Source organism: Nicotiana sylvestris, chromosome 11 (genome assembly GCF_000393655.2).
Source record: "Nicotiana sylvestris chromosome 11, ASM39365v2, whole genome shotgun sequence".
In the NCBI taxonomy this organism is placed as follows: domain Eukaryota; kingdom Viridiplantae; phylum Streptophyta; class Magnoliopsida; order Solanales; family Solanaceae; genus Nicotiana; species Nicotiana sylvestris.
Genome location: NC_091067.1, coordinates 156,789,174 through 156,930,184, shown reverse-complemented (window position 1 = coordinate 156,930,184; position 141,011 = coordinate 156,789,174). Strand labels below are relative to the sequence as shown.

Sequence of the window (141,011 nt, the reverse complement as noted above, 5' to 3'; positions counted from 1 at the left end):
CCAACAACGAAGTCCATAGTGATACGCTCCCACTTCTACTCGGGAATCTCAATCTTCTGGAACAAACCACCAGGTCTCTGATGCTCGTACTTTACCTGTTTACAATTCAAACACCGAGCCACATATGCAATAATATCCTTTTTCATCCTCCTCCACCAATAATACTGCCACAAATCCTGATACATCTTAGCGGTGCTCGGATAAATAGAGTACCGGGAACTATGGGCCTCCTCTAGAATCAACTCTCGGAGCCCATCCACATTAGGTACACAAACTTGACCCTGCAGCCTCAAAACTCCATTATCTCCTAATGTAACCTGTTTGGCACCTCCGTGCTGCACCGTGTCCCTAAGGACACACAAATGAGGATCATTATACTTCCGATCTCGGATACGCTCAAATAAAGAAGAACGACCAATTGTGCAGGCTAACACACAGCTGGACTCAGAAACATCCAACCTCACGAACAGATTGGCCAAAGCCTGAACATCCAAAGCAAGCGGTCTGTCACCGACCGGAATATACGCAAGACTGCCCATACTGGCTGACTTCCTACTCAAAGCATCAGCCAAAACATTAGCCTTTCCCAGATGATATAAGATGGTAATATCATAGTCCTTCAGTAACTCTTACCACCTTCTTTGCCTCAAATTTAGCTCCTTCTGCTTGAACAAGTATTGCAAACTCTTGTGATTCGTGAACACCTCCATGACACCCCATACAGATAGCGCCTCCAAATCTTTAATGCGTGAACAATGACTGCTAACTCCAACTCATGAACTAGATAGTTCTTCTCATGAATCTTCAACTGCCGTGAAGCATAAGCAATGACCTTGCCATCCTGCAATAACGCTGCACCAAGTCCAACATGAGATGCGTCATAATAAACTGTATATGGCCCTGAACCTATAGGCAAAACCAACATCGACGCCATATTCAAAGCCGTCTTGAGCTTCTAAAAGCTCGTCTTACACTCGCCCGACCACCTGAACTAGGCACCCTTCTGGTTCAACCTAGTCATCGAGGCTGTAATAGATGAAAACCCCTCCACAAACCGACAATAATAGCCTGCCAAACCCAAGAAACTCCAAATCTCTGTAGCTGATGAAGGTCTAGGCCAGTTCTTGACTGCCTCTATCTTCTTAGGATCTACCTTAATACCCTTTACTGATATAACATGACCCAATAATGCAACGGAACTTAAACAGAACTCACACTTCGAGAATTTAGCATACAATTGACTATCCTTCAAAGTCTGAAGAACCACTCTAAGATGTTGCTCATGCTCCTTCCGACTGCGGGAATAAATTAAAATATCATCAATGAAGACTATCACAAATGAATCCAAGTAAGTCTTGAACCCCCGATTCATCAAATCCATAATAGCTGTTGGGGCATTTGTCAACCCGAATGACATTACCAAGAACTCATAATACCCGTAACGAGTGCGGAAAGCCGTCTTAGGGACATCGGATGCCCTAATCCTTAAATGATGGTAGCCAGATCTCAAGTCAATCTTTGAAAATACCTTGGCACCCTAAAGCTAATCAAACAAATCATCGATTCTCGACAATGGATACTTATTCTTGATTGTAACCTTGTTCAACTGCCGGTAATATATACACCTCCTCATCGATCCGTCCTTCTTCTTAACAAACAACACCGGCGAACCCCAAGGCGAGACACTAGGTCTAATAAAGCCTGTATAAAGCAAATCTTGCAACTGCTCCTTCAACTTTTTTAACTTAGGTGGGGCCATACGATACGGTGGAATAAAAATGGGTTGAGTGCCTAGATCCAAGTCAATGCAAAAGTCAATATCCCTGTCGAGTGGCATACCTAACAATTCTGAAGGGAAACCCTCAGGAAACTCACGAACAACAGGAATATAATCCATAGAAGGAACCTCAGCACTAGAATCACGAACATATGCCAAATAGGCCAAACACCCCTTCTCGACCATATGTCGAGCCTTCATATATGAGATAACACTACGGGTAGAACGACCAGGAGTTCCTCTCCACTCTAAACGAGGTAAACCCAGCAAGGCTAAGGTCACAATCTTGGCATGATAGTCCAAGATAGCGTGGTAAGGTGATAACCAGTTCATCCCCAATATGACATCAAAATCAACCATGTCCAAAAGTAACAAATCTACTCGAGTCTCAAGGCCCCCAATCACAACTATACATGAGTGATGGACATGATCTACCATAATAGAATCATCTACTGGTGTGGACACATATACAGGAGCACTCAAAGAATCACTAAGCATGACCAGATACGGTGCAAAATAAAATGACACATAGGAGTACGTAGATCCCGGATCAAATAGAACTGAAGCATCTCTACTATAAACCAGAACAGTACCTGTGATAACTGCATCAGAAGCCTCAGCCTTAGGCTTGGCTGGAAGAGCATAACATCGGGGCTGGGCCCCACCACTCTGAACTACTCATTGGGACGGCCTGCTACTGGCTGGCCTCCACCTCTAGCAGCCTGTCCTCCACCTCTTATACCTCTACCTCCACTTCTAACACCTCTACATCCACCTCTATCTGGCTGAGCTAGCTGAACGGGTCCCTCAATGAACCTCCTCACTCTCTCTCTCTTTGTGGGAAGTATAAGAAGAGCATGACGGTCCAAATCAATAAACCTGGTCTCGTACTGAGTAACAGTCATAGAACCTTGTTGAAGACGCTTAACTGCCTCCGATAGTTCTCCCTCTGAGTGATAGGAAGAAACTTCTCCAAAAATAGCTGAGAAAACTGATCCCAAGTCAAAGCTAGTGACACAACTGGTCTAGCCAAACAATAATCTCCCCACCAAGTCTTGGCGGAATAAGACAAACGAAAAGCAACAAAGTCGACCCCATTGGTCTCCACTATCCCCATGTTCCTGAGAACCTCATGACAACTGTCTAAATAATCTTAGGGATCCTCAGGAGATGCACCGCTGAAAGTAGTAGTAGAAAGCTTGGCGAACCTGTCCAACCTCCATAAGTCATATGAAGATGTAGTTGATCCATCATCGATCTGAGCTACCGCTCGGCTGAAGAAGTGCTACGTGATCTCACAATTTGCGAAAGAACAAGAGTAGGGGGTTCAATTTAACAGGGAGAGAACAAAATTGCACGACAGAGAAGAATAGATGTGAAGTTTTTTTCCTTAACTCTGTAGCCACTAGGGGATAAATACAGACGTCTTCGTACCGATCCCTCAGACTCTACTAAGCTTGTCCGTGAATTGTGAGACCTAAATAACCTAGAGCTCTAATACCAACTTGGCACGACCCGGATTTCCCACCCTCGGGAGTCGTGATGGCGCCTACTAGTGAAAGCTAGGCAAGCCGACCATCTGTATCATTTATCTTTTTCCCTTTTTTTAATTCTTTAACCATTAATAACCAACATTAGATAAATAGCGGAATTTAATAAGTGGAAGACCAAAATATAATATTTTAATAAAGATGTCAATACCAATCCATACATAAACTACCCAGAACTAGTGTCACAATTTCACAGGCTGTTTAGGAATGCTACAAATAAAGGTCCGCAAGATTTATTACAACACTGTCTCTGAAATACATAAAAGAAACAAAATGAAAGGATGGAAGGAGATGCCAAGGCATGCGGACGCCTGCAGGACTACCTCGGGTCATCTATTGGACTGGAGGCATCAATCTCATTGCGGTCCAAAAGCTACAGCACTAGGATCTGCACACAGTGCAGAGTGTAGTATCAGCACAACCGACCCCATGTGCTGGTATGTGCCTAGCCTAACTTCGGCGAAGTAGTGACGAGGCTAGGACCAAACTACCAAATAAACTTGTGTAGTTAAATCATATACATCGGAAAATAAAAGCAGAAATGTACAGTTAAGGATGGGAAGGGGAAACATGCTACGGGTACATCGAATAATAACAAAAGAATAACAAGTCAATATAAGAATCACCACAGTTCAATTAAAGATAGGAAAGGGGAATCATGCTACGGGGTACAACAAGTATCAACAGAAAACCAATAATTAAATGTAGAGAAACCATAATTCAGTTATCAATAAAAATCAGGAAATCAAAGACAAGTGCACGACATCACTCTTCGTGCTTTAACACTCTCTCACAAATAACATGCATGGCATCACCCTTCGTACTTTAACACTCTGTCACAAATATCATGCACGACATCACCTTTCGTGTTTTACACTCTTGCTCACCCAAACAACAATCACAAAGCAATTTGGGCAAGGGAATCAATAACATCACAATAAAATCAAGTAACAATAGAAAATCAGTAAATAAACGTAAAGAACACCATAACTCGATTTATTTACCATGAAAATGGTAACAACAATTAAATTTGTAAACGAAATTCTAAAAATACGTGATTTATTCCCGAGCTAGTTGTTAGAGCAGTTGATGCTAAAAATATGGAATTTAATGATAAAATGCAAGCTAAAATAAGGCAGTAATCAAACTGAGGGGGCCTTATGCCCAGATATAGGTCGGGTCGATGGGGGACCTCGGGGTCGATCTCGAGCTATCAGGGATAGTCGAGGATGGGATAACAGTTGAGGATATAATTAAACAAGGCTCTTTATGGCCAATACTAAGTTATATGATGAAGAACCAGTAAGAAAGAGATGAATATCAAGGTGACCTTGGGTTAGTGAGAACGAACAAGTATAGAAAGGAAAGAGAGAGAGACAGAGAGAGATATTATTGCACTTATGGAGAAAATGGAGCAACCACAGCCCGTTACAAGGTAGTGTGAGTCCCTTTTATATAGGAGGGGAACACGGCTACAAGCACATAGGCATTAATTACAAAATATGGAGATGGGATGGCTTGACGCGATGCCTCAGCAGCATAGGCTCTGGATAGGCCGGCCATGTCATACTTAGCTGTGTACCTTGTGAGCTTCCCTTTCTGTCCTAGCTTCGATCTCCATCTTCTCTAAGTCGGGCCTCGATGAACCCCGAGGTCGGGAACACGGTCGTGGCTTCCCGTCCTCAGGGTCTTGAGGCGTTCTTCTGAAATGACTTGACATCGAGAAATCAAGTCCTCTGATTTTGCCGCGTACAGATAGTCTCCGCGTTTCCCATAACGAAGTGATGGAAAATGTTGCTGACACTTGAATCCTCGAGCTTCTTACAGCGACGTCATACCGATGATGCGACTACTGGCGTGAGTTTTATGATAACTATGCATCCACGGGCTCGTGTATTTTCGACTTCATTCAATGCACTCCCGATTCCCGCTCTCCAAGGTAAAGGTACCATCATTGATTTGGTTTTCCAAGGATGCATTAACTGTGTCTGTCGGTCAATCTTTCAAAGTCTTGACGACCGTATCATAATCCCTTATAAATGGGGGTGTTTTGGCGTTGTTTTTCCTATCCCAGTGCCTTCATTGGTTTGCTTGCCTATTCCTTCTTATCATCTTCTTCTATCCTTGAACATCATGTTTAGGGCTCGTGGCCTCAAGCCCGTTTGGGGGAGCTCCCTCAGATCATGTTGTTGCCATTTGCCGGGACTTCCCTTTATCGAGCATAATCGTGCTATCCCTCTATTGTTGTGGTTGTCGATATGCTAGCCTTTGCTGCTACTGTTGGCTCGAGGTGATGATGGACGGGGAATCGGTTTCCCCCTCATGTAGATAGTAGTTCGGAATGTGCACCACTACTCAAAAGGGGGCTCGGATTATACACCACTGCTCACCTTCATACCCCGGCTCGACGTGGTGCTCTGCTCCGAGTTGGGGGCTTGCACGGCTAGACGCTCCAAGAAGTGGATTCTAAGTAGCCGTGCAAGCGGGACCGAGGGTTGTTCGGTACGCTGTCTCTCCGAGGTTTTCTTGGCTAATAAGGGTCCTCGAGCTTCAGATAGCTATGGCATTTTTTCATTCCTCCCTTCCACTCACCTTGTCCATTGGGGATATCAGTGTGGAAGGTTGGGATGAAACTTCCAAGGATGCACGTCCGGAGGCACCTATTGCGGACCTTCAAAAGTGGACCGGTCTTCAATTGAACCTCAGGTTCTTTCCTGCATGTATGGGCGGACGGTGATGGCTTTTTGTGCTTTGGGTCGAAGTGACCTTATAGGTGGGTGGCCCAGAGGCTCGCATAGTTAACTATTTTGGATCCGGTCTTCGAATCGGGTTACGATTCGAGCTCATTTTAATCCTCAAGTTGTCAATTTTTTCAGCTGGCGACAATGGCTCTTATGTTGTTTGGTCATAGAGACCTTTTAATATGTGGCCTGGAGGCTTGCTTAGCTGGCGACAATGGCTCTTACACTATTTTTGCCCGTGGGCTTTTTTGTAGGCTTTGTTTTCCACTCGTTAAGGTCTTTTGAAATAGTTTTTCCTGACCCGTAGTCAGTTCTAGAAGAACCTCGATTTCAAGTCGTTATCGACGATGTTTCGAGCACCTCGGAAGGTTCATAGCTCATAGGCTGAGTAGGCCGAAGCCTTTGTGATTTAGAGCTAACATGGTCGAAGCTCGTTTTTGCCTGTTGAGGGAAGCCTGTTTTAACCGGTTCTTTCCGAAGTATATTCGAAGTAGTGGCCTGCAATTTTGTTTAGCGACGGTCGGGCATCCCCGAGTCACGTTAGTTTGGTTGTATCGACAGTTTGACCATAGTCATATGTGTTTGGCCGTAGCCATTTTTGATCCCGAGTGACAGTTTAGGCGTCTACATCGAGGGTATGCACTTTCTGGATTCTTACAAATGCAACGTATAGCTTAAACTTTGGGATTTTCATGCCTGTTGAGGTCTTACAGTTTGTCATGCCTATTAAGGTCTTACAGTTTTTGTTGTAATGTAGAATAGATCTAGTTACGCCGAGTCTGACCGCTTGGGGTCTTACAGTTTCGGGTTTCCCAGTGCATGGCGATTGGCGATGAACGACAGTCTTTGAGTCATCGAATTTGTTTAAGCTTGAAGACCGTTTTTCGTGAGTTCAAAGTTGCCTTATAGGGGCATTATGAGCCCGGAGTTCCGACCTTGGGGTCGTGCGGGTGTTGAATTGCTGCCGCTAAGTCTCCGAGTATCTCAGGACGCGTTTGGTGGAGGGGGCCCTTGTCGGGGGTATATTTGAGATTTCCTTGTCTGGAGAATAAGGTGCTGAAAAGATATCCTTTTATTGCTTGGTGCAGACATATATTGTTTCATTGTCGTGAGCTCGGCCCGCGCGGGCGTGGCTTCTCGGTCCATTCGATCCGGTACATAATACCCGATTTGGGTTTAGTCTGCCGCTTCCCAGTCCTCCCGAGGGGATGGTGCCCTTAGAAGCATATCATTACTCGTCGTTGGATTGTAGAAGAAGGCTTGCGACCTTATCGGATCCTCCTCTGGGGGGTACGTTTCTCTGCTAATAATTTTGCTGACAAGGCCCTCTTTGGGGCGGAAACCCGACTGAGGGGAAAGAGCGCGGCGGGCCCTTTTTTAGAGCCTAGGGATCTCCGGGTAGAGTTAGAACTTTTGAATATCCTAGCCAATTGTCTTCATACAGGTTAGTGAAAAAAAAATAACACGAGAGTAAAACAATTCTTCCTCACTGCGGGATATGTAGGCGACATTTTGAGATTTGGTATGTTCCTACTCTTTAGGGGCGTGAGTCCTGATACAGCCGCCCGCCGTATCTTATCAGGCTTGGCGGAAGATGTGGTTTTCTTACCCTTCGATCCTTTCGAGGGTGGGGGCATTGATGCCGGCGACGGGCCAGATGGTGAAGAATTTCCTTTTGTCGTGTATTGCTTTCTGTCGACTTATTTTAGTCCTGCCCTTTGCGAGGGGTTTCATGCTTTTAGCAAAATGGGGCCGACTCTGTCTCCGATTGGTGTGCCGGCAGTTGTCTGAATAAGACGTTCGTGCTTTGAGCCTCCTCCGATGGTATAGAGCTCGACGTCCCGGCCCGAGCTCAGATGGGCTATATCAAGAGAATGGTCTTTGTGGCGATTTGTCATTTGGAATTCGCTAGGGATTCAGGATGCGAGGGTGATTGGGTCTGTTAGTTCAGACCGCCCCACGGAGGAAGCACCTGAATTCACGAACAAATGTTATATTTAAGATAAATCAAATGAGGGAGAGGGTTACCAGTGAGTCAGTGTGATGCCGGGGCGGAGCCTCGGTGCCCTTTTCCCTGGTTGTAAGGGTGTCCTCCGAAATATTTCCCTGGGCCTGTTTTTCCCTGATGGTGAACATTTTCACTTTCTATGTTATGAGTCCTCGGAGGGTGTCGCCGCTCCTTCACTGTTGTGGTAATATGTCGTGGCTTGTTTACTTCATCCTTCCCGGTTGCCTTGCTTCCATGGGCTGGACTCGAGCCTGACCGCCCGATGGTACTCGATGGTGATTTTTATTGAGTAACACAGCTGTCATCTTTCCGAGATGGGGTCATTTTTTACCTCGTGGCCGCGCACGCCCTGCGGTTCCTGCATCAGGTTGTGGTTCTTTTGAAAGGGTCTTGGTCGAATAGGCCTGACTCGCTCAGCGTCCCTGGTTTCGCTTATGGTGATCATGATATTTGGTATAGCAATGTTGAAACCATACTCTGCTGGGAGGGGCTCCTCTGCTGGCTATGCCTCATCAGATCCGGTTCCACCGAAGGTTCCTCGAAGATGTTGCCCTCAAAATATTCCCCTATCGTTGCGAGGTAAGTTGCATCTTGCAGCGTTCCTCCCATTTGTGGCATAAGGATGGTACCTCCATCTGTTTGGCATTAGTTTCTTTGTTGGGAGCCCGATTGGGTATACAGGGCCCGTAGAGGCTCCCGGACGGTTGTCCATGGCCTTGATTCGTGGCCGGTGCCGGGTACGGGCATACGGCCAGGTCTCGACTGGGTATCTGACTAAGCATCATTTGAAAAGACCTGGAGTCGTCGGGCGTGCTTCGTTTAAACTTCGGGCGAAGTCCTGGGTTGTCCACTCATCCGAAACCGGGAGCGATCTCATTTGTCCTATCAGGGAATGAGACGCGACTTCCTGTGGTGTTTCACTCTCTCTTTGTTTAGCCCCAGGTGTGTCGGGCTCTTCCATTGCTGCTTCGATAGTTGCTCCACATATTCATCTAACTTAGCTCTATTAGTTTGGACCCTCGTATTAGCTAGTTTTGTTGTGGTGTTAGCAGTTCTTGATGATGTTGTTAGATCAATATTTTCAGGACCGATATTTACTGTATTTCCCCTTTCCAGTAATCTGTTCAACCACAATATTTTTTCAGGACGTGCTACTGCTTCAATATCAGATATAGGTTTCCCACTATGGCATATCTCAAAAGACTCGAGTCCATCATCTGAAGGAACAGGTATAACTTCAACCGATAATTTCTCTCCCAATTTTTGTCCAGAAGCAAGCTTGAAACTTTGAAATTGTTGTTTCTTCGAGGTCAATAGCATATTCAACATGGTTTGTGGACTCCTACAATCTGATTTGTTATCTTGGGGTAAAAAGAACTCCAATATGTGTACATACTCCCCGGTATAGGAACTCTGCAAACATATAGCAAAAGAACTATGCAATCCAACTCTGTGTGCCACATGTGCTAAGGGGTACTCAGTCATGCTTAACTGTGTGATGTCACTGCAGAAGCATGAACTACGGGTTAAAAAGGCCTTACTAACAACCCCCTGACTCTTCCCTAAGTGAAACATATCACAAGCAGCTCTGAACTCGTAGCCTGCTGATGTGCATATGCAGAACTGTTCCTTTGTAGTCATGAATCTTTGAATGCTGCTTCCGTCAAGGATAGGTAGCCATGTCTGAGCTAGAGGTAATTGATGTGTTCTGCATAAAAAATTCAACTGATCCCCGAGCTCTTTTTGGGCGCGTTCTAGCCCTCTAAGGCCCTGCTAAAAACAGACAGTTGATACAGGAGCTTTAGTTTATTTCTTATCAAAGAGATACATTTAGTCTAAGATGTTTTTTTCCTAGCTTTGGGTATTCAGGTATATAGCATCTCTAAAATACCTTCTTATCAGGGTGGCCGTACATGTTTGATGATCTCAACTCCACCTTCTGGTAAGAACAAGATGCAATGCTCAGAGAAATTGAAAGAGGTTATAAGGATTTAACGAATATATGCCAAACAAAGCTCTAAAGACCGAAGAAAGGGAAAACAGAACAGAAGTTCTTTTTAATTTTCTTTTCTCTCCGTCCTTAGAGGTTAGATTCTCATTTCCACTTCCTACGGTAGAATGAGGAAAAACTAACAGTTGTGCTAAAGGATGAATGTCAATCGATCATCTGAAAGAAACACCAAACTGCTTTTAACTTTGTCTTATACCATCTTACAGATTTTCTCTTCTGCTTCTTATTTAGAGGGAAGTTACAGGCCTGATTGATGGATCAGGTTTCAATCACATGTTTCCCACAGCTAGAAATCATGAAAAAATGTTAAATCACCTCAAGACAAATGAAAACTGATACAAATTGGTATAGTTGAGGTGCGTATAAACTAGCACGGACACCACTGCTATAAAAAACAACAAGGAAAAGGAAAGGTATCTGCATATTCAGTCATGCACAGGAGGTGTTACAGACCTAATTAAATTAATAAATGTATTTCCTCTCTAACAAAATTTACCACACTAAAATCAAGCAAAGTTCCTTTCTCTAGAAGTACAACCTTTCCTTTCTCTACAGTAATTCTAACTCAAACAAGCTAGAAGAGAAAAGAGAGAGGAAAGCCATACCTTAAGCATTTCATAGACCATTTGAACTAGGTCTTGAGAGAAGCTTCCCTTCTTATCCCCTATGATCTCAAGTACTCCAGCGCATTCATTACTAAGCGGCTCAAAAACCGGTACAGCCAAATAGTTCCCTAAACAGCAGTAAAAGCCGAGCTATGCTGAGGAAAATCAGCAGCAGAATAGCGCGAAATATTCGGACTCATTTCAGGCAAACCATGTTTGAACACGCGTCCGGTAGGGCCAAGTTGATTCTCATTCTCAGTTACAATAGGAATTCTAAATTTCAGACACTGACCTATAATAACAAAGTCCTTCATGGAGTTTTGTAAGACCAAAAGGTAGGTCACAAGTTGTTAGAAAAATCTGATCTTTAGTAGTCACAGGTGCCCAAAATTGAACCAACCAGCATCCGTAGTAGTCAGATATGTAGGCATTCTTAAGAGCAGATGTGATTTTCTCCTTAATGGTATCATGATAGATAGTAGTAGCAGCAGCTGTAAAAAGGTTGTTTATGATATTAGTCGCTTGACTCGTTCATAAAGATAGATATATAGCAATCATATTGAAAAACTGGTTAAGTTTCTCAGTTGAAACTCTTTGGATGTTCAACACTTAAAAGCGGAAGCAGTTACATAAGCTCAAAGACATCATGACCCCTTTCTCATTCCGAATCATTTAAAAGGTCATTCATCTTATCTGAGTAACCAAATTTAATCATTATCAAATCCTAGGGAATTTATATTGAGAGATAATAGATGAAATAAGTAGGCAGCTCCACCAACTCTGCACTCGTTGTATACATAAAAGAACAAAAGTAGAACTTCAACATGATTGCATTAGTCATAGGACTAATAAACACAAGTTCAAGTTTACATTTAAGAATACTCATGGAGTGCTCTAAAAACAACATGAATAAGAGTGGCAAGTTTGTTACTATTTAAACATAAATGTCTAAAATTTTGTTGTTTCACTGCTCTAATCATATATTCTTACATCGCTAAGACTTGGCAGCAGTTAAAGTTCCAACAAGTCGATGAAGAAAAAGTACCAAAAAAGAAGCTCGAGGAGGAGCCAGAATTTCAAGCTTATGAATTTGGATTCTAATCCTATTAAGTTATTGGGTTCTAAATTAATAATTTATACATATTCAATGGATTTTAAAACAAATACAGGTATTCGAACCAAAGCTACTGGGTTCGATCGAACCCATTTCCGACACTCTAGCTCCGCCCCTGTCTAAACTAGAGCTTTGATCGATTATTAGTCTAATTTCTTATTTTGATAACATTAAAGTCCAAAAAGTAATGAGATTTAGAGAGTACAATGACATATACATGAATTACTAGTTTTGTACTCCACATACTAAACCCTGTGTCCCAAAAGGTTTGTCACTTTTCTGCCCTCGTGATTTAAACTAAGTGAACTTTGATTAGGGCTGTCAAATTTGGCCCAAGCCCAAATGGCCCGCCCAACCCATCCAAGGTTGGGCTGATTATTGATCCGTCCATTCATTAAACTCAGTTCATCTTGACCTAACCTATCTCAATCCATTTAAAGTTGGGCTAATTTTTAGCCCAAATCGATCCATGAGCAACTTTGCCAAAATATCTTAGAAATAATTATTTATATTGTTTGATATGTTATATATGACTATAACAAATGAAAAAAAAGTCATATTTAGTAATTATACAATTCATAAGAAAATAACACATATTAAGTAAAGCTAGATAAGAGTTGAGCGGGTTGGGCAATGACCCAAATTTTAGCTTATCCTAACCCAACCCATCTTAGTCAAGTAACTTTTGGGCTCGTTTATGGCGTTTTAGGGCCAACAAACAAGAATTCACGACGATTCTTACATTTTTGTGTGCTATAGTCCACGCCATCTGCATGTACCTGGGCGACCGACTCCAAATCGCCTAAGATTTTGCGGGCCCATAAAAACAACCTAATGAACAATAATCATCCGGACCTCCGGCATGACCATTCCTCAATTATTGTCTCAACTCACTTTGACCCGGCAAAATGGGCCCAAGCCGCCTATTTGAGACCCCTAACTTTGATTAACGTTTAAAAGTTTAACCTTTCACCATCTGATATGAAGTAATTTGTACTTGGAATACTTTACAGGTAATTTCTGAGTATCATATAATCTGGATACTATTATATAGTATAAATACCAATCCAATTGGAATATAAAGGAAAAAATGCACTTACTGATGGGAAAGACAGTAGGGAACTCGTTATTGTATTGGCTCCAGAATATCCACAGCTCACTTTGAGTGTTAAGCTCAGTGTATTGTAGGGGACTGGGCATGTAACTCAATGCTTCAGATACATTACTACATATTCTGAATGTTTCATTTTCACATGCCATTCCTAGACTAACTGTAGTTACTCCTTTGCTTTTGTGAGAGATAAAATCCAAAATCAAAATACTGATCACAGTACTCTTTCAAGATTAACACCAACACAAGAATGAAGCAATTGTGCAAAACAAAAGAAAGAAAGAAAGAAAGAAAGAAAGAAGGTGAATGGAAGGAAGGAGCAGAGAATATTTTGTCTTTTTTACACTTTGAGAGTTATTAACTACATCAGATTAAATTAAACAAAGAACAAAAAAAAAATGAGTTGATGGAATTGTGGGCCCCAACTGGCAAGGTTAAATAAACAAATTAAGAAAGAAAATTAGACTATGCTTTCCCATCCATTTATGTTACACAAACTTTTTGGTTCTTTTCATCTAAAACAACTCTTTCAACACTTTTTACATTAATGTAAACAACCTTTTGGTCTTTTTGGCCTAAAACAACCGTTTCAACCCTCTTTATCTCAAAAATTTCAGCACTTGTATGGTACTTTATTGGTGAAATTGTTTGATTGGCACGAATTTTAACAAAATTAAAGATTTGAATTTTAACAAAATTAAAGATTTTTGAAATTTATGGTACAAAGATTTTAACAAAGATTTTTGAAATTTAAAAGATAGTACAAAGTATTTGTGTGAAGCATCCTTATGGAAAGAGAGACCGGTTTGGCCTGCAACCAACAACAACACCAACCTCAAGAATGGAGAGTGTGTTCAGTGCACATGCCTGGTCCCGCCAACCCAATGGTCTATGGGTTTTTTGGAGGGAACGTGATGATGCAGAGCAGCTTCAGAATCACTTCTCCTTCAGTAAGAACTTACTATATTTGATTTTCTCATAAGTTTGTGGATTTTCTATTTGACAATGAATGAGGGAAGAAGAATTTTTGGTTTTTGTTGGGGTTGAAATTATTTTGATCTTTATACATGGGATGAAAGTCAGCTAAGTATTTTCTGAGATACACTGCCAATTTCAGCTTCATTACTTCAAAATTTTGTTCTTTTTTAATACTTTTGGGATATTCTAGCAGTTTGTATCCATTGTGATAAGGGGAGTCTTTAACGTAATTGGTAAAATTGTTGCCATGTGACCACGATGTCATAGGTTCGAGCCGTGTAAACAGCCTCTTGCACAAATACAGGGTAAGGTTGGGTACAGTAGACCCTTATGGTCCGGCCCCGGATCCTGCATAATGGAAGCTTAGTGCACCTAGCTGCCTTTTTTGTATCCATTTTGACAATCATTTCCTTAAGAATTGTTGGACTTCCTATTTGCCCATGAATGAGGAGAGAATTTTTGCTTTGGTGGGTTAAAATTATGTTGTTTATCATAAGCAAAAACACTAGGTGGTTTCTTCATGTCTATCCAAGACAGCGTTACCCAGTACCTGTAGTGGTGGGAGATAGCAAGTACCCCATGTAATCGGGATACACTTAAGCTCGCTCGGATACCACAATTATCAAATAAAAAAATGTTGATATTTATAAATGGGATTTGAATCAGCTAAGAATTTTCTAAAATACATTGCAAGTTTCAATAGACCTTTGTGGTCTGTCCCTTCCCCAAACCCCGCGCATAGCGGGAGCTTAGTACACCGGGCTGCTCACATTGCAAGTTTCACTCTCATTGCTTCAAAATTAGGTTCTTTTTGTTTCTTCTTTGGGAAATTCTAGCAATTTGTTTCCATTTTGAGAATCATTGTTGCAATTCAGTTACATACTTTAGGTACAAGATATTCACCACCATGGTTGCCATTGAATTTTGTGCTTGCCACACCTTAGAAGAAGAACTTCTCATTCACTTGAAAATTTATCCTGGATATAAAGGTCTGAACTTTGAATCCTCAACCTATTCTTTATAGTACTGATAACCATTTATCTTGTCGTTTTGAATTGGTGCTAAAGTTGGCAAACCTATATGTTTGGTATGCTAAGGAGAAAATGCCAACCTTTTGTCAAAGTAATTTTGTTACTGCATGTTACCGTCACTTCTCCGCAAACACTTAACTTTTTTCAATCGTTTTCTTTTCTTTATTACCAATGGCAATGGGCCAAAATTCATTACAATTTATAGTACTGGCTCTGATTGTCATGTATGAGCGAAAGATTGAGGCAGACGTAAAATTTATAGTACTGGCTCTGAGATTATCATTAGTAGTACTGTATCGCGGATTTGAATTCAAGAAAATACCTTAATTAGATAAAGGTAACTTAATTGCTTTGGCCAATCAGTAAAATTGTTGCTACAAGCCTTTTACAAAACCTGGGAGTAATATTCTTTGTACTAATACAATATTTGTGTATGCCACAACTGCAGATGTTGTTACTAAACGCATGGAAATCAAGGAAAGAGTTAAGATTGCACTACAACATGTAGAGAAATTATCCTGCAATTATCTTATTCAGTACTGGGCTAGTATTGTAATTGATGGCCAGACTTTCCTAACAACTTCAGATCAGCCTTTTGGTCTTACCAGACTTGAATACGGACTATGTTCGTACAGGAAAAAGTGCCTGAGCCATGCAATTCCTGTTGAGCTGAAGAACGGTACCCAATGTGAAAATGACCTTGGTCCTCCCGGACGTGTGTTCAAATATAGGTTGCCTGAACTATGTACAGACGTGAAGAATTACAGCCAACAAGAGTTCCCTTTACGGGATGATGCTGTAGCCTGGAGCATACAATGGTGTTATACTGTCCCTGTCTTTGATCCATCTCGAGACACCTTTGTCGGGGTCCTTGAGTTGGTCACCAGTCACCAAACAAATGAATGGATATTTGGAAACTCTGTCTTGCCCATTTTCAAGATGCTCCAGGTTTTTACGCATACCTTCAGCTTTTTCCAACCTTAAATGTTGAACCTCTAGCTCATCTTGTTCAGCATCCATGATCCCTTTTAATGCACTGTTTTCCTTTCACCATTTCTGAATAGTAAAAGAAGAGGCGCCAAGAAAAGAGGAAATTAAAACTGTACACTGTATTATTCAACCGCTGTTTATTCTTTTCCACTTTTGACTTCATTTTTTAGGTGGTGGATCTGAAATCTCCAGATTCATATTGTCCGCTTGATTTGAAAGTAAGTTGTCCAGTAGATCAAGCTCTTTTCCAGTAATGTCTCCCTTCGAACCATATTCATTTCCTTTGGCTCTTTTTGTTTAAGCTTCAGTGATATCTCTATCTTGAATTCATATTAACAAAGACAGTCTCAAGGCAGGTTTTGGATGACCGGCAATGTGCTCTTGGTGGATTATACAAGGCAATCGAAGTGGTATGTCAAAAACATCAATTTCTCTTTGCTCAGATTTGGGTCAGTGTTGCTGATTCATGGTGCACTGGAAAAGTTATCACTGTTAGACAACGACACATTGCAATCAACGATAACCAAAACTTAAGTTTATTCAAATATGCAAGTGGTCTTCAATACATGTTAGAAGGCTACGGTGTTGTAGGCAGGGCTTTCTCATCAAAATCTTCATGCTTTTGTCGAGATGTAACACAGTTGAGCATAATGGAATACCGCTTGGTAACTTGTTCTCGTGAAGCTGGTTTAACTGGTTGTTTTGCAATCTGTTTAAGTGCTCTGGACAATGATGACAATGTTTACATACTAGAGTTCTTCTTGCCCCCAAATGAGCTTCTGCATAGAAATCTACAAGTCTTCCTGAAGTTAGTTTTGGACACGGTGAAACAACAGTTGCAACACTTTGAGTTTGCAGTCGGACATGATTTTGGAGAGAAGTTACCTGTTGAAGTCATCAAGATTTCTTCTGACGATGACCTTGATTCTTTCGAGATCTGTCAGAATACTAAAGAACTGCATAACGTTGAGCCATTGCCAAATGGAGGAGAGTTGATGTTGCCTGACACAGCAACAGCAGTCTTTTTCTTCCGAAACAAATCAACAACTGAGTTTGGATATTGATGAGATAACTGCTGCAAGGGATAGCGTAGCTGTAAGTGAAGAACAGTGCAATTCCGCTGGATCTTCAACTAGCGCTAAAACCTCTCAAAACAAAGAAAGAAAACTGCAGCTGGAATTATCAACACGACAGGCAAAGCAGGGAGCAAATGCTGTGAACAAAAGAAGAAACAGTAAACGGACTTTTACCTCCGAGTCAGAGATTCAGAAAGAAAGAGAGAGGATAGAACGAGATCATAACATCAACCTCAAAAAAATTGAAGACCGTTCGTCAATGACTCAAGATGCCGCTGCCGATGATTTGGGAGGTATCATAAACTCTTTCCAAAACTCTTCTGCTTTTATCTTTCTTCTTTCTTTAAGATTAGTACACATGAAGCAAATGATCCATATAAATGATACTAACTACATGGACTAAGGTTTAGTTATTGTTATTATATTTATATACGATCCAGTGTATCACAACCCAAACTCTAAGCGTGAGTCAGCTTGCCCGCCCACAATATATCCACATCCATTAATCTGTCTCATAACGCTAGTATGGACCAAGGATTAACATAAGCAAATTAAAACATAACAATTGAGGATCCAACACTTAATGTAGTCCCAAATCCGTAATAGATTCCATGAAGCATATTCTAGAGAGTCATTACAACTGTCTAGCTTAGTTCTTGCTGAGGACAAAAAAGGAAAGCACATCTAAGCATAGAACAATAAGTGGGGCTCACCAATGAAACACTCCGTCTCTACTTCCGCACCTATACAACTCATTACAATGTCAAGTTCACAATATGTTCCAAGTCATTATTAAGATATGCTCGAGGGTTCCGAGTATTACACCATGTTTGCGAAGGGTCCTTTTAATCTAGTTAGAAGCTCCTATGTCATTTTAAGGTAAAGTGTAAGATCTAAAGAAATTCTAGATTAGAATATCCCAAATTTGTCTTAAAAGGTAAATTGTTTACCCGTGATTGGAATGAAATGAACCCAAATTGAGCTAGCGTTTGGATATAGACTTGGTTGAAACTAGAAAAAAAAATTGAAGATGAGATGAAAAATGATTTTTGGAAGTTGAAATTATGTTTGGAGATGCATTTTACTTAAACAGAAGTTGAAGTTTTGTGAGTAGAAAACTTGAAAATATAGTTCAACCCACGTTTTGAAACTTGAAAAATTCTTCTCCAAAAACCGCCCAAAAACTGGTCACTTTTTATAACCAAACAATGTTTTTAATTTTTTTTTTGCAAATAACTTATGGCCAAAGCGGGAGCTGAGTGAATGGATACGGAGGATTCATCTAGCGGTCTCTAACTAGCTAGTATTGAGACGTAGTTGATCGATTGAATGATTGATATGATTTCTTTATCTTCTCCTTTCCTTTAGTCCAAATCATATGTGTATATTGTAGTTTAAGATTCACTGAAGACATTTTTGTACCTGGGATTATTCCAATGCAGTTGGCAAATCAACACTGAAGCGTATATGTAGATTATACGGTATAACTAGATGGCCGCCCAAGAATAAGGAGAAGAAAAGAAAATGCTCCCACTCTCGTAAAATGAAATCCATCCTCCCTGCTGAGGAAGATGTCAATGCTAGTACAAAATTCCAGCAATCTTCTGATTCTCCTAACAAGGAAGACACAATTAATGGAACTAAAGTTGGAGCACATGTTACAGAAATCCGAGATGGTACAGTTGTGATTACAAAGGTGAAATATGGAGATAGGGTGCTAAGATTGCAGCTAACTCTTTCTTCTAAGATGAAGGATTTAGAAGAGGAAGTGGCAAAGAGGGTCGAGTCATCGATTGAAAGTTTTGATTTCACGTATGTAGACAAAGAGGGTGATACGATATTGATAAAATGTGATGAGGATTTGACGGAATGTTTTCTGCATTTTAGATCTTCAGAAAGCGCGACTGTTAAGATGTTCATCACCCCAAAGTCTTAAATTATGCAAGTCTTTCTTTCTTTCTAGTATATGTAGTTGGTTAGCCTTTGAATACTTTTCTCTCCAAATGAAGTTGGTAGCTCTTTTCTATGTTGCGCAGATTCTCCAAAATGATGTCGAACCCATGTCGGATCCTTCAAAAATGCACTACTTTTGGAAAATCCGACACATATCCAACGACTTTTTCGGAGAGTCCCAGCAACATAGGTTCTTTTGTTGATGATAGATGTCAGTTCACATACAGATGAACACAAACCTTATTACACAGCTAGAAGAGGCATGCTTCAGTCCTAGTGGAAGTATAATGTAAAAACTGTAAGAGCATTTTCAAAGTAATCTTCCAATTTTGATCAGAGCAAGGTAGTCTTCCAATGTTTTCCCTTGTTCAAATTCTTTCTATTTTTGAGTTCCTATTTTCCTTTGGCTATTTACAATCTTGAATTTTTCCCTATAAAGATATTATCCTTCCTACCCTGTCTTTACTGGATAAAACAATATGATGGGAAATGGAATGATCAGTAAGAATAATGTTTATGGACTTGAACTGGATGGGTGATTGGCAAAAAGGTTTCATCTTTGTTTGTTCTCTGTTTATTGTTGCTGTATTTTGTGAGCTATATTTAGTGCAACTTCATTCGATTGTTTTGTTCTTTTCACCTTGTCACAACCCTTTTTAAACAAACTTCACTAAACCCTCTATTAAATATAAAAAGGATTTTGTAAAGCTTGAAAAGGGTTTTCCAATTAGAACGTGACAAAAATTGTACTCAACAGGAAAATAACTCAGAGTTGCCACCTGGCTTTGATTTCGGTGTGCCAGGTCACCATTTTAAAATGATTTTTCCTTTTAAAACGTTTCAGACTCTAAAACCAAGTCCGCACCAGAGATTCGAGTAAGGGGGTTCATTTGACTCGAGGAGAAGGTGTTAGGCACTCCTCAAGTCCCGTAACTAGTACGGTTGCGTACTCGATCTAGTTGGCTTTTAGAATATTCAAGTTAAGATAAAATCACAGAAAAGCAAAATAAACACACACGAGGCTTGAGGTCGTCCCTGCCTAATAAAAGAAAATAAAAAGGAAGGAAAAGAAAAATCCTAAGCTAACCTATGCTAAGACTTCCCCACCATGCTCGTCAAGGCCTTCAAAATATTTACATAGTTCTTCGGGGTATACCCCGGATAATAATATATACAAACCTCTCGGGGCATTCCCCGGATAAATTTAATTGAGGGAACGACCCCTTGCCTCGAAATTAAAAGCAAACAAATAGAAAAATCCTAATATTACCTACCCAAATGTTGTCGGCCTAAAGTATGCTCCTAACGGACAATGTAATAAAATAAGCAAATAAAAGAAAAGAAAAGAAAATTCTAAATCATGCTCAGATTTTACAATTAATTTCATTTGCTAGACCAAGCCCAAGTCCTAAATAAGTAAGCAAATTAACACTAATGGGCCAAGCCTTTCTCCCAACCCCCATGGCCTAACATCAGAAACATTTCAATCCAATCATTCGTGCATAGCATGTAAAACAGACAATCAAGCAAATAGAACAAACACAACCCAAAGGAGGCAACAGTACGAAAAATAAGACAAACTGAAGCTATCGACTTCATAAACAAGCAACAACAAATCAGTGTTCAAATGAACAGAGCACCCCATCACATACTGAATAGTTTTAACTCCATTTAATTAAAGCTTAAGCCATGGAAAATCTTGCCGCAAATCAGAAAAATTTACATACCAATTCAGTAAATTAACCGCGGAGAAGCCAGATTCTTACTCACAAAATTACTACACTAGATTGTTAGTCATGAAGGAATAATGCATTTGCAAGAATTTAACAAAGGAAAAATCCTTTCAGAACCTACGACCTGAGACTAACATGTATTTTAAGGAACATGGGGTTTCTTCAACTAATCATTATGAGAAAAGAAACAGTTAAAACGTGTTTAAGGAAAAGAGATGTCAAGCTATGTATTCTGTTTTTGAGAGCTTTAAACTACTTGATCAAAATAAATCCACGACTGCAAAATAAAACCAAGTTGAACTTAAAGAATGACTAAAACAGAATTTGCGGCACTTAAATTCAAACTCTAAATTCCACCGGCCGTCGACCAATTTTCAAGCAAAACACAAATTACTCATCAAAAGAAATCAACAGGTGCGAACAGATTGCACGTCAACAAACCAAAGACGAATGGATCTAATTTGGAAACTTAACTATAATCTAAATGCTTCATTTTTCAACTACTCATATTCTAACACATCGTGCAGCTAGATGGCACATCGCATAACAAGAACAGATTGACAAACAACATTCTCGAGCACAAATCACAACTAGAAACTAACTGCAAACACAACCTCTACTAAAACACGATCAAATATCTATCACTACAGAGCAAATTCCCTACGGCTCATATCATATTTCGATCACCATTAACGATAATAAGAAGGAAGAGATGAACCTGGAATTGCAAAACTCTTCTTAATAACAGAAAGCAAGAAATTCAGCTACAAAATTTGAGTCTGGAATCCGAGTGAGAAAACAGCGGTGACTTCGAACAAGGAACCACGTCCAAAATTCACGAACGGACAGCAATTTGAAACTCGAACTCGAGCACCTCAAGCAGTCTCCATGTTCGCAGACCAAAACTCAAAATTGAAATTCCACTATAGCAAAAGCAGTAAAGAGATGTATATATTTTTTTTGTGTTAGTTTCTGATTTTCGAAAATGGAATAATACTTGAACAAAAATCAAACTCAAACTATTTTTTGTATTTTTGTTTTTTGGAATTGTAACTCAACCGAAAATGGACAAAAAAATTAGAAGAGAAGAAGAAACTTCCTATTAGAACCCTAATTTTTCCTAACCTTTTTCTCCCCCTATTCTCTGTCTTAGACCCAAATATATAGCTCTCTCCCGAAGCTTCTCTCCTTCCTTTGCAAGAAATCGCCAGAACCCTTCAAAAATCCGTGTAGACCCCCCAAACAAGGTCCGAAAATCCTCATTTTTTAACAAAAATCAAAAAATGGAAGTCTTGGATCAAAATTTGAATTGTATTCCCTCGTTATCCAGGTGGGCGCCTGATTACCAAAACTGAATTGTATTCCCTCGTTATCTAGGTGGGTGCCTGGTTGCTAAAACTTGAAACTATATTCCCTCATTATCCAGGTGGGCGCCTGATTACCAAAACTTGAACTGTATTCCCTTGTTATCCAGGTGGGAGCCTAATTACCAAAACTTGAAACTGTATTCCCTCGTTATCCAGGTGGGTTCCTGATTGCTAAAAATTGAAACTGTATTCCCTCGTTATCCAGGTGGGCGCCTGATTACCAAAACTTGAAACTGTATTCCCTCGTTATCCAGGTGGGTGCCTGATTGCTAAAACTAGAAAGTATATTCCCCCGTTATCCAAGTGGGCGCCTGATTACCAAAACTTGAATTGTATTCCCTCGTTAGCCAGGTGGGCGCCTGATTGCTAAAACTTGAAACTGTATTCCCTTGTTATCCAGGTGGGCGCCTGATTACCAAAACTTGAATTGTATTCCCTTGTTATCCAGGTGGGCGCCTGATTACCAAAACTTGAAACTGTATTCCTTCGTTATCCAGGTGGGCGCCTGATTGCTAAAACTTGAAACTGTATTCCTTCGTTATCCAGGTGGGCGCCTAATTACCAAAACCTGAATTGTATTCCCTCGTTATCCAGGTGGGCGCCTGATATTTCAACAAAACAGACAAAACAAAAGAAATTTTTCTGCCCCAGTTTGGGATCTGGGCATATTTGTGAGTGTTAATCGAATCATGTTACCTACAGAGCTCTAAGAATTTAAAAGTTAAATCCCATTATCCAGGAGGGCCCTGAAAACTTCAAATTAAATCTCATCTTAAGAGTGATAACTTTAAAGCTAAATTATATTTTTTAAAGGGAGAACTTACGTTAAAACTTAAAACTAAATCCCATTATCCAGGACGGTTCTGAAAATTTTAAATTAAATCCCATTATCCAGGAGGGTCCTGAAAACTTTTAAAATTAAATCTCATTATCCAGGAAGGTCCTGAAAATTTTAAATTAAATTCTATTATCCAGGAGGGTCCTGAGAACTTTTAAAATTAAATCCCATTATCCAGGAGGGTCCTGAAAAGTCGAGAATGAACTTACCTGAACCATGCTCTCTTCTTGGAGGATTTTGAACAAAATTTCTTGCCCCTAAACCATGCCTTCTTCGTGGGAGGGTCCCTGTGGATTAACAAATTTTCTTGCCCCTGTTTCAGATAAATAAAATTTGTTAGTTTGAAAATGTGGTGGTTAGCTTGTGGTATCATTGCTGAGTGTCTGCTTCCGCCACTGCCATGCTTCATTCTGATTAGCTGCTTCGGGCTAGCAAGGAGTTGTTTGACCTTTTGATTGGAACTGGACCACAAAACCTATGAATGACCTGAATCTCTCACACTCACTTGTTGTATTATGTTTTCATTTTGAAAGTTGTTTCATCCTTGTATTTTCTCAAAATTCAAGATTCAAATGATTGCCTGAACCTTAGTTATCACCATACTTCTCATTCTAAATCATGTCAATTGCGATGTGCCTAGCCGAACTCCTCTTTGTGCAATTTAGAAGCTGGTAGTAAGCTTTGGAATCCTTTGCAGCTTGTTCAACAAGGGCTAACTCGAAAAAGACTTATAAAGATAGACTCAAAGAGCATGGTGAAATGACTTTTGGCAGAAGGAATCAAAGGAAAATTTTGAACACATATGACTACGTGAAGACGAATGGGAAAAGAAGACTTATCTGAGTGAAGCGGCTAGCTCCAATGATCATGACATGCATTTCGGATTGATCAGTCTAATCCGTCCAACCAATCATATTTCAGTTCAAGTCGTGTCTTTATACTTCACAAACCGGGCTTTCACTGATCCAATTTCTCTGTAGAGTCATGAGCCTCATTTGATTTGTAGTGCCCCGAAGGGTTTTCCCCAACAATATTCTCTCCTTTGTTCATATCTCAACTCACCATCGCCCTACGGTGCCCGCGAAGGTTTTCACCAATAAGACTCTCTCATTTTAAAAATTTTCTCAGCTCACCATCGCCTTACGGTGCCTGTGATGGTTTTCACCAATAAGACTGTCTCATTTTAAATTTTCTCTCTTGTGCCCATGAACAAAGCGTTACCCATGATGTAAATCATACCTCTATCTCGCTTAACCTGACATCCTCAAAGATTGATCGGAAGGTCTTTCTTTGGACCGTAATGTAAGCTTTTGGCCAGGGTTAGAAAGAGAGGATGACATGAAGGCTCAAAATAATTTAAGATGAAAAAGGGTCAAAATTACAACTTTTAGAATCGGATCTTTTCAAAACCAAAATTTCTGCCCCAGTTTCTTTGGGTCTGGGGAATTTTAATTTTTATTTTGATGTGATCGAACCGTAAGGCTGCCTACGTATCCTTAAAAGGAATTAGGTCGAACGTTCAAAAGAAAGTTGTTTGTTTTTGTTTCCCTTTTTCTTTTCTTTTCTTTTTTTTCTTTCTTTCTTTCTTTTCTCTTTTTTTCCTTTTCTTTTTATTTCTTTCTTTCTTTCTTTTTTATTTTCCTTCTCTTTTTTTTCATTTTTCTTATTTTTCATTTATTTTTTATCATTTCATTTTTTTTCTAATTCTGCTACTGATTCCAAAAGAAAGATATGAAAGAAAATAAATAAGGCTCAAAAGGGGTAGCAAAGGATGAAAGAATTTGGGTAGCGGAATAAAATGCTTTCGTCATTTCAACCTTGAACATGCCAAGTATAAAAATGCGATTGAAAATAAGCAAATGACTCATGCATAGTACCTCTTGACCGTATCAGAATTGATAGCCATATCTACACATTTGCCTTATATGTGTGTTAAATACAAAGCAACATTGGGCAACATTCTTGTTACAATGAATGGCCCCTGCCAGTTTGGGGCAAACTTACCTTTAGCTTCCACCTGATGAGGGAGGATGCGTTTCAATACCATCTGGCCCACTTCGAATTTACGAGGATGCACCTTCTTGTTGTATACTCTTGCCATTCTCTTTTGATACAATTGACCATGACATATTGCAGCCAATCTTTTCTCATCAATCAAACTCAACTGCTCTAGCCGGGTTTTGACCCACTCATCATCATCAATTTCAGCTTCTACAACGATCCGAAGGGATGGAATTTCAACTTCTGCAGGTATAACTGCCTCAGTTCCATATACTAGCAAATAAGGAGTTGCACCTACTGAAGTGCAAACAGTAGTGCGATAACCCAGTAAGGCGAAAGGCAACTTTTCATGCCACTGCCTAGAACCTTGAACCATCTTACGAAGTATCTTCTTTATATTCTTGTTAGTAGCCTCAACAGCTCCATTTGCCTTGGGGCAATACGGAATGGAGTTCCGATGCATGATTTTGAACTATTGGCACACCTCTTTCATCAAATGACTATTGAGATTAACATCATTGTCTGTGATGATCACCTTGGGAATTCCGAACCGACAAATGATATTTGAATGAACAAAATCCACCACTGCCTTCTTGGTCACGGACTTGAAAGTTACAGCTTCGATCCACTTGGTAAAGTAATCAATGGCCACCAGAATAAACCTATGCCCGTTTTACGCTGCCGGCTCAATTGTTCCAATGACATCCATGCCCCAAGCAACAAAGGGCCAAGGTGAAGACATTGTATGTAACTCAGATGGGGGAGAATGAATCAAATCACTGTGTACTTGGCATTGATGACACTTGCGAACAAAACTGATAGAATCTCGTTCCATGGTGAGCCAATAATAACCTGCTCGAATTATCTTCTTTGCCAAGACATACCCATTCATATGTGGCCCCCAAACTCCAGAATGTACTTCGGTCATGATAGTGGAAGCTTCTTTAGCATTTATACACCTCAGCAGTCCCAAATCTGGAGTCCTCTTGTACAAGATTCCCCCACTTAAGAAAAATCCACTAGCCAGTCGTCGAATGGTTCTCTTTTGATCACCTGTGGCATGTACTGGATATACCCCCGACTTGATATATTCCTTGATATCATGGAACCAAGGTTCGCCATTAATTTCCTCTTTTACCACATTACAATAAGCATGTTGATCACGAACTTGGATATGCACAGGGTCGACATAAGCCTTGTCTGGTTGATGTAACATTGACGACAGAGTAGCCAAAGCATCGGCAATCTCATTGTGAATCCTAGGAATATGTCTAAATTCTACCGACATGAATAGTTGACAATGTTCATGCAGACATTGTTGGTACGATATAAGCTTCAAGTCCCAAGTCTACCATTCTCCTTGAATCTGATGAACCAACAAATCTAAATCTCCCAGAACCAATATTTCATGGACTCCCATGTCTACAACTAACCTCAAACCCAGAATGCATGCTTCGTACTCGGCCATGTTGTTGGTGCAATAAAATCGAAGCTGGGCTGTTACAGGGTAGTGTTGCCCTATTTCAGAGATAAGTACAGCCCCTATTCTGACACCTTTTATGTTAGCATCTCCATCAAAGAAGAGTTTCCAACCTGGATTTTCATTATGGTCAACCTCGTCAACACACATGACCTCTTCATCAGGAAAATAAGTCTTCAGTGGCTCATATTCATCATCCACCGGATTCTCGGCCAAGTGGTCGGCCAAGGCTTGGGCTTTCATTACGGTTCGAGTCACATAGATGATATCAAACTCTATAAGTAAAATTTTCCACTTTGCAAGTCTTCCTTCAGGCATAGGCTTCTGAAAGATATACTTTAGAGGATCCATGCAAGAAATGAGGTAAGTAGTGTAGGACGATAGATAATGCTTCAACTTTTGTGTCACCCAAGTCAGGGCACAACATATCCTCTCAAGCAGAGTGTACTTAACCTCATAGGGAGTGAACTTCTTACTGAGATAATAGATTGCTTGCTCCTTCTTTCCCGTGATGTCATGTTGACCCAACACACAGCTAAAAGAATTATCCAGGACTGTCAAATAGAGAATTAAAGGTCTCTCAAGCTCTGGTGGGACCAGTACAGGTGGGTTCGACAAGTACCCCTTAATCTTATCAAATGCTTCTTGACACTCGCCAGTTCACTTGACTGCAACATTCTTCTTCAATAGCTTAAAGATGGGCTCACAAGTTGTCGTGAGTTGAGCAATAAACCTGCTGATGTAATTTAACCTTTAAAGCAAACTCATCACCTCTGTTTCGTTCTTTGGCGGCGATAACTCTTGGATGGCTTTGATCTTCGACGGATCCAACTCAATACTGCGTCGACTGACCACGAATCCCAGCAGTTTCCCAGAGGGGACACCAAATGCATATTTCGCTGGATTGATCTTGAGTTTGTACCTGCGGAGCCTTTGGAAGAACTTCCTCAAATCCTTGACATGGTCAGACTGCTTCTTTGACTTTATGATCACATCATCTACATAAACCTCAATCTCCTTATGTATCATGTCATGAAATATGGTGGTCATTTCCCTCATATAAGTTGCCCCAACATTCTTCAGACCAAATGGCATTACCCGGTAGCAATATGTCCCCCATGGCGTGATGAACGCTGTCTTTTCTGCACCTTCCTCATCCATCAAGATCTGGTGATATCCCGCGTAACATTCCACAAAAGACCCAATCTCATTCTTGGCACAATTATCGATCAGAATGTGAATGTTCGGCAAGGAAAAATCATCCTTTGGACTTGCTTTGCTAAGATCGCGGTAATCAACACAGACCCTGGTCTTACCATCTTTCTTTGGTATTGGCACAACATTAGCTAACCAATTGGGATATCGCGTGACCCGAATGACCTTTGCAGTAAGTTGCTTTGTGATTTCTTCTTTGATCTTCACACTCATATAAGTCTTGAACTTTCGCAACTTTTTCTTGACGGGAGGGAGTGCTGGATCAGTTGGCAATTTATGAACTACCAGATCAGTGCTCAGGCTCGGCATATCGTCATATAACCATGCAAAGACATCTTTGTACTCAAACAATATTTTGATTATTTCCTCCTTAACTTGCGGTTCTAAATGCACATTTATCTTGGTTTCCCTAACATCATCCTGGTCCCCTAAATTGATTGCTTCAGTTTCACTCAAATTAGGCTTTGGTTTTTCTTCAAATTGTTTTAGCTCTTTACTGATTTCCTCAAATGCTAGTTCTTCATCATATTCTACTTCTTGGATTATTATTTTAGAATTAGATTGGCTTTTAAGACTCGGCTAAAAATTCTTCATGTATATCATGTCATTGCAACCAGCATAAAAAGAACTGTACAAAACAAAATAAAACACTATTAGGAATAACGGAAAACGAGAAATTGCATTTCACTAAAAATAAAAGGATAGAAGGGTTTGAACATCAAAACAAGCAAAAACTAAAAATCTAGATTACAACCCTGGAATAACTCAAATAACAGAAAGGAAAATAAAGCAAACTACCAAAACTCCTTCCTGGTGGGGAGATGAGTAGCTTCCCAATTGCTAAGCTTCACGTTTGGGCCAACGAGCTGCACATATGCTTTACTAGAGCCTTCACCAACTTCTACCATATTGACCTCATCAAACAGACTTTGGAACCTCTTAATCAGCTCTTCATCAACATCGACCACAGGTTTTGGGATTGAGGAGGTTGGAGGTTTTTCGGCCTCTGGCTTGACAAAAAACTTAGAGATGTGTGGGACAGGCTTGGTGAGTGACCATACCTTCTGTTTCAAATTTTTAAACCTTTTCATGTTCTTCTCTGTGGGCATGAATACCAAACGAAATGTACCCGAATTCCCACTGGGGCGCACTGGATGCACAATACCTTGCAGAGATGAGCCCAGACCCTTGCCCGGCACAAAACCATTCTTCAGTATTTCATTCGCTACCATGACAGACGCGGAGGATAGCTTAGGACCCAGAATGCATTTTCCTTCAGGAATATTCTCAACAGACATTGTTTCGAAAGTTTGATAGACCCAAGGTCCTTTATCATCTTCAGCTTCAATAAATGGAACAATTGTGTCATTACAAGCTGACAGGTCCTCATCACCGTGCACCACTATTTCCTGCCTGTCCCATTCGAACTTCACCATTTAGTGCAGAGAAGATGTGACTGCCTTAGCAGCATGTATCCAGGACCTGCCCAACAACAAATTGTAGGAGACAACCACATCTAATACTTGGAATTCCATGGTGAACTCAACCGGTCCTATCGACAATTCGAGCATTATATCTATGATAGAATCTTTACCTCCCCTATTAAAGCCTCGAACACACACACTGTTCAAGTGGATTCTTTCGGTGCCAATCTTCAATTTTTGCAGAGTAGACAGGGGACAAATATTTGTACTAGAACCATTGTCAACCAAAACCATTGAGACAACAGAATCTTCGCACTTCACCGTGAGATAAAGAGCTCGGTCATGTTCTATACCCTCCATAGGAAGTTCATCATCTGAGAAAGTGATCCTGTTTACTTCGAAGATCTTGCTAGCTATCTTTTCCAAGTGATTCACTGTGATCTTATCAGGAACATGTGCCTCATTCAAAATTTTCATCAAGACCCTGCGATGTTCATCTGAATGTATCAGCAAAGACAAAAGAGAAATTTGAGCTGGTGTTTTCTTTAACTGCTCTACAATGGAATAATCCTGCACTTTCATCTTTTTTAGGAACTCCTCAGCCTCTTCCTCGGTGACTGATTTCTTTACTGGCATTTGGATATCCTTGAATGGCTTGGCTTTCCTTAATTCTTCTGGAGTGAAACATCTCCCAGAACTAGTTAATCCTCTAGTTTCATTAACTTCTTCCACTATTTCTTTTCCTTTGTATCACTATCACTTGTTTGTAATTCCACGGAACAGCCTTGGCATCAACCACTGGCAGCTGGGTTACTGGTTTAATGATGATAGGGGTAATAAGATCCCCCTTCACAACTATGACAGGCTTACTTGGAATCCCTGGCACTACCACTTTTGAGCTTTCCGGACTTGCCCCAATATCTTTTGAAGGCCCTTTCACGACCAACATCGGTGGCTTCAAATTGAGTGAGCTCGGCTTTTTTGTCGCCCCTTCAACTGTCAAGGGCTTTGCTTTGGTAGAGTCTGGAGCTTTAACCAAATTACTTTCACTGGCCCGAATCATCATGACGGACTTAGAAGAATTCTTTGGGCCCTATCCTTGTGAACTATTTCAATCATATGCATCTCTGCATGGGCTGGCAAAGGGTTTTGGTTGATGTTCGGCATGTCTGGGCTTTGGACTACAATTTGATTTGTATCAATGAGCTCCTGGATTGCCCTTTTCAAATGCCAGCACTTCTCTATTGCATGCCCTGGAGCATCAGAACAATAGGCGCATCTTAGGGAATAATCAAGGTTTTTGGGAGGGGGATTTGGTATCTTTGCCTCAATCGGCCTCAAGACGTCCAACTGTCTTAACCTTTGAAACAGACTAGTATAGGACTCTCCAAGCGGGGTAAAGGTTTGTTTCCGCTGCTGTCTCTCTCTTCTATACTCTGGCCTTTTCAAAAATTTGAACTATTGGGGTTTTGGTAGGGTTATGGAGGTGGATAGGTATTTTTTGGAGCTGGGTAGGTATTCTGTGGGGCTGGGGCATGCCATTGTGGGTAAGGAGGGGGTTGAGCATATGAATGTGCATTATGAACAAGGTATAAGGATGGCCTAGCTGAGTATTGGGCGTTTTGCGGGGAAAAGTAATGTTTGGTAGATTATATGGAGCTTGGGCGTTGGTTTGAGGTCGGGGTCGAGGATGGGTGTACTGATAAGGTGAACCCCTATGGCCATGCCATGGTCCAGAGACAACCATGGCGACATCGTCCTTCTTTTTCTTGCCTAGCAAACTTCTGGTACCACTCTAGATTGCCTGGGTGGTTGTTTTTATAGCAGAATAGCTCATGATCTTGCTCGACTTGAGCCCCCCTTCCACCATTTCTCCCATCTTTACCACATCATTGAAAGATTTACCAATGGTTGAGATCAAGTGACCATAGTAAGTGGGATCCAGGGCTTGAAGAAAGTATTCAACCATCCCGTCTTCTTCCATCGGAGGATTGACTCGTGCAGCTTGCTCCCTCCATCGGAACCCATATTCTCTAAAGCTTTCACTGGGTTTCTTTTCCACCTTGGTCAAAGATAGGCGGTCTGGGACAATGTCTATATTGTACTAAAAGTGCCGGGCAAAGGCCTGAGCCATATCGTCCCATGTGTACCACCTATTGGCGTCCTGGCGGGTGTACCATTCTAAAGCTGCCCCACTCAGACTCTAGCTGAAGTACGCCATCAGTAATCCGTCTTTTCTCCCGGTGCCTCTCATTTTATTGCAATAACCCCTTAGATGAGCTACAGGATCCCCATGTCCATCGTACAAGTCAAACTTGGGCATCTTGAACCCGGCAGGCAGTTGGACATCGGGGAACAAACACAAATCCTTGTAGGTCACACTCACCTGGTTTCCCAACCCTTGCATATTTCTCAATGATTGCTCCAGACTCTTTACCTTCCTAAACATCTCCTCTGCGTTCTTGGGTGGTTTGTCAGTTTCAACATGAGGCTCAAATTGGGGGGTGGAAGAGTAAGGATCTAGGACTTTGAAGGTGGGTTTCAAGGCATAATATTGGGTATCTGGAGCTGGAAATGCAGGCTCACTAGAGGATCGGTGGAGGGTAGCTTATGGAGGGGGTACGAAAATAGGAGCAGATGTCGGAGTAGGGTACGAGGTTGTTTTGGCTAGTGGAGCCTGGAAAGTTTGGGCCGAAGTGCCCGGGTAGTTGTGGTAATGGGTAAAGCCCGGTGCGTGTTGTGGGGAAAGATCAATGGTATTGGGCATCTGGGATTGAGAGAGTGGTGGAATGGAAGCAGGGTTTTCTGTGTAGTTGGTAGGGAACGAGGGTGGAGGGTTCCCCTTAATCCAGGCTTGATACATTTCTGCCATCTGATGCTTCAACCTCCGGACCTCCTCTTGCAGTTCCGATTCCAACTCAACAATCTCTCTTGGTGGGTCTACAACTGCAGTGTCTGTTTCCTTGCTAGCCATGACTGTTTGACGCTTTGATCAGGTGTTGTATGGATAACTTGCTAGGATGCCAACAAACTAACCACCTTCCTAAAGTTACATAAAGATAACAGAGGACAACAACACAAAACCACCATGTTAGCGTTAGGGCATTTATCAAATAATAATATCACGTTATGTGCAATGCACCTAGCAACAATTAACGGTTCTAAAATGGCTTTAAGGGTCGCAAGGTCATATGGCATCATCCTAATTGCTCATTTCAATCCTTCCTTCTCTTTCTTTTACAACACCTCTTATCACTCTTTTCTCTTTTTCCCTTTTTTTTGATTTTTTAAACCCCAAATGATTTGATCGAACCCGTTGTAGGTTGCCTACATATCATATCCCTCATCAATCAGACCAAACGTAGTTCTGGAAGAGTGATGAAAACTAAACTAAAAATAAAATCTTTTGGGATTTTTCATTTTAAAACTTTTCGATATTAAAATACAATGGGAAGTACGATAATGAAAGACATGACAGACTCGACTACACTATGACAGACTCTAACACTATCTAAAGGACTCAGTACTCCTAGACAAGACACGAAAGTAAAAGGCAATATAAGACAATCTCAAAACATCTAAATAGAATGACTCCTCAAGCTGCCCCTGAATGCGACGGTCCTGGCTGAGACGGGTCTGATGAAGGTCCGGATGGCCCTGTCAATCATGTCGAATCTAAGCTCTGTATTATACCCTGCAAGGACACCTCGAAGCTGGTAATGAGAATCCTGGAATGTGAGCCTGCATCTGGAAGGTTGACTCTAGTAAGGTACTCAATGTGTTGTCCCATGTTTTCTACCAACCCTGCCAAGTGTGATCTAAATGACTGAAGTGTAGCTCGAACCCCAACCCTTTCTGTTGCATGGGCCTCCTCTGCATGGGTAAATCGATCCATCAACTGTCTAAGTAATATCTGCAAGGTGGCCTCCTCGTCAAATACTCCTTAACACGTCGGGGCAATGGCCTGCTAACCCCCCAGTGAGTAGACTGTAGCCATATGAAGTACTCATGGGTATACCCAGGTGAATGCGGGTCAACTGCTAAAGTATCTCTACCCATCTTCATTGCATGACGCCAATAGGTCTGGATGTCGACCTCCTTATGAGGCATAATGTCAAATTCCCTAGTGAAGTCGCGAGAATCAGGAATGTAGGGGATTTCTTGTCGTCTCCCTAACTGACGCATCACTCCAGCAGGGGTATATGGTCTAGTACACCAAAGTCCAATCAGTACCAAGAAGTCTTGCACGCGAGATCCTGCTAAGATCACGTCCAAATCAATCCATATGTATGACCACAAAATCTTCTCTTCAGTCAAGGATCCTAAATAATCAACCCAATCTTGAACTCCGAGTGGTAAGGCAAACTTATCGAACGTCATTCTATACTCGATACACTTCACTCGATCTCTCAGACAACGGTCAATCACATCTTTCTCAAACATGGCGGAGGGATGTAAGTGTTCCATCATCCATAGCTGTAGCAACAAGTTGCTTCCCTCAAAGAACCTCCCACCTTCTCGAATCCTGGTCAAAGCACGATAGATCTCTAAATTGTCAGAACCAAGGTGACTTTACTACTGTGTTTATCATGGAAAAGTGCAAAGGCTATTGACCCCAGATGTGTGCTAATATGTCTACCCTCCAAAGGAAATACCAGGAGACCCAACAATGCAATAACGAAGACCATAAGACGCCTCTTCTTCCAAGAATCATATGATATGGTAAATTCATCTATGAAAGACTCATACCCAATAAGACGAGCAAACTTGTCGAATAAAAAGTCCAAAGGTACCCAATATTGATCTAAACATCCCATGTGATTTTCTAAATCCATCCCTATGATCTTAAGAAACTTGGTGCTTGAATGGGCCCTTCGTAAATCAAATCCTTGTCTAGGTATGGCAAGCGAGTTAACCCGGCTATCTGAGCTAATGTGGGTGTCATCTCAAGATCCCAAACTTGAATACCATTCCCTGTGGGTCCCAAAATGTCAACATTTCTTCTACAAGGTCGGGACGAGGGGTGATGTCCATCAAAGAAATAAGAGTCCCTAATTTACCCATCAGGTCACGCTGCTCAAGTAATGTGAACATGTTGTACCATTTTACTAGCCTTCTAGGGACTTTGGCCACCATTGATACTCTAGCGTTGGTAAGTGGATCCATACCTGAATGGGGAAAACATGGTTAATGAATCAAGACATTATGCGACGCCACAACATTTCCTAGGGGACGTTTGGGCTATTTTTGCAAAATGGCCTGAGGGGTCGAAAGTGGCTAAAAGCGCAAAATCAACAAAGGTGACCTCAAGGACATGAAAATACCTCACTAAAGCTTATACGGATTCAAACTCCCAATAATCATGGCCCAAAATTAATTTGCAGAAATGACCCGTTTTGCAAAAACAGCCGATATGGCTAGAAGTGGCTAAAGATGCAAACTTGAAAAGAACGGACCTTAAATAATATGACACATAGTTATGGACTCAAGATCCTAAGACATGAGTTATTGAACCACTTTTGCGAAAATGACCTCATTTTGCAAGAATGGCCGATATGGCCGAAAGTGGCTAGACATGCAAGATATGACTAAGATCCCGCAAAGCCAAAAACCTAAGACTTACTAGGAAGACTGGACCTTATGTGGGTTGCCTACATATCACGTCTCGAAAGACGAGAATCAGGTATGCGTAGTTCGGGAAGATCGGACATGGAAGAAAGCTTTAAAATGAAATGCAACTAGTTTGGAAAAACTATTTTTTGTCTTATTGGAAAAATGATGAAAAATGTAAAATATCTTTGGATTTTCTTTTTCTCTCTTTTTTTTTTTTTGAAAAATGATGGAAAATGTAAAATCTTTTTTGGATTTTTCTTTATCTCCTTTTTTTCTTTTTTGAATTTTTCGAAAGTGATAGAAAATGTAAAATCTTTTTTGGATTTTTCTTTTTCTCCTTTTTTTTTTGAATTTTTGGAAAATAATGGAAAAATGTAAAATCTTTTTGGATTTTCTTTTTCATTTTTTTTTATTTTCGAAAAACTATGAAAGAAAAATGTGAGTGGGCCTTGCTTGCTTCATTTTATACTTCGCCCTCAAATATCGTTGGTCCGCCAAATAACCCGTTTACCCCTAAAAAAATGCAGCATGTAGCACAGAAGGATGATTAAATGTCTTTTTTGGGCCATAAGCCCATTTTGACATAATTTGGATAGGCCTCCTATAACGGGACACGGTGCCTGGGACCAAACCTTGGTAGGTTTAAATGATATGACGCATATAAGTATGACCTAAAGGCTGACCTACAGTTGGAGTTCACTAGACAAGGCAATTCGGGGCGGCACGTGGTCGATGGCGGCTGCTCTAGCTGTCCGCCCACTCCATGCTCCCACGTCACCCCCTAAAGACATGAGTGACTCACAAAAAAAGCCGTGTACGCTCAAACGTACTCCAGAAGACTTGTTGCAGAAAGAAGACTCGGGGTCATGCAAATGATGACAGTTATAAAGCAGTAAACACATAAAGCAAAAACTGTAAACACATAAACAACTAGCAAATAATAACAAAATATAAAAACATAATCAAGTAAAGCTAATGAAAAAGCATAAAAACTTCAACCAAATATTCTAAAAACCAACAAGATCGTAGTATCAGCTCGAACCCGCAGTTCCCCAGCAGAGTCGCCAGAGATGTCACACCCCTTTTTAAACAAACTTCACTAAACCCTATATTAAATATAAAAAGGATTTTGTAAAGCTTGAAAAGGGTTTTCCAATTAGAACGTGACAAAAATTGTACTCAAAAGGAAAATAACTCAGAGTCGCCACCTGACTTTGATTTCGGTGTGCCAGGTCACCGTTTTAAAATGATTTTTCCTTTTAAAATGTTTCAGACTCTAAAACCAAGTCCACACCAGAGATTCGGGTAAGGGGGTTCATTTGACTCAGGGAGAAGGTGTTAGGCACTCCCCAAGTCCCATAACTAGTGCGGTTGCGTACTCGATCTAGTTGGCTTTTAGAATATTCAATTTAAGATAAAATCACTGAAAAGCAAAATAAACACACACGAGGCTTGAGGTCATCCCTGCCTAATAAAAGAAAATAAAAAGGGAAGGAAAAGAAAAATCCTAAGCTAACCTATGCTAAGACTTCTCCACCACGCTCGTCAAGGCCTCCATTACATAGTTCTTCGGGGTATACCCCGGATAATAATATATACAAACCCCTCGGAGCATTCCCCGGATAAATTTAACTAAGAGAATGACCCCTTGCCTAGAAATTAAAAGCAAAAAATAGAAAAATCATAATATTGCCTACCCAAATGTTGTCGGCCTAAAGCATGCTCCTAACGGACAATGTAATAAAATAAGCAAATAAAAGAAAAGAAAATTCTAAATCATGCTCAGATTTTACAATTAATTTCCTTTGCTAGACCAAGCCCAAGTCCTAAATAAGTAAGCAAATTAACACTAATGGGCCAAGCCTTTCTCCCAACCCCCATGGCCTAACATCAGAAATATTTCAATCCAATCATTCGTGCATAGCATGTAAAACAGACAATCAAGCAAATAGAACAAACACAATCCAAAGGAGGCAACCGTACGAAAAATAAGACAAACTGAAGCTATCGACTTCATAAACAAGCAACAACAAATCAGTGTTCAAATGAATAGAGCACCCCATCACATACTGAATAGTTTTAACTCCATTTAATTAAAGCTTAAGCCATGGAAAATCTTGCCGCAAATCAGAAAAATTGACATACCAATTTAGTAAATTAACCGCGGAGAAGCCAGATTCTTACTCACAAAATTACTACACTAGATTGTTAGTCATGAAGGAATAATGCATTTGCAAGAATTTAACAAAGGAAAAATCCTTTCAGAACTTACGACCTGAGACTAACATGTATTTTAAGGAACATGGGGTTTCTTCGACTAATCATTATGAGAAAAGAAACAGTTAAAACGTGTTTAAGGAAAAGAGATGTCAAGCTATGTATTCTGTTTTTGAGAGCTTTAAACTACTTTATCAAAAGAAATTCACGACTGCAAAATAAAACCAAGTTGAACTTAAAGAATGACCGAAACAGAATTTGCGGCGCTTAAATTCAAACTCTAAATTCCGCCGGCCGTCGATCAATTTTCAAGCAAAACACAAATTACTCGTCAAAAGAAATCAACAGGTGTGAACAGATTGTACGTCAACAAACCAAAGACGAATGGATCTAATTTGGAAACTTAACTATAATCTAAATGCTTCATTTTTCAACTACTCATATTCTAACACATCGTGCAGCTAGATGGCACATTGCATAACAAGAACAGATTGACAAACAACATTCTCGAGCACAAATCACAACTAGAAACTAACTGCAAACACAACCTCTACTAAAGCACGATCAAATATCTATCACTAGAGAGCGAATTCCCTACGACTCATATCATATTTCGATCACCATTAACGAGAATAAGAAGGAAGAGATGAACCTGGAATTGTAAAACTCTTCTTAATAACAGAAAGCAAGAAATTCAGCTACAAACTTCGAGTCTAGAATCCGAGTGAGAAAACAGGGCTGACTTCGAACAAGGAACCTCGTCCAAAATTCACGAACGGACAACAATTTGAAACTCGAACTCGAGCACCTCAAGCAGTCTCCATGTTCGCAGACCAAAACTCAAAATTGAAATTCCACGATTGAAAAAGCAGTAAAGAGATGTATATATTTTTTTTGTGTTAGTTTCTAATTTTCGAAAATGGAATAATACTTGAACAAAAATCAAACTCAAACTGTTTTTTGTATTTTTGTTTTTTGGAATTGTAACTCAACCGAAAATGGACAAAAAAAAATGAGAAGAAAAGAAGAAACTTCCTATTAGAACCCTAATTTTTCCTAACCTTTTTCTCCCCCTATTCTCTGTTCCAGACCCAAATATATAGCTCTCTCCCGAAGCTTCTCTCCTTCCTTTGCAAGAAATCGCCAGAACCCTTCAAAAATCCGTGTGGACCCCCCAAACAAGATCCGAAAATCCTCATTTTTAGAAAAAATCAAAAAATGGAAGTCTTGGATCAAAATTTAATCCAATGGCTCCCATTTTCTAACATTTATTTCAAGAACTCGGATTTTTGTTTAAGCAAAAAGAAATAAAAGAAGAAATCCGCGTGAATCGGATTGAAATGATGAGATTTGTATGGAATGAATGATGTAGAAGAAGGAGAGAAGAGAGGAGGGGACCATGGGCTAACACGGGCGAGTACATCGCCCGATTTGGGCGAGTTGGAGGGGCTGGCGCGGTGGATTCGTGTAGGAGAAGGGGTGGGGCGCCTGGTGGTCTCTTAGGTTTAGGATTAGGGTTTAGTGTAAGATTGAGCTTTTGTATGGTTTTGGAGGATTAATATTGGCCCTAGGATTTAGTGAAATGGAAGGCTGAGATTTAAAGGGCATTGGGCGGTCGTTGGTGTTGGGTCGGACCTGGGTCAAAAGTTGGGGCTGAAGGGTAAGGGATTGGGCTGCCTTGATTTGGGCTTCAAAAATGTGCGAAATTGGGCAAAAAATAACTGAAAATTCAAATTAAATACCTATAAAAACTCTAAATTAATTTGGATAAACTATTAGTATTAAAGATAAAACTAAAAATTAAAGTTGGAACTATTTTTGGTATTTTCAAGGATTATATTAAGATTAGAATAAGTTAAAAGTAATATATCTTTCTAAAAATACCTAATACTGAATTCAATAGAAAGTGAAACTTATTTTGTATTTTTTCAATTTTATGTGCCTTAAAATTAAAATTAATAATAAAGTGAAATCATATAGAAATAAGCTCAAGTAATATTCTAAAAATATTAGGACTATTAAGGATAATTCTAATGTGCGGGCCAAAATTACATGTCTACACATCTAAAACAACTCTTTCAACACTTCTTAGATTAATGTAAACAACCTTTTGGTCTTTTTGGCCTAAAACAGCCGTTTCAATCCTCTTTATCTCAAAAATTTAAACACTTGTATGGTAGTTATTGCGTGAACCTGTTTGATTGGGCACAAATTTTAAGTAAAATTAAAGATTTTTGAAATTTATGGTTACAAAGTATTTGTGTGAAGCATGAAAGAGAGACCGGTTTGGCCTGCAACCAACAACAACACCAACCTCAAAACGAAAGAAAAAAAAAGTCATTTGATTTCAAGAATGGAGAGTGTGTTCAGTGCACATGCCTGGTCCCGCCAACCCAATGGTCTATGGGTTTTTTGGAGTGAACGTGACGATGCAGCGCAGCTTCAGAATCACTTCTCCTTCAGTAAGAACTTACTATATTTTATTGTCTCATAAATTTTAGGGAAGAAGAATTTTTGGTTTTTGGTGGGGTTGAAATTATTTTGATCTTTATACATGGGATGAAAGTCAGCTAAGTATAAATTCTGAGATACACTGCCAATTTCATCTTCATTACTTCAAAATTTTGTCCTTTTTAATACTTTTGGGATATTCTAGCAGTTTGTATCCATTGTGATAAGGGGAGTCTTAGCGTAATTGGTAAAATTTTTGCCATGTGACCACGACGTCATAGATTCAAGCCGTGGAAACAACCTCTTGCACAAATACAGGGTAAGGTTGCGTACAGTAGACCCTTATGGTCCGGCCCTTCCCCGAACCCGCACATAGCGGGAGCTTAGTGCACCGAGCGGCCATTTTTTGTATCCATTTTGACAATCATTTCCTTAAGAACTGTTGGACTTCCTATTTGCCCATGAATGAGGAGAAATTTTTTTGCTTTGGTGGGTTAAAATTATGTTTTTCTATCAGAAGCAAAACATTATATCTGTCCAACCATTGGCGGACAACGTTACCAAGTACCTGAGCTGGTGGGAGATAACAGGTACCTCGTGTAATTAGTCGAGATGCGTTTAAGCATGCTCAGGCACCACAATTATCAAATATAAAAAAGAAATGTTGATCTTTATAGATGTGATGGGAATCTACTAAGAATTTTCTAAAATACATTGCAAGTTTCACTCCCATTGCATCAAAACAAGGTTCTTTTTGTTTCTTCTTTGGGATTATCATTAGTAGTACTGTATCACGGATTTGAATTCAAGGAAATTCCTTAAATTAGATAAAGGTAACTTAATTGCTATGGCCAATCAGTAAAATTGTTGCTACAAGCCTTTTACAGAACCTGGGAGTAATATTCTTTGTACTACCTAAATGTAGCTTTAGGCTACAAGTAAAGAAGGGCAGTCCGGTGATTAAGCTCACGCTATGCGCGGGGTCCGGGGAAGGGCCGGACCACAAGGGTCTATTGTATGCAGCCTTACCCTGCATTTATGCAAGAGATTGTTTTCACGGCTCGAACCCGTGATCTCCTAGTCACGTGACAGTAACTTTACCAATTAGGCTACAAGTACTAATACAATATTTGTGCATGCCACAGCTGCAGATGTTGTTACTAAACGCATGGCAATCAAGGAAAGAGTTAAGATTGCACTCCAACGTGTAGAGAAATTATCCTGCAATTATCTTATTCAGTTCTGGGCTAGTATTGTAATTGATGGCCAGACTTTCCTAACAACTTCAGATCAGCCTTTTGGTCTTAGCAGACTAGATGACAGACTATGTTCGTACAGGCAGAAGTGCCTGAGCTGTGCAATTCCTGTTGAGCTGAAGAACGGTACCCAATGTGAAAATGACCTTGGTCCCCCCGGACGTGTTTTCAAACATAGGTTGCCTGAACTATGTACAGACGTGAAGAATTACAGCCAACAAGAGTTCCCTTTACGGGATGATGCTGCAGCCTGGGGCATACAATGGTGCTATACTGTTCCTGTCTTTGATTCATCTCGAGACACCTTTGTCGGGGTCCTTGAGTTGGTCACCAGTCACCAAACAAACGACTGGATGTTTCAAAACTCTGTCTTGCTCATTTTCAAGATGCTCCAGGTTTTTACGCATACCTTCAGCTTTTTCCAACCTTAAATGTTGAACCTCTTGCTCATCTTGTTGTCATCCATGATCCCTTTTGATACACTGTTTTCCTTTCACCATTTCAGAAGAAAAAAGAAGAGGTAACGAGAAAATAGGAAACTAAAAACTAGTTACTCAAGCTTATTGTAGTCAAAAATCACACATCATCTTGTATCTTTTTTTTTTTTTTGCTGAACTATTTGAGGGAATTAAGAGAAAGGAGACCAGATAAACAAAGTTCAAACATAATTGGCATTTATTTTTCTTTTATCTTAAATTATATATCTTTGTGAGAAGAACAGGGCATACAATGTGTTTTACTTCCTAGTCTCCAAGACACTGCAGAAACAATTTATATTGATATCTCATGTTTTTATTCATCCATTGGTTAGACTTCTTTTGGAAGTTCAGCTTCAATTTTCACTTCAATGTATACTGCAGGTAACTATCACAAGAAACCATGTAAAATCAAAAAAGTTAGCCATCTTACATAACACCCAATGGAATCATATCCAAACTCAAAAAGCTCTACTGCCATTCTCTATCAAAATCCAAAGGTTAATGCGGAAAGAAACAAAATTCATCTTCAATTAATTACCCAAAAAAGAAATGCTGATATCAATGTGGAATTGTTTAATGGAAGCTGTGACGTTTGGTTATGATCTATCCAAAGGTTCCAGTCTCCAGCTTGAAGACCTAATAAGAGTTAATTCGTACGGGAAATAGAATATTGTGACCTTAATGTGATAAAAAAGGTGGGTGGGGGAAGAAAAAGAAGTAAGCAGTATAACAGTAATGACAGGGCAAGCACCAGGGCTTTGGTTCAATAGCAAAGGTAGTAAACACATGATGCATGTTAGGCACACGTCACGAGTTCGAAACCTAACTGATGAACAAGTCTATTATTTAAGTGGGCAGAGAGAGGGATTGGCCTATTATCCACCGAGTTTAGAAATTGAAAACAACAGATTTCTTGGTTATTTAAAAAAAAGGAATGAGAATTTAATGCTTGAATCAAGGGTGCTGGACTTAATTGGATACAGAAACAGAAAAAATGTAAATCTTCTTTGAGTTCTTGAGACATTATCAGTACTGTAGGCCAGTTATTATCAAACGTTGCAAGTCCAAGGCACTTGTGTTTTGGAAATTTGAGATGAATTGCCTTTTGCAAAGATTGATTACTACTGAACTGAAGCTTCTGTTTCCACTTTTGACTTCCTTTTAGGTGGTGGATCTGAAATCTCCGGAACCATATTGTCCGCTTAATTGGAAAGTAAGTTGTCCAGTAGATCAAGCTCTTTTCCAGTAATGTCTCCCTTCGGACCATATTTATTTCCTTTGGCTCTTTTTGTTTAAGCTTCAGCGATATCTCTATTTTGAATTCATATTAACAAAGACAGTCTCAAGGCAGGTTTTGGATGACCAGATATGTACTCTTGCTCGATTATACAAGTCAATAGAAATGGTATGTCAAAAACATCAATTTCCTTTTGCTCAGATTTGGGTCAGTGTTGCTGATTCACGGGAAAAGCTATCACTGTTAGACAACGATACATTGCAATCAATGATAACCAAAACTTAAGATTCAAATATGCTAGTGGTCTTCAATACATGTTTGAAGGCTACAGTGTTGTAGGCAGGGCTTTCTCATCAAAATCTTCATGCTTTTGCCGAGATGTAACACAGTTGAGCATAATGGAATACCCCTTGGTAACTTGTGCTCGTGAAACTGGTTTAACTGGTTGTTTTGCAATCTGTTTAAGTGCTCCGGGCAATGATGACAATGTTTACATACTAGAGTTCTTCTTGCCCCCAAATGAGCTTCTGCATAGAAATCTACAAGTCTTCCTGAAGTTAGTTTTGGACACGGTGAAACAACAGTTGCAACACTTTGAGGTTGCAGTCGGACATGATTTTGGATAGAAGTTACCTGTTGAAGTCATCAAGATTTCTTCTGACGATGACCTTGATTCTTTCGAGATCTGTCAGAATACTAAAGAACTGCATAACGTTGAGCCATTGCCAAATGGAGGAGAGTTGATGTTGCCTGACACAGCAACAGCAGTATTTTTCTTCCGAAACAAATCAACAACTGAGTTTGGATATTGATGAGATAACTGCTGCAAGGGATAGCATAGCTGTAAGTGAAGAACAGTGCAATTCCACTGGATCTTCAACTAGCGCTGAAACCTCACAAAACAAAGAAAGAAAACTGCAGCTGGAATTATCAACACGACAGGCAAAGCAGGGAGCAAATGCTGTGAACGAAAGAAGAAACAGTAAACGGACTTTTACCTCCGAGTCAGAGATTCAGAAAGAAAGAGAGAGGATAGAACGAGATCATAACATCAACCTCAAAAAAATTGAAGACCGTTCGTCAATGATTCAAGATGCCGCTGCCGATGATTTGGGAGGTATCATAAACTCTTTCCAAAACTCTTCTGCTTGTATCTTTCTTGTTTCTTTAAGAATAGTACATATGAAGCAAATGATCCATATAAATGATACTAACATAAGCAAATTAAAACATAACAATTGAGAATCCAACACTTAATGTAGTCCCAAATCCGTAATAGATTCCATGAAGCATATTCTAGAGAGTCATTATAACTGTGTAGCTTAGTTCTTGTTGAGGAGAAAAAAGAAAAGCATATCTAAGCATAGAACAATAAGTGGGGCTCACCAATGAAACACTCCGTCTCTACTTCAGCACCTATACAACTCATTACAATATCAAGTTCACAACATGTTCCAAGTCATTATTAGGATATGCTCGAGGGGTCCGAGTAGTACACCATATTTGCGAAGAGTCCTTTTAATCTAGTTAGAAGCTCCTATGTGATTTTAAGGTAAAGTGTAAGACCTAAAGAAATTCTAGATTTGAATATCCCAAATTTGTCTTAAAAGGTAAATTGTTTACCGGTGATTGGAATGAAATGGAGCCAAATTGAGCTAGCGTTTGGGCATAGACTTGGTTGAAACTAGAAAAAAAAAAAACCTTTTGAAGATGAGATGAAAAATGGTTTTTGGAAGTTGAAATTATGTTTGGAGATGCATTTTACTTGAAAAGAAGTTGAAGTTTTGTGAGAAGAAAACTTTAAAAACTAGTTCAAACCATGTTTTGAAACTTGAAAAACTCTTCTCCTAAAACCGCCCAAAAACTGGTCACTTTTTATAACCAAACAATGTTTTCAATTGTTTTTTGCAAAAAACTTATGGCCAAAGCGGGAGCTGAGTGAATGGATACGGAGGATTCATCTAGCGGTCTCTAACTAGCTAGTATTGAGACGTAGTTGATCGATTGAATGATTGATATGATTTCTTTATCTTCTCCTTTCCTTTAGTCCAAATCATATGTGTATATTGTAGTTTAAGATTCACTGAAGACATTTTTGTACCTGGGATTATTCCAATGCAGTTGGCAAATCAACACTGAAGTGTGTATCTAGATTATACGGTATAACTAGATGGCCGCCCAAGAATAAGGAGAAGAAAAGAAAATGCTCCCACTCTCGTAAAATGAAATCCATCCTCCCTGCTGAGGAAGATGTCAATGGTAGTACAAAATTCCAGCAATCTTCTGATTTTCCTAACAAGGAAGACACAATTAATGGAGCTAAAGTTGGAGCACATGTTACAGAAATCCGAGATGGTACAGCTGTGATTACAAAGGTGAAATATGGAGATAGGATGCTAAAATTGCAGCTAACTCTTTCTTCTAAGATGAAGGATTTAGAAGAGGAAGTGGCAAAGAGGGTCGAGTCATCGATTGAAAGTTTTGATTTCACGTATGTAGATAAAGAGGGGGATACGATACTGATAAAATGTGATGAGGATTTGACGGAATGTTTTCTGCATTTTAGATCTTCAGAAAGCGCGACTGTTAAGATGTTCTTCACCCCAAAGTCTTAAATTATGCAAGTCTTTCTTTCTTTCTAGTATCTGTAGTTGGTTAGCCTTTGAATACTTTTCTCTCCGAATGAAGTTGGTAGCTCTTTTCTATGTTGCGCGGACTCTCCAAAATGATGTCGAACCAATGTCGGATCCTTCAAAAATGCACTACTTTTGGAGATCCGACACATATCCAACGACTTTTTCGGAGAGTCCGAGCAACATAGGTTCTTTTGTTGATGATAGATGTCAGTTCACATACAGATGAACACAAACCTTATTGCACAGCTAGAAGAGGCATACTTCAGTCCTAGTGGAAATATAATGTAAAAACTGTAAGAGCATTTTCAAAGTAATTTCTAATGTTTTCCCTTGTTCAAATTCTTTCTATTTTTGAGTTCCTATTTTCCTTTGGCAATTTACAATCTTGATTTTTCCCTATAAAGATATTATCCTTCCTACCCTGTCTTTACTGGATAAAACAATATGATGGGAAATGGAATGATCAGTAAGAATAATGTTTATGGACTTGAACTGGATGGGTGATTGGCAAAAAGGTTTCACCTTTGTTTGTTCTCTGTTTATTGTTGCTGTATGGGTTGCTCTGATGGTAAGCAACCCCCACTTCCAACTGAGAGGTTGTGAGTTCGAGTCTCCCTAAGAGCAAGGTGGGAAGTTCTTGGAGGGAAGGATGCCGGGGGTCTATTTGGAAACAGTCTCTCTACCCTAGGGTAGGGGTAAGGTCTGCGTACACACTACCCTCTCCAGACCCCACTAAGTGGGATTATACGTCGTCGGCGTCGGCGTCGGCGTCGGCGTGGTCGTGGTGGTGGTGGTGGTGGTGGTGGTGGTGGTTGTTGTGAGCTATATTTAGAGCAACTTCATTCGGTTTGTTTGGAAATTAGCTATATTGGAAAGACAATTGCACTTGAAATAATACGATAAACTGCATCGGTTGCAACTTTTTTAATAATGCCATATATTAGTTGAACTAAGGTCAAAATTGACAAATTTTAGGACAAGAAGCCTACGGGTGGAAAGAACAAATCTTTAGGCTGAGACACAGATATATCGCTTTCATTCTATCCTCTCCACCTTTTGAATGAGAATGACCACCTCCTTGTGCAACATTTTGTAATGAGACTTGAAACTTTAATGCAAAAAAAGAAGTGTTATTGTCTTTTTTTTTTCATTTTTTATTAAAGGGTGGTTCTAATCTTTTTGGCAAATTACGAAAGAGCAACTTAGGGCCTTGAAAAAGCTTGTAATCTTGAACCATATCTCATCAGAGTATCGAGTAGCTTTGAACTCATTTTTTCAAGAAATATGTTTTCATATGTATAAAAGACATGGAAAGCATTTTATAAAGTAGTGAAAATTAGTGAGAGTTGGATTGAAAACAAAATTTTCTTAATCCAAAATTGTTAACATCCACAAGTAAAAACACCAATGGAAGTTCTCTTACAAACTCCAATAAATGGCAACCAAACAATATCTGGTAGCCTAAATGACTCAAGCAAGTGTAGTGCCGTGAGGAAGGGAGAAAAGTCTTGTACTTCTAAAATATAAGGTAATAATTCAACAAATGATAGCAGCTTGGTTTTTTTGAAGTCCTGCACATAAATTTACTTGGTAAAAAATAATATTATAATTGCCAAAAAAATCAACAAATTATCTGTTACTCAATCATTCCTGATAGAAAAAGTTGTAAAGAACTCCAAAGCTGCACCAATAGAATTCTCATTACTTGGTAAAATAGTATCCCCTATTGGAGAAAAGACTAATGTTTAAACGTCTGCATCGTTTGCCACTACACGCATAGCACATAGACATCTATAAAAAGCAAACTTCAACTACTAAGTAGTAATTACTTGAGCTTAGTTTTAGCAGGTATTATTTGCAAGTTTTACATCAGATTGTATGTTGCAAGAGTGGGGAAGAAAGTCAGTTTGATAAGTCTACCCCCCCCCCCCCCAAAAAAAAATAATACTGTGCATTTGTTTCTCCAGCATGGTGTTCAACCATGGAGGCCAAAATAAACAAGAGAGGAAAGAACAGAAAGGAAAACATATTAATCATGGTGGAGCAGTTTCCATGAAAGAAAGGTAAGGTACAAATATCAATGCACTAAATACAAAGTTTGTTCAAGATTTAAACTGTCGTATCTATATATAATTGTTGACATACAAGTTGTCTAGCACATGTATACACATGTACTACATCATAGCTAGCACATGTATATGAGTTGTATAGTAGGTGTAATACAAGTTGTGTAGCACATGTATACACATGTACTACATCATAGCTAGCACATGTATATGAGTTGTATAGTAGGTGTAATTAGGTGTATGACAACTAATAGATTAGGTGAATTAGTATTATAAATAGGCCTTGTAATCTTCTCTTCTAGATATGAAATATAGAACTTCTTTGGTTTCTAACATGGCATCAGAGCATTGAAGTTTTTTCATCAGTTTGTTGTTGAGAATTTTTTTTTCCCCGTTCAAATTATTTTTGTTCAGAACAGTCTTTCGCTGCTTTGATTCTATTTCACTATTTCCGGCCATTTTTTGCCCCGGCCGCTTCTTTACAGATTTTTCTACTCACTATTCTGACCAAAGTGGTACTGTCAGAATTTTTTTTTCCTGACAACTTTCATTTTCCAAGATCACTGTTCCGGCACTGTTCACTGCACTGTTCACTGTTCAAATATTACTATTCAGTATTCACTGTACTATTCAAATATCACTGTTCACTGTTCACTGCACTGTTCTTGACTATTTGATTCTGCTATTATTCGGGTGCAAGATGACTGAAACGAAACCTACCGTTGATGTCATTCCGGTTATGTCCAAAATTACGGAGAATAAGTTCATGGGTTCCAATTACATGGATTGGAGTAAGACGATCCGTCTCTATTTGCGGAGCATCGACAAAGAGAACCACTTGGTTGATGATCCACCCAAGGATGAGACTAAATCAGTCTGGTTAAAGGAGGATGCAAAATTGTTTCTCCAAATCAAGAATTCGATGCACAGTGAGGTAAATGATCTAGTTTCTCATTGTGATTATGTGAAGGATCTAATGGATTATTTAGATTTTTTGTACTCTGGCAAAGGAAACTTGTCTCGCATGTATGATGTGTGCCAGGCATTTTACCATCCATCCATGCAAGATCGCTCTCTCACCACTTACTTCTCAGAGTTTAAGAAGGTGTATGATGAGCTTAATGTTATATTGCCGTTTAGTCCAGATGTGAAGGTACAACAGGCTCAGCGTGAACAACTGGTAGTCATGAGTTTCCTTTCTGGTCTTTCTCCCAAATTTGAAGGGGCCAAATAGCAGATTTTATCTGGGACTGCTATCTCTTCCTTGAGAGAGGCCTTTACAAGAGTGTTGCGTACTGAAAAGTCTCATCCAGGTCCGACAGCCACGATCGTTAGTGGTGCTCTTCTTAGCCGCGTCCAAAAGAATAGGAGTCATAGTAATCGCAATCGGAGTAGCGATAGTCGAGACCTAAAGCAAGGGGAAGTTGAATGTTTTTATTGTCATGAGCTCGGTCATACCATACGTTATTGTGTGAAGCTTTAGAATAAGAACAAAAGATCTCAGTATGCCAACATCGCCACTTCCGAGACTATTTCACCATCTCAGTCATCATCTCCTCCTATCAATACTATCCCCGAGTCAGGTAAAACCACTAAGTGTCTCCTCTCTTCGTCATCCAAATGGGTCATTGATTCTGGTGCCACAGATCATATGACAGGTAACTCTAAACTCTTTTCCACTTTTCAGTCACATACCCAATGTTCCATAGTTACTTTAGCCGATGGGTCTACCTCATATGTTTTAGGGTCTGGCACTGTTAACCCAACATCTTCTCTTTCCATTAGTTCCGTCTTAAATTTGCCTGATTTTTCTTTCAATCTAATATCTGTCAGTAAACTTACTCGTACTTTAAATTGTAGTGTCTCATTCTTTCCCAATTTGTCTTTTTCAGGATCTCACGACGAAGCAGATTATTGGCAAAGGTTCTGAGTCTGGGGGTCTCTATGTTCTTGAATCACAGGTGCCGAAATCCATTTCTTGTTCAACTGTGTTGTCTCCCTTTGATGTACATTGTCGATTGGGTCATCCATCCTTGTCTAGTTTGAAGAAGTTATATCCTCAGTTTCAAAGTATTTCCTCTTTAGATTGTGAGTCATGTCAGTTTGCTAAACACCATCGCCGTCCTAAAGTTTCTAGAGTCAATAAACGGGTCGACTTACCTTTTGAGTTAGTTCACACCGATGTTTGGGGTCCATGTCCTATTATCTCTAAAACTGGTTTTAGATATTTTGTTACCTTTGTGGATGATCATTCTCGTGTTACTTGGTTATATTTAATGAAAAATCGTTCGGAGTTGTTTTCAATTTTTTGTGCTTTTTGTGCTGAAATAAAAACTCATTTTAATGTTTCCGTTCGTAATTTAAGGAGTGACAATGCAAAACCACCTGGTTTTGTTGCTCAGGGGAGTTTAGTGGTTGTGTATGCAGATTGCGCAGGTCACTATATGGATTGAAACAGCCCCCTCGAGCCTGGTTTGGTAAGTTCAGCACAATTATTCAGGAGTTCGGCATGACTCGTAGTGAGGCTGATCACTTTGTGTTTTAGCAGCATTCTGCTCCGAATCTGTGTCTTTATCTGGTGGTTTATGTTGATGATATTGTTATTCCTGGCAACGATCAAGATGGTATTACTAATATGAAGCAACATCTCTTTCGGCACTTCCAAACTAAGGATCTGAGCAGACTGAAGTATTTTCTAGCTATTGAGGTCGCTCAGTCTAGCTCAGGTATTGTTATTTCACAGCGGAAATATGCCTTAGACATTCTTGAGGAGACTGGAATGATGGGTTGCAGACGTATTGGCTCTCCTATGGATCCGAATGCGAAGCTTCTGCCTGGACAAGGGGAGCCTCTTAGAGACCCTACGAGATATAGGAGGTTGTTGGAAAATTGAATTACCTCATAGTGACTAGACCTGACATTTCTTTTCCGGTGAGTGTTGTAAGTCAATTTATGGATTCTCCCTGTGATAGTCACTGGGATACAGTTGTTCGTATTCTTCGGTGTGTAAAGTCAGCTCCAGGCAAAGGATTAATATTCGAGGATCGAGGCCACGAGCAGATTATTGGGTACACAAATGCTGATTGGGCAAGATCACCTTCTGATAGACGATCTACATCTGGATATTGTGTTCTAGTAGGAGGTAATTTGGTCTCGTGGAAGAACAAGAAACAAAATGTAGTTGCTCGATCTAGCGCTGAAGCGGAATATCGGGCCATGGCTATGGCAACGTGTGTGTTAGTTTGGGTCAAGCAGTTGCTCAGGAGTTAAAGTTCGGAGAAATCAGCAGGATGGAACTAGTGTGTGATAACCAAGCTGCTCTTCATATTGCATCAAATCTGGTGTTCCATGATAGGACTAAACACATTGAGATCGACTGTCACTTTGTCACAGAAAAAATACTTTCAGGAGATATTGTTACAAAGTTTGTAAAGTCGAATGATCAACTAGCAGATATTTTCACTAAGTCTCTTACTGGTTCTCGTATTAGTTACATGGGTAACAAGCTTGGTACATATGATGTGTACGCACCGGCTAGAGGGGGAGTGTTAGATATGTACATAATGTAGTCTTGTCTAAGGTTGTATTGTGGTCCGGGCCAGGGCTTTAAGCGGGCCGGGCTGAGGCGGTCCCGGACCAAACGATCCCGGGCTTCACGGTCCCAATGTGTGGAACCGGCCCACGGTGGTCCTAAGCCCAGATGGTCCCAGGCTAAATGGGCCGGGCCAACGGGCCTAACGAGCTTTTTTCGTTCCGGGCTATTTTTTTTATCTAAGACACTTTCTTGTAAACTATATATGTATATACTAGTATAAATTGCTTATATATAGCTATATAAATATATATAGTATGTATGTATGTATGTATATATATATATATATAGTTTATATGTATTAGATATATATATATAGTTTATATGTATTAGATATATAATATATATACTATATCAAATTTAAACACAATAAATTGCAAAGCAATATTCAAGGGAATGTCTTATATATTTTACTATTACGACATTAACAAAGAATGACAATATCTTTCTTAGTCTTCCTCTCCCCAATGGAATGAGCACAACAAGGTACTAATACCACCATTAAAAGGGAAAAAACTAAGGAAGATGTGCCAAAATACAAGTTACATGTTAGTCTATGTATCATCTCTAACAAATCTCATAAATCCTTCAAGGTCCAGAGGAATTTCCGTTGGTGGTGGTGGAAAAGAAGCTTGTTCATCACCGCTTCCGGGCGAAGCAGCATCCTGCGCAAGTTCCGCTAGCATTTCTTCATAAGCTTCATCTATCGCCGGTTATGATTCTGCAAGTTCAAAATTTCTTCTTTCCGAACGGATCCAATCTCTGAAGAGTACTGATTTTTCCAAATTCTCCCTCATAGACGCTCTATGATCACCGATTTGAAGTCTCGCTTGACTGAATGCGCTCTCCGATGCCACTGTTGAAGCTTGAACACTTAAAATATCTCGAGCCATCCTTGAAAGAACCGGATAGTGTTTTTGTTTGTCCTTCCACCATTCCAAAACATCGAATGAGCCGTCGAGATTCTCTGATTCAAGTCCCCGCGACAAATAAACTTGAAGCTCATTTAGTTGTGAACTATTACCAAAATTATTACCTTGAGAACCCCTGAACTCCGTCCAAGAACTAAGGGCTTTTAGGCCCGCAATTCTTTTAGATGCTTGCGAACTAGACGAAGTAGGAGTTGGAACATTTGGTCTAGCTTGATCTAAGGCAAGTTGATAAGCATTATAAATTGTTTGAGCATTTATTTTAATTGAGGCTTTTGCATCTCCAAGTGTAGCAAATTTCTCAGCTGAAAGTGATAAAGCGTTATAAATTTTTGAATACCAAAAGTGAGGACCTCCTAATTTCATTGTAGGATTTAACAATGCAGCAACACCAAAAATAGGGGGGATATGGAAAAAATATTTTTTAAACTTAGCTTTCATAGAATTAATAGCTTCTTGATAAATTACTCCACCCTCTGAAAATTGAGTAAATAAATCTACAAGTGCTGCGATATAAACTAAACAGTTAGAAATAATAGGATAATATTGGCCAGATAATTCATTTGTAGCAATATGAAATTGTTCTAAAAAGTCTACAAGCATTTTAACATTACTCCAATCTTGATTTGTAAGGTGCTCATCATCATCACCATCACCTACACGAGCATTATTCGTTACACTTCTTGGGTTCCTATATTCATATGCAATAACTAAACTTTCATACATGTAATTCCATCTAGTTGGACAAGCTTTAAGAACCTTTCTTTCTCTAAGGCCAAATTCATCACATTTTTTAAAATAGTCTCTAAGTCTACTTCTACGGTTTGAATAAAAAAGCCAATTAAGAGCCATTTTAACCTTTTCAATTTCTACATTTAAAACTTTCATACCAGCACCGACGATTAAATGGTAAATATGACAAATACATCTAACATGAAAAATATTACTAAATGCAGGATTTAGTGTAGTTGTAAGCAAGCCTATAGCATTAGTGTTACTAGAAGCATTATCCATTGAAACCGACATAATTTTATCTCTAATGCAAAAATATCTACAAATATCTGCAACTGTGTTAGCAATAAACTTACCTGTGTGGCGTGAATTAATTATTCTATAAGCAATAATGCGCTTTTGCATTATCCACTCCTCATCTATCCAATGACTTATAACAGTTAGATAATCACAGTCATTACCACTTCTACCAATATCAGTAGTAATAGCAATGTGACAATCTATATGAGTAAATAAATAGCGCAAATATTGTTCATATTCATGTTTATATTTATAAATATCGCTCTTTACGGTTGCGCGAGGTCATCCTTTATAAGTAGGATTAAAAACTCTTCTAATATGATGCACAAAATGAGGGTTAGAAGGAAAACTATAGGGTAAGCACATAACAGTAACCATTTTTGTCAATTCTTCACGATTTTTATTTGGATGATAATATAAAATGTCACCGGTAACAATGTTAATTCCCGGTTGAACTAGATTTGAACCTGTACTAGGGTTAACCGTAGTATCTACACTTGTCCCCTCTTGCGCAGTTTTCATTTGTAAAAATCTAGCTTTATCTCTAGGGTGTGTCTTTATGTGTCTAGTCAAACTATCCGTACCGCTACGGTCTCCAGTAAATTTATGAACTAGTTGAAACCCACAAGTTTTACACTTAGCCTTATTTTGTTCTCTTAGCTGAGTAAAAAAGTGCCAAACAAGAGATGTTTCAGGACGTTTAGCAGGTTGTCTATTAAAAGTAGGGGTTACTACAGGAGGGTCAGGCGGGGCATCATTTGGGTTATTAACAAGACTAGTAGGTGTATCATCTAAATCCGGTTGCGTTTCATCTAAATCATCATTTTCCTCATCATTTTCAAAGATAGTTTCATTAGGATAAAGAGCATTCATAACTTCTTCATTTAATTGTTGACCTGGTACAACATCATGGCAAGATTGACTATCGGAAAATTGAAAACAAGAGTTATCACTATCAAGAATAATAGGTGGAGGAAGACGGGTAACAGGTCTGGGTCGGGGAGCCGGGGGAAGAGTAGTAGCTTGGCTACTAGATTCACCAATTTTAGATTTTCCTTACCCTTACCCCCAAAAAGTTTTTTCAAAGAAATTGCCATATTAATTATAATTATACTAAATAAAACTAACAAAAATATAATATTAAAACTTAAGAGTTCGAATAAGTTTACCTAATTGATGAACAACTTCTTGAAAATTGAATATCGTTGAAGACTTGAATACTTCAATTCACCAACTTCACAATTTTTCAAGAAATTGCAATAATAAAGTAAGCAATTATAGAAGAAAATTAGAGAGAGATTGATGAATTTGTGAGTAAAAATGAAAGAATGGGGGGTATTTCAGTTAAAGAGGGACACTTTAGTTTAGTCTAAGATATTCTTTTCCTGTTTTTTGGGAATTCAGGCATATAGCATCTTCATGAACATACCTTCTTGTCGGGGTGGCCATATATGTTTGATGATCTCAAGTCCACCTTCTGTTAAGAACAAGATGCCATGCTCAGAGAAATATATAGAGGTTATGAGAAACTAGTAGGCTACTAGGCATAGCTCCTATGAAGAAAAAACGTCCTTTAATCTATCTCTAGAAAATTGAAGTGGTAATTGTGACAACATGACCAAACTCTTCACTAAATTCATGTTTTTTTTTAATACTTTAGCTACCACACTAAAATCAAGCAAAGTTTCGAACAACCTTTCCTTTCTCTACAGTAAAACTAACGCAAACAAACTAGAAGAGAGAGAGAGAGAAATGGTAATAAAAGTAGAGAGGAAAGCCCATACATTGAGCATCTCATACACCATTTGAACAAAATCTTGAGAGAAGCTTCCCTTCTTATCCCCTATGATCTCCAGTACTCCAGCGCGTTCATTACTAAGAGGCTCAAAAACCGGTACAGCCAAATAGTTCCCTAAACCAGCAATTAAAGCCGAGCCATGCTGAGGAAAATCAGCAACTGAATAGCGCGAAATATCCGGACTCATTTTAGGCAAACCATGTTTGAACACGCGTTCAGTAGGACCAAGTCGATACTCATTCTCAGAACAATCAGTTACAATAGGAATTCTAAATTTCAGACACTCTGACCTATAAAAACAAAGTCCTTCATGGAGTTTCGTAAGACCAAAAGGTAGGTCACAAGTTGTTAGAAAAACCTGATCTTTAGTAGTTACAGGTGCCCAAAATTGAACCAACCAGCATCCGAAGTTGTCAGAAATGTAGGCATTCTTGAGAGCATATGCGATTTTCTCCTTAATGCTATCATGATAGATAGTAGTATCAGCAGCTGTAAAAAGGTTGTTCATGATATTACACACTTGACTCGTTCAGAAAGATAGATATGTAGCAATCATATCATATTGAAAAACTGGTTAAGGTTCTCAATCGAAACTCCTTAGATGTTCAAAATGTTAGGATCGAAATAATCAGGTGTCATGCAGAAGCTAATTAAGCAAATCTTGAACGACGATAAATCAGACAACAAAAGAGAAATATACCAAAAGAGACACAAACTTTTAACGTAGTTCGGTCAACTGACCTACGTCCACGGCGGAGATGAGCAATCCACTATATCAAAGAGAGTACAAAATATCAAGAGAACAACCTCACAAAGAGACAAATACAAGTGACAATGTAACACTTATCCCAAAAAGTTCTCCCCCTAAACAAGACTCTCAAACCCCTTATGGCTACATTGTGGATGCTACTAAATGAGAAGAAGGATCCTCAATTTATAGAAGTCCAAACCTTTTCCTCCGGGAAAAGGGACTAGCCAAATATGGGAGATTTAAAGTTTCTTTCTACGGTAAGAAAAACCCTATTACGGTAAATATGTTGCCCTTTCCTTTGAGAGATAGGAAAAGCAAATATGGTAAGAAAATCAGGACAAATACCTAACACAACAATGTAAAGCGGAAGCGGTTGCATAAGCTCAAAGACATCATGGTCCCCTTTCTCATTCCAAATCATTTAAAACTTAAAAGTCATTCATATTATCTGAGTAACCAAATATTATCATTATCAAATCCTGGGGAATATAAATTAGTAAGAGATAATAGATGAAACAAATAAGCAGCTCCACCAATTTTGCACTAGTTATACACATAAAAGAACCAAAAGTAGAACTTTAACATGATTGCATAGATTATAGGAGTAATAAACACAAGCTCAAGTTAACAATTAAGAATACTCATGGAGTGCTCTGAAAACAACATGAATGAGAGTCGCAAGTTTGTTACTACCTTCTGCTTCAGAGAATTTTCGCACGTAAAAACATGAATACCTTATAATTATATGTAAAATGTTAAAAAACCAACAACATGAATGAGAGTTATAGTATTTAAAAATAAATGTTTAAAATTTTGTAGTATCACTGCTCTAATTCTTAGACCACTAACACTTATTTAAAATTTAATAATGACATGAATCGATCGTCATAAATTGTGAACTTATACCAAGTCCTTGGCAGCAGTTAATGTTCCAACAAATCGATGAAGAAAAGTACCAAAAAAGTAGCTCCGAGCTAGAGCTTTGATTGATTATTAGTCTATTTTCTTATTTCTTATTCTGATAACATTAAAGTTTAAACTTTTTGAGTTTTGAGAGAGTACCATAACATATACAAGAATTACTAGTTTTTACACTCGACATACTAAACCATGTGTCCCAAAAGGTTTGTCACTTTTCTAGTTTCTACCCTCGTGATTTAAACTAAGTGAACTTTGATTAACCTCAAAAAGTTTAACCTTTCACCATCTGACATGAATGAATTAAGATAGTCCAATTTTGTCCCGAAAATCTATAAGCCAAAAAAGTGAATGAGTGTCACTACTTCTATGCATTGACCGAACACAAGAATCTAGTACACTAAACTCCCGCTATGCGTGGGGTTCGGGTAAGGGCCGAACCACAAGGGTCTATCATACGCAGCCTTACCTTGCATTTCTACAGGAGGCTGTTTTCACCGCTCGAACCCGTGACCGTCTGGTCACATAACAACAACTTTACCAGTTACGCCAAGGCTCCGATCTAGCAAGGGGTAAAAACTAAAAGAAAGGACAAAAAGACAGAACCCTATAAGGCTTCATTCTCCAAACAAGTGAGTTGAGTATCATATAATCTGGAGATTATATATAGTGTAAATACCAATCCAATTGGACATAAAGGGGAAAAGGCACTTACTGCTGGGGAAGACAGAAGGAAACTCGTTGTTGTGTTGGCTCCAAAATACCCAGAGGTCATTCTTAGTGTTAGGCTCAGTGTATTGCAGGGGACATGGCATGTAACTCAATGCTTCGGATACACTACCACATATTCTGAATGCTTCATTTCTTCCTGCCATTTTCACTGTAGCCCAAGTATTTAACACAAAGCTTTAATTTGAGATGAAATTCAAAATCAAATAGATGCTTACAGTAGATCCCCTTACTGTATTCAAAATCAAATAGATGATTAACACCAACACAAGGATGGAGCAATTGTGCAAAACAAAAGAATGAAAGAAGGAAGGAGCAGAGGATATTCCATGTCTTTGCACGGAAAATGAGACTATATACATGTTATCAAAATAATGTTTAAAAAAATAAAAACATAAAAATGTATATATATGTATATTATGTATAAAAATTATGTGAATTTTTTATATTTTTACGGTTATCGGATAATTTTGTCTAATTATTAACAAATTAAATTAAATTAAACAAAGAACAAAAATGAGTTAGTGGAATGTGGGCCCAAATGGCCATTTATGTAAAACAAACCTTTTGGTTCTTTTCACCTAAACTCTTTCTTTCAACATTTCTTACATTAATGTAAACAACCTTTTGTTCTATTTGGCCTAAAACAACTGTTTCAACCCTCCTTTATCTCAAAATTTTCAACTTCGCCACAAAATATAGAGAGTCAATGTGACATTTGGAAAGAGAGACCGGTTTGGCTTGCAACCAACAACCTCAAAAAGAAAGAAAAGAAAGTAATTTGATTTCAAGAATGGAGAGTGTGTTCAGTGAATCCAATGGTATATGGGTTTTTTGGAGTGAACGTGATGATGCAGAGCAGCTTCTGAATCACTTCTCCAGTAAGAACTTACTATATTTGATTTCTCATAAATTGTAGGGAAGAAGAATTTTTGGTTTTTGGTGGGCTTGAAATTATTTTGATCTTTATACATGGGATGAAATTCAGCTAAGTATTTTCTGAGATACACTGCCAATTGCAGCTAAGTATATAAAAGTAAACGTACCGGGAAATTAAGATATATATACATATAATTTATTTTTTTACCTACCTACATAGTATATTTTTCCGCGACCCTTCCTATAAGGTGGCTCCGCCACTGGTCACATGTTCGAGCCGAGAAAACAGACTCTTATAAAAATCCAGGTTAAGATTGCATATAATAGACCCTTGTGGTCCAGCCCTTCCCGGACCATGCGCATAGCGGGAGCTTACCTGTTCTTTTTTGTACCTATTTTGACAATCATTTCCTTAAGAATTGTTGGACTTCCTATTTGCCCATGAATGAGGAGAGAATTTTTGCTTTGGTGGTTTAAAGTTTTGTTGTTCTATCAGAAGCAAATATATTAGGTGATTTCTTCATATTTGTCCAAGCCTTGGGGGACACTGTTATCAAGTACCTCATATGCTGGTGGGAGGTAACAGATACCCGTGTAATCGGACACCACAATTATCAAATATAAAAAAAAATGATGATCTTTGTAGATGGGATGGGAATCAGCTAAGAATTTTCTAAAATGCATTGCAAGTTTCACTCTCATTGCTTCAAAATTAGGTTCTTTTTGTTTCTTCTTTGGGAAATTCTAGCAATTTGTTTCCATTTTGACAATCATTGTTGCAATTCAGTTACATACTTTAGGTACAAGATATTCACCATCATGGTTGCCATTGAATTTTGTGCTTGCCACACCTTAGAAGAAGAACTTCTCATTCACTTGAAAATTTATCCTGGATATAAAGGTCTGAACTTTCAATCCTCAACCTATTCTTTTGACTTGCTCTGAGATTATCATTAGTAGTACTGCTTCGCGGATTTGAATTCAAGGAAATTCCTTAAATTAGATATAGGTAACTTAATTGCTTTGGCCAATCAGTAAAATTGTTGCTACAAGCCTTTTACAAAACCTGGGAGTAATATTCTTTGTACTACCTAAATGTAGCTTTAGGCTACAAGTAAAGAAGGGCAGTTTGGTGCACTAAGCTCCCGCTATGCGCGGGGTCCGGGGAAGGGCCGGACCACAAGGGTCTATTGTACGCAGCCTTACCCTGCATTTATGCAAGAGGCTTTCCACGGCTCGAACCCGTGATCTCCTGGTTACATGGCAATAACTTTACCGGTTAGGCTACAAGTACTAATACAATATTTGTGCATGCCACAACTGCAGATGTTGTTACTAAACGCATGACAATCAAGGAAAGAGTTAAGATTGCACTCCAACGTGTAGAGAAATTATCCTGCAATTATCTTATTCAGTTCTGGGCTAGTATTGTAATTTATGGCCAGACTTTCCTAACAACTTCAGATCAGCCTTTTGGTCTTACCAGACTAGATGGTGGACTATGTTCGTACAGGCAGAAGTGCTTGAGCCGGGCAATTCCCGTTGAGCTGAAGAACGGTACCCAATGTGAAAATGACCTTGGTCCCCCCGGACGTGTGTTCAAACATAGGTTGCCTGAACTATGTACAGACGTGAAGAATTACTGCAAACAAGAATTCCCTTTACGGGCTGATGCTGTAGCCTGGGGCATACAATGGTGTTATGCTGTCCCTGTCTTTGATCCATCTCGAGACACCTTTGTTGGGGTCCTTGAGTTGGTCACCAGTCACCTAACAAACGAATGGATATTTTGGAAACTCTGTCTTGCCCATTTTTAAGATGCTCCAGGTTTTTACACATACCTTCAACTTTTTCCAACCTTAAATGTTGAACCTCTAGCTCATCTTGTTTGGCATCCATGGGCCCTTTTAATGCACTGTTTTCCTTTCATCGTTTCAGAAGAACAAAAAGAAGAGGTGACAAGAAAAGAGGAAATTAAAACTGTACACTGTATTATTCAACCGCTGTTTATTCTTTTCCACTTTTGACTTCATTTTTTAGGTGGTGGACTTGAAATCTCCGGATTCATATTGTCCGCTTAATTTGAAAGTAAGTTGTCCAGTAGATCAAGCTCTTTTCCAGTAATGTCTCCCTTCGGACCATATTTAATTCCTTTGGCTCTATTTGTTTAAGCTTCAGTGATATCTCCATATTGAATTCATATTGACAAAGACAGTCTCAAGGCAGGTTTTGGATGACCGGGAATGTGCTCTTGGTGGAATATACAAGGCAATCGAAATGGTATGTCAAAAACATCAATATCTCTTTGCTCAGATTTGGGTCAGTGTTGCTGATTCATGGTGCACGGGAAAAGCTATCACTGTTAGACAACGACACATTGCAATCAGTGATAACCAAAACTTAAGTTTATTCAAATATGCGAGTGGTATTCAATACATATTAGAAGGCTACAGTGTTGTAGGTAGGGCTTTCTCATCAAAATCTTCGTGCTTTTGCCGAGATGTAACACAGTTGAGCATAATGGAATACACCTTGGTAACTTGTGCTCGCGAAGCTGGTTTAACTGGTTGTTTTGCAATCTGTTTAAGTGCTCCAGGCAATGATGACAATGTTTACATACTAGAGTTCTTCTTGCCCCCAAATGAGCTTCTGCATAGGAATCTACAAGACTTCCTGAAGTTGGTTTTGGACACGGTGAAACAACAGTTGCTCTTCTTTAAGGTTGCAGTTGGACATGATTTTGAAAAGAAGTTACCTGTTGAAGGCATCAAGATTTCTTCTGACGATGAACTTGATTCTTTTAATATCTGTCAAACTACTAAGGAACTGCATAATGTTGAGCCATTGCCAAATGGAGGAAAGTTGATGTTGCTTGACACACCAAATCAGCAGTCTCTTTCTTCCGAAACAAATCAGCAACTGAGTTTGGATATTAATGAGATAAATGCTGAAAGGGATAGCATAGCTGTAAGTGAAGAACAGTGCAATTCCGCTGGATCTTCAACTAGCGCTAAAACCTCTCAAAACAAAGAAAGAAAACTGCAGCTGGAATTATCAACACGACAGGCAAAGCAGGGAGCAAATGCTGTGAACAAAAGAAAAAACGGTAAACGGACATTAACCTCTGAGTCGGAGATTCAGAAAGAAAGAGAGAGGATAGAACGCGATCATAACATCAACCTCAAAAAAATTGAAGACCGCTCGTCAATGACTGAAGATGCCGCTGCTGATGATTTGGGAGGTATCATAAACTCTTTCCAAAACTCTTCTACTTGTATCTTTCTTCTTTCTTTAAGATTAGTACACATGAAGCAAATGATCCATATAAACGATACTAACTACTTGGACTAAGGTTTAGTTATTGTTATTATATTTATATAAGATCCAGTGTATCACAACCCAAACTCTAAGCGTGAGTCAGCTTGCCCGCCCACAATATATCCACATCCATTAATCTGTCTCGTAACGCTAGTATAGACCAAGGATTAACATAAGCAAATTAAAACATAACAATTGAGGATCCAACACTTAATGTAGTCCCAAATCCGTAATAGATTCCATGAAGCATATTCTAGAGAGTCATTACAACTGTCTAGCTTAGTTCTTGCTGAGGACAAAAAAGGAAAGCATATCTAAGCATAGAACAATGAGTGGGGCTCACCAATGAAACACTCCGTCTCTACTTCAGTACCTATACAACTCATTACAATGTCAAGTTCACAACATGTTCCAAGTCACTATTAAGATATGCTCGAGGGGTCCGAGTATTACACCATGTTTGCGAAGAGTCCTTTTAATCTAATTAGAAGCTCCTATGTCATTTTAAGGTAAAGTGTAAGATCTAAAGAAATTCTAGATTAGAATATCCCAAATTTGTCTTAAAAGGTAAATTGTTTACCAGTGATTGGAATGAAATGAACCCAAATTGAGCTAGCGTTCGGACATAGACTTGGTTGAAACTAGGAAAAAAAAAACTTTTGAAGATGAGATGAAAAATGGTTTTTGGAAGTTGAAATTATGTTTGGTGATGCATTTTACTGGAAAAGAAGTTGAAGTTTTGTGAGTAGAAAACTAGTTCAAACCACGTTTTGAAACTTGAAAAATTCTTCTCCAAAAACCGCCCAAAAACTGGTCACTTTTTATAACCAAACAATGTTTTCAATTTTTTTTTTTTTTTTTGCAAAAAACTTAAGGCCAAAGCGGGAGCTGAGTGAATGGATACGGAGGATTCATCTTGCGGTCTCTAACTAGCTAGTATTGAGACGTAGTTGATCGATTGAATGATTGATATTATTTCTTTATCTTCTCCTTTCCTTTAGTCCAAATCATATGTGTATATTGTAGTTTAAGATTCACTGAAGACATTTTTGTACCTGGGATTATTCTGATGCAGTTGGCAAATCAACGGTGAAGCGTATATGTAGATTATACGGTATAACTAGATGGCCGCCCAAGAATAAGGAGAAGAAAAGAAAATGCTCCCCCTCTCGTAAAATGAAATCCATCCTCCCTGCTGAGGAAGACGTCAATGCTAGTACAAAATTCCAGCAATCTTCTGATTCGCCTAACAAGGAAGACACAATTAATGGAGCTAAAGTTGGAGCACATGTTACAGAAATCCGAGATGGTACAGCTGTGATTACAAAGGTGAAATATGGAGATGGGATGCTAAAATTGAAGCTAACTCTTTCTTCTAAGATGAAGGATTTAGAAGAGGAAGTGGCAAAGAGGGTCGAGTCATCGATTGAAAGTTTTGATTTCACGTATGTAGATAAAGAGGGTGATACGATATTGATAAAATGTGATGAGGATTTGACGGAATGTTTTCTGCATTTTAGATCTTCAAAGAGGAATTTTTATCAGTTTTCTGCTCTTGTGGTTTCAAGGAATCGAAGTGAATGTATTCCAATATACTTCTATCAGATTCATGTTTGTGGTCGCAAGGAATCGGTCGTAGCCATGATCAACTCTTCTATCCACAAGGTCAATAGTAGCATGATCAATTCCTATATCTAGTTCTACTTTCTGAGGGAAATCCTTCATATCTCAATATAGTTAACTACTCTGTAAGATGGCAGTGTTTTTCAATATGTTTGATTTTGTTACTTACAGTACCAATTAGCAGCAAATTACCCAAGAAACAGAACTGCATGGTTGTACATCCCCTAATGCCACTAGAGCTCTTACCATAAGAGCCTTATTATTTGCAACATCCAGAACTATACTGACCAGTGACAAAAGGTGATGGCACATTAAATTTTGTTAAGTTACAATGGAGGTTGCAATTAGCCCACAGGCTTTCCGTCTTGTCCATGTCAATCCAGAATGGAAGTATTTGCACCCGCATCTGAATTGCTAAGTGTATCTCCTAAGTGAATTGAGTAGCTTTGAACTCATTTTTCAAGAAATATGTTTGATATGTATAAAAGACATGGAAAACATTTTATAAAGTAGTGAAAATTAGTGAGAGTTGGATTGAAAACAAAGTTTTCTTAATCCAAAATTGTTAACATCCACAAGTAAAAACACCAATGGAAGTTCTCTTACAAACTCCAATAAATGGCAACCAAACAATATCTGGTAGCCTAAATGACTCAAGCAAGCGTAGTGCCGTGAGGAAGGGAGAAGGAAGGAAGAGTTCAGTTTTAAAAAAAAAAAAGTGGCAGTCCGATGCACTAAGCTACTGCTATGCGCGGGGTCCGGGGAAGGACCGGACCACGGGGTATGTTGTACACAGCTTTACTCTGCATATTTTTTGCAAGGGAAGGAAGGAAGAGTTCAGTGAAGTGAAGAAAAATCTTGTACTTCTAATTCAACAAATGATGAGATTTAGGATGAAGTACGTCTGATGTTTTTTTAGGTGATACTGATACTTGGGCTGATGTCCAAGAGCAGCTTGGTTTTTTTAAGTCCTGCACATAAATTTACTTGGTAAAAAATAATATTATAATTGCCAAAAAAATCAACAAATTATCTGTTACTCAATCATTCCTGATAGAAAAGCTGTAAAGAACTCCAAAGCTGCACCAATAGAATTCTCATTACTTGGTAAAATAGTATCTCCTATTGGAGAAAAGACTAATGTTTAAACGTCTGCATAATTTGCCACTACACACATAGCACAGAGACATCTATAAAAAGCAAACTTCACTTGAGCATAGTTTTAGCAGGTATTATTTGCAAGTTTTACATCAGATTGTATGTTGAAAGAGTGGGGAAGAAAGTCAGTTCCCCCCCCCCCCCCCAAAAAAAAAATAAAAAAAAAATACTGTACATTTGTTTCTCCAGCATGGTATTCAAGCATGGAGGCCAAAATAAACAAGAGGAAAGAACAGAAACTAGAAAGGAAAACATATCAATCATGGTGGAGCAGTTTCCATGAAAGAAAGGGTACAAACATCAATGCACTAAATACAAAGTTTGTTCAAGATTTAAACTGTCCGATCTATATATAGTGCAAAGTCAATGTGTCAGCGCGTACATGGCACAAGATTGGGGCATCGGCTCAATTCTGAAACCCACAGAACAACAGCAACAGCCCAGCGAAATCCCATAAGTGGGATCTGAAACCCATAGAATGCAGATAAATAAAAAGGCAAAGAGGAAAACTAATATATATACAATGTCAACTCAGCACATAACAACTGCATGTCATAATAGCTCATAACTATATGTTTAGACATTTACAATATGATTAACAATGGTCCACATCATCTCTTGGAGGGCAGGTAGAGATGTGCTATAACATGTACAGTATGGATAAGGAGGGAAAAAAGAGGAAAAATAGAGAAAGACCTTGATAGCAAACAAGAATGGGCAGGCATCCTAGTCAAGCAACATAGTTACTATAATGACCTATGTTGCTCGAGCTCTCCGAAAACGTTGATGGGTGTGTGTAGCAGTGCTTTTTTGGAGGATCCGACACAGGTGTGACAGCTGTTTTGAAGAGTTTGTGCAGCATAGATCATGACCACAAGGACTCCCACAGTTTTTGTGGTTCTTCCATGTCCATAGTCATCTGCATGCACACCACTTCAGCTTGAGCAACTGCCAGTTGCATTTGGAGAAGGCTAACTTGGTTCTGCAAAGATGCTATAGCTCCAACACAACCATAAACTGGATCCCTCACTCTAGCATTAGCCTCATACACCATTGAACTCACGGCATCGCCCCGTTGATGCTCTGGTAACTTCTGCAAAAATTCCTGCAAATACAATGAAATCCGAACCTAAAACTGTAGAAACCTTAAAATTTCTGTCGTTTGTGTGTGAACTCACCTACAACAACAACAACAAACCCAATATAATCCCACAAAGTAGGGTCTCTGGGATAGGGGGGCTGTACGCAGACCTTATCCCTACCTTGTAAAGGTAGAGAGGCTGTTTGTGATAAACAACCACAAATGATCAGCACACTTCTCTAGAAATTACTCTGGAACAAATTTTTGAATAAATGTGTATGCCTATGCTTATGCACCACACCATGAAAAAGACAGATGATATAATGTTCTTCCCAAAGAATTTGAATTTTGGAACAAATCTCTTTACACTTCTTCTAACTTCCATTCTCTGGTAAGAATCCCAAAGAATTGTTTGCGAAAATGGTCTTGCCTTTTCCATTTTTTAAAATAATAAAAATGTAATTTTAATTATAAGGCACCAAGAAAGTTGTAACGTACAAGTTACAGATGTATGACAACTAGTAACTAAGCATCATAAAAATATTATTTATGCAAAGTGTAGTGCTCTACTTCTTATTACACCAAATGTACAGATTACATAAAAACTCTTAAGGTTAACGAGAAAATGTTAAATGCCTTCCAAAAATTATGCCATTCCTCTTTCTCCAAATTGTCCAGAATATGAACATTGGAGCCGTCTCAGCAAACAATTTCTCCTGCTCCATCATCATTGTCCTCCAACAAGTAGATGCCTCCCCGACTGTTCTTATGAGTAATAATGCCTTGTTAAAAAATGTGTATGTTACAGACTTTAACTCTAATAAAAAGCTACACTGAAAAGGTGATTAGTATCCCCTCTATGTTTTTTGACATGTAGCACCAACTTCTTATGTTTCTATACTGAGCTATTGTTGCATTTCAAGTTGTCAGAAGAGACATTTAGGGAAATTTATTTTTTAAAGTAGTATCCTAACACCATAAATCTAGCCAAAATCTTATTTGATTACTAGTTTCAAAGACCCCATGAAATTTGAGAAGTTCACTCTTTCTTTTACACTACCTTTTTGTACACCCGTCCCACATGGTAATTTGACATCTTTAGAAAACCAGCCATATTGACTGCATCTGAACTTTGTGCGAATCGCTTACATCAATAATGCCATATTGAAGTCCTGCACATAAATTTACTTGGTAAAAAATAATATTATAATTGCCAAAAAAATCAACAAATTATCTGTTACTCAATCATTCCTGATAGAAAAAGTTGTAAAGAACTCCAAAGCTGCACCAATAGAATTCTCATTACTTGGTAAAATAGTATCCCCTATTGGAGAAAAGACTAATGTTTAAACGTCTGCATCGTTTGCCACTACACGCATAGCACATAGACATCTATAAAAAGCAAACTTCAACTACTAAGTAGTAATTACTTGAGCTTAGTTTTAGCAGGTATTATTTGCAAGTTTTACATCAGATTGTATGTTGAAAGAGTGGGGAAGAAAGTCAGTTTGATAAGTCTACCCCCCCCCCCCCCCAAAAAAAAATAATACTGTGCATTTGTTTCTCCAGCATGGTGTTCAACCATGGAGGCCAAAATAAACAAGAGAGGAAAGAACAGAAAGGAAAACATATTAATCATGGTGGAGCAGTTTCCATGAAAGAAAGGTAAGGTACAAATATCAATGCACTAAATACAAAGTTTGTTCAAGATTTAAACTGTCGTATCTATATATAATTGTTGACATACAAGTTGTCTAGCACATGTATACACATGTACTACATCATAGCTAGCACATGTATATGAGTTGTATAGTAGGTGTAATTAGGTGTATGACAACTAATAGATTAGGTGAATTAGTATTATAAATAGGCCTTGTAATCTTCTCTTCTAGATATGAAATATAGAACTTCTTTGGTTTCTAACATGACATCAGAGCATTGAAGTTTTTTCATCAGTTTGTTGTTGAGAATTTTTTTTTCCCCGTTCAAATTATTTTTGTTCAGAACAGTCTTTCGCTGCTTTGATTCTATTTCACTATTTCCGGCCATTTTTTGCCCCGGCCGCTTCTTTACAGATTTTTCTACTCACTATTCTGACCAAAGTGGTACTGTCAGAATTTTTTTTTCCTGACAACTTTCATTTTCCAAGATCACTGTTCCGGCACTGTTCACTGCACTGTTCACTGTTCAAATATTACTATTCAGTATTCACTGTACTATTCAAATATCACTGTTCACTGTTCACTGCACTGTTATTGACTATTTGATTCTACTATTATTCGGGTGCAACATGACTGAAACGAAACCTACCGTTGATGTCATTCCGGTTATGTCCAAAATTACGGAGAATAAGTTCATGGGTTCCAATTACATGGATTGGAGTAAGACGATCCGACTCTATTTGCGGAGCATCGACAAAGAGAACCACTTGGTTGATGATCCACCCAAGGATGAGACTAAATCAGTCTGGTTAAAGGAGGATGCAAAATTGTTTCTCCAAATCAAGAATTCGATGCACAGTGAGGTAAATGATCTAGTTTCTCATTGTGATTATGTGAAGGATCTAATGGATTATTTAGATTTTTTGTACTCTGGCAAAGGAAACTTGTCTCGCATGTATGATGTGTGCCAGGCATTTTACCATCCATCCATGCAAGATCGCTCTCTCACCACTTACTTCTCAGAGTTTAAGAAGGTGTATGATGAGCTTAATGTTATATTGCCGTTTAGTCCAGATGTGAAGGTACAACAGGCTCAGCGTGAACAACTGGTAGTCATGAGTTTCCTTTCTAGTCTTTCTCCCAAATTTGAAGGGGCCAAATAGCAGATTTTATCTGGGACTGCTATCTCTTCCTTGAGAGAGGCCTTTACAAGAGTGTTGCGTACTGAAAAGTCTCATCCAGGTCCGACAGCCACGATCGTTAGTGGTGCTCTTCTTAGCCGCGTCCAAAAGAATAGGAGTCATAGTAATCGCAATCGGAGTAGCGATAGTCGAGACCTAAAGCAAGAGGAAGTTGAATGTTTTTATTGTCATGAGCTCGGTCATACCATACGTTATTGTGTGAAGCTTTAGAATAAGAACAAAAGATCTCAGTATGCCAACATCGCCACTTCTGAGACTATTTCACCATCTCAGTCATCATCTCCTCCTATCAATACTATCCCCGAGTCAGGTAAAACCACTAAGTGTCTCCTCTCTTCGTCATCCAAATGGGTCATTGATTCTGGTGCCACAGATCATATGACAGGTAACTCTAAACTCTTTTCCACTTTTCAGTCACATACCCAATGTTCCATAGTTACTTTAGCCGATGGGTCTACCTCATATGTTTTAGGGTCTGGCACTGTTAACCCAACATCTTCTCTTTCCATTAGTTCCGTCTTAAATTTGCCTGATTTTTCTTTCAATCTAATATCTGTCAGTAAACTTACTCGTACTTTAAATTGTAGTGTCTCATTCTTTCCCAATTTGTCTTTTTCAGGATCTCACGACGAAGCAGATTATTGGCAAAGGTTCTGAGTCTGGGGGTCTCTATGTTCTTGAATCACAGGTGCCGAAATCCATTTCTTGTTCAACTGTGTTGTCTCCCTTTGATGTACACTGTCGATTGGGTCATCCATCCTTGTCTAGTTTGAAGAAGTTATATCCTCAGTTTCAAAGTATTTCCTCTTTAGATTGTGAGTCATGTCAGTTTGCTAAACACCATCGCCTTCCTAAAGTTTCTAGAGTCAATAAACGGGTCGACTTACCTTTTGAGTTAGTTCACACCGATGTTTGGGGTCCATGTCCTATTATCTCTAAAACTGGTTTTAGATATTTTGTTACCTTTGTGGATGATCATTCTCGTGTTACTTGGTTATATTTAATGAAAAATCGTTCGGAGTTGTTTTCAATTTTTTGTGCTTTTTGTGCTGAAATAAAAACTCATTTTAATGTTTCCGTTCGTAATTTAAGGAGTGACAATGCAAAACCACCTGGTTTTGTTGCTCAGGGGAGTTTAGTGGTTGTGTATGCAGATTGCGCAGGTCACTATATGGATTGAAACAGCCCCCTCGAGCCTGGTTTGGTAAGTTCAGCACAATTATTCAGGAGTTCGGCATGACTCGTAGTGAGGCTGATCACTTTGTGTTTTAGCAGCATTCTGCTCCGAATCTGTGTCTTTATCTGGTGGTTTATGTTGATGATATTGTTATTCCTGGCAACGATCAAGATGGTATTACTAATATGAAGCAACATCTCTTTCGGCACTTCCAAACTAAGGATCTGAGCAGACTGAAGTATTTTCTAGCTATTGAGGTCGCTCAGTCTAGCTCAGGTATTGTTATTTCACAGCGGAAATATGCCTTAGACATTCTTGAGGAGACTGGAATGATGGGTTGCAGACGTATTGGCTCTCCTATGGATCCGAATGCGAAGCTTCTGCCTGGACAAGGGGAGCCTCTTAGAGACCCTACGAGATATAGGAGGTTGTTGGAAAATTGAATTACCTCATAGTGACTAGACCTGACATTTCTTTTCCGGTGAGTGTTGTAAGTCAATTTATGGATTCTCCCTGTGATAGTCACTGGGATACAGTTGTTCGTATTCTTCGGTGTGTAAAGTCAGCTCCAGGCAAAGGATTAATATTCGAGGATCGAGGCCACGAGCAGATTATTGGGTACACAAATGCTGATTGGGCAAGATCACCTTCTGATAGACGATCTACATCTGGATATTGTGTTCTAGTAGGAGGTAATTTGGTCTCGTGGAAGAACAAGAAACAAAATGTAGTTGCTCGATCTAGCGCTGAAGCGGAATATCGGGCCATGGCTATGGCAACGTGTGTGTTAGTTTGGGTCAAGCAGTTGCTCAGGAGTTAAAGTTCGGAGAAATCAGCAGGATGGAACTAGTGTGTGATAACCAAGCTGCTCTTCATATTGCATCAAATCTGGTGTTCCATGATAGGACTAAACACATTGAGATCGACTGTCACTTTGTCAGAGAAAAAATACTTTCAGGAGATATTGTTACAAAGTTTGTAAAGTCGAATGATCAACTAGCAGATATTTTCACTAAGTCTCTTACTGGTTCTCGTATTAGTTACATGGGTAACAAGCTTGGTACATATGATGTGTACGCACCGGCTAGAGGGGGAGTGTTAGATATGTACATAATGTAGTCTTGTCTAAGGTTGTATTGTGGTCCGGGCCAGGGCTTTAAGCGGGCCGGGCTGAGGCGGTCCCGGACCAAACGATCCCGGGCTTCACGGTCCCAATGTGTGGAACCGGCCCACGGTGGTCCTAAGCCCAGATGGTCCCAGGCTAAATGGGCCGGGCCAACGGGCCTAACGAGCTTTTTTCGTTCCGGGCTATTTTTTTTATCTAAGACACTTTCTTGTAAACTATATATGTATATACTAGTATAAATTGCTTATATATAGCTATATAAATATATATAGTATGTATGTATGTATATATATATATATATATATAGTATGTATGTATGTATGTATATATATATATATATAGTTTATATGTATTAGATATATATATATAGTTTATATGTATTAGATATATAATATATATACTATATCAAATTTAAACACAATAAATTGCAAAGCAATATTCAAGGGAATGTCTTATATATTTTACTATTACGACATTAACAAAGAATGACAATATCTTTCTTAGTCTTCCTCTCCCCAATGGAATGAGCACAATAAGGTACTAATACCACCATTAAAAGGGAAAAAACTAAGGAAGATGTGCCAAAATACAAGTTACATGTTAGTCTATGTATCATCTCTAACAAATCTCATAAATCCTTCAAGGTCCAGAGGAATTTCCGTTGGTGGTGGTGGAAAAGAAGCTTGTTCATCACCGCTTCCGGGCGAAGCAGCATCCTGCGCAAGTTCCGCTAGCATTTCTTCATAAGCTTCATCTATCGCCGGTTATGATTCTGCAAGTCCAAAATTTCTTCTTTCCGAACGGATCCAATCTCTGAAGAGTACTGATTTTTCCAAATTCTCCCTCATAGACGCTCTATGATCACCGATTTGAAGTCTCGCTTGACTGAATGCGCTCTCCGATGCCACTGTTGAAGCTTGAACACTTAAAATATCTCGAGCCATCCTTGAAAGAACCGGATAGTGTTTTTGTTTGTCCTTCCACCATTCCAAAACATCGAATGAGCCGTCGAGATTCTCTGATTCAAGTCCCTGCGACAAATAAACTTGAAGCTCATTTAGTTGTGAACTATTACCAAAATTATTACCTTGAGAACCCCTGAACTCCGTCCAAGAACTAAGGGCTTTTAGGCCCGCAATTCTTTTAGATGCTTGCGAACTAGACGAAGTAGGAGTTGGAACATTTGGTCTAGCTTGATCTAAGGCAAGTTGATAAGCATTATAAATTGTTTGAGCATTTATTTTAATTGAGGCTTTTGCATCTCCAAGTGTAGCAAATTTCTCAGCTGAAAGTGATAAAGCGTTATAAATTTTTGAATACCAAAAGTGAGGACCTCCTAATTTCATTGTAGGATTTAACAATGCAGCAACACCAAAAATAGGGGGGATATGGAAAAAATATTTTTTAAACTTAGCTTTCATAGAATTAATAGCTTCTTGATAAATTACTCCACCCTCTGAAAATTGAGTAAATAAATCTACAAGTGCTGCGATATAAACTAAACAGTTAGAAATAATAGGATAATATTGGCCAGATAATTCATTTGTAGCAATATGAAATTGTTCTAAAAAGTCTACAAGCATTTTAACATTACTCCAATCTTGATTTGTAAGGTGCTCATCATCATCACCATCACCTACACGAGCATTATTCGTTACACTTCTTGGGTTCCTATATTCATATGCAATAACTAAACTTTCATACATGTAATTCCATCTAGTTGGACAAGCTTTAAGAACCTTTCTTTCTCTAAGGCCAAATTCATCACATTTTTTAAAATAGTCTCTAAGTCTACTTCTACGGTTTGAATAAAAAAGCCAATTAAGAGCCATTTTAACCTTTTCAATTTCTACATTTAAAACTTTCATACCAGCACCGACGATTAAATGGTAAATATGACAAATACATCTAACATGAAAAATATTACTAAATGCAGGATTTAGTGTAGTTGTAAGCAAGCCTATAGCATTAGTGTTACTAGAAGCATTATCCATTGAAACCGACATAATTTTATCTCTAATGCAAAAATATCTACAAATATCTGCAACTGTGTTAGCAATAAACTTACCTGTGTGGCGTGAATTAATTATTCTATAAGCAATAATGCGCTTTTGCATTATCCACTCCTCATCTATCCAATGACTTATAACAGTTAGATAATCACAGTCATTACCACTTCTACCAATATCAGTAGTAATAGCAATGTGACAATCTATATGAGTAAATAAATAGCGCAAATATTGTTCATATTCATGTTTATATTTATAAATATCGCTCTTTACGGTTGCGCGAGGTCATCCTTTATAAGTAGGATTAAAAACTCTTCTAATATGATGCACAAAATGAGGGTTAGAAGGAAAACTATAGGGTAAGCACATAACAGTAACCATTTTTGTCAATTCTTCACGATTTTTATTTGGATGATAATATAAAATGTCACCGGTAACAATGTTAATTCCCGGTTGAACTAGATTTGAACCTGTACTAGGGTTAACCGTAGTATCTACACTTGTCCCCTCTTGCGCAGTTTTCATTTGTAAAAATCTAGCTTTATCTCTAGGGTGTGTCTTTATGTGTCTAGTCAAACTATCCGTACCGCTACGGTCTCCAGTAAATTTATGAACTAGTTGAAACCCACAAGTTTTACACTTAGCCTTATTTTGTTCTCTTAGCTGAGTAAAAAAGTGCCAAACAAGAGATGTTTCAGGACGTTTAGCAGGTTGTCTATTAAAAGTAGGGGTTACTACAGGAGGGTCAGGCGGGGCATCATTTGGGTTATTAACAAGACTAGTAGGTGTATCATCTAAATCCGGTTGCGTTTCATCTAAATCATCATTTTCCTCATCATTTTCAAAGATAGTTTCATTAGGATAAAGAGCATTCATAACTTCTTCATTTAATTGTTGACCTGGTACAACATCATGGCAAGATTGACTATCGGAAAATTGAAAACAAGAGTTATCACTATCAAGAATAATAGGTGGAGGAAGACGGGTAACAGGTCTGGGTCGGGGAGCCGGGGGAAGAGTAGTAGCTTGGCTACTAGATTCACCAATTTTAGATTTTCCTTACCCTTACCCCCAAAAAGTTTTTTCAAAGAAATTGCCATATTAATTATAATTATACTAAATAAAACTAACAAAAATATAATATTAAAACTTAAGAGTTCGAATAAGTTTACCTAATTGATGAACAACTTCTTGAAAATTGAATATCGTTGAAGACTTGAATACTTCAATTCACCAACTTCACAATTTTTCAAGAAATTGCAATAATAAAGTAAGCAATTATAGAAGAAAATTAGAGAGAGATTGATGAATTTGTGAGTAAAAATGAAAGAATGGGGGTATTTCAGTTAAAGAGGGACACTTTAGTTTAGTCTAAGATATTCTTTTCCTGTTTTTTGGGAATTCAGGCATATAGCATCTTCATGAACATACCTTCTTGTCGGGGTGGCCATATATGTTTGATGATCTCAAGTCCACCTTCTGTTAAGAACAAGATGCCATGCTCAGAGAAATATATAGAGGTTATGAGAAACTAGTAGGCTACTAGGCATAGCTCCTATGAAGAAAAAACGTCTTTTAATCTATCTCTAGAAAATTGAAGTGGTAATTGTGACAACATGACCAAACTCTTTACTAAATTCATGTTTTTTTTAATACTTTAGCTACCACACTAAAATCAAGCAAAGTTTCGAACAACCTTTCCTTTCTCTACAGTAAAACTAACGCAAACAAACTAGAAGAGAGAGAGAGAGAAATGGTAATAAAAGTAGAGAGGAAAGCCATACATTGAGCATCTCATACACCATTTGAACAAAATCTTGAGAGAAGCTTCCCTTCTTATCCCCTATGATCTCCAGTACTCCAGCGCGTTCATTACTAAGAGGCTCAAAAACCGGTACAGCCAAATAGTTCCCTAAACCAGCAATTAAAGCCGAGCCATGCTGAGGAAAATCAGCAACTGAATAGCGCGAAATATCCGGACTCATTTTAGGCAAACCATGTTTGAACACGCGTTCAGTAGGACCAAGTCGATACTCATTCTCAGAACAATCAGTTACAATAGGAATTCTAAATTTCAGACACTCTGACCTATAAAAACAAAGTCCTTCATGGAGTTTCGTAAGACCAAAAGGTAGGTCACAAGTTGTTAGAAAAACCTGATCTTTAGTAGTTACAGGTGCCCAAAATTGAACCAACCAGCATCCGAAGTTGTCAGAAATGTAGGCATTCTTGAGAGCAGATGCGATTTTCTCCTTAATGCTATCATGATAGATAGTAGTATCAGCAGCTGTAAAAAGGTTGTTCATGATATTACACACTTGACTCGTTCAGAAAGATAGATATGTAGCAATCATATCATATTGAAAAACTGGTTAAGGTTCTCAATCGAAACTCCTTAGATGTTCAAAATGTTAGGATCGAAATAATCAGGTGTCATGCAGAAGCTAATTAAGCAAATCTTGAACGACGATAAATCAGACAACAAAAGAGAAATATACCAAAAGAGACACAAACTTTTAACGTAGTTCGGTCAACTGACCTACGTCCACGGCGGAGATGAGCAATCCACTATATCAAAGAGAGTACAAAATATCAAGAGAACAACCTCACAAAGAGACAAATACAAGTGACAATGTAACACTTATCCCAAAAAGTTCTCCCCCTAAACAAGACTCTCAAACCCCTTATGGCTACATTGTGGATGCTACTAAATGAGAAGAAGGATCCTCAATTTATAGAAGTCCAAACCGGACTAGCCAAATATGGGAGATTTAAAGTTTCTTTCTACGGTAAGAAAAACCCTATTACGGTAAATATGTTGCCCTTTCCTTTGAGAGATAGGAAAAGCAAATATGGTAAGAAAATCAGGACAAATACCTAACACAACAATGTAAAGCGGAAGCGGTTGCATAAGCTCAAAGACATCATGGTCCCCTTTCTCATTCCAAATCATTTAAAACTTAAAAGTCATTCATATTATCTGAGTAACCAAATATTATCATTATCAAATCCTGGGGAATATAAATTAGTAAGAGATAATAGATGAAACAAATAAGCAGCTCCACCAATTTTGCACTAGTTATACACATAAAAGAACCAAAAGTAGAACTTTAACATGATTGCATAGATTATAGGAGTAATAAACACAAGCTCAAGTTAACAATTAAGAATACTCATGGAGTGCTCTGAAAACAACATGAATGAGAGTCGCAAGTTTGTTACTACCTTCTGCTTCAGAGAATTTTCGCACGTAAAAACATGAATACCTTATAATTATATGTAAAATGTTAAAAAACCAACAACATGAATGAGAGTTATAGTATTTAAAAATAAATGTTTAAAATTTTGTAGTATCACTGCTCTAATTCTTAGACCACTAACACTTATTTAAAATTTAATAATGACATGAATCGATCGTCATAAATTGTGAACTTATACCAAGTCCTTGGCAGCAGTTAATGTTCCAACAAATCGATGAAGAAAAGTACCAAAAAAGTAGCTCCGAGCTAGAGCTTTGATTGATTATTAGTCTATTTTCTTATTTCTTATTCTGATAACATTAAAGTTTAAACTTTTTGAGTTTTGAGAGAGTACCATAACATATACAAGAATTACTAGTTTTTACACTCGACATACTAAACCATGTGTCCCAAAAGGTTTGTCACTTTTCTAGTTTCTACCCTCGTGATTTAAACTAAGTGAACTTTGATTAACCTCAAAAAGTTTAACCTTTCACCATCTGACATGAATGAATTAAGATAGTCCAATTTTGTCCCGAAAATCTATAAGCCAAAAAAGTGAATGAGTGTCACTACTTCTATGCATTGACCGAACACAAGAATCTAGTACACTAAACTCCCGCTATGCGTGGGGTTCGGGTAAGGGCCGAACCACAAGGGTCTATCATACGCAGCCTTACCTTGCATTTCTACAAGAGGCTGTTTTCACCGCTCGAACCCGTGACCGTCTGGTCACATAACAACAACTTTACCAGTTACGCCAAGGCTCCGATCTAGCAAGGGGTAAAAACTAAAAGAAAGGACAAAAAGACAGAACCCTATAAGGCTTCATTCTCCAAACAAGTGAGTTGAGTATCATATAATCTGGAGATTATATATAGTGTAAATACCAATCCAATTGGACATAAAGGGGAAAAGGCACTTACTGCTGGGGAAGACAGAAGGAAACTCGTTGTTGTGTTGGCTCCAAAATACCCAGAGGTCATTCTTAGTGTTAGGCTCAGTGTATTGCAGGGGACATGGCATGTAACTCAATGCTTCGGATACACTACCACATATTCTGAATGCTTCATTTCTTCCTGCCATTTTCACTGTAGCCCAAGTATTTAACACAAAGCTTTAATTTGAGATGAAATTCAAAATCAAATAGATGCTTACAGTAGATCCCCTTACTGTATTCAAAATCAAATAGATGATTAACACCAACACAAGGATGGAGCAATTGTGCAAAACAAAAGAATGAAAGAAGGAAGGAGCAGAGGATATTCCATGTCTTTGCACGGAAAATGAGACTATATACATGTTATCAAAATAATGTTTAAAAAAATAAAAACATAAAAATGTATATATATGTATATTATGTATAAAAATTATGTGAATTTTTTATATTTTTACGGTTATCGGATAATTTTGTCTAATTATTAACAAATTAAATTAAATTAAACAAAGAACAAAAATGAGTTAGTGGAATGTGGGCCCAAATGGCCATTTATGTAAAACAAACCTTTTGGTTCTTTTCACCTAAACTCTTTCTTTCAACATTTCTTACATTAATGTAAACAACCTTTTGTTCTATTTGGCCTAAAACAACTGTTTCAACCCTCCTTTATCTCAAAATTTTCAACTTTGCCACAAAATATAGAGAGTCAATGTGACATTTGGAAAGAGAGACCGGTTTGGCTTGCAACCAACAACCTCAAAAAGAAAGAAAAGAAAGTAATTTGGTTTCAAGAATGGAGAGTGTGTTCAGTGAACCCAATGGTATATGGGTTTTTTGGAGTGAACGTGATGATGCAGAGCAGCTTCTGAATCACTTCTCCCGTAAGAACTTACTATATTTGATTTCTCATAAATTGTAGGGAAGAAGAATTTTTGGTTTTTGGTGGGCTTGAAATTATTTTGATCTTTATACATGGGATGAAATTCAGCTAAGTATTTTCTGAGATACACTGCCAATTGCAGCTAAGTATATAAAAGTAAACGTACCAGGAAATTAAGGGGAGTCAATACATAATATATATATATACATATAATTTATTTTTTTACCTACCTACATAGTATATTTTTCCGCGACCCTTCCTACAAGGTGGCTCCGCCACTGGTCACATGTTCGAGCCGAGGAAACAGACTCTTATAAAAATTCAGGTTAAGATTGCATATAATAGACCCTTGTGGTCCAGCCCTTCCCGGACCATGCGCATAGCTGGAGCTTAGTGCACCGGGCTGTTATTTTTTGTACCTATTTTGACAATCATTTCCTTAAGAATTGTTGGACTTCCTATTTGCCCATGAATGAGGAGAGAATTTTTGCTTTGGTGGTTTAAAGTTATGTTGTTCTATCATAAGCAAAAATATTAGGTGATTTCTTCGTATTTGTCCAAGCCTTGGTGGACACTGTTATCAAGTACCTCATATGTTGGTGGGAGGTAACACTTATCAAGTACCACAATTATCAAATATAAAAAAAAATGTTGATCTTTATAGATGGGATGGGAATCAGCTAAGAATTTTCTAAAATGCATTGCATGTTTCACTCTCATTGCTTCAAAATTAGGTTCTTTTTGTTTCTTCTTTGGGAAATTCTAGCAATTTGTTTCCATTTTGACAATCATTGTTGCAATTCCGTTACATACTTTAGGTACAAGATATTCACCATCATGGTTGCCATTGAATCTTGTGCTTGCCACACCTTAGAAGAAGAACTTCTCATTCACTTGAAAATTTATCCTGGATATAAAGGTCTGAACTTTCAATCCTCAACCTATTCTTTTGACTTGCTCTGAGATTATCATTAGTAGTACTGCTTCGCGGATTTGAATTCAAGGAAATTCCTTAAATTAGATATAGGTAACTTAATTGCTTTGGCCAATCAATAAAATTGTTGCTACAAGCCTTTTACAAAACCTGGGAGTAATATTCTTTGTACTACCTAAATGTAGCTTTAGGCTACAAGTAAAGAAGGGCAGTTTGGTGCACTAAGCTCCCGCTATGCGCGGGGTCCGGGGAACGGCCGGACCACAAGGGTCTATTGTACGCAACCTTACCCTGCATTTATGCAAGAGGCTGTTTCCACGGCTCGAACCCGTGATCTCCTGGTTACATGGCAGTAACTTTACTGGTTAGGCTACAAGTACTAATACAATATTTGTGCATGCCACAACTGCAGATGTTGTTACTAAATGCATGGCAATCAAGGAAAGAGTTAAGATTGCACTCCAACGTGTAGAGAAATTATCCTGCAATTATCTTATTCAGTTCTGGGCTAGTATTGTAATTTATGGCCAGACTTTCCTAACAACTTCAGATCAGCCTTTTGGTCTTACCAGACTAGATGGTGGACTATGTTCGTACAGGCACAAGTGCTTGAGCCGGGCAATTCCTGTTGAGCTGAAGAACGGTACCCAATGTGAAAATGACCTTGGTCCCCCCGGACGTGTGTTCAAATATAGGTGTAACACAGTTGAGCATTATGGAATACCCCTTGGTAACTTGTGCTCGCGAAGCTGGTTTAACTGGTTGTTTTGCAATCTGTTTAAGTGCTCCAGGCAATGATGACAATGTTTACATACTAGAGTTCTTCTTGCCCCCAAATGAGCTTCTGCATAGGAATCTACAAGACTTCCTGAAGTTGGTTTTGCACACGGTGAAACAACAGTTGCACTGCTTTAAGGTTGCAGTTGGACATGATTTTGGAAAGAAGTTACCTGTTGAAGGCATCAAGATTTCTTCTGACGATGAACTTGATTCTTTTAATATCTGTCAAACTACTAAGGAACTGCATAATGTTGAGCCATTGCCAAATGGAGGAAAGTTGATGTTGCTTGACACACCAAATCAGCAGTCTCTTTCTTCCGAAACAAATCAGCAACTGAGTTTGGATATTAATGAGATAAATGCTAAAAGGGATAGCATAGCTGTAAGTGAAGAACAGTGCAATTCCGCTGGATCTTCAACTAGCGCTAAAACCTCTCAAAACAAAGAAAGAAAACTGCAGCTGGAATTATCAACACGACTGGCAAAGCAGGGAGCAAATGCTGTGAACAAAAGAAAAAATGGTAAACGGACATTAACCTCTGAGTCAGAGATTCAGAAAGAAAGAGAGAGGATAGAACGCGATCATAACATCAACCTCAAAAAAATTGAAGACCGCTCGTCAATGACTGAAGATGCCGCTGCTGATGATTTGGGAGGTATCATAAACTCTTTCCAAAACTCTTCTGCTTGTATCTTTCTTCTTTCTTTAAGATTAGTACACATGAAGCAAATGATCCATATAAATGATACTAACTACTTGGACTAAGGTTTAGTTATTGCTATTATATTTATATAAGATCCAGTGTATCACAACCCAAACTCTAAGCGTGAGTCAGCTTGCCCGCCCACAATATATCCACATCCATTAATCTGTCTCATAACGCTAGTATGGACCAAGGATTAACATAAGCAAATTAAAACATAACAATTGAGGATCCAACACTTAATGTAGTCCCAAATCCGTAATAGATTCCATGAAGCATATTCTAGAGATTACAACTGTCTAGCTTAGTTCTTGCTGAGGACAAAAAAGGAAAGCATATCTAAGCATAGAACAATGAGTGGGGCTCACCAATGAAACACTCCGTCTCTACTTCAGTACCTATACAACTCATTACAATGTCAAGTTCACAACATGTTCCAAATCACTATTAAGATATGCTCGAGGGGTCCGAGTATTACACCATGTTTGCGAAGAGTCCTTTTAATCTAATTAGAAGCTCCTATGTCATTTTAAGGTAAAGTGTAAGATCTAAAGAAATTCTAGATTAGAATATCCCAAATTTGTCTTAAAAGGTAAATTGTTTACCAGTGATTGGAATGAAATGAACCCAAATTGAGCTAGCGTTCGGACATAGACTTGGTTGAAACTAGGAAAAAAAAAACTTTTGAAGATGAGATGAAAAATGGTTTTTGGAAGTTGAAATTATGTTTGGTGATGCATTTTACTTGAAAAGAAGTTGAAGTTTTGTGAGTAGAAAACTAGTTCAAACCACGTTTTGAAACTTGAAAAATTCTTCTCCAAAAACCGCCCAAAAACTGGTCACTTTTTATAACCAAACAATGTTTTCAATTTTTTTTTTTTTTTTTTTGCAAAAAACTTAAGGCCAAAGCGGGAGCTGAGTGAATGGATACGGAGGATTCATCTTGCGGTCTCTAACTAGCTAGTATTGAGACGTAGTTGATTGATTGAATGATTGATATGATTTCTTTATCTTCTCCTTTCCTTTAGTCCAAATCATATGTGTATATTGTAGTTTAAGATTCAGTGAAGACATTTTTGTACCTGGGATTATTCTGATGCAGTTGGCAAATCAACGGTGATGCGTATATGTAGATTATACGGTATAACTAGATGGCCGCCCAAGAATAAGGAGAAGAAAAGAAAATGCTCCCCCTCTCGTAAAATGAAATTCATCCTCCCTGCTGAGGAAGACGTCAATGCTAGTACAAAATTCCAGCAATCTTCTGATTCGCCTAACAAGGTAGACACAATTAATGGAGCTAAAGTTGGAGCACATGTTACAGAAATCCGAGATGGTACAGCTGTGATTACAAAGGTGAAATATGGAGATGGGATGCTAAAATTGAAGCTAACTCTTTCTTCTAAGATGAAGGATTTAGAAGAGGAAGTGGCAAAGAGGGTCGAGTCATCGATTGAAAGTTTTGATTTCACGTATGTAGATAAAGAGGGTGATACGATATTGATAAAATGTGATGAGGATTTGACGGAATGTTTTCTGCATTTTAGATCTTCAAAGAGGAATTTTTATCAGTTTTCTGCTCTTGTGGTTTCAAGGAATCGAAGTGAATGTATTCCAATATACTTCTATCAGATTCATGTTTGTGGTCGCAAGGAATCGGTCGTAGCCATGATCAACTCTTCTATCCACAAGGTCAATAGTAGCATGATCAATTCCTATATCTAGTTCTACTTTCTGAGGGAAATCCTTCATATCTCAATATAGTTAACTACTCTATAAGATGGCAGTATTTTTCAATATGTTTGATTTTGTTACTTACAGTACCAATTAGCAGCAAATTACCCAAGAAACAGAACTGCATGGTTGTACATCCCCTAATGCCACTAGAGCTCTTACCATAAGAGCCTTATTATTTGCAACATCCAGAACTATACTGACCAGTGACAAAAGGTGATGGCACATTAAATTTTGTTAAGTTACAATGGAGGTTGCAATTAGCCCACAGGCTTTCCGTCTTGTCCATGTCAATCCAGAATGGAAGTATTTGCACCCGCATCTGAATTGCTAAGTGTATCTCATCAGTGAATTGAGTAGCTTTGAACTCATTTTTCAAGAAATATGTTTCATATGTATAAAAGACATGGAAAACATTTTATAAAGTAGTGAAAATTAGTGAGAGTTGGATTGAAAACAAAGTTTTCTTAATCCAAAATTGTTAACATCCACAAGTAAAAACACCAATGGAAGTTCTCTTACAAACTCCAATAAATGGCAACCAAACAATATCTGGTAGCCTAAATGACTCAAGCAAGCGTAGTGCCGTGAGGAAGGGAGAAGGAAGGAAGAGTTCAGTTTTTTTAAAAAAAAAGTGGTAGTCCGATCCACTAAGCTACTGCTATGCGCGGGATCCGGGGAAGGACCGGACCACGGGGTTTGTTGTACACAGCTTTACTCTGCATATTTTTTGCAAGGGAAGGAAGGAAGAGTTCAGTGAAGTGAAGAAAAATCTTGTACTTCTAATTCAACAAATGATGAGATTTAGGATGAAGTACGTCTGATGCTTTTTTAGGTGATACTGATACTTGGGCTGATGTCCAAGAGCAGCTTGGTTTTTTTTAAAGACCTGCACATAAATTTACTTGGTAAAAAATAATATTATAATTGCCAAAAAAATCAACAAATTATCTGTTACTCAATCATTCCTGATAGAAAAGCTGTAAAGAACTCCAAAGCTGCACCAATAGAATTCTCATTACTTGGTAAAATAGTATCTCCTATTGGAGAAAAGACTAATGTTTAAACGTCTGCATAATTTGCCACTACACACATAGCACAGAGACATCTATAAAAAGCAAACTTCACTTGAGCATAGTTTTAGCAGGTATTATTTGCAAGTTTTACATCAGATTGTATGTTGAAAGAGTGGGGAAGAAAGTCAGTTCCCCCCCCCCCCCCAAAAAAAAAATAAAAAAAAAATACTGTACATTTGTTTCTCCAGCATGGTATTCAAGCATGGAGGCCAAAATAAACAAGAGGAAAGAACAGAAACTAGAAAGGAAAACATATCAATCATGGTGGAGCAGTTTCCATGAAAGAAAGGGTACAAACATCAATGCACTAAATACAAAGTATGTTCAAGATTTAAACTGTCCGATCTATATATAGTGCAAAGTCAATGTATCAGCGCGTACATGGCACAAGATTGGGGCATCGGCTCAATTCTGAAACCCACAGAACAACAGCAACAGCCCAGCGAAATCCCACAAGTGGGGTCTGAAACCCATAGAATGCAGATAAATAAAAAGGCAAAAAGGAAAACTAATATATATACAATGTGTCAACTCAGCACATAACAACTGCATGTCATAATAGCTCATAACTATATGTTTAGACATTTACAATATGATTAACAATGGTCCACATCATCTCTTGGAGGGCAGTTAGAGATGTGCTATAAGATGTACAGTATGGATAAGGAGGGAAAAAAGAGGAAAAATAGAGAAAGACCTTGATAGCAAACAAGAATGGGCAGGCATCCTAGTCAAGCAACATAGTTACTATAATGACCTATGTTGCTCGAGCTCTCCGAAAACGTTGATGGGTGTGTGTCGGATCCTCCAAAAGCAGTGCTTTTTTGGAGGATCCGACACAGGTGTGACAGCTGTTTTGAAGAGTTTGTGCAACATAGATCATGACCACAAGGGCTCCCACAGTTTTTGTGGTTCTTCCATGTCCATAGTCATCTGCATGCACACCACTTCAGCTTGAGCAACTGCCAGTTGCATTTGGAGAAGGCTAACTTGGTTCTGCAAAGATGCTATAGCTCCAACACAACCATAAACTGGATCCCTCACTCTAGCATTATCCTCATACACCATTGAACTCACGGCATCGCCCCGTTGATGCTCTGGTAACTTCTGCAAAAATTCCTGCAAATACAATGAAATCCGAACCTAAAACTGTAGAAACCTTAAAATTTCTGTCGTTTGTGTGTGAACTCACCTACAACAACAACAACAAACCCAATATAATCCCACAAAGTAGGGTAGGGGGGCTGTACGCAGACCTTATCCCTACCTTGTAAAGGTAGAGAGGCAGTTTGTGATAAACAACCACAAATGATCAGCACACTTCTCTAGAAATTACTCTGGAACAAATTTTTGAATAAATGTGTATGCCTACGCTTATGCACCACACCATGAAAAAGACAGATGATATGATGTTCTTCCCAAAGAATTTGAATTTTGGAACAATTCTCTTTACACTTCTTCTAACTTCCATTCTCTAGTAAGAATCCCAAAGAATTATTTGCGAAAATGGTCTTGCCTTTTCCATTTTTTAAAATAATAAAAATGTAATTTTAATTATAAGGCACCAAGAAAGTTGTAACATACAAGTTACAGATGTATGACAACTAGTAACTAAGCATCACAAAAATATTATTTATGCAAAGTGTAGTGCTCTACTTCTTATTACACCAAATGTACAGATTACATAAAAACTCTTAAGGTTAACGAGAAAATGTTAAATGCCTTCCAAAAATTATGCCATTCCTCTTTCTCCAAATTATCTAAACATTGGAGCCGTCTCAGCAAACAATTTCTCCTGCTCCATCATCATTGTCCTCCAACAAGTAGATGCCTCCCCGACTGTTCTTATGAGTAATAATGCCTTGTTAAAAAATGTGTATGTTACAGACTTTAACTCTAATAAAAAGCTACACTGAAAAGGTGATTAGTATCCCCTCTATGTTTTTTGACATGTAGCACCAACTTCTTATGTTTCTATACTGAGCTATTGTTGCATTTCAAGTTGTCAGAAGAGACATTTAGGGAAATTTATTTTTTAAAGTAGTATCCTAACACCATAAATCTAGCCAAAATCTTATTCGATTACTAGTTTCAAAGACCCCATGAACTTTGAGAAGTTCACTCTTTCTTTTACACTACCTTTTTGTACACCCGTCCCACATGGTAATTTGACATCTTTAGAAAACCAGCCATATTGACTGCATCTGAACTTTGTGCGAATCGCTTACATCAATAAAATCTCTTCTTTGTATCTGAATCTCGATAACCATTTCTATTGTGGAAATGTCTTATAAAAATGACTAGTCCTTGAATATTTAGCTTGATACCTTCTCCCACCGGGCAAAGTGGCATCTCCTTTCCCATTTTTCCATCCCACGACAAGTCTCTCATTAACTTTCAAACTTACCCACTGAAAATGAAACTGTAATTTTATAGCATGATTCTCCCCCTTTTTGACAAGTATTGTCATCCATCCCCCCAGTCTTCTCTCAAATCTATAAACCACCGGTTGCCAAAGTTCAGCATAGTTGAACTTTCACCTAGGATATAAATATCTCCAAATCTATGGCTGACCTAGAGTAATCAAATCAAATCAAATCAAATTTGAATCAAATCAATACAAATCATGTGCATCAATCAACAATTTTGAGTTTTGACTTAATGATACTGTTAGAAAGTCAGTGATTGTTTGGAAAGAGCTCAAACCTGGAGCTCCGCACGATCATAAAACTTAGACACCTTGGCTAACCTTTCTAGCTCATCACCACGAACCCCAGAGAGTAGAAACTTTGGACATTTTCTTGGAACGGTGCTTTCGTTCTGCACTCCCACAGCTTGTGTGGCGGGCTTTGCAGCATGAGTCAAGGAAGTTGTGGTTTCACCTCCACTGGATTCTTCACAATGTCTATCAGCAACCTTGGCAGATTGAAGCTGATAACTGGAGCAATTCATGTCGTTAATTTCAAGATGCTTTGTGCCAAGACTATTTGGAGCAGATTGGCTGGCTGCAAATGTACTAAGAATTTACTTAGAATAACATCAACATACAATCAGAGATGCAATAGATCTGTTAAAAGAATTTAGTTTTATTACCAAGAGTGGTTTCAGTGCCATTGACTTTTGCACCAACTGATTGCTGAAGCACTACTCTGTTAATTCTGTGGTGTCCTTCGGATATCTTCATCATGCTTTCTTCCTCAGAGCTATTGGAAACAACTCTATTAGTTAGCACCCTCACATTTGTTAGTTTTGTTGTAGTGTTAGCAGTTCTTGATGATGTTGTTAGATCAATACTTTCAGGACAAATATGTACTGTATTTCCACTTTTCAGTAATCTGTTTAATGGGTCAAACCACTCTATTTTTCCCGGACGTGCTACTGCTTCAATATCAGACAAAGGTTTCACACCATGGCATATCTCAAAAGAGTTGAGTCCATCATCTGAAGGAACAGGTATAATTTCAACAGATAATTTCTCTCCCAGTTTTTGTCCAGAAGCAAGCTTGAAACTTCGAAATTGTCGCTCCATCGACGCCAATAGCATATTCAATATGGTTTGTGGACTCCTGCAATCTGACTTGTTATCTTGGGGTAAAAAGAACTCCAATAGGTATACATAGTCCCCTGTGTAGGAACTTTGCAAACACATAGCAAACGAGCTATGTAATCCAACTCTGTGTGCCACATGTGCCAAGGGGTACTCAATCATGCTTAACTGTGTGATATCACTGCAGAAGCACGAACTACGGGTTAAAAAGGCCTTACTAACAACCCCCTGACTCTTCCCTAAGTGAAACATATCACAAGCAGCTCTGAACTCGTAGCCTGCTGATGTGCATATGCAGAACTGTTCCTTTGTAGTCATGAATCTTTTAATGCTGCTTCCGTCAAGGATAGGTAGCCATGTCTGAGCTAGAGGTAATTGATGTGTTCTGCATATGAAACTCAACTGCTCCTCAATCTCTTTTAGGGCGCGTTCTAGCCCTCTAAGGCCCTGCTAAAAACAGATAGTGGATACAGGTGCTTTAGTTTATTTCAGTTAAAGAGGGACACTTTAGTTTAGTCTAAGATATTCTTTTCCTGTTTTTTGGGAATTCAGGCATATAGCATTTTCATGAACATACCTTCTTGTCGGGGTGGCCATATATGTTTGATGATCTCAAGTCCACCTTCTGTTAAGAACAAGATGCCATGCTCAGAGAAATATATAGAGGTTATGAGAAACTAGTAGGCTACTAGGCATAGCTCCTATGAAGAAAAAACGTCTTTTAATCTATCTCTAGAAAATTGAAGTGGTAATTGTGACAACATGACCAAACTCTTCACTAAATTCATGTTTTTTTTTAATACTTTAGCTACCACACTAAAATCAAGCAAAGTTTCGAACAACCTTTCCTTTCTCTACAGTAAAACTAACGGAAACAAACTAGAAGGGAGAGAGAGAGAAATGGCAATAAAAGTAGAGAGGAAAGCCATACATTGAGCATCTCATACACCATTTGAACAAAATCTTGAGAGAAGCTTCCCTTCTTATCCCCTATGATCTCCAGTACTCCAGCGCGTTCATTACTAAGAGGCTCAAAAACCGGTACAGCCAAATAGTTCCCTAAACCAGCAATTAAAGCCGAGCCATGCTGAGGAAAATCAGCAACTGAATAGCGCGAAATATCCGGACTCATTTCAGGCAAACCATGTTTGAACACGCGTTCAGTAGGACCAAGTCGATACTCATTCTCTGAACAATCAGTTACAATAGGAATTCTAAATTTCAGACACTCTGACCTATAAAAACAAAGTCCTTCATGGAGTTTCGTAAGACCAAAAGGTAGGTCACAAGTTGTTAGAAAAACCTGATCTTTAGTAGTCACAGGTGCCCAAAATTGAACCAACCAGCATCCGAAGTTGTCAGAAATGTAGGCATTCTTGAGAGCAGATGCGATTTTCTCCTTAATGCTATCATGATAGATAGTAGTATCAGCAGCTGTAAAAAGGTTGTTCATGATATTAGACACTTGACTCGTTCAGAAAGATAGATATGTAGCAATCATATCATATTGAAAAACTGGTTAAGGTTCTCAATCGAAACTCCTTAGATGTTCAACATGAGAGGATCGAAATAATCAGGTGTCATTCAGAAGCTAATTAAGCAAATCTTGAACGACGATAAATCAGACAACAAAAGAGAAATATACCAAAAGAGACACAAACTTTTAACGTAGTTCGGTCAACTGACCTACGTCCACGGCGGAGATGAGCAATCCACTATATCAAAGAGAGTACAAAATATCAAGAGAACAACCTCACAAAGAGACAAATACAAGTGACAATGTAACACTTGTCCCAAAAAGTTCTCCCCTTAAACAAGACTCTCAAACCTCTTATGGCTACATGGTGGATGCTACTAAAGGAGAAGAAGGATCCTCAATTTATAAAAGTCCAAACCTTTTCCCCCGGGAAAAGGGACTAGCCAAATATGGGAGATTTAAAGTTTCTTTCTACAATAAGAAAAACCCAATTATGGTAAATATGTTGCCCTTTCCTTTGAGAGATATGAAAAGCAAATATGGTAAGAAAATCAGGACAAATACCTAACACAACAATGTAAAGCGGAAGCGGTTGCATAAGCTCAAAGACATCATGGTCCCCTTTCTCAATCCAAATCATTTAAAACTTAAAAGTCATTCATATTATCTGAGTAACCAAATATTATCATTATCAAATCCTGGGGAATATAAATTAGTAAGAGATAATAGATGAAACAAATAAGCAGCTCCACCAATTTTGCACTAGTTATACACATAAAAGAACCAAAAGTAGAACTTTAACATGATTGCATAGATTATAGGAGTAATAAACACAAGCTCAAGTTAACAATTAAGAATACTCATGGAGTGCTCTGAAAACAACATGAATGAGAGTCGCAAGTTTGTTACTACCTTCTGCTTCAGAGAATTTTCGCACGTAAAAACATGAATACCTTATAATTATATGTAAAATGTTAAAAAACCAACAACATGAATGAGAGTTATAGTATTTAAAAATAAATGTTTAAAATTTTGTAGTATCACTGCTCTAATTCTTAGACCACTAAGACTTTTCTAGTTTCTACCCTAATGATTTAAACTAAGTGAACTTTGATTAACCTCAAAAGTTTAACCTTTCACCATCTGACATGAATGAATTAAGATAGTCCAATTTTGTCCCGAAATCCTATAAGCCAAAAAAGTGAATGAGTGTCACTACTTCTATGCATTGACCAAACACAAGAATCTAGCAAGGGCAGCCCGGTACACTAAACTCCCGCTATGCGTGGGGTTCGGGTAAGGGCCGAACCACAAGGGTCTATCATACGCAGCCTTACCTTTTATTTCTACAAGAGGTTGTTTCCACGGCTCGAACCCGTGACCGTCTGGTCACATAACAACAACTTTACCAGTTACGCCAAGGCTCCGATCTAGCAAGGGGTAAAAACTAAAAGAAAGGACAAAAAGACAGAACCCTATAAGGCTTCATTCTCCAAACAAGTGAGTTGAGTATCATATAATCTGGAGATTATATATAGTGTAAATACCAATCCAATTGGACATAAAGGGGAAAAGGCACTTACTGCTGGGGAAGACAGAAGGAAACTCGTTGTTGTGTTGGCTCCAAAATACCCAGAGGTCATTCTTAGTGTTAGGCTCAGTGTATTGCAGGGGACATGGCATGTAACTCAATGCTTCGGATACACTACCACATATTCTGAATGCTTCATTTCTTCCTGCCATTTTCACTGTAGCCCAACTATTTAACACTAAGCTTTAATTTGAGATGAAATTCAAAATCAAATAGATGATTAACACCAACACAAGGATGGAGCAATTGTGCAAAACAAAAGAATGAAAGAAGGAAGGAGCAGAGGATATTCCATGTCTTTGCACGGAAAATGAGACTATATACATGTTATCAAAATAATGTTTAAAAAAAATAAAAACATAAAAATGTATATATATGTATATTATGTATAAAAATTATGTGAATTTTTTACTGTTATCGGATAATTTTGTCTAATTATTAACAAATTAAATTAAATTAAACAAAGAACAAAAATGAGTTAGTGGAATGTGGGCCCAAATGGCCATTTATGTAAAACAAACCTTTTGGTTCTTTTCACCTAAACTCTTTCTTTCAACATTTCTTACATTAATGTAAACAACCTTTTGTTCTATTTGGCCTAAAACAACTGTTTCAACCCTCCTTTATCTCAAAATTTTCAACTTTGCCACAAAATATAGAGAGTCAATGTGACATTTGGAAAGAGAGACCGGTTTGGCTTGCAACCAACAACCTCAAAAAGAAAGAAAAGAAAGTAATTTGGTTTCAAGAATGGAGAGTGTGTTCAGTGAACCCAATGGTATATGGGTTTTTTGGAGTGAACGTGATGATGCAGAGCAGCTTCTGAATCACTTCTCCCGTAAGAACTTACTATATTTGATTTCTCATAAATTGTAGGGAAGAAGAATTTTTGGTTTTTGGTGGGCTTGAAATTATTTTGATCTTTATACATGGGATGAAATTCAGCTAAGTATTTTCTGAGATACACTGCCAATTGCAGCTAAGTATATAAAAGTAAACGTACCAGGAAATTAAGGGGAGTCAATACATAATATATATATATACATATAATTTATTTTTTTACCTACCTACATAGTATATTTTTCCGCGACCCTTCCTACAAGGTGGCTCCGCCACTGGTCACATGTTCGAGCCGAGGAAACAGACTCTTATAAAAATTCAGGTTAAGATTGCATATAATAGACCCTTGTGGTCCAGCCCTTCCCGGACCATGCGCATAGCTGGAGCTTAGTGCACCGGGCTGTTATTTTTTGTACCTATTTTGACAATCATTTCCTTAAGAATTGTTGGACTTCCTATTTGCCCATGAATGAGGAGAGAATTTTTGCTTTGGTGGTTTAAAGTTTTGTTGTTCTATCAGAAGCAAAAATATTAGGTGATTTCTTCGTATTTGTCCAAGCCTTGGTGGACACTGTTATCAAGTACCTCATATGCTGGTGGGAGGTAACAGATACCCGTGTAATCGGACACCACAATTATCAAATATAAAAAAAAATGTTGATCTTTATAGATGGGATGGGAATCAGCTAAGAATTTTCTAAAATGCATTGCAAGTTTCACTCTCATTGCTTCAAAATTAGGTTCTTTTTGTTTCTTCTTTGGGAAATTCTAGCAATTTGTTTCCATTTTGACAATCATTGTTGCAATTCAGTTACATACTTTAGGTACAAGATATTCACCATCATGGTTGCCATTGAATTTTGTGCTTGCCACACCTTAGAAGAAGAACTTCTCATTCACTTGAAAATTTATCCTGGATATAAAGGTCTGAACTTTCAATCCTCAACCTATTCTTTTGACTTGCTCTGAGATTATCATTAGTAGTACTGCTTCGCGGATTTGAATTCAAGGAAATTCCTTAAATTAGATATAGGTAACTTAATTGCTTTGGCCAATCAGTAAAATTGTTGCTACAAGCCTTTTACAAAACCTGGGAGTAATATTCTTTGTACTACCTAAATGTAGCTTTAGGCTACAAGTAAAGAAGGGCAGTTTGGTGCACTAAGCTCCCGCTATGCGCGGGGTCCGGGGAAGGGCCGGACCACAAGGGTCTATTGTACGCAGCCTTACCCTGCATTTATGCAAGAGGCTGTTTCCACGGCTCGAACCCGTGATCTCCTGGTTACATGACAGTAACTTTACCGGTTAGGCTACAAGTACTAATACAATATTTGTGCATGCCACAACTGCAGATGTTGTTACTAAACGCATGACAATCAAGGAAAGAGTTAAGATTGCACTCCAACGTGTAGAGAAATTATCCTGCAATTATCTTATTCAGTTCTGGGCTAGTATTGTAATTTATGGCCAGACTTTCCTAACAACTTCAGATCAGCCTTTTGGTCTTACCAGACTAGATGGTGGACTATGTTCGTACAGGCAGAAGTGCTTGAGCCGGGCAATTCCTGTTGAGCTGAAGAACGGTACCCAATGTGAAAATGACCTTGGTCCCCCCGGACATGTGTTCAAACATAGGCTGCCTGAACTATGTACAGACGTGAAGAATTACTGCAAACAAGAATTCCCTTTACGGGCTGATGCTGTAGCCTGGGGCATACAATGGTGTTATGATGTCCCTGTCTTTGATCCATCTTGAGACACCTTTGTTGGGGTCCTTGAGTTGGTCACCAGTCACCTAACAAACGAATGGATATTTTCGAAACTCTGTCTTGCCCATTTTTAAGATGCTCCAGGTTTTTACACATACCTTCAACTTTTTCCAACCTTAAATGTTGAACCTCTAGCTCATCTTGTTTGGCATCCATGGTCCCTTTTAGTGCACTGTTTTCCTTTCATCGTTTCAGAAGAACAAAAAGAAGAGGTGACAAGAAAAGAGGAAATTAAAACTGTACACTGTATTATTCAACCGCTGTTTATTCTTTTCCACTTTTGACTTCATTTTTTAGGTGGTGGACTTGAAATCTCCGGATTCATATTGTCCGCTTAATTTGAAAGTAAGTTGTCCAGTAGATCAAGCTCTTTTCCAGTAATGTCTCCCTTCGGACCATATTTAATTCCTTTGGCTCTATTTGTTTAAGCTTCAGTGATATCTCCATCTTGAATTCATATTGACAAAGACAGTCTCAAGGCAGGTTTTGGATGACCGGGAATGTGCTCTTGGTGGAATATACAAGGCAATCGAAATGGTATGTCAAAAACATCAATATCTCTTTGCTCAGATTTGGGTCAGTGTTGCTGATTCATGGTGCACAGGAAAAGCTATCACTGTTAGACAACGACACATTGCAATCAGTGATAACCAAAACTTAAGTTTATTCAAATATGCGAGTGGTATTCAATACATATTAGAAGGCTACAGTGTTGTAGGTAGGGCTTTCTCATCAAAATCTTCGTGCTTTTGCCGAGATGTAACACAGTTGAGCATAATGGAATACCCCTTGGTAACTTGTGCTCGCGAAGCTGGTTTAACTGGTTGTTTTGCAATCTGTTTAAGTGCTCCAGGCAATGATGACAATGTTTACATACTAGAGTTCTTCTTGCCCCCAAATGAGCTTCTGCATAGGAATCTACAAGACTTCCTGAAGTTGGTTTTGGACACGGTGAAACAACAGTTGCACTTCTTTAAGGTTGCAGTTGGACATGATTTTGAAAAGAAGTTACCTGTTGAAGGCATCAAGATTTCTTCTGACGATGAACTTGATTCTTTTAATATCTGTCAAACTACTAAGGAACTGCATAATGTTGAGCCATTGCCAAATGGAGGAAAGTTGATGTTGCTTGACACACCAAATCAGCAGTCTCTTTCTTCCGAAACAAATCAGCAACTGAGTTTGGATATTAATGAGATAAATGCTGAAAGGGATAGCATAGCTGTAAGTGAAGAACAGTGCAATTCCGCTGGATCTTCAACTAGCGCTAAAACCTCTCAAAACAAAGAAAGAAAACTGCAGCTGGAATTATCAACACGACAGGCAAAGCAGGGAGCAAATGCTGTGAACAAAAGAAAAAACGGTAAACGGACATTAACCTCTGAGTCGGAGATTCAGAAAGAAAGAGAGAGGATAGAACGCGATCATAACATCAACCTCAAAAAAATTGAAGACCGCTCGTCAATGACTGAAGATGCCGCTGCTGATGATTTGGGAGGTATCATAAACTCTTTCCAAAACTCTTCTACTTGTATCTTTCTTCTTTCTTTAAGATTAGTACACATGAAGCAAATGATCCATATAAATGATACTAACTACTTGGACTAAGGTTTAGTTATTGTTATTATATTTATATAAGATCCAGTGTATCACAACCCAAACTCTAAGCGTGAGTCAGCTTGCCCGCCCACAGTATATCCACATCCATTAATCTGTCTCGTAACGCTAGTATGGACCAAGGATTAACATAAGCAAATTAAAACATAACAATTGAGGATCCAACACTTAATGTAGTCCCAAATCCGTAATAGATTCCATGAAGCATATTCTAGAGAGTCATTACAACTGTCTAGCTTAGTTCTTGCTGAGGACAAAAAAGGAAAGCATATCTAAGCATAGAACAATGAGTGGGGCTCACCAATGAAACACTCCGTCTCTACTTCAGTACCTATACAACTCATTACAATGTCAAGTTCACAACATGTTCCAAGTCACTATTAAGATATGCTCGAGGGGTCCGAGTATTACACCATGTTTGCGAAGAGTCCTTTTAATCTAATTAGAAGCTCCTATGTCATTTTAAGGTAAAGTGTAAGATCTAAAGAAATTCTAGATTAGAATATCCCAAATTTGTCTTAAAAGGTAAATTGTTTACCAGTGATTGGAATGAAATGAACCCAAATTGAGCTAGCGTTCGGACATAGACTTGGTTGAAACTAGGAAAAAAAAAACTTTTGAAGATGAGATGAAAAATAGTTTTTGGAAGTTGAAATTATGTTTGGTGATGCATTTTACTGGAAAAGAAGTTGAAGTTTTGTGAGTAGAAAACTAGTTCAAACCACGTTTTGAAACTTGAAAAATTCTTCTCCAAAAACCGCCCAAAAACTAGTCACTTTTTATAACCAAACAATGTTTTCAATTTTTTTTTTTTTTTTTTTTGCAAAAAACTTAAGGCCAAAGCGGGAGCTGAGTGAATGGATACGGAGGATTCATCTTGCGGTCTCTAACTAGCTAGTATTGAGACGTAGTTGATCGATTGAATGATTGATATGATTTCTTTATCTTCTCCTTTCCTTTAGTCCAAATCATATGTGTATATTGTAGTTTAAGATTCACTGAAGACATTTTTGTACCTGGGATTATTCTGATGCAGTTGGCAAATCAACGGTGAAGCGTATATGTAGATTATACGGTATAACTAGATGGCCGCCCAAGAATAAGGAGAAGAAAAGAAAATGCTCCCCCTCTCGTAAAATGAAATCCATCCTCCCTGCTGAGGAAGACGTCAATGCTAGTACAAAATTCCAGCAATCTTCTGATTCGCCTAACAAGGAAGACACAATTAATGGAGCTAAAGTTGGAGCACATGTTACAGAAATCCGAGATGGTACAGCTGTGATTACAAAGGTGAAATATGGAGATGGGATGCTAAAATTGAAGCTAACTCTTTCTTCTAAGATGAAGGATTTAGAAGAGGAAGTGGCAAAGAGGGTCGAGTCATCGATTGAAAGTTTTGATTTCACGTATGTAGATAAAGAGGGTGATACGATATTGATAAAATGTGATGAGGATTTGACGGAATGTTTTCTGCATTTTAGATCTTCAAAGAGGAATTTTTATCAGTTTTCTGCTCTTGTGGTTTCAAGGAATCGAAGTGAATGTATTCCAATATACTTCTATCAGATTCATGTTTGTGGTCGCAAGGAATCGGTCGTAGCCATGATCAACTCTTCTATCCACAAGGTCAATAGTAGCATGATCAATTCCTATATCTAGTTCTACTTTCTGAGGGAAATCCTTCATATCTCAATATAGTTAACTACTCTATAAGATTGCAGTATTTTTCAATATGTTTGATTTTGTTACTTACAGTACCAATTAGCAGCAAATTACCCAAGAAACATAACTGCATGGTTGTACATCCCCTAATGCCACTAGAGCTCTTACCATAAGAGCCTTATTATTTGCAACATCCAGAACTATACTGACCAGTGACAAAAGGTGATGGCACATTAAATTTTGTTAAGTTACAATGGAGGTTGCAATTAGCCCACAGGCTTTCCGTCTTGTCCATGTCAATCCAGAATGGAAGTATTTGCACCCGCATCTGAATTGCTAAGTGTATCTCATAAGTGAATTGAGTAGCTTTGAACTCATTTTTCAAGAAATATGTTTCATATGTATAAAAGACATGGAAAACATTTTATAAAGTACTGAAAATTAGTGAGAGTTGGATTGAAAACAAAGTTTTCTTAATCCAAAATTGTTAACATCCACAAGTAAAAACACCAATGGAAGTTCTCTTACAAACTCCAATAAATGGCAACCAAACAATATCTGGTAGCCTAAATGACTCAAGCAAGCGTAGTGCCGTGAGGAAGGGAGAAGGAAGGAAGAGTTCAGTTTTAAAAAAAAAAAAGTGGCAGTCCGATGCACTAAGCTACTGCTATGCGCGGGGTCCGAGGAAGGACCGGACCACGGGGTATGTTGTACACAGCTTTACTCTGCATATTTTTTGCAAGGGAAGGAAGGAAGAGTTCAGTGAAGTGAAGAAAAATCTTGTACTTCTAATTCAACAAATGATGAGATTTAGGATGAAGTACGTCTGATGTTTTTTTAGGTGATACTGATACTTGGGCTGATGTCCAAGAGCAGCTTGGTTTTTTTAAGTCCTGCACATAAATTTACTTGGTAAAAAATAATATTATAATTGCCAAAAAAATCAACAAAATAATCTGTTACTCAATCATTCCTGATAGAAAAGCTGTAAAGAACTCCAAAGCTGCACCAATAGAATTCTCATTACTTGGTAAAATAGTATCTCCTATTGGAGAAAAGACTAATGTTTAAACGTCTGCATAATTTGCCACTACACACATAGCACAGAGACATCTATAAAAAGCAAACTTCACTTGAGCATAGTTTTAGCAGGTATTATTTGCAAGTTTTACATCAGATTGTATGTTGAAAGAGTGGGGAAGAAAGTCAGTTTGATAAGTCTAACCCCCCCCCCCCCCCAAAAAAAAAAAAATACTGTACATTTGTTTCTCCAGCATGGTGTTCAAGCATGGAGGCCAAAATAAACAAGAGGAAAGAACAGAAAGTAGAAAGGAAAACATATCAATCATGGTGGAGCAGTTTCCATGAAAGAAAGGGTACAAACATCAATGCACTAAATACAAAGTTTGTTCAAGATTTAAACTGTCCGATCTATATATAGTGCAAAGTCAATGTGTCAGCGCGTACATGGCACAAGATTGGGGCATCGGCTCAATTCTGAAACCCACAGAACAACAGCAACAGCCCAGCGAAATCCCATAAGTGGGGTCTGAAACCCATAGAATGCAGATAAATAAAAAGGCAAAGAGGAAAACTAATATATATACAATGTGTCAACTCAGCACATAACAACTGCATGTCATAATAGCTCATAACTATATGTTTAGACATTTACAATATGATTAACAATGGTCCACATCATCTCTTGGAGGGCAGGTAGAGATGTGCTATAAGATGTACAGTATGGATAAGGAGGGAAAAATAGAGAAAGACCTTGATAGCAAACAAGAATGGGCAGGCATCCTAGTCAAGCAACATAGTTACTATAATGACCTATGTTGCTCGAGCTCTCCGAAAACGTTGATGGGTGTGTGTAGCAGTGCTTTTTTGGAGGATCCGACACAGGTGTGACAGCTGTTTTGAAGAGTTTGTGCAGCATAGATCATGACCACAAGGACTCCCACAGTTTTTGTGGTTCTTCCATGTCCATAGTCATCTGCATGCACACCACTTCAGCTTGAGCAACTGCCAGTTGCATTTGGAGAAGGCTAACTTGGTTCTGCAAAGATGCTATAGCTCCAACACAACCATAAACTGGATCCCTCACTCTAGCATTAGCCTCATACACCATTGAACTCACGGCATCGCCCCGTTGATGCTCTGGTAACTTCTGCAAAAATTCCTGCAAATACAATGAAATCCGAACCTAAAACTGTAGAAACCTTAAAATTTCTGTCGTTTGTGTGTGAACTCACCTACAACAACAACAACAAACCCAATATAATCCCACAAAGTAGGGTAGGGGGGCTGTACGCAGACCTTATCCCTACCTTGTAAAGGTAGAGAGGCTGTTTGTGATAAACAACCACAAATGATCAGCACACTTCTCTAGAAATTACTCTGGAACAAATTTTTGAATAAATGTGTATGCCTATGCTTATGCACCACACCATGAAAAAGACAGATGATATGATGTTCTTCCCAAAGAATTTGAATTTTGGAACAATTCTCTTTACACTTCTTCTAACTTCCATTCTCTGGTAAGAATCCCAAAGAATTATTTGCGAAAATGGTCTTGCCTTTTCCATTTTTTAAAATAATAAAAATGTAATTTTAATTATAAGGCACCAAGAAAGTTGTAACATACAAGTTACAGATGTATGACAACTAGTAACTAAGCATCACAAAAATATTATTTATGCAAAGTGTAGTGCTCTACTTCTTATTACACCAAATGTACAGATTACATAAAAACTCTTAAGGTTAACGAGAAAATGTTAAATGCCTTCCAAAAATTATGCCATTCCTCTTTCTCCAAATTATCTAAACATTGGAGCCGTCTCAGCAAACAATTTCTCCTGCTCCATCATCATTGTCCTCCAACAAGTAGATGCCTCCCCGACTGTTCTTATGAGTAATAATGCCTTGTTAAAAAATGTGTATGTTACAGACTTTAACTCTAAATAAAAAGCTACACTGAAAAGGTGATTAGTATCCCCTCTATGTTTTTTGACATGTAGCACCAACTTCTTATGTTTCTATACTGAGCTATTGTTGCATTTCAAGTTGTCAGAAGAGACATTTAGGGAAATTTATTTTTTAAAGTAGTATCCTAACACCATAAATCTAGCCAAAATCTTATTCGATTACTAGTTTCAAAGACCCCATGAACTTTGAGAAGTTCACTCTTTCTTTTACACTACCTTTTTGTACACCCGTCCCACATGGTAATTTGACATCTTTAGAAAACCAGCCATATTGACTGCATCTGAACTTTGTGCGAATCGCTTACATCAATAAAATCTCTTCTTTGTATCTGAATCTCGATAACCATTTCTATTGTGGAAATGTCTTATAAAAATGACTAGTCCTTGAATATTTAGCTTGATACCTTCTCCCACCGGGCAAAGTGGCATCTCCTTTCCCATTTTTCCATCCCACGACAAGTCTCTCATTAACTTTCAAACTTACCCACTGAAAATGAAACTGTAATTTTATAGCATGATTCTCCCCCTTTTTGACAAGTATTGTCATCCATCCCCCCAGTCTTCTCTCAAATCTATAAACCACCGGTTGCCAAAGTTCAGCATAGTTGAACTTTCACCTAGGATATAAATATCTCCAAATCTATGGCTGACCTAGAGTAATCAAATCAAATCAAATCAAATTTGAATCAAATCAATACAAATCATGTGCATCAATCAACAATTTTGAGTTTTGACTTAATGATACTGTTAGAAAGTCAGTGATTGTTTGGAAAGAGCTCAAACCTGGAGCTCCGCACGATCATAAAACTTAGACACCTTGGCTAACCTTTCTAGCTCATCACCACGAACCCCAGAGAGTAGAAACTTTGGACATTTTCTTGGAACGGTGCTTTCGTTCTGCACTCCCACAGCTTGTGTGGCGGGCTTTGCAGCATGAGTCAAGGAAGTTGTGGTTTCACCTCCACTGGATTCTTCACAATGTCTATCAGCAACATTGGCAGATTGAAGCTGATCACTGGAGCAATTCATGTCGTTAATTTCAAGATGCTTTGTGCCAAGACTATTTGGAGCAGATTGGCTGGCTGCAAATGTACTAAGAATTTACTTAGAATAACATCAACATACAATCAGAGATGCAATAGATCTGTTAAAAGAATTTAGTTTTATTACCAAGAGTGGTATCAGTGCCATTGACTTTTGCACCAACTGATTGCGGAAGCACTACTCTGTTAATTCTGTGGTGTCCTTCGGATATCTTCATCATGCTTTCTTCCTCAGAGCTATTGGAAACAACTCTATTAGTTAGCACCCTCACATTTGTTAGTTTTGTTGTAGTGTTAGCAGTTCTTGATGATGTTGTTAGATCAATATTTTCAGGACAAATATGTACTGTATTTCCACTTTTCAGTAATCTGTTTAATGGGTCAAACCACTCTATTTTTCCCGGACGTGCTACTGCTTCAATATCAGACAAAGGTTTCACACCATGGCATATCTCAAAAGAGTTGAGTCCATCATCTGAAGGAACAGGTATAATTTCGACAGATAATTTCTCTCCCAGTTTTTGTCCAGAAGCAAGCTTGAAACTTCGAAATTGTCGCTCCATCGAGGCCAATAGCATATTCAATATGGTTTGTGGACTCCTGCAATCTGACTTGTTATCTTGGGGTAAAAAGAACTCCAATAGGTATACATAGTCCCCTGTGTAGGAACTTTGCAAACACATAGCAAACGAGCTATGTAATCCAACTCTGTGTGCCACATGTGCCAAGGGGTACTCAATCATGCTTAACTGTGTGATATCACTGCAGAAGCACGAACTACGGGTTAAAAAGGCCTTACTAACAACCCCCTGACTCTTCCCTAAGTGAAACATATCACAAGCAGCTCTGAACTCGTAGCCTGCTGATGTGCATATGCAGAACTGTTCCTTTGTAGTCATGAATCTTTTAATGCTGCTTCCGTCAAGGATAGGTAGCCATGTCTGAGCTAGAGGTAATTGATGTGTTCTGCATATGAAACTCAACTGCTCCTCAATCTCTTTTAGGGCACGTTCTAGCCCTCTAAGGCCCTGCTAAAAACAGATAGTGGATACAGGAGCTTTAGTTTATTTCAGTTAAAGAGGGACACTTTAGTTTAGTCTAAGATATTCTTTTCCTGTTTTTTGGGAATTCAGGCATATAGCATCTTCATGAACATACCTTCTTGTCGGGGTGGCCATATATGTTTGATGATCTCAAGTCCACCTTCTGTTAAGAACAAGATGCCATGCTCAGAGAAATATATAGAGGTTATGAGAAACTAGTAGGCTACTAGGCATAGCTCCTATGAAGAAAAAACGTCTTTTAATCTATCTCTAGAAAATTGAAGTGGTAATTGTGACAACATGACCAAACTCTTCACTAAATTCATGTTTTTTTTTTTTTAATACTTTAGCTACCACACTAAAATCAAGCAAAGTTTCGAACAACCTTTCCTTTCTTTACAGTAAAACTAACGCAAACAAACTAGAAGAGAGAGAGAGAGAAATGGCAATAAAAGTAGAGAGGAAAGCCATACATTGAGCATCTCATACACCATTTGAACAAAATCTTGAGAGAAGCTTCCCTTCTTATCCCCTATGATCTCCAGTACTCCAGCGCGTTCATTACTAAGAGGCTCAAAAACCGGTACAGCCAAATAGTTCCCTAAACCAGCAATTAAAGCCGAGCCATGCTGAGGAAAATCAGCAACTGAATAGCGCGAAATATCCGGACTCATTTCAGGCAAACCATGTTTGAACACGCGTTCAGTAGGACCAAGTCGATACTCATTCTCAGAACAATCAGTTACAATAGGAATTCTAAATTTCAGACACTCTGACCTATAAAAACAAAGTCCTTCATGGAGTTTCGTAAGACCAAAAGGTAGGTCACAAGTTGTTAGAAAAACCTGATCTTTAGTAGTCACAGGTGCCCAAAATTGAACCAACCAGCATCCGAAGTTGTCAGAAATGTAGGCATTCTTGAGAGCAGATGCGATTTTCTCCTTAATAGTATCATGATAGATAGTAGTATCAGCAGCTGTAAAAAGGTTGTTCATGATATTAGTCACTTGACCCGTTCAGAAAGATAGATATGTTGCAATCATATCATATAGAGTCGCAAGTTTGTTACTACCTTCTGCTTCAGAGAATTTTCGCACGTAAAAACATGAATACCTTATAATTATATGTAAAATGTTAAAAAACCAACAACATGAGTGAGAGTTATAGTATTTAAAAATAAATGTTTAAAATTTTGTAGTATCACTGCTCTAATTCTTAGACCACTAAGACTTATTTAAAATTTAATAATGACATGAATCGATCGTCATAAATTGTGAACTTATACCAAGTCCTTGGCAGCAGTTAATGTTCCAACAAATCGATGAAGAAAAGTACCAAAAAAGTAGCTCCGAGCTAGAGCTTTGATTGATTATTAGTCTATTTTCTTATTTCTTATTCTGATAACATTAAAGTTTAAAACTTTTTGAGTTTTGAGAGAGTACCATAACATATACATGAACTACTAGTATTTACACTCGACATACTAAACCATGTGTCCCAAAAGGTTTGTCACTTTTCTAGTTTCTACCCTCGTGATTTAAACTAAGTGAACTTTGATTAACCTCAAAAAGTTTAACCTTTCACCATCTGACATGAATGAATTCAGATAGTCCAATTTTTTCCCGAAAATCAATAAGCAAAAAAAGTGAATTGAGTGTCACTACTTCTATGCATTGACCAAACACAAGAATCTAGCAAGGGCAGCCCAGCACACTAAACTCCCGCTATGCGCGGGGTTCGGCGAAAGGCCGGACCATAAGGGTCTATCGTATGCAGTCTTACCCTATGTTTCTACAAAAGGCTGTTTCCACGGCTCGAACCCGTAACCTCCTGGTCACATGGAAGCAACTTTAGTAGTTACGCCAAGGCTCCGATCTAGCAAGGGGTAAAAACTAAAAGAAAGGACAAAAAGAGAGAACCCTATAAGGCTTCATTCTCCAAACAAGTGAGTTGAGTATCATATAATCTGGAGATTATATATAGTGTAAATACCAATCCAATTGGACATAAAGGGGAAAAGGCACTTACTGCTGGGGAAGACAGAAGGAAACTCGTTGTTGTGTTGGCTCCAAAATACCCAGAGGTCATTCTTAGTGTTAGGCTCAGTGTATTGCAGGGGACATGGCATGTAACTCAATGCTTCGGATACACTACCACATATTCTGAATGCTTCATTTCTTCCTGCCATTTTCACTGTAGCCCAACTATTTAACACTAAGCTTTAATTTGAGATGAAATTCAAAATCAAATAGATGCTTACAGTAGATCCCCTTACTGTATTCAAAATCAAATAGATGATTAACACCAACATAAGGATGGAGCAATTGTGCAAAACAAAAGAATGAAAGAAGGAAGGAGCAGAGGATATTCTGTCTTTACACAAACCTTTTTGGTTCTTTTCACCTAAAATAACTCTTTCAGCACTTCTTACATTAATGTAAACATCTTTTGGTCTATTTGGCCTAAAAACAACTGTTTCAACACTCCTTATCTCAAAATTTCAACACTTGTTTAGCAATAAGTGGAGATAACTTTGCCACCAAATATGGAAAGTCAATGTGAACAATTGGAAAGAGATACCGGTTTGGCCTGCAACCAACAACAACACCAAATAAAGTTTTCAAATATAAATTATTCATGTGTGTATATAAATTATAATCCCTCCATTTTAATTCATGTGTGTATATAAATTATTATATAAAGTTTTCAAATAATCAAAAGTGACTATTCATACAGACTAAAAGTAAATTACGTTCACATAAATTAAAATAAAGTAAATGTATATATTTTTCTATGTTATATACAGAAAATATATAAATTTTATATATTTTTGATTATCGAATATAAATAATTTTTACCGTAGCTAAAAATGATCTTTAACTAATTTAATTCTAATTAAATTAAATTAGACAAAGAACCAAAATGAGTTAGTGGAATGTGGGCCCAGATGGCAAGGTTAAATAAAAAAGAAAAGAAAATTGGACGGTGCTTTCCCATCCATTTATGTAAAACAAACCTTTTGGTTCTTTTCACCGGAAACAACTCTTTCAACACTTCTTACATTAATGTGGGCCTCAATATTATAAAATCTAGGCCCACAAAATTAATTATGAAACAAAAATATTACTTCATGCAACTAGTTTGAGATAAAAATTTTAGTAAACATCTTTTGGTTTATTTGGCCTAGAACAACTGTTTCAACCCTCCTTTCTCTCGAAATTTTCAACACTTGTTTTTAGTAGCAAGTGGAGATAACTTTGCCACAAAATATAGAAAGTCAATATGAACCTTTGGAAAGAGAGACCGGTTTGGTTACTATTTGATTTCAAGAATGGAGTGTGTGTTCAGTGAACAAGCCTGGTCCCGCCAACCCAATGGTCTATGGGTTTTTTGGAGTGAACGTGATGATGCAGAGCAGCTTCAGAATCACTTCTCCTTCAGTAAGAACTTACTATATTTGATTTTCTCATAAATTGTAGGGAAGAAGAATTTTTGGTTTTTGGTGGGGTTGAAATTATTTTGATCTTTATACATGGGATGAGAGTCAGCTAAGTATTTTCTGAGATACACTGCCAAATTCAGCTTCATTACTTCAAAATTTTGTTCTTTTTTAATACTTTTGGGATATTCTAGCAGTTTGTATCTATTCTAATAAGGGGAGTCTTAGCGTAATTGGTAAAATTAATGCCATGTGACCACGATGTCATAGGTTCGAGCCGCGTAAACAATCTCTCACACAAATGCAGGGTAAGGTTGCGTACAGTAGACCCTTATGGTCCGGCCCTGGATCCTGCGCATAGTGGGAGCTTGGTGCACTGCCTTTTTTTGTATCCATTTTGACAATCATTTCCTTAAGAATTGTTGGACTTCCTATTTGCCCATGAATGAGGACAGAATCTTTGCTTTGGTGGGTTAAAATTATGTTGTTTTATCGTAAGCAAAAACACTAGGTGATTTCTTCATATCTATCCAAGACAGCGTTACCCAGTACCTGTAGTGGTGGGAGATAGCAAGTACCTCATGTAATTAGTCGGGATACACTTAAGCTCGCTCGGATACCACAATTATCAAATAAAAAATGTTGATATTTATAAATGGGATGGGAATCAGCTATGAATTTTCTAAAATACATTGCAAGTTTCAATAGACCTTTGTGGTCCGTCCCTTCCCCAAACCCCGTGCATAGCGGGAGCTTAGTACACCGGGCTGCTCACATTGCAAGTTTCACTCTCATTGCTTCAAAATTAGGTTCTTTTTGTTTCTTCTTTGGGAAATTCTAGCAATTTGTTTCCATTTTGAGAATCATTGTTGCAATTCAGTTACATACTTTAGGTACAAGATATTCACCACCATGGTTGCCATTGAATTTTGTACTTGCCACACCTTAGAAGAACTTCTCATTCACTTGAAAATTTATCCCGGATATAAAGGTCTGAACTTTGAATCCTCAACCTATTCTTTATAGTACTGATAACCATTTATCTTGTCGTTTTGAATTGGTGCTAAAGTTGGCAAACCTATATGTTTGGTATGCTAAGGAGAAAATGCCAACCTTTTGTCAAAGTAATTTTGTTACTGTCACTTCTCTGTAAACACTTAATTTTTTTCAATCGTTTTCTTTTCTTTATTACCAATGGCAATGGGCCAAAATTCATTACAATTTATAGTACTGGCTCTGATTGTCATGTATGAGTGAAAGATTGAGGCAGGCGTAAAATTTATAGTACTGACTCTGAGATTATCATTAGTAGTACTGTATCGCGGATTTTAATTCAAGAAAATTCCTTAAATTAGATAAAGGTAACTTAATTGCTTTGGCCAATCAGTAAAATTGTTGCTACAAGCCTTTTACAAAACCTGGGAGTAATATTCTTTGTACTAATACAATATTTGTGTATGCCACAGCTGCAGATGTTGTTACTAAACGCATGGCAATCAAGGAAAGAGTTAAGATTGCACTACAACATGTAGAGAAATTGTCCTGCAATTATCTTATTCAGTACTGGGCTAGTATTGTAATTGATGCCCAGACTTTCCTAACAACTTCAGATCAGCCTTTTGGTCTTACCAGACTTGAATACGGACTATGTTCGTACAGGAAAAAGTGCCTGAGCCATGCAATTCCTGTTGAGCTGAAGAACGGTACCCAATGTGAAAATGACCTTGGTCCCCCCGGACGTGTGTTCAAACATAGGTTGCCTGAACTATGTACAAACATGAAGAATTACAGCAAACAAGAGTTCCCTTTACGGGATGATGCTGTAGCCTGGAGCATACAATGGTGTTATACTGTCCCTGTCTTTGATCCATCTCGAGACACCTTTGTCGGGGTCCTTGAGTTGGTCACTATTCACCAAACAAAAGAATGGATATGTGGAAACTCTGTCTTGCCCATTTTCAAGATGCTCCAGGTTTTTACGCATACCTTCAGCTTTTTCCAACCTTAAATGTTGAACCTCTAGCTCATCTTGTTTGGCATCCATGATCCCTTTTAATGCACTGTTTTCCTTTCACCATTTCTGAATAGAAAAAGAAGAGGCGCCAAGAAAAGAGGAAATTAAAATTGTACACTGTATTATTCAACCGCTGTTTATTCTTTTCCACTTTTGACTTCATTTTTTAGGTGGTGGATCTGAAATCTCCAGATTCATATTGTCTGCTTGATTTGAAAGTAAGTTGTCCAGTAGATCAAGCTCTTTTCCAGTAATGTCTCCCTTCGGACCATATTCATTTCCTTTGGCTCCTTTTGTTTAAGCTTCAGTGATATCTCTATCTTGAATTCATATTAACAAAGACAGTCTCAAGGCAGGTTTTGGATGACCGGCAATGTGCTCTTGGTGGATTATACAAGGCAATCGAAGTGGTATGTCAAAAACATCAATTTCTCTTTGCTCAGATTTGGGTCAGTGTTGCTGATTCATGGTGCCCTGGAAAAGCTATCACTGTTAGACAACGACACATTGCAATCAACAATAACCAAAACTTAAGTTTATTCAAATATGCAAGTGGTCTTCAATACATATTAGAAGGATATGGTGTTGTTGGCAGGGCTTTCTCATCAAAATCTTCATGCTTTTGCCGAGATGTAACACGGTTGAGCATAATGGAATACCCCTTGGTAACTTGTGCTCGCGAAGCTGGTTTAACTAGTTGTTTTGCTATCTGTTTAAGTGCTCCGGGCAATGATGACAATGTTTTCATACTAGAGTTCTTCTTGCCCCCAAATGAGCTTCTGCATAGGAATCTACAAGACTTCCTGAAGTTAGTTTTGGACACGGCGAAACAACAGTTGCAACACGTTAAGGTTGCAGTCGGACATGATTTTGGAGAGAAGTTACCTGTTGAAGTCATCAAGATTTCTTCTGACGATGAACTTGATTCTTTTGATATCTGTCAAACTACTAAAGAACTGCATAATGTTGAGCCATTGCCAAATGGAGGAGAGTTGATGTTGCTTGACACACCAAATCAGCAGTCTTTTTCTTCCGAAACAAATCAGCAACTGAGTTTGGATATTGATGAGATAAATGCTGAAAGGGATAGCATAGCTGTAAGTGAAGAACAGTGCAATTCCGCTGGATCTTCAACTAGCGCTAAAACCTCACAAAACAAAGAAAGAAAACTGCAGCTGGAATTATCAACACGACAGGCAAAGCAGGGAGCAAATGCTGTGAACAAAAGAAAAAACGGTAAACGGACATTTACCTCTGAGTCAGAGATTCAGAAAGAAAGAGAGAGGATAGAACAGGACCATAACATCAACCTCAAAAAAATTGAAGACCGTTCGTCAATGACTCAAGATGCCGCTGCCGATGGTTTGGGAGGTATCATAAACTCTTTCCAAAACTCTTCTGCTTGTATCTTTCTTCCTTCTTTAAGAACTGTACACATGAAGCAAATGATCCATATAAATGATACTAACTACTTGGACTAAGGTTTAGTTATTGTTGTTATATTTATATAAGGTCCTCAGTCCTCACAACCCAAACTCTAAGCGTGAGTCAGCTTGCCCGCCCACAATATATCCACATCCATTAATCTGTCTCATAATGCTAGTATGGACCAAGGATTAACATAAGCAAATTAAACCATAACAATTGAGGATCCAACACCTAATGTAGTCCTAAATCTGTAATAGATTCCATGAAGCATATTCTAGAGAGTCATTACAACTGTCTAGTTTAGTTCTTGCTGAGGACAAAAAAGGAAAGCATATCTAAGCATAGAACAATAAGTGGGGCTCACCAATGAAACACTCCGTCTCTACTTCTGCACCTATACAACACATTACAATATCAAGTTCACAACATGTTCCAAGTCATTATTAAGATATGCTCGAGGGGTCCGAGTATTACACCATGTTTGTGAAGAGTCCTTTTAATCTAGTTAGAAGCTCCTATGTCATTTCAAGGTAAAGTCTAAGATCTAAAGAGATTCTAGATTAGAGTACCCGAAATTTGTCTTAAAAGGTAAATTGTTTACCAGTAATTGGAATGAAATGGACCCAAATTGAGTGAATGGATACGGAAGATTCACCTAGCGGTCTCTAACTAGCTAGTATTGGGACGTAGTTGATCGATTGAATAATTGATATGATTTCTTTATCTTCTCCTTTCCTTTAGTCCAAATCATATGTGTGTATTGTAGTTTAAGATTCACTGAAGACATTTTTGTACCTGGGATTATTCTAATGCAGTTGGCAAATCAACACTGAAGCGTATATGTAGATTATACGGTATAACTAGATGGCCACCCAAGAATAAGGAGAAGAAAAGAAAATGCTCCCACTCTCGAAAATGAAATCAATCCTCCCTGCTGAGGAAGATGTCAATGGTAGTACAAAATTCCAGCAATCTTCTGATTCTCCTAACAAGGAAGACACAATTAATGGAGCTAAAGTTGGAGCACATGTTACAGAAATCCGAGATGGTACAGCTGTGATTACAAAGGTGAAATATGGAGATAGGATGCTAAAATTGCAGCTAACCCTTTCTTCTAAGATGAAGGATTTAGAAGTGGAAGTGGCAAAGAGGGTCGAGTCATCGATTGAAAGTTTTGATTTCACGTATGTAGATAAAGAGGGTGATACGATTTTGATAAAATGTGATGAGGATTTGACGGAATGTTTTCTGCATTGTAGATCTTCAGAAAGCGCGACTGTTAAGATGTTCATCACCCCAAAGTCTTAAATTATGCAAGTATTTCTTTCTTTCTTTCTAGTATATGTAGTTGGTTAGCCTTTGAATACTTTTCTCTCCAAATGAAGTTGGTAGTTCTTTTCTATGTTGCGGACTCTCCAAAATGCCGTTGAACCCATGTCGGATCCTCCAAAAATGCACTACTTTTGGAAGACCCGACGCGTATCCAACAATATTTTCGGACAGTCCGCAGGTTCTTTTGTTGATGATAGATGTCAGTTCACAGACAGATGAACACAAACCTTATTTTACAACTAGAAGAGGTATACTTCAGTCCAAGTGGAAGTATAATGAAAAACTGTAAAGGCATTTTGAAAGTAATCTTCCAATTTTGATCAAAGCAAAATAATCTTCCAATGTTTCCACTTGTCCAGATTTTTTCTATTTTCAAGTTCCTATTTTCCTTTGACTGGTTAAACTTGATGAAATCTGAGAGAAATACAATTGCACTTCAAATAATTGGAGAAACTACATTGGTTGCTACTTTTTTAATAACCCCATAATTAATTGAACTAAGGTATAAAATTGAAAATTTTTAGGGCAAGAAGCCTACATGATGGAAAGAACAAATCCTTAAGTTGAGACATGGATATTTCGCTCTTTTTGGGGATTTAATCTCATTCTATCCTCTCCACCTTTTGAATGAGAATGATCACCTCCTTGTGCAATATTTTGTCACGAGACTTGAAATTTTAATACCAAAAAAGAAAAGTTATTGTCTTTTTTTTTTTTTAATACTAGTCTCTGGACACGCGCGTTGCACGTGTAGCCTTTATGAGCAAATACAAAGTTTTTAAAATCATATAAATGTTATTAGAAAAATGTATTTGGGTGATAAATAGTTTCTGAAAATTACGATTCTATTTAACTAACTCAATAAAGAGAGAAATGTTGATGCATATTGTATTTTGGTACAGAGAAGCACATTGTAGAGACATATATTTATATTGCTCGCAACAATATTAATCTTTCTATAACTTTTACATAGTTTTAGAAAACACTTGGAAAAATAAGCTTGAATATCGCAAGCCTACACAGTTTAAAGAAGAAGCAATATTGCTACACACATGCACAATACTATAGTTCACTTGGCCAATCGAACTTCGAACCTCACTTTTTCACAAAGAAGTAAAAGAAAATAATTTGTGTTTACATTAAAATAAATAAATTATATATAGGTAATAATAACTCGTAGAAGATCATAATAGCTTATGAGAGACAATATTGAAAATCAAAGAAGATTAGAACCTCTGATGCAGTATATAAGAATCTTAAACTTTGTTTTGCTACTATAATGCTAGTGATATATATAATTCTAACACTGTCTTTTCATTTAATCCATGACTCCCTCCAAATCTTTTATCGACAATTCAAAAGTGATAACTCTACCAATATTTTAATAATTAAAGGTCTAAGCTAATAGTGGAACACTGTAATTGTTTGCTTATAAGCCACTTTAAATTTGTTTTCACTTTTTGAAAAAGTGCTTTTCAAAAGTAGGCTTTTTCTTATCTAAGTTAGCGTCTCTGGTCTAGTCTCGCTTAACAATATGATAGTTAAGAAGTTAGTTTAATTAAAAAAATATTTCAACAAGTTTAAAAACTCTATGTAGAAAGAAATTTACAAATAACCGATGTGGTAATGATCAAAATCTGCAATACAGTTACACGAAAATGCATGTAGGATGATACTATAATGTAGATTTTGATAAAACCTTCATATACATGTACAAATATGAGGATTACTAATTAACTATATGAGAACTACCAGATAATAGAAGAAGCAAAGTGAAATAGCATCGAAACAAATATGAGATGCAAAAATGATAATCCACATAGGATAGCTAACTCTAGGAAATATATATATATATATATATGTTGTACCAGCATGCTGGAGTGTAGAAGGTCCTCGAATTTTCCATCTATCCCCAGCCGATAGAAAAACACTACTGTCATATGACAAAGTCCATAGAAAACAGTACGTATATATGTACTTATAAGTGGAGAACTATTTTTAAAAATGATGTAGAAATCTCAACATGAGTTAGAATAGAGAAAGGTCCGTAAAATAATTGGTTTAATTACTTCCTACACATGCGTGCTACGTTAGAAGCGCTTCATGTCATGTCCCAAAAACTGATGTATTAATTTCAAGTTTAATTTGCAATTAATTTAGAAGCTAGAGCACACAACTCCAATGCTAATGATGCTAGATTCATTGTATTGTATAGTATAAATGGGGATTGTAACTAAAATTGAATATTCATCCACATTAACACTTACAATGTTTATTTACATTTTTGTACTTTGATAATAAAAAGAATATTTTATGACTCAAGAGCAAAAAAAAGTCCTTCAACTTTTGATGTATGTTTTAGTATAATATGATTTGCTCTCACTTTTAGTATAATATGATATGATGATGATGATAATAATAAATATAAATATAAATATAAAAATAAATATATGATATATGATTAATCAGTTGTTAATTTTTTAAAAGGGCATTATGTACAAAATATCATTTTATAGGAGGCAATTTTAATTTTAGGTAGAGGATAATTTGGTCATTCAATTTTTGAAGGTTATTATGATAAATTAACTTTACCTAAAAGTCTTCATACTTATAATATAGTATGATGATATGATGATTAAGGGGTTCTTCTAATCTTTTTTAACGGCAAATTACGAAAGAGCAACTTAGGGCCTTGAAAAAGTTTGATATTCTGAACCATATCTCATCAGTGTATTGAGATTGCTTTGAACTCTATTTTCAAGAAATATGTTTTCATATGTATAAAAGACACCGCAAACATTTTATAAAGTAGTGATAATTAGTGTAAGTTGGATTAAACAATATCTTGGTAGCCTAAACGACTCGAGCAAGTGTAGTGCCGTGAGGAAAGGGAAAGGAAGAAAGATTTTAGTTAAAAAGGGGAAAAAAGGGAGGGCAGTGTATGCGTGGAGTCCGGAAAAGGATCGGACCACAAGGATACTTACTATGTATTTTTGCAAGAGGCAACGGAGGAAAAGATCAGTGAAGTGAAGAAAAGTCTTGTACTTCTAAATTAGAAAATATAAGGTAATTCAACAAACGATACCTTGCAGATGAGATTTATGTCATGGGGTCATGGGCGGCTTTCCAGCCATGCCCCATGACCCCTTGGACGCGCCCCGTGGCGTCCTCTTACGTCGCCCTTCCAAGGAATCTCAGGAAGGCGCCGCGTAACAATTAGGATGAAGTACTTCTAATGTAACTGTAATTGGGGAGGCGATTATTGTCATGTGCGGCTTTCCAGCCATGCCCCATGACCCCTTGGACGCGCCCCCTGGCGTCCTGGCAAGCCTCCCAACGCCTAGCTCCACGGACGGCTCCGTGGTCTTGGCTACGCCAAGTGACAAGCGCACATGTGCCTCTGTCGCCCCACTGATATCCCTCGCTAGCGCCCAGCCACATGCAGCTGCTAACAGTGTCGCACGTTGTTGCTCCCAGATGCACACGCAATTATACGTGATCAACGAGTAATATAATGATAAGTTGAGTGTCGAACTCACAGAGACTTGTATAAACTACTCACTAAATCACTAAAATTGTTATTCAATCCAACTAAAATTAAAGTCCAATAATATTATTATATTATACTATGATTCTAAATAATAACTAAATTATCAAGTAACGAGTTGATTGATGTGTATTCAGTAGAGACAAGTATTCCAGGGTTGTGATCGATTCACCATTCGTATTGTGTTTTAATTAAATCTCCCTTTCATATAATTCACTCAAGGTTGCTAATTAATCGATAATTGCTCTCATAGCCTTCTCCCGAAGTACTACTCGCCTATTCAAAATAGATTATCGCATATATTCCTATGAAATCAATCTATTAAGAACACATTAAGATTACGATATTTAATTAAGCACGATGACTAGGTATATTCCTATCCTAACCACAAACCACCCCTCCCCCCAAGGGTTAAGATCATGGTCTCTTCAATTCTTCTCTAATCTAAACACGACTTTCCCAAGCATAGCATAGATAGTAAATAGAACCTAACTGCTGGCCAAACAATTAAGCAATTAAACACAGAATTGAAAAAACAACCATATATTGGTGAATTATAATCAAGGTCAAGCTAATATCAAACAACAATATTCATGGCTAAATCACAACCCCAGAACGATGAGTGTTTAGCCACTCATGATGTAATCAAACAATTGTATAAGTGTTGAATCAATTGGAAATACTAGAAAAAGATGAAGAAAACTGAGAATTCTCTGTTTCCTCACGATCCCGTGTGTGTTTTTCCTCCAAAATGGCGTCTCTCCCCTCAAAAATAGGTTTAGTCTTACTTTTATACGTGTTGGGTAGGTCTAGGGGCGAATAAACCGTGTCCCGGGAAAAAAGCACAAAATCACGTCACCGGCGCCCTGGGTAGCGCTAGGCGCCCACCAGTGCGCTGCTCAAAATTCAGCTACTGCCTCCAGCGCCACAGGTGGCCCAAGTCGCTGCCTGTGGCGCCCAAATTCGCAAGTTTCCCGGTTTCATTTGTTTTGGCTCTAATTTTGCATGTTTCGTCCCCAATTGCTCCCGAATCATTCCTACACATAAAAACACTTCAAATTAATATAAATCATCACATTTACCAGCCCAAATTCACGAAACAAAAGTAAAATATGAGGCGATATACATAGAAATATATATATGCTTTAAGCTAAACATCGACACCCCACACTTAGACTTTTGCTCGTCCTCGACCAATGGGACAATCTACTACCCTCCAACACGTTCAAAGTTTACTATAAAGGAGCACTTTTCTTTTAATCACACACTTTACCCTTGACTATGATCGATACCGGCAATTAAGCATGAACAAACAAAAATTCACATTCTTACTTTTTTCAAACATACCCAAATATAACAATTTAATTCAATCACTCCAATAACCTACTTACAACCACCCGACCTCAACAGTCAACTTGTAACCACTAAGCCCTCTCAACTCACGCACTTACCCAACAAGAAAGTTTAAAATATTATATATTGTTCATGAGATCATGTGCCCTCACCAACAACCAAAAGAGTAAATATAGACTAGTCCACACATTCAAATATACTTTTGAACATAATTTAAGGAAATCACACAATTGAACCAAATTCACTCACTCTCACAAAGAATTCATATGCATCATATGATCGTATCATAAGCTTGCCCGTAGTGTAGATCTCCACTAATTTAAGCTAGCCAAATCTAGGATCAATTAGTACTTTTAAGGTTATAATGTATGCTAAGGGGCGGATAAGATATATTTAGGAATAGTGACTAACCATCCTATGCACTTTAATACACTACACTCACAACTCAAACACATATTCTTCTTAACTAATTCATTTGCCACAAGCCATATACAACATAGCCCTTTTTCAATTAGCACTTCTATACCCCTACTAACACAATCAATAAGAATTGGAGGTGTGTGTTTTTCTACATTATTTGAACTATCATTTTTTTTCTCTTTTCTTGCAATTTTTCTTTTCCTTTCTCTTTTTTTTTCTTCATACACTCCATACATTAAAGTTCATCGGCTAGTGACTTTTGAGTTCAACTTTAGTGCACCAACGGGCCCTTCCATGCTTCCACTCAAAAGCTACTCCCCAATATCTCACCTTACTTCTTTTAGCGACTAAGTGCCTTAGGAGGTAAAGGTTCAATCAATATCAAACTAAGAACAAAATAGGGTAATGGCTTGTAATGTGGGTGCCAAAAGAAAGGTCTATAGGATCAAAGCGGCTAGCAACGGAAAAGTTTATTTCTATGTGACTAGCACATCCATGACCAAGCAAGAAACGCCTACATCATCTCCTAAATTAGCACAACTTACAATTTTGCTTCAATTAACACACGGGGCAAGTTCTAGACTACACAGGATAGCATAAAAAATCACAAATCCTCACATACACGTTGCACATGACTCAATTAAGACGGTTTTGTTCAACTCTCAAGTCAAGAAGCACACATAATCGATAAATTTAAGCAATATTGCACTATGTGGCATACAAGTCAAACAACTGAGAGAGAGCGTCACACAATAGGCTATTTACTTCACTTAGGCTTCACAATTCAAACCAAATACACGGGAAAACAGAATGTATGTCATATCCTAATGTGCCAGCATCAACCATGTCAATGAATATCTAAGAGTGACTCAATTTTTTCCTATACTACTCCTAAAAAAAATAAAGTACCTAGTTCGAGCTATACCCTTGGAAAAGAACCAGCGTCCAAAGAAAAACCAAGGGATACTACCTAACTATCCTAAAAAAAAAATCTTTTTGGTATTTTTAATTGGACTTTATCCCTCAAGAAAATTGTCCAATAGATCCATCGTCGGGAAAAGTCCGAGATTTTCCTTTTTTTTTCTTTTTTTTCTTTTCTTAACTAATGAATTTATTTTATACAATTACACTTTAGAAAGTAGTTTTCCCACCCCCACACTTATATTATGCATAGTCCTCGATGCATGATCACAGAGAAAAATATTAAAACAAGGGTGAGGAATACTCCCTGAAACCCTCTTGGCTTAGCTCGGATATGATCCTCAATATTTAGAGTCAGGACGACCCTACACTTAAGCTTAAACATGCTCCTCAGCTTCAACTTTGGGTACTCAGACCTCCCCTACTCTACAAAATAAAAACAACACAAAACTTGACACTAAAAAAATAATCAATTAATAAAAGATATACAGGTTGGGTTCCCTCCCAACAAGTGCCTTATTTATAGTCGTGGCACGACTCTGCTACTCTGCTCAGGTCGGGCGCTTTCTCTTCTTCTTTCTCCCATGAAGTCTAGCCTTTTTGCACGCTCTCGGAAGGTGTCCTCTTTCATCTCCGGCACTTTTCTCAATCATCTTTACACGCTCAGCTGGAAACACCACCTCATCTAACTCAGTTGTCCCATCTGGATCACTATAATTCACATACTGACTCTGCTCTATTCCCTTCAATTCGACCATAGTAATCATGCACAAGTCCTCATAATGCTTAGGGAGCTTAAGTGCCTTGTACATATTAAAGTGACCTCCTTATCGTCAACTCTCATTTTTAATTTCCCTGCCCTCACATTAATAATTGCTCTACCAGTAGCTAAGAATGCTCACCCCAAAATAATGGGCACTTCCTCATCTTCCTCATAATCAAGAACAATAAAATCAACAGGAAGAATAAACTTTCTCACTCGAATTAACACATCCTCAATAATTCCTTATGGCATGACTAGTGACCTATATGCTAATTGTAAAGTGATTGTAATAGGTCTAAGCACCCCCAATCCGAGTTGCTTGAATAAGGAGGATGGCATCAAATTTATACTAGCCCCTAAATTACACAGGGCTCTACCAACTTCTTGTTTTCCAAGAGACAAAGGAATTGTGAAACTCCCAGGATCCTCCAACTTAGGGGGAAGTTTACTCTAAACTCTGGCACTGCACTCTTCAGTAAGTGTGTTTACCGTGAAGATGGTAATAACAATTAAATTTGTTGATGGGACTCTAAAAATACGTGATCTATTTTTATGCTAGTTGTTTAAGCAATTGATGCTAGGTATGTGAAGTTCAAAGACGAAATACGGACTAAAGTAGAGTTATAGTCAAATCGGATGGTTAGATATTCGGGCTTTGGACTGACCGATGGGGGGCCTCGAGGTCTATGCCTGGGCTCGGGCTCGAGCTTTGGGGATAATCGGGAAAGGGCTAACAGTTAGGATATAATTAAGGGAGGCTCTTTATGGCCAATGACAAGTAATAAATGAAGAACAAGTATGAAAGTAATAAGTAAGAGCGATAATGTCGGGAGAATATGTTAGAAAGAAAAGAGAGAGAGAGAGTTATTATTTATCTCGTGTAGAATAGCTGGAGCAATAACAGTCCCTTTACAAAATGGTAAGGATCCCCTTTATATAGAAGGGGAAATCCCGACATAGTACAAAATGCATTAATTATAAAGGTAGAGGGATGGGACAACTAGACAACATTAGGCACTGTCAATATTAGCTGTGTGCCTTGGGAACTCCCCTCCCCCCTATTATAGATGTTGGTATACACGGCCCCCGGGGCTGAAACCTGACGGGTCCTGAAGGTGGGTCTCGACCTCGGTTTTGAACCTTGAGAAGCATGTTCGCGAGGCAACCTAATGACCGGGAAATCGGGCCCCCGATTTTACCGCATACAGATAGTCTCCGCATTTCTTAGAGTGAAAGTGATAAGAAACGACCTTGAATTTCTTCCTCCTTCGATATTCATGTAATCGGCAATGGCCACAAGGTGCCAAGATACGACACGCACGCTGCTCTTGTAGGTTTCCACATTGACTATGGCAGTTGGCTGCATTTTGGCTTTTTTCAATGCACACACAGTGCTTTTATAAATACTCCCCCTCTTATTTTCTACAACCCATTGCGTGCCTAAATCCCTAAAGAGGTTCGCTCTTCCTTTGCTCTCATTTTTTCTTAGGAATGCAACTCTTTTTCTTCCTCTAGAATCTTATAAGGATGGCAAAACTTCCACCTCTGCTTCTCAGGAAGTTGCAGTCTCATCCTCTTCGTTTCTTTCTCAAGGTGAAGTGGCCACACCTCCTCATGCCGAGGAATGCGTTCCAGGATCTTTTGCGATGACCACCTATTTCAAGGTCGAGAGACCTTCTTCGAAGCTAGAGCATCGCGGGCCCGTGACTCGGTATATCAGCTCGGTAACAGACATCGGGAGAGTGAGGTTTGACTGTCACTGAGGTGACAGCGTGCTTGTGGAGATCCCTGCTCGAGAAGAAGATATTATGGCTAATAAAGCCGGCTTTTTGAGTGTTTACACCTATCCATTCAGCTTGGGGCCGGTGGGACCATCCTCGCCCCCAATCGATCCCGTGATTCTCAACTTCTATCGACGGTATCAGGTAACCCTTAGTCAAATTCATCATTCATTTTGGCGCGTTGTTTATATGATCAGGCATTACACAAACATGATATAGGAAATGCCCTTCACCCTCAACCACCTGATCAGGATGTATAGTCCTCATCTCCTCCGCGGGGGCCTAATCAAACTCCGTTGTCGAGCCCCGAGGTCTCTCTTTGCCTGCACCGAGAAGCTCGGGAACGGGGGATGGGCAAGCCAATTCATCCGAGTGAGGACTTCTGAACTGATCCCGGTGGAAAAGATGTCGTTCCCCGAGAGGTGGTGTCACACCTCCTTTTTCACCTACACCCCGGAAGGGAGTATAAAGGAGTTTTTTTTTCAACTTAATATGACAATCGAAATAGGATTATATATTAAAAATTCAGAGTCGCCACTTGGGATAATTTGTGGTGTCCCAAGTCACCGGTTCAAATCCCGAATCGAGGATAAGATTAACTCTGTATTATAGTCCGCGAACCAGAAATCCGAGTAAGGAATTCTGTTAACCCAGGAGAAGGTGTTAGGCATTCCTGAGTTCCGTGGTTTTAGCACGGTCGCTCAACTTTTATATTCGACTTAATTATCTAATTTTAGTACATGTTCAAACCTATGTGTATTTTCAACCTTAACCGCTTTTATTTATTTTTAGGAAGATGACAAAGTTATTAAAACATGTCTTGTACTACATCACATAAATGCACCCGTGGTCTTTGACATATTTTAACATTGTTGAGATTTGGATTTGGGTCACATAAATGTGCACCCGAGCCCTTTTATCTAATTTGATATAGTTCAGTTCATGATTAGCAACCCAATTTCCGTACCGTGACAAAATCATGTTCAACTATAACCAATTCGAGCAAGCATATGAATAGATAACTAAATGAGCAAATTCAAAACTATGTAAAATAACTACACAAACAACGGGATCATATCACCAAATTAATCAATGACATTCCAAAACTCACTAGCTTCCAGCCTTGAATATCCAACGATAATACAAAATTCGCCTAGTTACTAGCATAAACACAATTTCTTTTTAAAAAAATGAGTGACAGGTGATGTAACACCTCCTATTTCAGGCCCCGCGAGGGGTGAAGGAGTTTTTCCAATTGAAGGAAAATCGAAACGGGATTTGTTTATTTATTTCAGAGTCGCCACTTGGGAGATTTAGGGTGTCCCAAGTCACCAATTTAATCCCGAATCGAGGAAAAGAATGACTCTGTATTACAGTCCGCGAACCAGAAATCCGGATAAGGAATTCTGTTAACCCGGGAGAAGGTGTTAGGCATTCCCGAGTTCCGTGGTTCTAGCACGGTCGCTCAACTGTCATATTCGGCTTGTTTATCTGATTTTATACAATTATGCGCTCATGTGCAAGTTTTAACTCTTTACCGCTTTTATTATTATATTTTCAAAAGAATGTGAACATCGTTTAAAAACATGTCTTTGGATTGCGTCACATGAAATGCACCCGCAATCCGGAACACATTTTTATTCAATGTTTTGGGATTTGAATTTGGGTTGCATGAAATGCACACCCGAATTTGAGAAGGTGGGATTATTAAACAAGTGCCTAAAGAGCCTATCGCGTCCTTATTTCTGTGGGCAGCCGTGAAGTTTGCTAAACGGCTCCTCCCGAAGTCTAAGTAATTAAATGTACATTTATTGAGGGCCCCGCAGTATATACCTTTTATTTGGCGAGGCTCGTCTCCTTTATTATTATTATTTTTTTTAAAAGGATAGTCCTAAAGCGACTACGTTTTTTCTATTTTTCGTTTGTCTCTAGAATAGAAGAAGGAAAAATACCTAATTTATTTACATGCTTGAGAGGTATTATTAAAAGAGATTTCGAATCTGAATAGTTAACATTGGAGATAGGCGGGAACATGGGGCTAGCACAGTTTTGGGGGCCCAGGCCCAGCATACCGGGTACAGAACTGGACCTGGGCCATTTCTATTTTTTTTTACGTCCGACCTGCGGCTTACTTTTACATTTTTAGCATTCACAATAAGGCGGAAATGGAATCGACAACTACAAAACTCCTTTTATGACTCTAAATAAACAAACATGTTAATTAAAACAGTTTAAACTACTGATTAATTAGCCTAAAGCCTTTATACGTATTTGAAACATGCTTTGCACAGAAATGAGCTGAAATAACAGAATGCTACCATTACGTTATTGGTTCTTGTAGAATAACATGCAAGGAGTTCTATATACTATTACTGCTCGATACTCAATTGTACATAGCAAAACTACTACATGCTTCTAACAAATGAAACTAATTATCCTTTTACACAACTTAAAATTTCAGAATATATGAAACCAAACGTTAAAATTTCAGTTCTTCATCTCATATTCATGCTTCAAATTTTCAGTCCTACAACAGCCATGATAAAGTTGTGTACCTGGTAGAAGAACAAAGATACAGCAGAAAAGAAGTCAGCAGTGATAGCAACAGTGCAGCAACAACACAAGCAACACTCAGCAACCAAACAAACCCAGCAAGCAGATTCACGAAACCAAAAGACAAGCCCCAGCCAGAAAAATCCAATGACAACCAAACAGGGAAACCAGCAACAGGTTTGAACTAAAAACAGAAAACCAGGAGTAACCTAATGGAACAGTGCTCAGCAAGCAAAAAACTGGAGACTACCAAACTAAAAATCCAACAGTACCAGCAGAAAACAGACAGGGGCAAACAACAGTGATTTCTGATTTTTGTTAAACACTCAAAGGCAAAGACAAGTCGAAGCTTTTTTCTGTAAAGCTTAAACTAGAATGAGGATCAAACAGCCTTAACACTCTTGTTCTTTTCTTTCTAAATTCTGAAGTCTTCTCTTCCACCCTTAATTTCTGATTTCCTAACCTCTTAACCTCTCCTCTCTAACCTTTAAAACTCTGATCTCTAACCCATTTTTCCTCCTCAAATGAGCCTATTTATAGGCTAAATACAAGCCAGCCCCAGGCTGCCTCGTCCCCCCCCCCCAGCCCTCAACTCTGCCCATACCCCTTTATTCCCCATTAACATGTGTTTTGTGCCCCAAGGGTATGGGCAGCTGACAGTCTTTTAATTAACCCCATGCTATCAAGTTTGGTTCCCCACTATTGCATTAGTTTAATCCTATTTCAGTACCCTATTGTCAGCTCACTTAAACTAATCATTTCTGCTCTTTTCATACCCCCAAACTACCCCTGTTAGCCCCTGATTATTACTGTATTACCCTACTGCAACAGTAAGACATTTTGAACTCCTGAAAGTTCAAATTCAAGCTGCCCTAAACTGAGTTCTAGCTATTACATTGCAGCTACAATCCATTCACAGATAATGTCAATCAACCAGCTAAATGACAATGATTCGATCAATCATATGAAGTTATCAGAATCAGAATATTTGAACATTCACTCCTATAAAACTAATCGACGACGTTTATCTAATCGACTATACTAATTATAACATAGAACGATCAGTCGATTAAACAACAATACGAACGGGGTTCCAAATGGCTTCAGACAACTTTGCACAAAACAGAGGAACAACATAAATGGAACACTTGACGACACTGATCAAACCAAGCATGTATAATCACCATATGTATTCAACCATGAACAGAAGAATAATCGACCAAATAAAAGGTCTTACGAAGATGGAGAACAAATTGGAAGAAAAATATCATAAATACCAAATAAACCAATTAAACATGCTGACAAACCCAAACAACATTTAAACAAAAACAGAAAAGAGAAAGGGCACTCACTCTGGAAACACAGACGACCCAGGCCCGAACTGGATTTGCCCATTTGAGGTCGAACAGACTTTAATCGAGGTGTTCTCAACCGAGAACACTTCGATTAAGGTCTATTAGACCCCAACCCTCCGTTTAATCTGGCCGGATTCCAAAAATTCTTGTGTTCTAGGGTTCGAACAGTCCGATTTGGGGCTTGAGGATTTGTGGGTAGATTCGGACCAAACCAAGCTTGGTTTGGTCACGAGTGAGGGCAGGGTAGTGGCTGGTATGAATCCGGGGTGGGTTGGTATAGATCGGGGTTTTGCTCGAACCTTCAAACGAAGATTCGAGACGATGGGGAATGATTCGAGGCAAAGGGGTAACAGATCCGTGTTCAGGGTGGTGAGGTGCATCAGGGGTGTTACTTTGGTGGTCACCGGCGTCGTTGCCGCTAGGTTTATGGTGAGAGCATATGGGGGATGCTAGGGTTTGGAAGGGGTTCGTCTCTTGAGAGACGACGATGAACAGGAGGTGGGGGTGTGGTTTGGATAGGGGGCATGGGGTGTGATGAAGGGCTTATATACGGAAGGGAAAATGGATCCTGGCCGTTGGATCAGGTGAAATCGAAGGCCAGTATCCCTTCACTTAAAGGGAACGGTGTCGTTCCACCTAAAAGCAGGTCGGGCTGGTCCGGGGTTAAACGGGTCGGGCATATGGGAATGGCCTGAGGCCATTGGATGGGATTGGGTTAACGGTTGAGATTAGACGGCCCTATACTGCGTCGTTTGGGTAAGTGAATGGCCTGATCTGGGCCGTTCCTTTGAATCAATCAATGGCTTAGAATGGGGATGCCAATACGGCATCGTTTGGGGCGTCTCTTAGAAAACCTGGTTTGGACTGGGTCGTTGCAAATTGGTTTGGGCCTGATTTTTAATTAAATTTTGGCCCAAATCCGGTCTTTCCTTCTTATAATTAAACCAAAAATTCCCAAAACCCAAAAATTAAACTACACAAATATTAATTAACACCTAACAATAGTTATCACACGAATTAAAGCATAAAAATTACCATGACAACAAAAAAAAATGCCTATTTTTGTGATTTTCGCTTTTAAAATCCAAATAACGGTTAGTTAATTCCCAAATGTATCATTTTCCCTAAATTCATGCAACATGAACAATTATCAAAATGTCGCACAAATTCTCAAAATTGTACCCGAATGTAACTTGTTTTATTTCTTTTCCGATTTCTTTTGGAGTAGTTTCCGTGAAGCAAAAATCACGTTCTCACAATTGCCCCTCTTTGTCCGAAAACACAAAGAGTTTTCATGCAAAGATAAAGTGAGCGGATACGAGCGATTTTTGCCCGTTGGAATATTCCGTGTGAAGCATTTTTTGAAAAAGATTTAACCGAACCTTTGCTTCAAAGGTTTCCTACATATCCCTGGCTAAAGGGGAATCAGGTTAATGTAGTTCGGAAAGTTTTGGTAGCTGGGACTACCATGGGACTGCAATGTTACTGTTGTTGCATGTTATTACCACTGCTCACTGATCTCCTTATTACACCATGCTTAAAAGAAAACAAAAAGCTAGGCTAGACTACGGATCATAAGATCTCATCTATCTTCAACTTGTTCTTGTTGCCTTGCTTTCTTGTCGGCTTGTGTTTCTTCCGGTGCTTTTCTTCCGTGAATTTTGGTGATGACACCGGTTTTCATCATTTTGTTCGGTCCGCTGGGAGTATGGCTTCCTCCATTAAACTTTTCAGTGGTTCCTCTAGGGATCCAGTTTTCTTTATCAGATTTGTTATGTTGGGCATAATTTAATGTTCACAAGCCGCTTTTTTCAAGACGCGTCTTTTCTTCCTTTTGACTCATGCGCTTGAACTGGTGCTGGGACCTCTTGTTGCAACTTTCTGCTTTCCGGTGCTGGGGATTTTATTGTTTCCTGCTGGGGATTTCTGTTGTAACCTTCAGCCTTCCGGTGGGTTACGGATTTCAAAATCTGTAGTATAAGACTGAAAAGTATTCCTCTCGTTATATAGGTGGGCGCCTGAATGCGAAAATATGATATGTATTCCCTCGTTATACTGGTGGGCGACCCAGGACATGAAATGTAAAGACTGAAATGTATACCTTCATTATACTGGTGGGCGACCTAGGACAGGAAACGAAAACAGAAATGCATACCCTCATTATACTGGTGGGCGACCTAGGACAAGAAATGAAAACAAAAATGCATACCCTCATTATACTGGTGGGCGACCTAGGACAGGAAATGAAAAAAAAATGCATACCCTCATTACACTGGTGGGCGACCTAGGACATGAAATGTAAACAGAAATGCATACCCTCATTATACTGGTGGGCGACCTAGAACATGAAATGAAAACAGAAATGGGTACCCTCATTATACTGGTGGACGACCTAGGACATGAAATGTAAAGACTGAAATGTATACCCTCATTATACTGGTGGGCGACCTAGGACAGGAAATGAAAACAGAAATGTATACCCTCATTATACTGGTGGGCGACCTAGAACATGAAATGAAAACAGAAATGCGTACCCTTATTATACTGGTGGGCGACCTAGGACATGAAATGTAAAGACTGAAATGTATACCCTCATTATACTGGTGGGCGACCTAGGACAAGAAATGAAAAAAACTGAAATGCATACCTTCATTATACTGGTGGGCGACCTAGGATAGGAAATGAAAACTGAAATGTATACCCTCATTATACTGGTGGGCGACCTAGGACAGGAAATGAAAAGACTGAAATACATACCCTCATTATACTGGTGGGCGACCTAGGATAGGAAATGAAAACAAAAATGCATACCCTCGTTATACTGGTGGGCGACCTAGGACATGAAATGTAAAGACTGAAATGTATACCCTCATTATACTGGTGGGCGACCTAGGATAGGAAATGAAAAGACTGAAATGCATACCCTCATTATACTGGTGGGCGACCTAGGACATGAAATGTAAAGACTAAAATGTATACCCTCATTATACTAGTGGGCGACCTAGGATAGGAAATGAAAACACTGGAGTATTTAAATTTGTTTCCTCATCCCCCCGAGAAAATTTTGACAACGGCAGAAAATTTTCTACCCCGATTTTGGTGACCTTCTTTGTGGCGTGTCTTTCTGCCATCATCAACTTTTATTTTCCTGTAGAAATCAAAGGAAATTTTGTCAGTTTTAACATGGTGAGTGATCGTGTCACTCCTGCTGGCGGATGATTTTTTTTCCTTTCCCTTTTCCTTGCTCTTTGCTCCCGCAACTGGTTGGGGATTTTGCTGGGGGTGACATGTCTGCTGGGGATGGTATTTTTGTTGGGGATGGTTTTCCATTTATCCCTTCCCCACTCTTTTGTTTTACAACATGTTGTGGGAGTCCTCTTCAACCGCAAAACTACTCTCTTAAACGTTTATTTTCTCCCAGCCGGCGGATTAATTCTCTCTTCCTCCTTCCCCCTTTCTGTGGCGTATTACCATCTCGGATCTTGGCCCATGATCTATCGCAGTTCTTGCTGGGGATCTTCTTGGAACTTGACCCACAAGTCCTTCAACCGTCGTTTTCCGCCTTTCTTCATGTTCTCCTTAACTTTCTAGGCCAGTTTGTCGTTTGATTTTGCGACAAACGCCTTTTGTCCTATTGCCTTGGCTTTGGTCTATGCCTTTCGCATTTGCTTTGCACCATTTTGGCCCCTGGTAGTAAACTCTGAAAATTCCTTCTCAAAACAATTTTCTGGAAAAGTCTTTTTTAGACAAAGAAATGAAAAAGATAGAAAAGAAAAAAAATCTTTCTGAACAAATGCTGGGGGAGAAGAAAAGGAAAGAACTTATCTGGACGGTATGACTGGTCCCAACGATCATGTTGTGCAATACGGATTGCTCGACCCAGTCTATTTGTATCAATCAATCTTCCCGATGGCCTTACTTGCTGGGGATAAACAGGTGCCCATCTCTTTGCGAATGCGGCTCCTTTTTGCCGGTCTATATTGTCGCCTTATAGTGCCCTTCGAGGGGTTTTCACTAATAAGACTCTCTCCTTTCTCTCAGCTCCCATCGCCTTATGGTGTATATGAAGGTTTTCACCGATAAGACTCTCTCATTTTATTTCTCTCATCTTCCGTTGCCTTATGGTGCTTGTGAAGGTTTTCACCGATAAGACTCTCTCATTTTATTTTCCAACGGGAAATTGGAGCGCTGCCGATATGCCTCTCTCTTTCGGAGATTCTTTTCGGCTATCAATTCATTTCCAGTTTATGATCCCCTTCTTTGCTGGGGTTCAGTGTATTATTCTCGATTTCCATTTGCCTGACTTGGCACCTTTCGGATATTGATCGGAGGTCTTTGTGGACATCGATGTTGGTTTTGTGTGGGTTTAAAGAAAGGCTATCAAAAAATTCAAAAATAACTTCGACGGGTGAGACACTATAACTCTTGGAATCAAACCTTTTTGAAACTTCAAAAACACAGCTCCTGCCCCAGTTTTCTTGCTTGGGGATTTTTATATTTACGCTGTGCGGAGCTATGCACATTACGCATACTATGCACAGCATGGTGCACTATGACCGAGCCGTGAGGTGCCTACGTATCCTCTTTGAGGAATCAGGTCAAACGTAGTTCCCCCGGTTCCTTTGTTTTTCTTATGATCTTTATCTTGTTTTCATTTTTCTTCTCTTTTTTTTATATACTTTTTTTCATTAGTGATTCCAAAAGAGGGGTATGAAGGAATAAATAAGGCTCAAAGGGGGGAAACAAAGGTCAAAAGTGTTTGGATAGAAGAAAGAATTGTCTCAGTCATTTCATTATTCAATAGGTACCAAGTACAAACAAACGAACCAATAACTATCATAATCAAAGAAATTACGCATAATATCTTTTGACTGCATCAGAATTGATAGCCATGTCAACGCATCTTCCTTCAATATCTGTTAGACATAAAGCGTCGTTGGATAACACTCTGGTCACGACATAAGGCCCTTGCCAATTTGGGGCGAACTTGCCTTTTGCTTCGATCTGATGTGGGAGGATCCGTTTCAATACCTGCTGCCCTACTTCGAATTTTCTGGGGTGCACCTTCTTATTGTATGCCCTCGCCATTCTTTTCTGATACAACTGGCCATGACACACTGCTGCCAATCTTTTTTCATCTATTAAGTTCAACTGCTCCAGTCGAGCTTTGACCCATTCGTCGTCGTCAATCCCGGCTTCAGCGACAATTCGGAGGGACGGAATTTCAACCTCTGCTGGTATCACTGCTTCAGTTCCGTATACCAACAAATAAGGAGTTGCACCTATGGAAGTCCGGATTGTAGTGCGATAACCCAACAAAGCAAAGGGTAATTTCTCATGTCATTGTCTAGATCCTTCTATCGTCTTCCTCAGTATCTTCTTGATGTTTTTATTGGCTGTTTCAACTGCTCCATTCGCCTTGGGACGATATGGGGTGGAATTGCGGTGTGTAATCTTAAACAGTTGGCATACCTCTCTCATCAAATTGTTGTTAAGATTTGCACCATTATCTGTGATGATCACTTTTGGGACCCCAAACCTGCAGATGATATGGGAGTGAACAAAATCCACCACTGCCTTCTTGGTTACCGACTTGAAAGTTTTAGCTTCAACCCACTTGGTGAAGTAGTCGATGGTCACCAGAATGAACCTATGGCCGTTGGTCGCTGCCGGCTCAATAGGCCCAATGACATCCATGCCCCATGCAAAAAATGGACACGGCGTTGACATTGTATGCAATTCTGTCGGCGGAGAATGAATCAGATCTCCGTGTATCTGACATTGATGGTATTTCCTCACGAAATTGATACAATCATGCTCCATAGTGAGCCAATAGTATCCTGCTCGAAGAATCTTCTTTGACAATACATATCCGCTCATATGTGGCCCACAAACACCAGCATGCACCTCTGTCATAACCGTTGTGGCTTGACCGACGTCTATACATCTTAGCAATCCCAAGTCCGGGGTTCTTCTGTACAACACTCCTCTACTGAGGAAGAAACCATTTGACAAACGCCGAAGGGCTCTTTTTTGGTCTCTCGTGGCCTGCTCCAGGTATATCCACATATTGAGGTACTCCTTTATGTTATAAAACCATGGCTCGCCATCTACTTCCTCTTCTACCATGCTGCAATAAGCATGTTGATCACGAACCTGAATGTGCAAGGGGTTAACATACATTTTGTCGGGGTGGTGTAACATTGACTCTAAGGTGGCCAATGCATCGGCAACCTCATTGTGGACTCTCGGGATATGTCTGAATTCCATTGATCGAAATCGCTTGCTCAGATCGTGCAAACATTGTCGATATGGTATGAGTTTCAAATCCCGTGTTTCCCACTCACCCTGAATCTGATGTACCAGGAGGTCCGAGTCTCCCAAGACCAAAACGTCTTGGACATCCATGTCTGTAGCTAATCGCAGATCCAAAATGCATGCTTCATACTCGGCCATGTTGTTGGTACAATAGAAGCGTAGCTGAGCTGTAACAGGATAATGACGTCATATTTCATAAATGAGTACTGCTCCTATTCCAACCCCTTTCGCGTTTGCGGCTCCATCAAAAAAGCTTCCAACCTGGTTCCTCGGGTAATTCCAGCTCACCTGTATGCATTACTTCTTCGTCGGAAAAATACGTCCTCAAAGGCTCGTATTCTTCATCAACGGGATTCTCAGCCAAGTGATCGGCCAGCGCTTGGGCTTTCATGGCCGTCCTCGTCACATAGACGATATCAAACTCTGTGAGCAAAATTTGCCATTTTGCTAACCTCCCTGTAGGCATAGGTTTCTGGAAAATATACTTTAATGGATCCAAACGGGAGATGAGATAAGTGGTATATGAGGACAAGTAGTTCTTCAACTTCTGAGCCACCCAAGTTAGGGCGTAACATGTCCTCTCGAGTTGAGTGTACTTGACCTCATACACTGTGAACTTCTTGCTAAGATAATAAATGGCCTGCTCCTTCCTTCCTGTAATGTCGTGTTGCCCCAACACGCAGCCAAACGAATTCTCCAGGACCGTCAGATAAAGAATTAATGGCCTCCCCGGCTCAGGTGGAACCAACACAGGTGGATTGGACAGATACCCTTTGATCTGGTCGAAAGCCTCTTGACACTCCGTCGTCCAGTCTACCGCAGCATCTTTCTTCAACAGCCGAAATATGGGTTCACAAGTCGTCGTGAGTTGAGCGATGAACCTGCTGATATAATTTAATCTTTCCAATGGACTCATTACCTCCGTTTTGTTCTTTGGCGGTGGCAAATCTTGGATGGATTTGATCTTGGATGGGTCCAACTCAATACCCCGTCGACTGACGATGAATCCTAATAGCTTTCCTGATGGAACCCCGAAGGCGCATTTGGTCGGGTTGAGCTTAATATCATACCTTCGAAGTCTTTGAAAGAATCTCCTTAGGTCTGCTACATGGTCTTCCTGATGCCAAGACTTTATGATCACATCATCTACGTACACTTCAATTTCTTTGTGTATCATGTCGTGAAACATAGTAGTCATTGCTCGCATGTACGTTGCCCCAGCATTCTTCAATCCGAATGGCATTACCCGGTAGCAGTAAGTCCCCCATGGTGTAATGAAAGCCGTATTTTCTGCATCTTCTTCGTCCATTAAAATCTGATGATATCCTGCATAGCAGTCCACAAAGGATCCGATCTCATGCCCAGCGCAATTATCGATCAGGATATGGATGTTGGGCAATGGAAAATTATCCTTAGGACTTGCTTTGTTGAGATTGCGGTAGTCGACACACACCCTGATTTTTCCATCCTTCTTCGGCACCGGTACCATATTGGCCTACCAATCGGGATATCGAGTGACCCGAATAACCTTTGCTTGCAGCTGCTTGGTCACCTCTTCTTTGATATTCACACTCATCTCTGTTTTAAACTTCCTCAGTTTTTGCTTGACCGGAGGGTATACCGGGTCAGTGGGCAATTTGTGAACCACTAGATTGGTGCTTAATCCCGGCATATCATCGTATGACCATGCAAAAACATCTTTGAATTCAATGAGGGTTTTGATTAATTCCTCCCTGACGTTTGGCTCAATGTGGATGCTGATTTTGGTTTCTCTGACATTATCTGCATCCCCTAGATTTACAGCCTCAGGGTCATTCAGATTAGGCTTGGGTTTTTCTTCAAATTGGCACAGTTCTCGGTTTATTTCTTCGAAGGCTTCATCCTCGTCATATTTAGACTCATCGTCATAACTGATCTCTTGTATAATTAAGTCGGAGTCAGATTGATTTATTAGACTAGGTCGAAGATCCACTGTGCACGTCATGTCATTAGAACCAGTAAAAAGAGAACTGTTCAGAAAGAAAAAGAACAAAACAAAATTAAAAGGAGACATGAAAAGAGAATTTTATTAAAAATGCAGGATAACACGGTTCACACTTTACAAAATAAAATGGGACTTGGACTACACCCTGGAATAATCCGAAAAACAAGGAAGAAAAATCAAAGCCTACTACCAGGACCCCCCCCGGATAGGAAGGGGGGTAACCGTCCAATTGTTGGTTTTGGCCTCAGGCCCCACAAACTGTATGTCTGCTCTGCTGGAACCCTCTCCAACTTTTACCATATTGACATCAGCGAACAGCCTTTCGAAACTCTGATTCAAATCCCCGTCCATCCTAATCAATGGTCCGAGAATTTTTGGGACTGGTGACCCCTTGGTACTTGCTCTAATAAAGGATCTTGAGAGACACGGAACGGGTTTGGGAAGAAACCATACTCTCTTCTTCATTTTCCGCGCCCGCTTTACATCTGCCGCAGTCGGTTTGAACCGCAATCCGAAGGTCTCCAAATTCTTGGGCAAGGAAACAGGTTGGACAATCCCCTGAAGCTCAGCCCCCAGGCCTTTTCCTGGCACAAACCCATTACCCAGCATCTCTGAAATCATCATGACCATTGCGGAAGCTACCCAAGGGTGCTGAATGATTTCACCCTCGGGAATCTTGTTTGCTGACACTGCATCGAAAATCTGGTAAACCCAGGGACCCTTGTCATCATTGGTCTCTATGAAGGGCACAATGGCGCCTCCCATAGTGCACAAAGTGTCCTCCCCATGCAACACGACGTCTTGTCTGTCCCATTCGAACTTGACCATTTGATGCAAGGTGGATGGCACTGCTTTGGCCGCGTGGATCCATGGTTGTCCCAACAGAAGGTTATAAGATACCGCGGCATCTAATACTTGGAACTCCATGGTAAACTGGACCGGACCGATGGTCAACTCAAGTACAATATCCCCCACGGTGGCTGTTCCACTTCCGTCAAATCCTCGGATGCAAATATTGTTCTTGTGGATTCTTCCGTGGTCGATCTTCAACTGGTTCAGGGTGGATAATGGACAAATATTGGCACTTGAGCCGTTATCCACCAATGCCCGAGTAAGTGCCAAATCTTCACATTTGACAGTTAAGTAGAGAGCTTTATTATGTTCCGTGCCTTCCACTGGCAGATCATCATCAGAGAATGTTACCCTGTTCACCTCAAAAATTTTGTTGGCAATCGTTTCAAGGTGGTTTACTGAAATTTCAATGGGCACATGAGCTTTATTCAGTATCTTCATCAGGGCCCGACGATGTCCATCTGAATGGATCAGTAATGATAACAGCGAGATCTGGGCCGGTGTTTTCTTCAACTGTTCGACCACGGAGTAATCCTACACTTTCATCTTTTTCAAGAATTCCTCGGCTTCTTCTTCTGACACAGGTTTCTTTGTTATGGCTGGGTTGGATCTTCTCAACTCTACTGGAACAAAACATCGTCCTGATCGAGTCAGTCCCTGCGCGTCACAACTATCCTCCACCACTTGCTTTCCCTTGTACACTACCACTGCCTTTTCATACTTCCAAGGCACGACCTAGCTATCAATCACTAGTAATTGGACTACCGGCTTTATGGTGACCATCCCCCTGCAGACCCCTTTCAATACAACTACAGGTGTGGATGATGTCCCTGATACTACCAATTTGGCTGGCTCTGGTTTCTTTGTTGCGGTGGACAGATTCTTCCCTAATATCACCACTGGCTTGACACCTTCCCCCTTCAACTGTACCCCTGGTCTCCCACCGGTCGATTCTTCTTTCGGAGTGGCCTAGATCATCATTACTGTCTGTGAGGGCTTCCTCGGCTCTCCTCCTTCATACACCAACTCGATCATGTGAGCTTCGTGGTGTGTTGGCAATGGGTTCTGGTTGATGTTGGGTGCCTCCGGCACCTGGACCTCGATCTTGTTGGCATCAATAAGATCTTGTATTGCCTGCCTCAACCTCCAACATTTTTCGGTGTCATGCCCCAGTATTCCCGAGCAGTACTCACAGCTTATCGATCGGTCCAAATTTTGGGGTGGGGGGTTTGGCTCTCTAGGCTCGACAGGACTCACCAAACCTAGCCGCCTCAATTTGTGGAACACGGCGGTATAGGTCTCTCCCAACTCAGTAAAAGCTCTCTGTCTCTGTAACCTGTCATTTCTAGCAGCATGATTTCCTCGAAAGCCCGCCCCTAGAGGGTTCCTGTATGCTCTTGGTGGAGGATAGGTGTTTTTTGGTGGAGTGTAGGTGTTATGTGGTGGAGGGTAGGTGTTTTGTGGTGGAGCATATGGGTTTTGGGGAGCCGGCGCGCGCCATTGCGGGCGAATCGGAGGCTGAGTGTATGTTTGGGCTTGGTGTACGGAGAAGTGTGGTTCTTGAGGTGGATAGTAGTGTTGTGGCAGGCTGTATGGATAATTTGGCCTGTGGGGTCTGGGTTGGTTGTAATATGGTTTGCCGGACCTGGACCAACTACCTGCCTCAACCGTGGCGACTTCTTCTTTCTTCCTCCTTCCCAGCGCACCTCCCGTGCCGCTCTGAATAGCCTGGGTCGTTGCCTTGAGTGCTGAATAATTCAGGATTTTATCAGACCTCATCCCCTCCTCGATCATAACCCCTATCTTTACTACTTCATTGAAGGATTTTCCAATCGTCGTCACCAAGTGACCAAAGTAAGTTGGATCCAGCGTTTGCAGGAAGTAGTCCACCATTTCTCCCTCTCTCATGTGAGGATCAACCCTGGCTGCCTGTTCTCTCAAGCGGAAACCAAACTCACGAAAGCTTTCCCCAGGCTTCGTTCCGGTCCTCAGTAATGTGAGACAGTCGGGGACTATCTCGAGATTGTATTGAAAGTGACCCGCGAAAGCCTGCGCTAGATCATCCCAAGTGTACCATCTGCTAGAATCCTGCCTGGTATACCATTCCAATGTCGATCCACTCAAGCTTTGACCGAAATAAGCTATCAGTAGCTCATCTTTGCCGCCTTCCCCTCTCATTTTGCTACAAAAGCCCCGCAAATGTGCCATGGGATCACCGTGCCCTTCATATAAATCAAACTTAGGCATCTTGAACCCAACCGGGAGTTGGACGTCCGGGAAAGGGCATAGATCCTTGTAAGTCACGCTGACCTGGTTGCCCAATCCATGTAGGCTCCTGAATGATTGCTCCAGGCTTTTGAACTTCCTCATTACCTCATCTTGCTCTGGGACCTTAACCGGCTTTTCAATATCCGCCGGTACCTCCAAGTGCGGATTATAGGTATGGGGTTCTGGTGCATTGAATGTGGGTTCAGGGGGATAGTACTGCGTATCGTGAGCCTGAAATAATGGCTCGCTGGTTGATCTTTGCAGGGTGGCTGGTGTGAGTCCCATAAAGGTGGGAACATTTGGTGGTGGGAAAGGTTGGTGGGGTGGTGGAGCTTGGGAATCATGGAGGCTTCTCTCCTGATAAGGGCGGTGATTCGGGAAGCTCATTGAAGGGCCAGAGTGAGGGTAGTCCGGCACATGCCCTAGTGGTTCAGGGCTCTTTTGTACTTTAGCCAAGGCTAGCTGCATCGCATTCATCTCCAATCCCATTCTTTCTATCTTTTCCATTGCCTCTTTCAGCAACTGGCTTACTGGCCTTTCTTCCTCTGTACTGTTTTCCAAAGTAGTCATGATTACTGGTACAGGTCCCTTAGATCTGGTCTGATAAGGGTGCGTTGCCAGAACGTTTTAACAACTAACTGTCTGGTATTTGTGGAAAACAACAAACTTGTTAGCGTTAGAGTTTAACAGATTTGATAATAGCACATTGGGGATGCAATACTCCTAGGCAGTTAACCATTTCTAACATGTTTTGCTTCAAACGCATGCGTCATCCCGGCTTGCTTTATTTGTGCCTTTAAAGTGTTTTGGGAACCCCTCCCTCCCCCCCCCATTTTTCTCTCTATTATTCTTTCTTTCTCCCTTCTCTTTTTTCCTTTTTTTCTTTCTTTCTTTTTTCTTTTCTTTTAGTGGTGGTCGAATCTTATGTGGATTGCCTACGTATCACGTCCCTGCGTGAATCAGAACGGGCGTAGTTCTGCCACAAAGTAAAGACACAAAATTCTTTTGGAATCATTCAATTCATCACCAAAATTTGCTATTACAAATTACTTATCTCAACCAAAGAACAGCAATAGTACAGATTCAAAAATTCTTAACCTGACTCGATGAAAAGAAAAAAACAACATATGGGAAGACAATGGACCCATAAAGCCAACAAACAAGACTCGAACTAGGGATACATTAAAATTTCCAACTTAGGTGCTCGCGAGGCATCGTTCGGCCTTTCCGCGGACTTTGGTGTAAGGCCTCTCTGTAAGCTCTTCAACTCATTCATGATCCGGTGGACGTAGCCCATGATGGAAGCAATAAGGGTATCACGAGGTATTTTCTCACATGCTAGGCATCTCATGTAGATGTAGTGCCCAATCTCATCAATCCTTCCTCGAATGTTGTCCCTCTCAACGAACAATTGCTCTATTCGCCGGTTCTTTAGTCCCAGTGCTTGAGCATTGTCGGCGAGTCGATCCTGGAACCTTTCCATTTGTCTTTCCATTCTGGTCATCACATCATAACAGCGCCTTCTGTCAGCTTGGGCATCTTGGGCTTGTTTGAAGATCCACTCCTGAAGAGTGGAGTTCGTTTTCCTTAATATCCCGATGCTCATTTTAGAATCCCTGATGACTTGTTGTAGATGCTTTCTCCGTGCCATTGTTCCTTTTGCCCATCTGACCCGCATTCTTGCTATGCACACCTCGGATCTCTCCAAGTCTTCTCGGCTTTTGCTGACTTGATTTCTCAACTCTGTTATCAATCTTTCATCGGAGCGACGTTTCTGTCGGTCGCTGTTACTCTTACTGACTTGGCGAATTCGTGTTTTCAGTGCGTGGTTTTCTTTGGCTAATTTATTCTTTTCACCCTGCTCAGAGGTGACTTGCACGTTGTTCTCAAACATAAGCCTTTCAACTCGTTGCTTCAGCTTCCCGATTTCAGCCCGGTAGCCTTCCTCCCTTATTAACCAGCCCCACTGTTCCTGCGAATCATCCGTAAACTGTTTGACGTGAGCTCTTTTAGCAGGTCTCTGACAAATCTGGAACGTTCTCTTGAACCAAACATCGTACTTTGGGTCTACCTCACCCTTAGCCAGTTCTCGAACCATAGTCTTGGGCTCCAAGAATCTACATTTGTGCCATAGCTTTCTAATCTTTCCTTTGGGAAATATGACTCCTGGGCTCAGCTCAATGGCGTGCTTGCTTAGATCTTCATCAGTGGGAATTACTTGAAATCTTCCTAGCTGGCGCAATACCCGATGAGGAGCATATGGTTGGATGCTGCGAAGTCCCATCAAAAGAATATGACATTCCTCGGCCGCCATGTATATTACCTCAGTATCAGTCAACCACCCAAATGCCCATTCAATTTGGTCGGCTGTTGTTGACCTCAAACGTGTAAGCCATGCTTCGACACCTTCGGGGAATACGACGCCTGTCATTCGTTTCTCAAAACCGCTGATACAGTTTCTCTCGGTCAACCCTTGGTTCATGTATCCTGCTCGGTGATAGAGGTGTTCTTGCATCCACAGCTGGAGTAACAGATTGCATCCCTGGAAGAACTTGCCTCCTTCTCGGCATATAGTTAAAGCTCGATAAATTTCGGACAAAATCAAAGGAACCATAGTACTGTCAGTTCTTTTGATTGCAACATCGGCCACCCCTACAAGGCCTATCTCTACTTTCTTATCTTTGCGGGGATAGACCACGATTCCCAGGAATGCTGTGATGAATGCCAAAGTACGTCTCACTTCCCACTTGTTTCTGTTCCCAGAATGAATTAATCCGAGGTTTGGTTCTTCAAAACCCTGAGGAGTACCATACCGTTGATACAAGAATTGGAGAGCACAACATCCTCTCGACAAATCATCATTTTGCACCTTCCGACTAATGCTTAGCAAATCCAAAAACAGGTGCGGAGATACTGGTCTTGGTGAAAGTAAATACTGTCCTCTTAGTTTCCCATTCAATCCCGCATATCCGGCGACTTCCTCTAGTGTAGGTGAAAGTTCAAAGTCAACAAAACGGAATACATTGCGGGTTGGGTCCCAGAACGGTATTAGAGCTTCGAGGATATCTGTCATTGGCTTGATATTCAGCAGATTGACAAAACCTCCCAATACTCTTCCCACTATCTCTTTACTATCGGCTTCCAGATCATTCCACCACATGTGGAGTTGCAGAGGGACCTCGCTAAAGACTGAGAACGGTTCATTTCGATTTGTGCTCATCCTGCACATTTATTAAGGTAATTAAAGAAAGAAAATTTTTATTAGACTCAAAACAGAACTATCTATATTCGATTTTTTTTCTGAATTTTGAAGATGAAGGACTCGGTTTTCAAATACGGCCTTTCAGCACTTCAGGGACGAAGATTTTAAGGCTGTGTGGGTCTACCGGTCAAAATCACAAAAAATGGCCGTTTTGTGTAAATTCAGCCTTCCGGCGTCCCTTTCGGGAATACTCGGCTATTTATGGCAAAACAGCCTGACTTGATTTATTTTTCTGATGAAATTAACATTTGACATGTTTTGGTTATTTTTTAGCAAAATGGGAGGTTGGACCCGATTAGGGCTGCCTACGTATCTCACATCCGGTGAGAATCAAACCGGCGTAGTTCGCCCAATTAAACAAACTATTTTGAAATACTTCAAGCAAAATAAAAATGAAAATAAATAAAATAAGGAAAAAAAACTATTACCTTGATTTTTTTATTTTTTTTAAAAAAAACAACCTATTTTCGCTTCCGTTGGCAAATAAACCAAAACAAAAAAATCAAGACTCTTTTCCCATAACAGAACAAATTATTTTTTCATTTTTCCCTTTCTGCAGACCGGACAAACTAAAAATGATAGACTTTTTTTTTTTGAATAAAACAACTATATTAAAAATAAAATATTTTTCTCAAAATTTTGTCAGAGTTTCGACACTATTTGGACATTGTTATTTTTTCAAAACAGAAGATTAACCCTATACACTGCTATTTTCCCTCTTTTTTTTCAATATTCAAAGCCGGTCGTCATGTAAGTCCAAAACAAATAAATGCACAGCGTTGAGTAAGATGCATCAGGATGGTCTTTTCTGTTTCAGGTTGCTATTCCTAGACGGACCCAACCCCTGTGTTGAGTCCCCTAAGTCAAAAAATGCACATGATGCAGATAAGCATTCCTACTAGGGATCCGGCATGAAGTTGAGTTATTCTAGGTTCAGAACTTGGGTGTTTGTTCTAGACCTGGCTTACCCGAGCGGACAGCTCGGGGGGGGGGGCAGCGTACCGGGAATACAGAAGCTTCACCGGCTTAGCAACTTGTCCGAACCTCGTTCTAAATTGGGATTTGACACTATACAGAAAAGAAGTCGTACGAAGTACACCCTTCTTCATGATTCAGAAGACTCAGAGAGGAGATGGGTTTCGACACAGTTTATATATAGTTCATGTAATATCAAAGCGGTAAAAGGCAACCAATTAGCACATTGAGCCAAAACATGTAACAAAATCAAATAAAACCAAATATAACAATTTATATAAGCTCGAATTTCTAACCCTGAACCAGTGGTTCTGGGCCTACTCATCCCCAACAGAGTCGCCAGAGCTGTCACACCTCCTATTTCTGGCCCCGCGAGGGGTGAAGGAGTTTTTCCAATTGAAGGACAATCGAAACGGGATTTGTTTATTTATTTCAGAGTCTCCACTTGGGAGATTTAGGGTGTCCCGAGTCACCAATTTAATCCCGAATCGAGGAAAAGAATGACTCTGTATTACAGTCCGCGAACCAGAAATCCCGATAAGGAATTCTGTTAACCCGGGAGAAGGTGTTAGGCATTCCCGAGTTCCGTGGTTCTAGCACGGTCGCTCAACTGTCATATTCGTCTTGTTTATCTGATTTTATACAATTATGCGCTCATGTGCAAGTTTTAACTCTTTACCGCTTTTATTATTATATTTTCAAAAGAATGTGAACATCGTTTAAAAACATGTCTTTGGATTGCGTCACATGAAATGCACCCGCAATCCGGAACACATTTTTATTCAATGTTTTGGGATTTAGATTTGGGTTGCATGAAATGCACACCCGAATTTGAGAAGGTGGGATTATTAAACACGTGCCTAAAGAGCCTATCGCGTCCTTATTTCTGGGGGCAGCCGTGAAGTTTGCTAAACGACTCCTCCCGAAGTCTAAGTAATTAAATGTACATTTATTGAGGGCCCCGCAGTATATACCTTTTATTTGGCGAGGCTAGTCTCCTTTATTATTATTATTTTTTTTAAAAGGATAGTCCTAAAGCGACTACGTTTTTTCTATTTTTCGTTTGTCTCTAGAATAAAAGAAGGAAAAATACCAAATTTATTTACATGCTTGAGAGGTATTATTAAAAGAGATTTCGAATCTGAATAGTTAACATTGGAGATAGGCGGGAACATGGGGCTAGCACAGTTTTGGGGGCTCAGGTCCAGCATACCGGGCACAGAACTGGACCTGGGCCATTTCTATTTTTTTTTAACGTCCGACCTGCGGCTTACTTTTACATTTTTAGCATTCACAATAAGGCGGAAATGGAATCGACAACTACAAAACTCCTTTTATGACTCTAAATAAACAAACCTGTTAATTAAAACAGTTTAAACTACTGATTAATTAGCCTAAAGTCTTTATACGTATTTGAAACATGCTTTGCACAGAAATGAGTTGAAATAACAGAATGCTACCATTACGTTATTGGTTCTTGTAGAATAACATGCAAGGAGTTCTATATACTATTACTGCTCGATACTCAATTGTACATAGCAAAACTACTACATGCTTCTAACAAATGAAACTAATTATCCTTTTACACAACTTAAAATTCCAGAATATATGAAACCAAACGTTAAAATTTCAGTTCTTCATCTCATATTCATGCTTCAAATTTTCAGTCCTACAACAACCATGATAAAGTTGTGTACCTGGTAGAAGAACAAAGATACAGTAGAAAAGAAGTCAGCAGTGATAGCAGCAGTGCAGCAACAACACAAGCAGCACTCAGCAACCAAACAAACCCAGCAAGCAGATTCAAGAACCAAAAGACAAGCCCCAGCCAGAAAAATCCAATGACAACCAAACAGGGAAACCAGCGACAGGTTTGAACCAAAAACAGAAAACCAGGAATAGCCTAATGGAACAGTGCTCAGCAAGCAGAAAATTGGAGACTACCAAACTAAAAATCCAACAGTACCAGCAGAAAACAGACAGGGGCAAACAACAGTGATTTTTGATTTTTGTTAAACACTCAAAGGCAAAGACAAGTTGAAGCTTTTTTCTGTAAAGCTTAAACTAGAATGAGGATCAAACAGCCTTAACACTCTTGTTCTTTTCTTTCTAAATTCTGAAGTCTTCTCTTCCACCCTTAATTTCTGATTTCCTAACCTCTTAACCTCTCCTCTCTAACCTTTAAAACTCTGATCTCTAACCCATTTTTCCTCCTCAAATGAGCCTATTTATAGGCTAAATACAAGCCAGCCCCAGGTTGCCTCGTTCCCCCTCAGCCCTCAACTCTGCCCATACCCCTTTATTCCCCATTAACATGTGTTTTGTGCCCCAAGGGTATGGGCAGCTGACAGTCTTTTAATTAACCCCATGCTATCAATTTTGGTTCCCCACTATTGCATTAGTTTAATCCTATTTCAGTACCCTATTGTCAGCTCACTTAAACTAATCATTTCTGCTCTTTTCATACCCCCAAACTACCCCTGTTAGCCCCTGATTATTACTGTATTACCCTACTGCAGCAGTAAGACATTTTGAACTCCTGAAAGTTCAAATTCAAGCTGCCCTAAACTGAGTTCTAGCTATTACATTGCAGCTACAATCCATTCACAGATAATGTCAATCAACCAGCTAAACGACAATGATTCGATCAATCATATGAAGTTATCAGAATCAGAATATTTGAACATTCACCCCTATAAAACTAATCGACGACGTTTATCTAATCGACTATACTAATTATAACATAGAACGATCAGTCGATTAAACAACAATACGAACGGGGTTCCAAATGGCTTCAGACAACTTTGCACAAAACAGAGGAACAACATAAATGGAACACTTGATGACACTGATCAAACCAAGCATGTATAATCACCATATGTATTCAACCATGAACAGAAGAACAATCGACCAAATAAAAGGTCTTACGAAGATGGAGAACAAATTGGAAGAAAAATATCAGAAATACCAAATAAACCAATTAAACATGCTGACAAACCCAAACAACATTTAAACAAAAACAGAAAAGAGAAAGGGCACTCACTCTGGAAACACAGACGACCCAGGCCTGAACTGGATTTGCCCATTTGAGGTCGAACAGACTTTAATCGAGGTGTTCTCAACCGAGAACACTTCGATTAAGGTCTATTAGACCCCAACCCTCCGTTTAATCTGGCCGGATTCCAAAAATTCTTGTGTTCTAGGGTTCGAACAGTTCGATTTGGGGCTTGAGGATTTGTGGGTAGATTCGGACCAAACCAAGCTTGGTTTGGTCACGAGTGAGGGCAGAGTAGTGGCTGGTATGAATCCAAGGTGGGTTGGTGTAGATCGGGGTTTTGCTCGAACCTTCAAACGAAGATTCGAGACGATGGGGAATGATTCGAGGCAAGGGGGTAACAAATCTGTGTTCAGGGTGGTGAGGTGCATCAGGGGTGTTACTTTGGTGGTCACCGGCGTCGTTGCCGCCGGGTTTATGGTGAGAGCGTATGGGGGCGGCTAGGGTTTGGAAGGGGTTCTTCTCTTGAGAGACGACGATGAACAGGAGGTGAGGGGGTGTGGTTTGGATAGGGGGCATGGGGTGTGATGTATGGCTTATATACGGAGGGGGAAAATGGATCCTGGCCGTTGGATCAGATGAATTCGAGGGCCAGGATCCCTTCACTTAAAGGGAACGGTGTCGTTCCACCTAAAAGGAGGTCAGGCTGGTCCGGGGTTAAACGGGTCGGGCATATGGGAATGGCCTGAGGCCATTGGATGGGATTGGGTTAACGGTTGAGATTAGACGGCCTTATACGGCGTCGTTTGGGTAAGTGAATGGCCTGATCTGGGCCGTTCCTTTGAATCAATCAATGGCGATGCCAATACGGCGTCATTTGGGGCGTCTCTTAGAAGACCTGGTTTGGACTGGGTTGTTGCAAATTGGTTTGGGCCTGATTTTTAATTAAATTTTGGCCCAAATCCGGTCTTTCCTTCTTATAATTAAACCAAAAATTCCCAAAACCCAAAAATTAAACTACGAAAATATTAATTAACACCTAACAATAGTTATCACACGAATTAAAGCATAAAAATTACCATGACAACAAAAAAATGCCTATTTTTGTGATTTTCTCTTTTAAAAACCAAATAACGGTTAGTTAATTCCCAAATGTATCATTTTCCCTAAATGCATGCAACATGAACAATTATCAAAATGTCGCGCAAATTCTCAAAATTGTACCCGAAGGTAACTTGTTTTATTTCTTTTCCGATTTCTTTTGGAGTAGTTTCCGTGAAGCAAAAATCACGTGCTCACAGGTGACTCCTTTGAATTAAGTAGTAAGTCTTTATTATTTCAAGCCTTTTACTTTCAGAGAGTTCAAATATGTATTATGAAGACAAGGTATCCTTTGAAATTTCAAAATGTAACAATCAGCCATGACTCTCATTTTCAACAAACAGACGGCCTAACCAGTCGTTATAATATCATACACCTGATGCAAGGTCTAAAAATGACATAGACAACAATGAAAGAAGTAGATGCAACAGTTATATTCGAATAACTTACAAAAGATTGGCTCAGTTGGAAATGAACAGATCCGGAAACGAACAACGAACGACGAGCGGAACCTCGATTGGAATTGACAGACTCGAACGACAGATG

General features: G+C 39.0%; 13 protein-coding genes across 31 annotated transcripts; 6 read left to right on the top strand and 7 right to left on the bottom strand.

Moving 5' to 3' along the window:
* Positions 1-4,396: 4,396 nt before the first annotated feature.
* Positions 4,397-13,302, bottom strand: LOC138880665 (protein NLP7-like). The gene is made up of 4 exons (XM_070160834.1): positions 12,907-13,302; positions 10,693-11,183; positions 9,968-10,015; positions 4,397-9,846 (listed from the first exon to the last, which is right to left on the bottom strand). The coding sequence occupies exons 2-4, from the start codon at positions 10,711-10,713 to the stop codon at positions 8,962-8,964; spliced, it is 954 nt and encodes a 317-aa protein (XP_070016935.1). The 5' UTR covers positions 10,714-11,183; positions 12,907-13,302; the 3' UTR covers positions 4,397-8,961.
* A 107-nt stretch (positions 13,303-13,409) lies between these two features.
* Positions 13,410-19,281, top strand: LOC104238269 (protein NLP3-like). Of its 2 annotated transcripts, none has more exons than XM_070163092.1 (5): positions 13,410-13,867; positions 15,375-15,874; positions 16,087-16,134; positions 16,273-17,285; positions 19,029-19,281. In XM_070163092.1, exons 1-4 carry the CDS (start codon positions 13,759-13,761, stop codon positions 16,978-16,980), a joined length of 1,365 nt encoding a protein of 454 aa, XP_070019193.1. In that variant the 5' UTR covers positions 13,410-13,758; the 3' UTR covers positions 16,981-17,285; positions 19,029-19,281. The 2 variants fall into 2 exon arrangements, with proteins under 2 accessions (XP_070019193.1, XP_070019192.1); XM_070163091.1 differs by having other exon boundaries at positions 18,435-19,281.
* A 4,213-nt stretch (positions 19,282-23,494) lies between these two features.
* Positions 23,495-26,172, bottom strand: LOC138881896 (uncharacterized). Its single transcript, XM_070162196.1, has 2 exons — positions 25,737-26,172; positions 23,495-23,595 (listed from the first exon to the last, which is right to left on the bottom strand). Exons 1-2 carry the CDS (start codon positions 26,170-26,172, stop codon positions 23,495-23,497), a joined length of 537 nt encoding a protein of 178 aa, XP_070018297.1.
* Positions 26,173-39,116: 12,944 nt separating this feature from the next.
* LOC104238265 (protein NLP7-like) lies at positions 39,117-42,997 on the top strand. The gene is made up of 5 exons (XM_070162195.1): positions 39,117-39,295; positions 40,430-40,935; positions 42,185-42,232; positions 42,371-42,498; positions 42,558-42,997. Exons 1-5 carry the CDS (start codon positions 39,187-39,189, stop codon positions 42,880-42,882), a joined length of 1,116 nt encoding a protein of 371 aa, XP_070018296.1. The 5' UTR covers positions 39,117-39,186; the 3' UTR covers positions 42,883-42,997.
* Positions 42,998-50,937: 7,940 nt separating this feature from the next.
* On the bottom strand, positions 50,938-54,817 carry LOC138868184 (protein NLP1-like). The gene is made up of 3 exons (XM_070162194.1): positions 54,296-54,817; positions 53,941-53,988; positions 50,938-53,745 (listed from the first exon to the last, which is right to left on the bottom strand). Exons 1-3 carry the CDS (start codon positions 54,815-54,817, stop codon positions 53,734-53,736), a joined length of 582 nt encoding a protein of 193 aa, XP_070018295.1. The 3' UTR covers positions 50,938-53,733.
* Positions 54,818-57,298: 2,481 nt separating this feature from the next.
* Positions 57,299-62,789, top strand: LOC138882311 (protein NLP6-like). Of its 8 annotated transcripts, none has more exons than XM_070162893.1 (5): positions 57,299-57,588; positions 58,913-59,413; positions 59,627-59,674; positions 59,813-60,827; positions 61,980-62,789. In XM_070162893.1, exons 2-5 carry the CDS (start codon positions 59,405-59,407, stop codon positions 62,600-62,602), a joined length of 1,695 nt encoding a protein of 564 aa, XP_070018994.1. In that variant the 5' UTR covers positions 57,299-57,588; positions 58,913-59,404; the 3' UTR covers positions 62,603-62,789. The 8 variants fall into 8 exon arrangements, with proteins under 8 accessions (XP_070018994.1, XP_070018995.1, XP_070018999.1 ...); XM_070162894.1 differs by having other exon boundaries at positions 58,374-59,413; XM_070162895.1 differs by lacking the exon at positions 57,299-57,588 and adding an exon at positions 57,595-58,487.
* A 774-nt stretch (positions 62,790-63,563) lies between these two features.
* On the bottom strand, positions 63,564-65,205 carry LOC138881895 (LOB domain-containing protein 11-like). The gene is made up of 5 exons (XM_070162193.1): positions 65,068-65,205; positions 64,617-64,790; positions 64,068-64,149; positions 63,856-63,924; positions 63,564-63,649 (listed from the first exon to the last, which is right to left on the bottom strand). The coding sequence occupies exons 1-5, from the start codon at positions 65,203-65,205 to the stop codon at positions 63,564-63,566; spliced, it is 549 nt and encodes a 182-aa protein (XP_070018294.1).
* A 5,165-nt stretch (positions 65,206-70,370) lies between these two features.
* LOC138882272 (protein NLP7-like) lies at positions 70,371-76,477 on the bottom strand. The gene is made up of 5 exons (XM_070162804.1): positions 76,339-76,477; positions 76,107-76,271; positions 73,726-74,228; positions 73,373-73,420; positions 70,371-70,963 (listed from the first exon to the last, which is right to left on the bottom strand). The coding sequence occupies exons 2-5, from the start codon at positions 76,264-76,266 to the stop codon at positions 70,697-70,699; spliced, it is 978 nt and encodes a 325-aa protein (XP_070018905.1). The 5' UTR covers positions 76,267-76,271; positions 76,339-76,477; the 3' UTR covers positions 70,371-70,696.
* A 222-nt stretch (positions 76,478-76,699) lies between these two features.
* LOC138882369 (protein NLP6-like) lies at positions 76,700-81,330 on the top strand. 2 transcript variants are annotated; one of them, XM_070163050.1, is made up of 4 exons: positions 76,700-77,001; positions 77,819-77,919; positions 78,347-79,370; positions 80,521-81,330. In XM_070163050.1, exons 3-4 carry the CDS (start codon positions 78,593-78,595, stop codon positions 81,141-81,143), a joined length of 1,401 nt encoding a protein of 466 aa, XP_070019151.1. In that variant the 5' UTR covers positions 76,700-77,001; positions 77,819-77,919; positions 78,347-78,592; the 3' UTR covers positions 81,144-81,330. The 2 variants fall into 2 exon arrangements, with proteins under 2 accessions (XP_070019151.1, XP_070019152.1); XM_070163051.1 differs by lacking the exon at positions 77,819-77,919.
* A 1,398-nt stretch (positions 81,331-82,728) lies between these two features.
* Positions 82,729-89,154, bottom strand: LOC104219008 (protein NLP7-like). Of its 3 annotated transcripts, none has more exons than XM_070162735.1 (6): positions 88,836-89,154; positions 86,707-87,209; positions 86,353-86,400; positions 85,322-86,225; positions 84,935-85,233; positions 82,729-83,347 (listed from the first exon to the last, which is right to left on the bottom strand). In XM_070162735.1, the coding sequence occupies exons 1-6, from the start codon at positions 88,993-88,995 to the stop codon at positions 83,108-83,110; spliced, it is 2,154 nt and encodes a 717-aa protein (XP_070018836.1). In that variant the 5' UTR covers positions 88,996-89,154; the 3' UTR covers positions 82,729-83,107. The 3 variants fall into 3 exon arrangements, with proteins under 3 accessions (XP_070018836.1, XP_070018837.1, XP_070018838.1); XM_070162736.1 differs by having other exon boundaries at positions 85,322-86,222; XM_070162737.1 differs by lacking the exon at positions 88,836-89,154 and having other exon boundaries at positions 86,707-86,963; positions 87,079-87,168.
* A 246-nt stretch (positions 89,155-89,400) lies between these two features.
* Positions 89,401-95,062, top strand: LOC104233289 (protein NLP6-like). 3 transcript variants are annotated; one of them, XM_070162882.1, is made up of 5 exons: positions 89,401-89,681; positions 91,036-91,536; positions 91,750-91,797; positions 91,936-92,950; positions 94,106-95,062. In XM_070162882.1, the coding sequence occupies exons 2-5, from the start codon at positions 91,528-91,530 to the stop codon at positions 94,726-94,728; spliced, it is 1,695 nt and encodes a 564-aa protein (XP_070018983.1). In that variant the 5' UTR covers positions 89,401-89,681; positions 91,036-91,527; the 3' UTR covers positions 94,729-95,062. The 3 variants fall into 3 exon arrangements, with proteins under 3 accessions (XP_070018983.1, XP_070018984.1, XP_070018985.1); XM_070162883.1 differs by having other exon boundaries at positions 89,401-90,608; XM_070162884.1 differs by having other exon boundaries at positions 89,402-91,797; positions 91,932-92,950.
* Positions 95,063-96,305: 1,243 nt separating this feature from the next.
* On the bottom strand, positions 96,306-102,401 carry LOC104238270 (protein NLP7-like). Of its 5 annotated transcripts, none has more exons than XM_070162560.1 (7): positions 102,190-102,401; positions 101,833-101,997; positions 100,278-100,780; positions 99,920-99,967; positions 98,889-99,792; positions 98,502-98,800; positions 96,306-96,913 (listed from the first exon to the last, which is right to left on the bottom strand). In XM_070162560.1, the coding sequence occupies exons 2-7, from the start codon at positions 101,990-101,992 to the stop codon at positions 96,674-96,676; spliced, it is 2,154 nt and encodes a 717-aa protein (XP_070018661.1). In that variant the 5' UTR covers positions 101,993-101,997; positions 102,190-102,401; the 3' UTR covers positions 96,306-96,673. The 5 variants fall into 5 exon arrangements, with proteins under 5 accessions (XP_070018661.1, XP_070018660.1, XP_070018657.1 ...); XM_070162559.1 differs by lacking the exon at positions 102,190-102,401 and adding an exon at positions 102,065-102,183; XM_070162556.1 differs by lacking the exon at positions 102,190-102,401 and adding an exon at positions 102,080-102,183.
* Positions 102,402-102,964: 563 nt separating this feature from the next.
* On the top strand, positions 102,965-108,087 carry LOC104219010 (protein NLP3-like). Of its 2 annotated transcripts, XM_070163132.1 has the most exons (5): positions 102,965-103,244; positions 104,710-105,215; positions 105,428-105,475; positions 105,614-106,628; positions 107,501-108,087. In XM_070163132.1, exons 1-5 carry the CDS (start codon positions 103,136-103,138, stop codon positions 107,602-107,604), a joined length of 1,782 nt encoding a protein of 593 aa, XP_070019233.1. In that variant the 5' UTR covers positions 102,965-103,135; the 3' UTR covers positions 107,605-108,087. The 2 variants fall into 2 exon arrangements, with proteins under 2 accessions (XP_070019233.1, XP_070019234.1); XM_070163133.1 differs by lacking the exon at positions 105,428-105,475.
* Positions 108,088-141,011: the final 32,924 nt, after the last annotated feature.

Excerpts from the sequence above, each read along its gene's own strand:
- LOC138880665 (XM_070160834.1), bottom strand. The coding sequence starts at position 10,713 with ATGGTCTATGAAATGCTTAAG. Across the intron at positions 10,016-10,692 it reads TGGTCTATGAAATGCTTAAG|AAGGTGGAGTTGAGATCATC; the intron begins GTATGGCTTTCC and ends TGTTCTTACCAG. Across the intron at positions 9,847-9,967 it reads ACGGCCACCCTGATAAGAAG|GGCCTTAGAGGGCTAGAACG; the intron begins GTATTTTAGAGA and ends TGTTTTTAGCAG.
- LOC104238269 (XM_070163092.1), top strand. The coding sequence starts at position 13,759 with ATGGAGAGTGTGTTCAGTGCACATGCCTGGTCCCGCCAACCCAATGGT. Across the intron at positions 13,868-15,374 it reads TCAGAATCACTTCTCCTTCA|ATGTTGTTACTAAACGCATG; the intron begins GTAAGAACTTAC and ends CCACAACTGCAG. Across the intron at positions 15,875-16,086 it reads CCATTTTCAAGATGCTCCAG|GTGGTGGATCTGAAATCTCC; the intron begins GTTTTTACGCAT and ends TTCATTTTTTAG.
- LOC138881896 (XM_070162196.1), bottom strand. The coding sequence starts at position 26,172 with ATGTCGGTAGAATTTAGACATATTCCTAGGATTCACAATGAGATTGCC. Across the intron at positions 23,596-25,736 it reads AAAGAAGATAATTCGAGCAG|CCCTTGTTGAACAAGCTGCA; the intron begins GTTATTATTGGC and ends TTTTCGAGTTAG.
- LOC104238265 (XM_070162195.1), top strand. The coding sequence starts at position 39,187 with ATGGAGAGTGTGTTCAGTGCACATGCCTGGTCCCGCCAACCCAATGGT. Across the intron at positions 40,936-42,184 it reads TCATTTTCAAGATGCTCCAG|GTGGTGGATCTGAAATCTCC; the intron begins GTTTTTACGCAT and ends ACTTCCTTTTAG. Across the intron at positions 42,499-42,557 it reads TCACGGGAAAAGCTATCACT|TGGTCTTCAATACATGTTTG; the intron begins GTTAGACAACGA and ends CAAATATGCTAG.
- LOC138868184 (XM_070162194.1), bottom strand. The coding sequence starts at position 54,817 with ATGAACAACCTTTTTACAGCTGCTGATACTACTATCTATCATGATAGC. Across the intron at positions 53,989-54,295 it reads TGGTGTATGAGATGCTCAAT|AAGGTGGACTTGAGATCATC; the intron begins GTATGGGCTTTC and ends TGTTCTTAACAG.
- LOC138882311 (XM_070162893.1), top strand. Across the intron at positions 59,675-59,812 it reads ATTGTCCGCTTAATTTGAAA|GTTTTGGATGACCGGGAATG; the intron begins GTAAGTTGTCCA and ends GTCTCAAGGCAG. Across the intron at positions 60,828-61,979 it reads CGCTGCTGATGATTTGGGAG|TTGGCAAATCAACGGTGAAG; the intron begins GTATCATAAACT and ends ATTCTGATGCAG.
- LOC138881895 (XM_070162193.1), bottom strand. The coding sequence starts at position 65,205 with ATGGAAAAGGCAAGACCATTTTCGCAAACAATTCTTTGGGATTCTTAC. Across the intron at positions 64,791-65,067 it reads TATCATCTGTCTTTTTCATG|GAATTTTTGCAGAAGTTACC; the intron begins GTGTGGTGCATA and ends TTGTATTTGCAG. Across the intron at positions 63,650-63,855 it reads GCTGGAGAAACAAATGTACA|GAGATACTATTTTACCAAGT; the intron begins GTATTTTTTTTT and ends TTTCTCCAATAG.
- LOC138882272 (XM_070162804.1), bottom strand. The coding sequence starts at position 76,266 with ATGGCAGGAAGAAATGAAGCATTCAGAATATGTGGTAGTGTATCCGAA. Across the intron at positions 74,229-76,106 it reads TCCTTCTGTCTTCCCCAGCA|CTGCTGATACTACTATCTAT; the intron begins GTAAGTGCCTTT and ends ACCTTTTTACAG. Across the intron at positions 70,964-73,372 it reads ATGGCCACCCCGACAAGAAG|GGACTTGAATCAGAGAATCT; the intron begins GTATGTTCATGA and ends TATTTGTCGCAG.
- LOC138882369 (XM_070163051.1), top strand. The coding sequence starts at position 78,593 with ATGACCTTGGTCCCCCCGGACGTGTGTTCAAATATAGGTGTAACACAG. Across the intron at positions 79,371-80,520 it reads CGCTGCTGATGATTTGGGAG|TTGGCAAATCAACGGTGATG; the intron begins GTATCATAAACT and ends ATTCTGATGCAG.
- LOC104219008 (XM_070162735.1), bottom strand. The coding sequence starts at position 88,995 with ATGGCAGGAAGAAATGAAGCATTCAGAATATGTGGTAGTGTATCCGAA. Across the intron at positions 87,210-88,835 it reads TCCTTCTGTCTTCCCCAGCA|CTGCTGATACTACTATCTAT; the intron begins GTAAGTGCCTTT and ends ACCTTTTTACAG. Across the intron at positions 83,348-84,934 it reads ATGATCGTGCGGAGCTCCAG|GAATTTTTGCAGAAGTTACC; the intron begins GTTTGAGCTCTT and ends TTGTATTTGCAG.
- LOC104233289 (XM_070162882.1), top strand. Across the intron at positions 91,798-91,935 it reads ATTGTCCGCTTAATTTGAAA|GTTTTGGATGACCGGGAATG; the intron begins GTAAGTTGTCCA and ends GTCTCAAGGCAG. Across the intron at positions 92,951-94,105 it reads CGCTGCTGATGATTTGGGAG|TTGGCAAATCAACGGTGAAG; the intron begins GTATCATAAACT and ends ATTCTGATGCAG.
- LOC104238270 (XM_070162556.1), bottom strand. Across the intron at positions 99,793-99,919 it reads ATGGCCACCCCGACAAGAAG|CAGGGCCTTAGAGGGCTAGA; the intron begins GTATGTTCATGA and ends ATCTGTTTTTAG. Across the intron at positions 96,914-98,501 it reads ATGATCGTGCGGAGCTCCAG|GAATTTTTGCAGAAGTTACC; the intron begins GTTTGAGCTCTT and ends TTGTATTTGCAG.
- LOC104219010 (XM_070163132.1), top strand. The coding sequence starts at position 103,136 with ATGGAGTGTGTGTTCAGTGAACAAGCCTGGTCCCGCCAACCCAATGGT. Across the intron at positions 105,216-105,427 it reads CCATTTTCAAGATGCTCCAG|GTGGTGGATCTGAAATCTCC; the intron begins GTTTTTACGCAT and ends TTCATTTTTTAG. Across the intron at positions 106,629-107,500 it reads CGCTGCCGATGGTTTGGGAG|TTGGCAAATCAACACTGAAG; the intron begins GTATCATAAACT and ends ATTCTAATGCAG.